We start from the raw sequence: 120000 nt of genomic DNA, 5'->3' as shown, positions 1-120000 counted from the left end.
ATATATATATATATATATATATATATATATATATATATATATATATATGTTTTTCCCTATGTTAATACTGTCCATATGTACATAGCGCTGCAGAACTGTACCCCCCCCCCCCCCCCCCCCCCAGCATGTTTACACTGAGTAGGAGATGCTCTGTATCTCATTGTACAACTGTATAGTGACAATAAAGGCATTCTATTCTATTCTATTCTATTCTATATGCACAAAGAAATTGTGAGTGCTCCACATGGACTGTGCAGGAAATAAAAATAATAAGACAAGTGAAATAAATACCAAACAAGAGGAAGGCACATCATTAAGGAGGCACAATAAGACAAGTAGACAGTGAACCATTTAGACCTTCAGCTATCATGCTGCTCTCCAGTGGAACCAGTTCCTAATCTGAGTTATGGCTGTGGAGTTATTGTCTCTTTTAAACAAGAAATACACCGACTGTCTGTTGTCCCTTTATGCTTTCGTTGTAATGTCACAAAATCCTTTCACATTTCTTTTTTCCAAGTGTACTACATGCATGTATGATGCAGGAGCCAGTATTTTCAAATTTACCCTGAATTTTGTCTTTTAATGTATTTCTTTGTCATGGTTCTGAGCAGTGAGACAAGTTAGGTGGCAAAAACAGACACATTCCACTTTTTGGGCAACTCAGAGATGTAGATATTACACCATTACAAAAATAATCATTAACTGTGGGTCATCTGGTATACTGGTAAGATGGTATTAGAAGATATAAGTTAAATGTTTGCTTCAACAATGTGTTTCTGACCATCTTGTGAATTTAAATCCATTATTTACTTTAAGCTCTGCCAAGTCCTGGAGTAATAACTGGACCTTCTGTATCAGCTAAAGTGTTGCACATCTTCACTTGCTGGTCACATCTTCATCTTCCTGAAGTGTGCTGACAGAAGAAGTACAGACGCAGTAAAGAGAGAACAAACTGAGGCTCAGACAGTTGAATCGAGATTGGAGCAACTTTGGAAAAGAAACAAAAGACATCTTCTGTGGATTTATCAGCACCAGTGACGGCTCGAGTTTTTATTTAACGAAAATAGGCAGGTATATATTCATTTTTAAGCTTCAGCCTCAAAATGCTCGACTACAAAAAATACAAGTGCTCACACCATGCAGCAGATGTCTTTTCATCATCCCTCAGCAGCGCTACTCGTACCTACAGAGCTGTGCAGCAAAGGAAAGAATAACAGGAAGGAGTGAGACTCAGGTGCGTCCAAGCTGCTGTCAGAAAGCTGCTGCTGGGGTTCAGCGCTCACAGATGAAAATAGCTTCACTGTGGAAAGTCGAACGCATCTTCACAGCATCAGGGAAAAACTGCCGTGGACCGAGCACTTCTTCATAAAAAGAGGGGGAAAGAAAGAAACGGCGTAACCGGACATTATAAATCTGGGAGAAATGTGCAGCTCAGTGTGAATGTTCATAATGAAGAAGATAAAGAAGACAAAAAAGGCCAAAGCGACGGTTATTAAAGATCATACTCGCTCTGCTTTTGTGCATAAACGGTTTACGCTCGCAGATATTAAGCGTCTCCTCGCATCACTTTTCTGAGCTTGTAATTCGTGGAAAGACATTTTTATCTCTTTGTGCTCATCTTTGAAACACCCTGATGCAGTGGAGTCACTGCACTCAAAATGACAAGGACATTAACTTCACTTTGCCAGAATATTTTAGATCTAAATCAAGGAGTCGTTATTTTATGGCACTACTATCCGCTGAGACAGCAGCGCCGTTTCAGCTGCTTTCACTGTCATTTTTTCACCTTGCTTGCGCTGACGGGCCTCCTTCTCCCTCGCCTTGGTTTTGGCTACTGAGACGTTGGTGCATGCTCAGTCATGAATGCGAGTTTGCACCAGCTTCGCTTCTTGACCTCGCCTGTCTGCTCACGCTCAGCTCGTCATCTCAAGGATGCCCCCCCCCCCCATCAGAGGCCTCACACCGCCAGCTGAAAGCGCCGGAGAGGAAAATGAAGAAATTATGGAGCCTTGTGGCGCCTTAATGAGCTGTCGGACTGTCAGACTCAGAGAGATAATTAACCTTGATAATTTGTCACGTCACAATATCGTTGGAAGTTTGTCTACGCTGAGGACTCGAGCTGACATCAGGGTGACATCCCTGCCGCCGCAGGTACGGGCAGACGAAGGAGAGGGAAAGACCGGGGAGTGATAGTGATGGAGGTCCGAGATTAGGCCGGCGGATGTTGATACCTCAGGGAGAGCTGGTCCTCTGGCAAATTTCATTCTTTTTATAGCCTCAGTGGTCAGGCGCTCCCATGAAACCTGCCTGACACCTCACTTCATTCCTCTCTCCATCCATCACTCTTCCCCTGTTGGAAAGCCAGCATAATGTTAATGTTTGTATTTAAAGTGCTGAGCTCTTCCCCTGACTTTCCTTCTACAGGAAGACTGTTTAAATAAACAGCACACACACTGAGCACTCTCTCACTCGCCTCGCACTCCCTGGAGGAGGCAGTCTGGGAGAGTTGTGTTTATTTATTTTACTGTTATCAGACATAAATAGCATTCATGACGCAACGCTGGAGATTTAAGAATACTTCACAGAAAATCTGGAAGAGGAGGCATTTGCAGTTGCTGGTTATGTAAAGAAACTCACAAATGCAATGTGAGAAAAGGAACAAGGCATGCCCAGAAGCACCCAGGCGAGCGGCGTGGGGATACTCACACTGCACGCATGCACACACAAACTACGGGAACAGAGAGAGGCTACATCTTGTCTGTGGGTGGGAGAAGATGAGCCGACAGTCCAGCTTAACAAGCTGTGAGCTGAGTTGGAGCTGCCTAAGCTCCGGACTCAGAGGAGGGGGAGGCGTTTTACAGCTCCTCTCTCGTTCTGTCACACACACCGGCACATATGTAAACTCAGTAGGTTTCCATCGAATCTGAAGACACTCTCAAGTTATTAGTCTGACGTTGTAGTGACTTCGTTCTGCAGATGATGAGTTCTTCTTCTTAAGGTACTTTTGCATCTTGCTTCATAAGCTCCCCTAGCTCATATTTACTGACTCAACTCTGAAGGCGTCTCCTCTAAAAGCTCACAGTTACCAAACAACATTTGTGTCTCTTCTGTATTTCTATAGCAGCCATAGTTTCGAGACAATTTAAGGCAGGGGTGTCGAACTGCAGGCCTCGAGGGCCGGTGTCTGCAGGTTTTAGATCCCACCCTGGGTCAACACACCCGAATCAAATGATTAGTTCATTAGCAGGCCTCTGGAGAACTTCAAGACAGGGGCTGTGTCCCAATTCAGGGTCTGCAGCCATAAAGGCCGCATTTTAAGGCCGATTACATCACAGCGACGCGACGAAGGCTGTCCCAATTCGAAGGCTGCTCGAAATGCGGCCCTCAAATGCGTCCTTCATTTCCCTGAATTTTAAGGCTGTGGTGGTGTAGACTTCATGGCCCAATTATCCCAGAATGCATAGCGCGGCGGTAGGTGTGGATAATTTTGCTGAAAAAAAAAACGGCGGATGAGGGGCGCCCGAAGAGTAAACTTTAAGTAAGTACTGAATATTATGTCACTTATTTATGTGCAAATGTTTAATAACGAAGAACATTAAACATTCCTGTTGGCCACATGTCGGCAAAGTCATGTGACATTAGTGACGTTTGTACTAACTTGGTTTTAAAGCCTTTACTTTAAAATATACGCCGTTCAATAGCTGAGCTTAATCTCACAGAGAATGATCAAAGCTCGTGTAGAAACAAACAAATAAATGAACAAAGAATTTTCTCCTTCATCTCTGTCAAACACAGCTGTATGACACGTTTCCAGCTGTTAGTATCATGGTTGCTAGGCAACCTTGACAGCGCAACGGAGGCTAGACCGTCCCATTTCACAAGCCTCGCACTTCCGGCCTTAGCGGTCTTTGAGTACGCGGCCCTTGTGGACCGTTAAGGCTGCGTACTTTAAGGCTGCAGACCCTGAATTGGGATACAGCCATGTTGAGGAGGTCGTTTAGCCATCAGCTGTGTTGGACCAAGGACACGTCTAAAACCTGCAGGACACCGGCCCTCGAGGCCTGGAGTTGGACACCTGTGATTTAAGGTTTTATACACAAAATCTAAGTTAGTTAATACAAAAAACCTGCATTGGTACAAGTCAAAGTAAGCTGCTCCCTGAGTCCTCATCAGAAATATACACCTGGCATAAGAATAAGCAGCAAAGTAAAAGGAAAGAAACACTTTTTCCCTTCCATTGAAGTGCTTCCTGTCTAACATTCACACTGTGATGAGCTTCAGCATCTTCCCCAGCAATACTCATGCAGGAGGTCAGCAGGGATCAAAGCACCCAACAGTCGTCCCGCTCCACCGCCTCCCCTGTGAACATGTCAGTGAGATACTGAAGATATCATAACTCAATTTAGACACAGCTTGATAGTTATGCAGTCCACTATAGTTTATATAATTGAGGGAACAAATGTGTGATTTAGCAATGTATGTAACTGCACAAACTGTAGTTATTAAGCCTGAGCATTCGATTGTGTCAACCTTAGCTTGTCGAGTGTGTTTGTTGTAAAACCTGCTGCGACAGCGATCGCTCTGTAACAGTATTGTTGGTGTTTGATGGTCTGCTGAGCCTCAAACACTCCTGCTGTCTGTGTGACAAAGGCCAGGCAGATGTGCTCCAGCTGTAGTTCTTCTTCTAGATGATGTTTGCAGTTCTGTAGCTTGAACACCTCGTGTACTCACTTGTTTGAAATACATAAACAGTGTGAATACATACAAATATATTTGTGGTTTTTATTCCCTAAAATTACAGATGAACCACTTACAGGAACGGAAGGTTTCAAATTGAACACTTGACCATGACTGGCTGTCAAACTGGTCATGGTGTTACAATTCATGCTTGTGAGAGCTTGTGTTAAACGTGTAAGCACAGAGAAACTTTCCGCCTTTAGCAGCAACAGAAGCCCGCTGGTGTCAAACTGCACATCACTCTGGGCAGCTCAGCCATCCGAGCACAGTCGCATTCTGACGTTTCCTGCTGCGTTTGCTGAGGATACTGAGAAAAAATAAAGTGACACTTGGTGCACGCAGACAAATGTATGTAGTTAGAAGAAAAGCCACTTGTGTGAGAATCCTGATCTGGTTTATTGATGAACAATGAAAAGACGGACTGGTTAGAACTGGGTTTTTGTGGTGATTTTGCACAGGAAATCTGCATTAGCCTCGACATCAATGGATTTTATTCTGTACCCGGTGAGGTGGCACCTACACTGAAGTGTGTGTGTGTGTGTGTGTGTGTGTGTGTGTGTGTGTGTGTGTGGGTGTGTGTGTGTGTGTGTGTGTGGGTGTGTGTGTGTGTGTGGGTGTGTGTGTGTGTGTGGGTGTGTGGGTGTGTGGGTGGGTGTGTGGGTGTGTGTGTGTGTGTGTGTGTGTGTGTGTGGGTGTGGGTGTGTGTGTGTGTGTGTGTGTGTGTGTGTGTGTGTGTGTGGGTGTGTGTGTGTGTGTGTGTGTGTGTGTGTGTGCGTGCGTGTGTGTGCGTGTGTGTGTGTGTGTGTGTGTGTGTGTGTGTGTGTGTGTGTGTGTGTGTGTGCAAAACAGAGAAGCCATGGAGCAGGTCCAGCATATGTGAAGAGCAGACATCAGCATACTGGTTTTCTTCTTTTGCTTGTCTTTTAATAAAAACAGGATCCATGCTGTGCTGCAGCACAAACTGTTTATGCTGGAGATGAAGAGCTCAATGAAAGTCATCAGAGGAGCTTTCCAAACTTAATTTCACTAAACAAACGCACCTTTGGTAACTGCAGTTGTTTTTATTGTTGTGGATTCCTGATCTTTCTCAGCATCATCAGCGCGATACCCAGACTTCAAACAGCAGGCAGTGTTCCCACTGCCAATAGGGAGATATGTTCTTCAGCTGGGTATAAAATCACCTCCGGACCCTCAGCATCACATGATCTGTACATTCACTGATGGCAGCATTAACAAGCAGACCACCAGCAAATGTTCTCCTTGTGATGGGAAATTGCCCCGGGAAGATGTAAGGGATCTGATTAGAGGAGTCCTGAGTGAACAGCTTCATCCTGCACATACACGACAACTACTACAAACATAAAATATCACGAGTACTTTTACATCGATTCTTGCTGAGCTTCCTCTGTGCTTGTGTATAAATCAGGAGTCAGCAACCCTGGGCACCCGTGCCACAGTTGGCACGCAAAGGGTTAACTGATGGCACAACCAAATGCCCAACGGTGGTGGTTTTTCATTTTTATGGGCCGATGGTGGTATTTTTGTAACGGCATGAACAATGAGAGGTGGTGGATTGGCCAGATGCTGGCAGATGTGTAAAAATAACTCGGTTGTTTGGTGGTGGCTATGGTGGAGCTTCCACAGAGGCAGCAGGTGGATGAGGGAAGGGGAGGCAGGAGGAGAGACCCAAGGCAGCCGCCGGTCCGAGTGTCAGGTGAACTGAACTTCAGGTAAGAAGTTATGACCTGCAGTCTCTCTGGGTCAGATATAAACCAAGTTTAGGTGCAGTTTATTTTAGCTGTGCTGACTTTTTACAGTCAGTTACAATAACTCGTACTGCGTACTAGCTAGCATGATGGAGTTTCTACAGCTGGGTGGTGCTATGATGTTACTGATAGTGAACTTTATTGTATTCATAAGGTTAGTTAGTAGAGTTGCCAACCGTCCCGTCTCGTATTCACAGAAAATATTACGCGTTTCGTGTTGAGCTGAAAAGAAACACAGTTTGTCCCGGACTTCAGCTACAATGAAAAAGACACAAAGCTGGAGTTATTCTGTCTTTGCTGCACAGCTGCCTCTTCTTCTCTCATTCAATCATGAAACTGATCAATGATCAGCTGATCGGCTTTTCTCTCTTGTTTGTTTATCACTTTGCGTCAGAAAGAAGAAACCAGCAGATGTCGTGTTAAACAACAGCAGCACGTTCAAGCTTGATCAGCTGTTGTTAGAGTTTATTTAACATTAATTTCTAGTATCAGCTGATGTTTGCTGGAGCCACAGCTGTCACGGTTCTGGGTCAGTTTTGACCCAGTATTTTGAGTTTCTCGTGTCTTGGTTTAATTTTGTATTTTGATTCTTTGTTGCCGCAAAACCAGAAGCTTTGCAAACACCTTAACAAATCTGGCTCACGGGCCGAGGAGCTGCACGTGCGCTCTCTTCACCGGGACACCTTAAACACCTCGAAATGTGATTTTTGTTTTTCAATCTGAAAGCACATTTGCTTATACCACGCGTCGGATTCGCTCACTGCAATTTGTGCTCATTTGGAAAAACACCATGATGCGTTCATCATTTATGTCCGACTTTTGATCCCAGCGCTAAAATGCTTTCTGTTGTTGTTTCGACCCTAACCCACTGAAAGGGTCACGCTCACGCACAGGAAAAAAAGCTCACACATTATTAACACGTGACACATGGACTGGTATGCAAACTGATGCCTGGCCTGCCCTCTTCTTTTGCTTACATTATGCTTCTCCCTGCCAGGCTCCATCTCGTCACTTCAAAGAAATCAGGAAGCTCTCTAAAAGGCAGCGATGTCCATCTTCCAGACTGCGTCAGATTCAAAGTTGGAGTAGAAAAGGGCTGAGGTGTTAAAAGTTAGTAGGAGGTCTGATCACCTCTATGAGAGCTGTGCTATGAAGCATCGAAGCCCCGGAGAATTGCTGCTGCCCATGTTACAGCCTTTAAATAAAACACTGTCCTGATTATACAGCTCTCCTCCCAGAAACATGCAGCACAAGGCGACTTGTCTACATGGCCTATATGCAAAGCCGTACAGTAAAGTGCAGTACAACGCCACACAGGACAAACAGGCAAATGCACTAGATCACAAAAACTTACTCAGTACTCAGATTATTCTACTGCCAAAGACATCAAACACCCTTTTCTCCACAGTAAGAAAGGAGACAAGCTCCAAGTTCTTCTTCTTTATTTGTTTTAGGTAAAGCAGCAGCAAAGCTGAGTAGACTTAGGCAAAATGACTCACTGGAAGTTTTCTCTGTCCTGATGTCAGGGACACAAAGCTTCTAAAGGCTGATGTTACACATGATGAGGTTACTCACTTTGAGAAACGCTGCTTATCCTGCTTATGGTCCCTTAATTCTCAGAAAATTTTATGGGTCGATTTTACAACAATACATCACTATTATACTTTTACTGCCTCTTCCCATTGAACTGGCCAAACTCTGTGAAGTGAAAGAAAAACTGAATCTAAAGTTAAGTTCCATTAACAAACACTGTTTGTGGAGTTTCATTTGAAGTATTTATTCTTACAGTCTTACTCAACATGTTCCTGGAAAGAAGCGTTGTTTTGGTGGGTGATGCTACCACTTTAAGGCGTATTATGATGTACAGCCCATTTTTTAAATGAGGATAAAAATACCTTTTTATGACCTCATTGGAAAAAGGGATATAGCTATTTACAGCTGTGGCCCGTGTGACAGACTGCAGTCTGTAGGATGTTAGCTAAAGGCTGGTCAACCAGAAGCATGCACAGAATTTGCCTAACAAATGCTGGCAAGCAAGGACGGACACTGGATGCAAACCAGGCTGAGATGATAAACTGAGGCTGGTGCTGCACACACACTGTGAGAGTGTGTATTATGGCTGTTACCTAAGAAGGTAAAACAAATGGTATGCTTTCATTTAGAGTGCAGTACTTAGCATGTCGCAAATCCAGGAGCTAATTTCCTATTTGGGAGACACCAGTGAGAGCTGTGCTCTGTATTCTTCATAGTCAAACAAATAAAAGCCCATCTCTGTTGTTCTCGACCATATCAAGAATATCAACATGACATATTCCACATGTATGTGTGGATACTTCTTTAAGAAACTCTGGCTAGCCCGGCCAAATCCCACAGCACAAAACAGCTGTTGAGACGTGAAACCGGTGATTGTTTGATTGTCACTTGCTTTTGTGTGTGTACCCCGTGTGGTACAGTGTGTGGTTTATTGTGTGTCCGTTTACCTTTGTGGAGTGGTAGGTAGCCTGTCCCTGTTATCCCCAATCCAAAAGAAGCAGCTGCAGTGACACTAGTTCCTGGTACCCTGTCTCGCAGGCTGCACACTTGGCACTCGCCCAGGGTCCGACAGCAGACAGTGCCCTAGCGTATAGCTTGCAGTGGGTTTATGTGAAAGTTAGACCTCGCTGTGTTTGACGTGTCGGCTAGCGAGTGAAAGTTCTCCAGCTTGCAGACCTGGCTTGCCATACGGCATATTGCCCAAGGTCTCGTGGGTTTACACACCCAGCGGGACCTGGCTGAAGCTAACATGTTAGCTTCTCTGGGTTTAGCGAGCCTAGCACTCTCAGACTTCCCAGTTCACAACACATAACATCAAGCATCCCATTCACACCATAAATGAGTGTGAGTATGGCAGCCCCAATGTATCATAACTGTGTGGTTTGCAGATGCTTTTTCTGTCCTCTCCTCTGAGGGACCCGTAGCCAGCCTCCAGATAGTTCCCTAGGGACAGAGTCGGACCAGAATCAATTTTTCAGTGTGTTAGGCAGGGTATCCAGGGTTCTGGATATCGCTCTGTCTGAGAACTCTGTGGAGGTGGTCCCATTGGCGCTCCTGGACATGAGACCGGTCCAATGATGCCTGCGTCTGTGCCCGCACCGGTACCACCAGTCGACAGTGGTAGTCTCTCAAGGGCTCCACCAAGCTCTCTGTTGGTGGAGGGACTCGTCCAACCTGGAGCAGGGTCAAGTGGTGGGTGTGGTGACCCACCATCAGTTAGTCTTCACAGGCGGCTCTCCAGTCGGGGTGCATTCAATGAGAGCTGTAGGGTCAGTGGCCATTGGACTGGCCTCTGGGCATCCCGGCACATACTGGAGCTGCAAGCTGTCGTCCTGGCACTCCGGCAGTTTCTGCCTCGATGGCATAGGTATCATGTCATCATCAGGACAGACAGCACGGTCGCGGCAGCCTATGTCAACAGGATGGGGGGCTAGGAACTCCTGTTTTGGAGGGACCTCCTATTCCAGGCAAGCGGGTCTCTGGTCTAACTTCTCCCCACAGGTTTCCGGCCTGATGGCCTGGCCCCTATGAGGGACAAGCTGCCTGCTGCCTGGCTCAGTTGTGTGAATGTTGCAGGAGTCTCCTGCGCCATCAACCTTGGTTCTTTACATGAGAGACCATCTCTCCAGCCTCAGCCTGCTTGGAGACACATTTCAATCAAACCATCAAACCATGACCGGTTTCACACCTGCACATCTGTTTTATATGCAAACTGTGGGCTGGACTAGCTGGACTGTCTTAAAGACGTATCCACGCGTCAGGACCAAGAGGGGTAACCTTGGTTCTCTCATTCAGAGAACCAAGGTTACAAAATAACCGTACACTTTGTGACACTACTGTGTTTATCTTCTGTTGGCAGTTGAAGATTAGATAAGACGGTCTTATACAGAAAAGTATGGCACCATTTTAAACTTTAATTTAGATGGTAATGTGTAAGAACAGTGGTTTTGTTGCATGATTAGATGAGGCAAAGCTATTGATGTGAAGTTGTCTTAGAAGCCAGCTTTCTTGGCATTAGGCCACCTTTACAATCAGACATAAATTCCTCAGATTAGCGTTCAGTAAAAAGCGATGGAAGCCTGTTTGATGCAGTAGCGATCCTGTATGCCTAACAGGAACAGATAACTTGGAAGATATGTTAGAAGCAAGTTCATTTCAGAGATGTGTTAAAAGGACGTTCCCTGTCTGGGCTCATTGTGTAATAGAAATCTTTTTTTAAGTTTATGTATGAGCCCTCATACAGGTGGTTGAGACACCTGAATCTGAAATGCAGTGACAAGGCAGCTGCATCTGACGCACAGCCAGAAAGCCTCTTTTCTACAGAATGAGTGCTCCATCACTCTGCTGTCACACAGACATGCACACTTTGGGAAAAGTGACAATTAGGAAAAGGGAAATCCCAAAGAAACAACAGTGCAGCGCTGGTTTCCTTTCAGTTTTTCAGTGATTTGTTTTCCAGTCATTCCTGCTGACAATGAAATTTCCAACAATACTGTGACAACAGTAATATTTTAATACTTTTCCTTTGGCCTTATTTCCAATAAGAACTAATCTTTGTATTTATAAGCATGCAAACACAAAAGCTGGCAGGTCATGTACACACACAGGCTCTGCTGCCGTTTCAAGTAATAATGGCCATTAACTATTAACCAGCTCCCACTCGTTTATGCTGAGGCTTCATTGTCTGTCAAGGTCATTTGCTGAGAAATGATCCTGGGCCAGGAAGGCTTAATAAAAATGACGGAATTAAAATATCATCTTTCATGGCTGTGACTCCACTGGACCATCCACCCGGAGTCAGAATGAGTTCTAGTACAGTGCACCTTTAAGAACATCACATTGTGCCGCAAGTTAATGATGGAGTTACAAGTAGACCACTGCAGCACATTGTTGTGCATCAGAGTGTGACCTGAATCTGGGGCAAGTGGATGTGGAACAAGTGAGGCACAAGTTGGAGCTCGCATTTAGTAAAGCTCCACATCGACGAGAACAGCAAAAACATGTACAAACTGGATCTTTGTATGTGTGCATGTTCCTGCACACGTCTGACAGTTTACATTTAAACTAAAGGCCTCAGAGCTAAAATAATTTGATGCAAGCAGAGGGAGACACGTTTGTCACTCACACGTGCTGCATTTCATCTATAAAATAACACTCTTAAGAGACTGATGCAATGTCCCTGAAGAAAATGAGCCTAATTAGATCAGCGGATTGTAATTCCACTGGAAACAAAGACACATGGGATGGACCATAAACCTGGTCTTCCTACCACAGTGACAGGAATCTACAACAATGCATGGCACACGTCTTCCCCAATCCATCCATCCATCTTCGTCCACTTCCCTGCTCTCAGTATGGCACAGGTCGTCGTGCAGGCATGCCCCCTGCTAAAAAAATAAGGAGTAAAGAATCAGGCAGTGGAGCACATTGCAGTACATGTGGTTAGTTACCCACCATCCCTTCCTCTCTTCATCATATCTGTTACTTCAGTAAGCCCCAGAGTGTGGGCTTGTGGGCACGGTGGACGCTCCCCTGAGCCTGGACAAGCTTTGCCTCTGCAGGAGGCAGACCTCTAACAGAATATTTACTCAAAAACATCTGTTCTGGATTTATCAAAGTACACAGAGTACATCTGTGCATACGTAGTAAAAGTTGTTATGTATGTGTCGTGGAAGAACCCAAACGCAGGATTCAGAAACAGGAAGTTAAGTTAAGGTGCAGCTTTATTGCTGGGAAAAGTCTACATAAGAAATAAACATCACAAAATGAACCAGAATCCTAAACGTGAAATTAAAACACTAGACTGAACGCTGGAGCCTAAAACTAAGAACCTCGTGGAAACAAACCAGGACTGAGAGCGAGGGTCAGGAACGCAGCACGAAGAGAGTGCAGGTTAAACAACAAGCCCGGGAAGACTGAGGACTAAAATACACAGGATGGGGAGCAGGAAGAAACACAGCTGGGGCAACTCAGACATAAGGAGACGAGGGAGGCAAAACTAGATACACTGACATAGGACGCACACTACCAAAATAAAACAGGAAGTACGACACACACGCACCGACATGGATTCAGACACGAACAGAGGGAACACGGAGTGACTGAGGAACAAGAGAATAAACCCGAGGGCAGAACTGAACCTAAGAACTAGAAATCACAAACCAGACGAACCAGAGATCTAGAAATACAAAACACAAACCAAAAGCCTGGTAATAATAATAGATTGGATTTATATAGCGCTTTTCAAGGCACCCAAAGCGCTTTACAATGCCACTATTCATTCACTCTCACATTCACACACTGGTGGAGGCAGCTACAGGTGTAGCCACAGCTGCCCTGGGGCCGACTGACAGAGGCGAGGCTGCCATATCGCACCATCGGCCCCTCTGGCCATCACCAGTAGGCGGTAGGTGAAGTGTCTTGCCCAAGGACACAACGACCAGGACAGAGAGCCCGGGGATTGAACCAGCGACCTTCCGGCTGAAATGACATCGCTAGCTTGTCCATTTCAAGCACTTTTTAACAAAAATCACACCATAAACAAATAACATCTACTTACATATACAGTAAATATGATCACAAAGCTCATTCACATGATATGGTAAATAGAAAGGTTTCTACAGGACTCTGTGCCATCCTTTGAACGATACGCTTACTGATTCTGTAGGAGTTCAGAGGGTAAGTAGCAGCCAGGTCCTGCTAATCAAACGCACTGATTAACTGATTATCAGTGAGCGTGAACACGTAAAAGCAGGCGTCTTCACAGTTTGCTGGTCAGCTGTGTGTTAACGGTTGATGTCCGAGGAAATTCACCCAAATAATCCAAGCGTTACATCTATGAATCTACAGGCCTCAGTTAGCATGTTCAATGTTAAAGTTCACTACAGTACAATTACAGAAGGGCCCTCAGTGATGATGTGTGAGACTGATAAAGGTTTAAATTTGGGTGGTTCTACTAGCTACTGAATCATGGGCTGCATTTCAGTTTTCACACAGTGATTCTGCATTTTAGCTTCATTTTTGTTAAATAAATAATGAGAATGTCACGATGTTGTCCATCTGACCAATAGACACTTCATTTGATCAACGCAGTAATCTTATAAACATATTTTTGCCTCAACCTCGTGTACTGCGATAGTTGTATTTGAATATTGTAAAGACGAGTGGGCCAAAATTCCTCCACAATGACGTGAGAGACCGACAGAGTCATACAGAAAATGATTTGCATGCAGGACTGCAGAGGGAAAACATTATTTTTCACATGATTGTATGTTTGATATGATTCACAGCATCTCTCTTTCACATAAACTGGACTTTTTTTCTACTCAGGTTTTTAACTTAATAAGATCCTTTGGTCTGTGAATAACTCGACATGTGGACGCTTACTGTACTTGCTCCAACAACAAAGCTACAGCATAATCATAAGATGAACATTTTAGCTTGACTTTCTAATGTTACTAGTCAAACTTGAAAGAGGAGAGGATGAAAGGATGAGAAGAGAAAGGAAGGAGACGATACGGAGATCTGGTATAAAAGACTAAAGAAAAAAGTAGCAGAGAAGAGAGGAGGAAGAGCAGCTGCTGTCCTCCAGGCATGCCGTCATGTTGGTAGATTCACCTGGCGTGGGCAACCAGCTCTGCTGGAAACATTGGGGACTAATACAGGCTTTATGATTCTCCACAAGCTCTCAGTCATCTCTTAGTAGCTGAAAAGCCTCCTACAAGAAAACAGTGTTACAACTAGAGGCGTCTTGTGTCACAGATGAGCAGCGAAGAAGAGCTGACAGCACTATATCCCGATATCTATGGCTTGATCTTTGCAGCACCTGTTACAAGCCTTGAAATGTTTCCCACCAGAAAATATGACGAGTAAGACACAAACTCAAATCTGACTTGCATTTGTTTGGAAAACAAACAGCAAAGCCGGCGACGGCCCACTGGAGCTTTGAGAGTTACCGATTTCTCCTGAAAGCGTGTTTATGCCTGTAGCTGCAGAACACACTGTAGGAGTTTAAAGCTGGCCAAGCAACACTTCCTTGGCTCTAAAGATATGTAAGGCATGGCCTGGTCTCTCATATGCCTAAGTCTGACATTTTGGGAAATACAGTAAGCTGTTTTCCTAAGACTTAGCCTGCATGACAAGACTCATGCCATTTTTATATCAGAGCAGTAAGCTAGCTTAGCATAGATGCTGGAAACAGGAGGAGGCTTGAAAGAAGCTGAGGTTTGAGTTTAATGATGTGCTGAACAGAATGTCTCTTAATACATCCATTGGACTCTTTTCTGACACTGGGCCACTAACCAGAACCTATAGTAACCTATAGTTGCCATGGTTCTGTTCATGCAAAGATTTAAGAAATAAAATACTCTATAAATGTGAATCAGTCAGTTAAAGAGTGGTCGCTGGAATGTGCAACTTTGGACGGCAGCTACCACTTGCTATGTATGCTAAGCATTAACAAGAAAACAAATAAGTGTATCTTCCAAAATATCAAACGTTAAAATTACAGTGTGTAAAATCTCACCACTAGATGTCAGTAGATTGCAGATTGGTTAATTTGGTTTCTTGCCGTCACAATTTAAGTGCATAATCTTATCAGTGGAGGCTGCTGTAGGGTAGAGGGTAGCCTATGGGATGATCTGATATCCTCGTGTCAGTGTTGTTCCCACATCATCATAATAAATGTTGTTCCAGATCGTGCTAGGCTATGCGTCTGCTGTTTACCTCAGCTGCCAATACGTGTCCACTTCCATTTACTCTGGAGGAGGCTGTAAAACATTATGAAAGGAGTTCAGTGTAAGTGTAAGAAGTTAGTGTAAAAAACAGCAAAGCTTACTTCTTACTTACTGACAATGATACTGAAGAGAGTTATTGAGGATATCTTTTACTTTTTAGTAAGCGCTGCTGTTTTTGCCACTGTTAGCTGCTGTTAGCTATTAGGCCTAGACTTGGACACTTTGTGAATAAACTCTCATATGATGTGAAAATGTAACCAAACTGTTCTTGAGGGAAACCGTGATTTTTAAGATACCCACGGCTACCATTAGCTGGCATAATGTTAGCTTATAACCAGTTGTTGTTGTTTAGCTGGCCTGTTGTTAGCTAGGAAGGAAATGAGACAGCATGTCTAATGTGCTAACAATAAGTAATTGTGACAATATTGGGAATAAGAAAGCACGTTTATTCACATTTCCATGTTAGAGCCATGACTTCAGACCAGGAGATGAGGCCTGAGGTGAGGAGGTAGAAGATGACGTGCTGTCCAGATGTTGGTCATGTTGTCTCTTTCTTTGTATTTTTACTTCTTTGGTGATAAAACATAAGCATCCTTGATGTCTTGAGGCTGAAGGTGCAGGCATGAATTAAAATTTACCTCTGTGTCTTCTCCCTCACCTTTGGTGTGCCATGTATCCCCGACTCCTAGCTGAACACATTATACACGATTGGCAGCTGTATTCAAGATGGTGGGGAAACATGGTTGGTTCTACAAACTGGCATCACTTCAACTGACTGTACTCTCAGAAAAGCTTGAACTCTGTTTTGCAGTCTGGGTAGTGTGGTATTGGGTTCAATTTACATTCCCCTTGCTTTTTATGAGGCAGGATGAACAGGCACATTTTTTTAAACAAAACCCGTGAAAGCACATATTTCAAACAGTAAACTCACCACATTTATGCAAATTATTTACTTTTGTTTATTTTGGGTATAAATCTGTTTATACAGTCAAAGTGTAATAATATTTTTAGAAAATCTTGGTTTTAGATTTAGGCCGTGGTTAGGCAAAGGCCAGCGGTTATGTTCATCGTTGTGGTTATGGTGAGGCTCTATGACATGAATGTACGTGAAAGTAATCTCTGATAAGACCTTCACACTGAACTCTGTGCAGAAGCAATGACGATCCTACTGGAGGTACAGAACCCCTGGAGGGGACAATGTTAGGTGTTTGGTACAAGTGAATCTTCCTAATAAAATGATGCTCCTGTAGTAACTAACATTCAACTACGTACGTTTAAAATATATTGTGATCAGTTAGAATTATTAAAAGGTTCATGGTGACTCTGAGTTTGTTCATTCAATGTAAAATCCATTAAATAGAAAAGTAGCCAAACTTATTTTCATACAGAAGGAATCAGTTTTAGAGGAAGAGCCTGGTATGAAAACATGTTGAAAGAAAACTTTGACAGCCACCTATCCCTCACAGGGATGTGACCCTTACATTTTATCCAAGCTGTCACTTTTACACATTTTCTTGAATTTAAAAAATGTGTTTAATTCAATCAAATTTTATTTATATAGCGCCACATCTCCAACAACTGTTGCCTTAAGGTGCTATATATTGTAATGTAAAGAGCCTACAGTAACAGAGAGAAACCCAACAATCGAACGACCGCCTTTGAGCAAGCACTTGGCGACAGTGGGAAGGAAAAACTCCCTTTTAACAGGAAGAAACATCCGGTAGAACCAGGCTCAGGGAGGGGCGGCCATGTGCCACAGGCGGTTGGGGTGGGGGGAGAAAGAAGGGACCAAAGACTTACTGGAGGTTAATAATAACAAATGACTAAACTGAAATGACTTGTTGTGTCTTATCCATCCATTTACACACCACCACTCACACCACTGCTGTGTATGTGAGGTGTTTGTCTGAACCCCAAACAGCTGGTTAGAACATTGTCTCATACTCAAAGGAGCTTGCAAAGAAAAGCGTCTGGACTTCTTTAAGTTGCTTGAAGACGTTTCACCTCTCATCCAAGAAGCTTCTTCAGTTCTGAAGAATCTCATACAGACAAACTAATTTGGGTGTTTGTGACCAGTTTCTTGTCCAGGTGAAGCGATCAATAATCGCCCTTTCATTTCACACAGGTTCAGGCCACAACAGGCCAGTCAGTTCCTCTCGTCGCCATCGCATTAGAGCAATTATCCCCTTTTAGTCATACACAGCCCTCGTCCTAATGATCCAGATTAGCGAACGCGCTTGGCACCACGGCTGTCATATTGGAAGCCCCAGCTATCCATTATAGTCCACCTTCCCCTTGTGCCCTGGGTGGCTGTTCCAATAACAGCCCTCCTCTAACCCAGATAGGAGCGCAGCGAGAAATGAGATCAAAAACAGCGAGCTTCTCTCTCCCAGTGCGATCACACAACAGTGTGCGCCTAGCTGCTAAATCTGGGTGTAGTCCTTCACAGCGTCCTATTCTCACTGGATTCCTCAAACTACCCAATTATCCCCGATCCTCTTGAGAAGTGACCCATCGTGTCCCAGGAGGCTGAGTGGAAGTGGGTCTCATTATGATAAGGTGAAGGTAGAATTTCCTTCATCGTGGGAGCAGTTTCATCAGCGGGGTTGTGGAAAATGTCCAGAGATGTGAGCAGACTACACAACCATTCGCCCCCTTTTAACAGACTCCACAGTGAAATTCTGTGTTATTATTGGTGATATTATAGCGGTTCCATCCACTATAGGAAGCCTGAGTGGAAAACACTTAAGTCATCTGCACCAAAGTACAAAAGCAGACACGAACAATGATGACGTACGTGAGACTCAACGTCCAGTGAAGCTGGAAAGATGACAAACACTGGAGCAATCAGGAAGCTCTCTCTCTTCTCAAAGTTATGCAGGAAACGTATTTCATATCATATTTCCACGATCTTTCCTACATTCCTACGTGGCCATCTTATCTGTTTTGTGGCACCGTCTGTTTATCAGGACAAGCAGTATGTCTGTGTGACACGAGCGGATGGAAAAATGCTCGGTGCCGTCTACACGAGTACAGCACTGATAACAATCACTTTACTAAACACTCTGGCTGTGTCCCAATTCAGGGTCTGCACGCTTGAAGTACGCATTTTGAGTGCGATTACGTCACCGCCACGCAACGACGGCTGTCCCAATTCGAAGTGTGCTTCAAATGCATACTCCAAATGCGCCGTCGATTTCCCCAGATATCAAGCGTGCACGCTTTGTGGTCCCATATATCCCACAATTCATAGCGCGGCGGTGGGTGTGGATAATTTTGCCACAAAATACGGCAGAAGGGAGCGGCCGAAGAGTGAAATGTCAAAAGTAAGTACTGAATATGATGTCACTTATTTATGTTATTAATGTTTAATAACGAAGAACATTAAAGCATTGCTGTTGGCCACATGTCGGCAAAGTCATGTGACATTAGTGATGTTTGTACTGTATATATATATATATACAGCAATGTCATTGCTGTATATATATATATATATATATATATATATATATATATATATTTATATATATATATATATATATATATATATATATATATATATATATATATATACAGCAATGACATTGCTGTACAGCAATGACATTGGAATGTCGTTCGGACTGGAGAAGTGTAGTCGGATGGTAACAAAGAGAGGGAAGGTAGTCAGAACTGAGGGGATTGAACTACCAGAAGGCAACATTGCAGACATAGAGGACAGTTACAAGTACTTGGGGAACCATGAAGAGGCCGCTAGAAAAGCTGCAACCACCAAGTACCTGCAGAGGGTCAGGCAAGTCCTGAGGAGTCAGCTGAATGGTAAGAACAAGATCCGGGCCATCAACACGTACGCCCTGCCCGTGATCAGGTACCCTGCTGGGGTAATAGGCTGGCCAAAGGAGGAGATAGAAGCCACTGACATAAAGACAAGAAAGCTCCTTACCATGCATGGAGGGTTTCACCCCAAATCCAGCACCCTGAGGCTGTACGCTAAGCGGAAGGAAGGGGGCCGGGGACTGGTGAGTGTCAGCACCACAGTCCAGGATGAGACAACGAACATCCAAGAATACATTAGGAAGATGGCCCCAACTGACCGAGTGCTCAGTGAATACCTCAGGCAGCAGAAACCCAAGAAAGAGGAGGGAGACGAGGAACCATCATGGAAGGACAGGCCCCTGCACGGTATGTACCACCGGCAGATAGAGGAGGTGGCTGATATCCAGAAATCCTACCAGTGGCTGGACAAAGCTGGACTGAAAGACAGCACAGAGGCACTAATCATGGCAGCACAAGAACAAGCTCTGAGCACAAGATCCATAGAGGCTGGGGTCTATCACACCAGGCAAGACCCCAGGTGCAGGCTGTGTAAAGATGCCCCAGAGACAATCCAGCACATAACAGCAGGGTGCAAGATGCTAGCAGGCAAGGCATACATGGAACGCCATAACCAAGTGGCCGGCATAGTGTACAGGAACATCTGTGCCGAGTATAACCTGGAAGTCCCGAGGTCAAAATGGGAGATGCCCCCAAGGGTGGTGGAGAATGACCGAGCTAAGATCCTGTGGGACTTCCAGATACAGACGGACAAAATGGTGGTGGCTAACCAACCGGACATAGTGGTGGTAGACAAACAGAAGAAGACGGCCGTAGTGATCGATGTAGCGGTTCCGAATGACAGCAATATCAGGAAGAAGGAACACGAGAAGCTGGAGAAATACCAAGGGCTCAGAGAAGAGCTCGAGAGGATGTGGAGGGTGAAGGTAACGGTGGTCCCCGTGGTAATCGGAGCACTAGGTGCGGTGACTCCCAAGCTAGGCGAGTGGCTCCAGCAGATCCCAGGAACAACATCGGAGATCTCTGTCCAGAAGAGCGCAGTCCTGGGAACAGCTAAGATACTGCGCAGGACCCTCAAGCTCCCAGGCCTCTGGTAGAGGACCCGAGCTTGAAGGATAAACCGCCCGCAGGGGCGTGCTGGGTGTTTGGGTATATATATATATATATATATAGTTCCTGATGAAGGCTCTTAGGGTCCCATTGATCATGTACAAATGTAGGCATTCCAGGATCCAGCTGTGGGGAATTGAGTCATAGGCCTTCTTGTAATCAATCCAGGCAGTGCACAGGTTGGTCAGTCTGGTCTTGCAGTCTCGGCTGACTGTTCTGTCTACCAGTAGCTGGTGTTTTGCGCCTCTGGTATTTTTGCCAATCCCTTTCTGTGTCCCGCTCATGTATTGACCCATGTGCCTGTTCATCTTAGCAGATATGATGCCTGACAGGAGCTTCCATGTAGTACTGAGGCAGGTTATTGGTCGATAGTTGGATGGGACCGGTCCCTTCTGGGGGTCCTTGAGGATCAGGACTGTCCGACCTTCGGTTAGCCATTCCGGGTGTCTCTTGTCAACTAGCAGCTGGTTCATTTGTGCTGCCAGACGCTCGTGGAGTGCAGTCAGCTTCTTCAGCCAGTAGGCGTGAACCATGTCGGGCCCTGGTGCTGTCCAACTCTTCATACTAGAGACCCTTGCTTGGATATCTGCCACTGTGATGGTTACTGGACCCTGTTCAGGGAGGTTGCTATGGTCTGCCCTCAGATCCACTAGCCACTGAGCATTGCCGTTATGGGTTGCATCCTTCTCTTCCAGTATTGTTCCGTCTCCAGCCTTGGTGGTGCTGTTCTCTTATTGTTCCCTTGCCACTGAGAGTACACCTTTGCTGGTTCTGTGGAGAACAGCTGGTTTATTCTCCTGCCTTCTATCTCTCTGGTGTACCTCCTCAAGTGGCTGGCCAAGGCTGTGAGTCTTTGCTTGGCACTCAACGATCCTTCTCCTATCGCACTTGGGGCTTGGTACCCAATCTCGGGTGGGGGTGATGATATCTCACCCCTGACCTGGCGTCCTGGCTCCCCCCTTGCTGTAGCATTTATGTTGTGCCTCGTCAATATATATATATATATATATATATATATATATATATATATATATATATATATATATATATATATATCTCATAATAATCTGACAATACATATAATATTGTCCATATTATATTTACATTACCACAGTGAGATGACTTTAGTCTCATGAACAACATTAGCTAATTGTTATTTACTAACTAATCTTAAATAACTGTTCAGCACAGAAATGAAGCCCAACAATCATGTTTTACAGTCCTGTGGTCTCAGCCTCAGATACTCAACTAATCAAAGTGATGTCATGACAAAAATGAATGACCAACAAAACATTTTTCTCCTTCATTTCTGTCAAACAAAGCTGTATGAAATGTTTCTCGCGGTTAGTATCATGGTTGCTAGGCAACCTGAACAGCGCGACGAAGGCTAGTCCGTCCCATTTCACAAGCCTCTCATTTCCGCACTTCTCGTACTTACAGTACGCACCGTGCGTAGTACGTGTAGTGCGCGTACTTCAAGCGTGCGGTCTCTTAATCCGGTTGTGAAGTCTGACGTCACTAGCCGTGTCTGGGCCTAAACTCCGCTGCAGGTCCATATATCAAACGATCACTGTGGCATTACTGAGACTTGAAAAACTGTCTAAAGTCTTTCATCTTTAATAAAATGATCAGCGTTCTGCTCTACCAGGTGTAACAATTGAGTTTAACATCCAGGCATCCATGAAAACGGAATTTATGACATTTAACGGAGTTAGAAGTTAGCAGGGAGTTAGCTCGCTAGCTTCTATCTAAATACAATATAGCATGTCCTGACTGCGGGGTTTTGGAAACAAATTCAAACGTACAGCTCTGTTATCACTTCCAACATAAATGAAGACAGAAAACTAAACAGCAGTGACGTTTGTAGGGTTACTGAAGTTGGGCTAGCTGGTATATAATGATGTGCTACGTGACCGCTAGCGACACAGCTATGTTAGCATAATATAAACAAGCTAACTTTTTTCCACTCGATAAAAGTTAACGTGAGTGTTCTCGGTGGTCAGGAACAAATGTAATCGCATGGCAGGATGCTGTAAAAGGACCAAACTTCAGCCAGGAGAACAACTGAGATAATCCATCCACAATACGAGGTTAGTCATTCATATACTGCTGCATGGGCTGGGCTGTAGTTACACCTAAGGTTTTAAAAACTGAGCTTAAATAAATGATTAGTGGTAATTAGGGCTGGGCAATATGACCCAAAATTCATATCTCGATATTTTTTACCTGGACGGCGATATAAGATATATATCTCGATATTTTTTTTTAAAAGCCATAAAGTAAGAACAAAATGAGAGTTCTTAGTCAAAGCTGTGTCCCAGATGTCACACAGGCACTTTTATTAACATAGAGCAGATGTACATAAAATTTACTCAAAAATAAATTATGAGCATTTATTAAATAATAATGCTCCATAAATAAAAGAAAACAATGTTGTTTTTGTGCATAACAAAAAGCTCACAATTGTGCAGTCAAAATGTAAACTAAAAGACGCTGAGCACAATAACAAAGACAGATTTCACAGCTGCTCTGTTCCCAACTTCTACTCTGTGACTGACAGCATTGAGTTTGAAATCCTCTTCGTAACCACGTCTCTGAACAGGTGCCATTTATGGTCCTTATACACAGTAGGGTAATATTACGTTGAAGCACAGTACGTATCACTCCGCGAAGGCTCCTCGGTAGCCGTAATGCGCCGACAAACTATCAAGCGGTGCAGCACCGTAGCTTACCAAAGTCGTAATAAAACATTTTTGACAGATTGCTGAGCGCTGTGTACCACATAAAATCGGTTCACGGCCATCAAACACAACCAGAATTCATACATAAGGTGCGCTGTCAACTTTTGAGAAAATGCAAGGATTTTAGGCCGCGCAGCACCTCTGGGCTGCATGGCGTTAGCGTAGTTAGCTAGCTAACACGTTGACGGCGTCCAGCCCCACGCACGGGGCGATGTGCAGTAACTAGTTAACGGAGATTTGCCGTGTTCATCTTGTCGCTTCCTGCAGGTGAAGCGATGGGGGAGGAGGGGGAGTTGTCTTCAGTGAAGGAGGGGCGAGGCCGAGTAACGTTGCGTAAAGACAAAAATGGACGAAAGTGAGGCAAACTTGCGGCTCCACAAGTATAATTATAACGTAACATAGACTATATCGATATAAAGGATATTGTCACATCTTATATCTCGTATAAAAATATATCGATATTTTTTAAAAACTCGATATATCGCCCAGCCCTAGTGGTAATAAAAGCCAAGGGAGGTCAACAGTGATCACTGACTGTTTTAGGAGCTTTTTGAGATCAAATAGAAGAAAATACAAAACATTAAACATGTTAACAACACAAAAGCCATATGAAACGCAGACTACTTTAGGCCCGGAAGTAGGATTCGTCGCGTCATCACTTAACGACCGGATAGGGACACAGCCTCTGACATCACTGTTGGAGGCGGTTACAGGTGCAGCCCTGACTCTAGCCACACCGCCTCCACACTTTGAGGAGCTTCACGCTGGTGGCATCATCATCATGACAGGCATGAGTTGCAATCAAGAACGTGCCAGGAGGCATCTGAATATGACGCAAATGACACACTTAGCATATGTGTGGTGACAGTGAAGAGGGGGAGAAGGAGCCACAGCAGGCTGACCTCAACTGCCTGAGCCGCAGTGTGGCCGCTTAATTCATTTGAATGATCTAAAAGGAAAATGATGTGAGACAAATGGGGATGCTGGGATTCAGGGAGGCTTCGTAAAATGTGTTACTGCTAAAAGCTACACATTTGTAAAGCACTGGCAGCCTGATTCATTTGGTGCTTCGTGATTCAGAAGTGTAAACAGCTGAAGGAGACGATCGTGAAAAGCAAACGAGGTCTGAGGCGCGATGCTGCTGTCGTGCATATGGCCCCGTGAAACAAGCTCGGCGTATTGTGTCTCTTTGTTTGCTTCTCTCACTTTAGTCATGAACATTGTGTTATCATAGCTCTCTCTAGCTGTCTAAACTCTTTCTTCCTCTCGCAGCCTTCTAAATATTTGTCCTCTTGTATCTACAGAAGCCGGGAAGGTTCTCTTTCTATTTTTTCACTCCACTGTGATTTTTCCCATATCGCACGACCACATTATGCGGGTAATGTTTAATTAGAAGTCTCTACATTCCTTCCAACACTTAGAAGATGGAGCTGAGTCATTTCTGACATATTTGTGGGGATATCAAGAGCACATCTCTGTCCTCAAACCATTTTCTTCCATGGTTATTATAGAAACATGGTTTTCATATTTACAGTTTTTCTTTCTTGTTTTTGTTTGTGTTAGAAAAACTGTGACACATTGTTTCAAATGAATCAGCAAAACTGTTTTTCTCCATAAAACCAAATGTTTGGTAGATGGCTGTGCTTATGTTGGTGTGTCTTTGTAGACTCACGGCAGGGAGACTGAGACCTGACAGAGCTGAAATCTGTGGCTGCACAGGGCTCGTGGTCAGCACTGTTACCTGACAGCAACATAACCCAGGCCGGGGCATTTCTGCGTGAAGCTTGAGAACCTAAAGTTGACCTTTGTGTGACCCTCAGCGCTTCATTGCTGGGCTGATGTCAGTGCTGTGATGGAGCCGCTGCAGGTGGAGAGTCATGACCAGGCCAAAACAGAGTGCAGCTGAATACGAGGAGAAACAGAAGCGTCTGCTGATGCTACAGTGATGACAATTATTTTGCTGAAATTCAGTTTAGATCTTTTTAATTATTGAAAAAAAAAGTTATGTTTGAAAACGGCTGCCGTGTGTTAACGATTCGACATCAAAATGTGCATTTTTGAAAGTCTGCAGACGATACAGTAATATTTATAAATGCTAGATACAGTCACAAGAGCATTAAATCTGCTTTTGCCTTCAGAAAGGTGTTGGAAACATTCCTCAGAGGTTTGGGTCCACACTGACATGACAGCATCGCACGGTTGCTGCAGATTTGTCAGCTTTTCAAACATCCCAGAAGTGCTCAGTTGGAATAAGATCTGGGAAAGTGGAGACCATTCACACCAGTCGGTTTGGCACCAGCAACCGTATGTATGTATATATATGTATATATTGTACTATTCTTAGTTAGCGTATTGTCTGTCTTGTCTTAATGTTGGTTTAAAATGGAGCACTGTAACAAAAAATAATTTCCCCCAGGGATCAATAAAGTATTCTGATTCTGATTCTGATTCACAGCCACTTTAATCACCTTTCTTTCCCTTTGTGATGCTCAGTTTGACCTTCAGCAGCTCATCCTGTCTGTGGCTAAATGTGTTGACTGTATTTAAGTATTTGAAATAATTATTTATTCATACAGATTTAGTGTGTTGGTGATTTCCCATGTTGGTGTTATTCCTCAGTATCATTGTGTTTGTCCAGGATCAACGTTGCGTCTGCGGACATCAGATCGTGCGTCACATTCACATTCACAGAGTGGGATGGTAAGGGCAGAGAAGTGGAGCTACGTGCTGCAAAAAGGGAATTACAGTCAGCGCAAGCGAGAGCGAAAATGAAGGTAGACGAGTTTAAATAGCTGTGGTCAACCATTCAAAGTGAACGAGAGAGCGTAGAGGGTGGAGATGAGCACTGGGTGATTTGGGTTTGGAGCACAGCAGGAGTGAAAGGTGCTGAGACTCGCTATGATGTGAGTGGCTCTAAAAAGTGCTTGAGGAGGCAGAAATAAAGGTTTAGTGATCTCCACTGTGAGTGACCAGGATTCAGGGATGAGCAGAGGATCCGTGGATATCCTGGTCAAAGGATGTTAAAGGTGGAGCAGATTTATTGATGCAGTGAATGGGGACATGGAGAGGGTGGGTGTAACAGAAGAGGAAGGACATCGTGAGGTGGAGTCAGATGATCTATTGTGGGGACCCTGAAAGGGGCCGTAAAAATGTCATTTGTAGCTCTTAACTCTCCTCATTCAGTGAACATTTCAACTCAACGTTGAACACTTGGAGCTCCACAGAATATCAGCACAGCTTGAAAACAGTTTCTCACAGCAGCATGCATTCAGCATTTCTTTCTTGAAAGTGCCACATTTTGGGAGGTTTCCCCATAGATTGCAGCTCGTGCAAGCCTTTTCTTTTTCTCCACCTCAGGTGAATAAGCACAGCGGGAAGCTGCATGAACAATCAGAAGGAAGCAGGACATGGAGGGGGGGTGCACCGGAGGAGGGGAAGCAGAAGAGCTGACTCACTCCAGTGTGGGGGCTTTTGTGGCGCAGCGGGGTACTGAATCATCTGGAGCCTTATTGAATATTTCCTCCATTTAATGTCATTATCGCCCCAGCGATCATCGGCGCTGTCCCCGAGACTCTAGCAGGCTGACCATGAGCTGATGACGCTGAATAAATCAAAGTCGTACGACGGGGCTGCTCAAAGAAACAACAAAGCGAGCGGTTTTTGTTTTATAGTGCAGAGGATAAGATGCATTTGTTTTTAAGAAGTCAAAGGGTGAAAGCAAACTCTTGATGGCGCTGGCTCACTGTGCGGGCTCTAATCACTGCTGAACGAGCGATCAAACTTTATTTACCGCAGCACACGCTGCTCCTACAGAAAGATGACAGCAGGCGCCAAATTTAAGTCATTTCTATCTTTTATTAGAAATGGATGACATTTCAACCCAAGCAGGACTTTAGTTTTACCTTCGGTGTGCCATGCATACAAAACCAGAATCCGAGTGTCCGTGTTAGTGCCGGTAATGTTTATTTGTAAGGGGTTGATATCAAAGTCTTTTTTTCTCCTGTGCAATTAATATTCACAGATATGTACATTCAGATTAGTCAGCCTCAAATATCAGCGTGAAAAGAAAAGCAACGTTAAAAGTAAAAAGTTACAAAAACCCCTCAAATTAAACAATATATTTCTCTTTTAAAATATAATTAATAAGAACTCCGGTAACACGAGTTAAATTATGATTGCTTCAGTTTAACCATAGGCACATAGTAGATCGGTGAGGCGTTGTAGAAGCCCAGCGGAGGGCACATCTTGGCCTTTGCTAACTGCGGTTGATGTTTGTGTGAACAAAACCACCAGCAGTCCGTGTGGGGCCACTTCAGAATTAAAAGATGAAAAAATAAAAGAGACACAAACAAAAAAGACGACGCGACGTCTCAAGGTTTCCTCTGCGCCTCGCAGGTGGAGCTGCGTGAGAGACACAACGAACTCCACCAGGATCTCTCACAGACGTTCACGACGACAGTTTCTTTGGTATAAAACTACCACGCCTTCCTACATCTCAAAACTGCATTTATCCAATAATGATTGGGACTCAGACATGCTTATTTGAAGCGTGACGTGGCCACGTGCCGCACGATGAGACGAAGGGTTAGACGACACGTTTAGGAAGCGACTGAACGTGAGGACCTGATGTTGAACAGCAGTCAGATTCACTTCATAGTAACGTGTCACAGGGTCAGCGATGAAAGTCGAGGCCTTCGAGGGATCGGGCGCTTCTCAAGAACAACATTTGACATCATAGTTTTTCATAAAATAGTGAAACGGTCTCAGATTTCCCTCTGCTGCCGTCCTCATCCCCGTCCTGTGAGCCTTTGTTCCCTTTATACACAGGTCAGATCCATGTTTAGCATATTTATTGTGACACGTCGATTTCACCGTTCAATGAGAAAAAAAAAAGGAGGTCATTACTTTCTCTCTGTGGTGACTAATGAGACTCGAATGTCCCGGACAGTATTTTTAGGATGCTCCTCGTGTCCACGGAGACACAAGTCGCCAAGGTGACCCGTTTTCACCACGATCAACTGGCGGCTGTATCTGAACGGCTTGTCGTCGTGTCTCAGTGGCAAAAACATCCTAGATCTGTAATATTTACCTGAAGGTTGCAGGTCGAGTCTAAACGTGTGGCGTGTCATTAAAGGGCGTGCCTGCACGACACCAGGACTTTGTCTTTTTACAGGATGCCCTTAACAACAATAACGTGTGCAGAACGACCTCTTTTGCTTAATTGTAACATTAGTAAAACCTTCCTGTACGTTTAAAGCAGGCGACAGAGGGAGGGGGGGGGGGGGGGGGGGGACCCAACTGTGTCTCACTGCTTCCATGTGAGGGGCGGAGTCTCTCAGCCACGCCCTGCAGCACTCTCAGAGAGAAAGAGACATCCTGCTCAGTGACAATGACAGCACTAAGGTGTGGTTACATTTCCCTGTGTGCAATACTAACAGCAGGTCTACGGGTCTTTTGCACATGTGGAATTATTATGCAACGCTGTCGCTGTCGTGGCTCGTGGGTGTGTCAAAATGCAAGCGTGAGGAACATTAATGCAGAAACCACCTATGGGAGTGACTGATGAAGCCAGCAATGTCAGCTGCCCCGTGTCTGAAAAGTGCTTACGCAACCCAGAGCGGCCGCTGTTCAGAAGGGAGGGGAAAGGCAGGAAAACTAGGAAAAACACTTCCCCTGGAAGGCTGCAAATTTGGCACACTTGATGTCATTTAGCACAGATTCTTCAAGTCAAAAATAATGACAGTTACACCCTACATTTGTTCCGGTTTCAGTGAATGCACATGCTGATATAACCGAGTCCCCTAAGGCAAAAAGGATTGTAAGTGTGGAAAGCTGTTCGAGTCCCCTCCACACCCACGTCCACAGTGCTGCACTGCGAGCTACCGTCTGAAGAGTAAGAGGGGGTCCTGGTAGAGGAAAAGCAGTAGATGGTAAACCGAGGTTCTCCTCTGGATCTCTGTGCCTGTTAAACAAGCAGAGTCAGGATGTGTCCCCTTCAAGTTATCCTCCTCCTTCCCTCGGGTCCTCTCACGGGGACATGTTGAGTAGCTTCGTAGATTTATTGGGGTAATTGATGGCCAGGCTGATGGCAGCGATGTTCTTCAGTGCCTACACAGAAAGCAAAAGTACGTCAGGAAACAGCTGCAGGTACAAAGAAATACTCAGTTCATCTATACAGCATCACACTACAGCAAAGGGCCCGACACGCAGACGACCCCTGTGAACAGGCGCTTGGCGACAGCAGGGAGGAAAACCTCCCATTAAGAGGAAGAACCCTCCGACAGAATCAGGCTCGATGAGGCGGAACAAACAGTGCGGATGTTAATATTAAGGATGACTTTCTGAAACTAACGATGCCATAACGTCTCTACGTCTGTGCTGTGCCAGTTTAACAGACGGTGCAACTTATGCTTTATGAAACTTTGTCCCTTATTAGCCGCGTCCTGTTATCGGTCCACCATGACACCTGCTCAGAGCGGGGTCTAGTTTTCCTTTGTCGAGTCCACTAATGGCAGCGGGACAAAAACCCAAACACCTCCACGATAAATAATAACGCTGTCACATTCAGTCGGTCACGTGCATCACTCTGATTTCTGCACATAAGATCTGTCAGAATATCAGGAAACATGCACTGTTGTAGGCTGATGCAGCTTCTGCTCCAAGGAAACATTCAGTGTAAGTGTGTCAAACAGCAGATTGATTCACATATTTGATCTGAAAGATTTTCACGTTGGTGCACTTTTGATGTCTGCAGCTCCCGGGGACCTGCGTCTTCTCCTGGTCTCAAACTGGACAGCTTCATGTTTAGGCTGTGTGACAATGACAAACATGTTCAGAGCTGCTCTGCAGTACAGAAATATTTAGTATTGCCTAGAAACCATTTAGACCATTTACATTTGTTTTCTCCCAGTTCAGCTTTCTATTTTGACATTGCAGCTCCTCAAGTGCAGCAGCCAGGCTGCAGACATGCACCAAAGGAAAGGACACATTACACCCAGTATGGCCGACTTGTGCTGGTTTGCTTCACAGTTCATTTGACACATTGCATAGCATTAAAACATGTCCCACACCAAGTTATACCCATTTGTCCCAGTGTGAACCACACCATCGTTCCTTTTAAGCTATAAATTGCACATTTTCAGTTCTCTAAGTGCAGCTAGTGCCATGCAAGCAGGTGGATGCAGTGAACTGTTAGCAGACAGCTAACTAGTGAGCAGCCAAATCAGTGAGCTGAGGGTGGCCGTCGGATGAGAGGATTCATCACTTCAGTCCCTTTTTCACATTATACCTGCTCGTTTCATTAATGGTTAATATAAAGCATGCAGCCACAGCGGATGCAGCCTTAATTTAATCAAACACTTGTGTCTTTTATCTCCTCACAGAGGAGAGCAGATATATGCACTGGAGGATTAATGATGAAGCTCCATTCTGCTCTTTCCATCTTGCGGCTCTACAATAATTTTTTAACAATGTTTCATTTAATTGCTTCCTCCTCCCTCCTCCAGCCTGCAGCTCAGCTCCAGGGAACGCTCCGTCTCATCGCGCTCGCCGATTCGGCTGTCACCGTGCTCACGGGGTCTGGTGGGCAATTTCATCAAATCAAAAACACACTGTTTAACTAAGTGATCAGTAAGTGATGGGCAGCCCTGTGCATTACTTTAAGCTGTGAAGACACGACGGCGAGCGAAGCCGTCCTCGGTGGCTTCAGAGCGTTTGGGACATCAGCTGATTTGCCCCAAATATCCATTGTTATCGTAACAGTTTGGACTATTGTGTCACCTTTGGGTTTGTTTTCACCCTGACAGGTATTAGGTAACCACTCAGCAGAACCACCCACAGTGTGCTTTTCATGCTGCATCCTCTGCTCCTCCTAACTGCCTGTGGGCTCCTCTGCTATACTGCGTGGTCCTGAGTGCAGAGGACACTGTGGCTCGCTCTGCCACACATGCTAATGGACTGTAATTACCAAATACATTAGTCCCGAGCACAGCCCACACACATTCAAAACAAGGGGAGGGGGTGCAGAGGGATCTGCTAGGTGTCAACAGCTCTGTGATTCACTAGCAAAAGAGACTCCAGGCGAGCTGACTCACAGCAACTCAAGAGCGTTCAATCAGTGGGACTGCGTGGTTAAGAAAGAGTTGCATAACACTTTAAGGTGCACGAGCAACTTCTCTGAGCTGCAACCGTCCGCTGAGTGCAATGCTTTGAATTTAGGAATATGTTAATATGCAAAGACAAAGAGAGAGAGGAAGCCTTACCATGGCGGTGTGGTTGAGGAGCTGCTCATCAGTGGTCATGGCTAACAGGTACTCCTGGAGGACGCCCTGAGCCTGGAAGACACGTCCAACGCAGGTAAATTAGTAATGCATCGTTTGCACCATTCCAGCATTTAGTTTGATGCATGCATGCAAGACGCATGAATAAAACCAGATAAAGAAGGAACTTCCTGAAACAGAGCAGCAGGCTACATAAAAGAGGCGCTCGGTTATAAATGAGGCCTGGTTCCCTGACCTCTCTTCATCTCAGCATCTAACTGAAGCGTGGGATGTTGGAAAAGTCATTGAAAATTATAAACAAACTAAACGAGAGCTTCCACTTGGCCCTATGAGAGAGATGTACCTTGGGCTTACATAAGCACAGGGATTTGGAAAACACAGATAAGACTACACAGAGGCTAAATGGACTGAGACTGGCCAAATTGAGCTTTTACAGCACTGGAAACACAGTCCAGAGCTCTGCTCCAGCATTCATCCAAAGTGTTTACGCTGTAGGAGCAACCCAGGACGATTTGTACAGGCAGTGGTGCACGACTTACAGCTTGGATTCCTAAACAACTTTCCCTTCTTAGGCAGCGACTTAATTGACTCTCAGAGGAGCTGACCATGAACTTTACGTGCATTCAGAGAACGAGAAGCCCGAACGTGAAGCCCGATGGCCCCTGAAGCCCTCTAATAAGCTGCGTAGGCGCTCAGAGCTAATGCAGCCACAGAGGACTCGATGCTGCTCGTTAGCTTCGTATGACTCGAACATTTTGTCACCACGGCGCTGGTCAGTATGGCCGTGCATCATCACTGCAGTCAGCTCTGACAGCCAACTTTAGTCACATCTTTCTGAGGAAGATCACAGATGCTTCCCCAGTATGTCAGCCACAGTGGACACCAGCATTCCCAGTTTTGGCTGGATGTAATCTAAACGCTTTGTAGCCCATTTGTCACCAGTCTAATCCAGTTTACAACCACACTTCCAATAATCCCGGACCAAGCACATCTCAGCCCACCCTTACTTCGACAGCTGCAACACGACGTGTTCATGTGTGGTGTTAAAACCACGGAGCCATTTCACACCCATCAGGAAAATCACAGTTGCGTCACATTCACTGGAGAACTTGGCGCGGCGTGAACAACAACTACTGCTGACGTCACACAGCTTCACTTCACTCCTAAGAAAGAAATCTGCATCATACGTGTTTGTATAACCGAAGTGTGTCTGCAGTGCTGCTGTACACAACGCGTTACACACCATCATGTGTTGTTACGCTGACTGCAGTATTCATGAGGGGCATCCCAGGCAAATGTACTGAGCGCCACTACCGCCCCCTGGTGCTTGTTCAGAAACACTGCAGAACCTCAGCTCGCCAGTCCCTCTCTTACACGTGACAACATCGAGCGGGTGCAGCAGAGACTCCGTCCTGTAAGATGATTTAAGTGATGTCCTTTTATTATCAGAGAGAAGCCTCGGGCCTCGCTGGGAAGGCTGCAGGAGAGGTCCTGCTTTTCTGGCCCTGCCTGCTTCCCCTGCATCGACAGATGGGAAACTCCTGGCTGATGGTGCGCTCATAATCTCGAGACTTCTCTTCATTAATAATTCAAAACAACTGAGACGGAGAAAGAGAGCGAGCATTCATAAGCATCACAGTGAGCAGCATCTCTTCCTCGTCCGTGCAGCACGGCGCTGTCCCACAGATGGCTTTGGCCACGAGCCGAGCGTAGAACAGGTGCACGGTAAACATGCTCACAGAGACGCAGAGAGGAGCTCTGAGTAAATGCTCCTTCATATTAGATCTTTACTGTTGGAATGCTTCATATTTCAAAAGTGACAAAAACATGAAGAAAAAGGATTTTTAGATGATCAGCTGTGTGTGTGTGTGTGTGTGTGTGTGTGTGTGTGTGTGTGCGCTTCATATGTTAGTGGGCCCAAATCCAGGTCCCCACAGGGCTGAAGGCATTTTCACACTCAAACGGTGGTTTTAGTGTCATGGTCAGGGCCAGGCATTCATTATAGATGGTGAGGTTAGGGAAAGCGTTATGTCCATGGGATGTCCCCACGAGGATGGCAAACCAGACGTGTGTGTTGATGCATTACTCACGATTGCACGGGCCTCTGCGATAAAGAAGAGTTCAGTGAGGGCTCTGTGAAGAGGCAGCAGCACCGTGATGCTGGTGGGATCCTGGCTCAGGCTGTTCTCCATAGACATGAAGAGCTGCCACAGAGGTCGCAGCAGCGTCAGCGTGCAGGCTCTGCAGCAACACATCAACAGCAGGATGAAAAGCTGGCACAAAATGCTAATATCACCTCCTTAACTCTCAAACTTTGTCTGTTCATCATCTTACAAGTCTGTCGTCATGAGGTCATCTCGTTCAGCCCCCCCCCACCTTTTTTGCACCACGGACCGGCCTTTAAGGTGTCGCGGATAAATACAACAAAATAAAACCAGTACCAAAAAAAGAAGATTTATTCATAACACACAGGAAACGACCCACGATAAAAAATAATGATAAAAAGCCTGAAAACCATAAATTTCACACTCGAGCCTCAACTATCACGACCTGGTACCAAATGACTCAGACTGGTACCAGTCCAGGGCCCGGTGGTTGGGGACCGCTGATATAGCTCCCAACTCAAACGCAGAAAATCCTTTAAAGAGATTTTCTAGGACGCTAAACGGATGATTTCACTCTTAAAGATGGAGCTGCTGCCCGTCTACACACCAACTTCTATGAATTCCCTCATCGTGACCTGATGGTTGCTGGGTCAGTTTGCACATATGGAAATTTCTAAACGCATACTTTACCTAATTTCCATCATGATTACAAGAGCATGTATGAAGGCTTCTATGCAAATGCTGCGTGGAGGTGCACTCCTGCACCAGGACATGATGCTGAGCTAAAGATGAGAGGTAGACGGCACGGCTGCATCCAGGTGGGAGTGTGACAGTCACGGACGCATTTACAGAAAAAAAGAAGGAGGCTCGACCTACGTCTGGGACTGACACTGCAGCAGACGCAGCAACAGGTGAATGGCTCTCAGTCGCTGGTTTCCAGTCTGTCGACAGGCCACGCCCACTTGCCACTCCCAGATGTCGGCTAGTGGCAGTTGGCTGAGCACTTGGTCATCAGCTAGCATTTGCTTCAGTATCTCAAAACCTGATGAGCGAGCAGAGAAGAGTTGATGAAGCCGATGTTAATGTGACGTTCAACAAAAAGGCTGCAAAGCGAATCTGAACCCAAACAGAAGGAGGACGGCACCTGTCTGAAAACGGCCCCTGTGTCCCCCCGTTACGGTGAACTTGTAGCCCCACTCTGTGTTGCTCATGTCTGACATGAATCTGTAGTACAGGGTATCACCTGAGAAAGCCAGAGATGCAAATATGAAGTGAACAGTCACACGATCTCAAACGCAAACACACACGGACGGTCCTCACCGGGGATTTCAAAATCGGACCACTTCTGCGGAGACCCACTGAAGTTGTGAACATCTTGGACAAAATCGCTGCTGCTGGACATGATGAGCTCGTCGCAGCCTTCCTCTGTGTAGCAGCGGGAATCGAATTTTACGGACAGGTAGATGGCGCCAGGGATGTGCACCTTGTCCTGAGGGCAGAACACACGACATGAATCCCAACACAGCGCAGGTCTTTGTGGAGTTCAGATGTTCAGTAAAGCACACGTTTGAAGCAACAACAACCGACTCACCTCAAAGTTGGTGTTGTTATCGTACGGGTGTTTGGACTCTCTGACCTGCACTGCCATGCCAGGCTCCTCCATGAACTGGCAAGCAGTGAGAGAGAGACTGCAGAGCATGCTGTGGCTGCAGCCCTTCAGCACCCTCTGAAGAATCTGATTGTAAAAGCAAACAAAGCGGCTTCAGCCCATCGTGTACTCGCACACTACTTTTGTTCACTTCTGCCTCCCGTCTCACCTTCTCCCACGACGGCCGCTCCTCCAGCTGCATCAGCATGTCCAAGATGTAAGCCATGTGCGAGGCCCCGCTCAGCTCCAGGGCCTCCTCGCTCATCGGCGCGTCTGCGGGCCAGTCGGCCAGCAACGACGCCAGCACGTGGCGAGCGTACAGCGTGGCGATGGCCTGGTTGACCTTCACCAGGTACTGACGAACGGCTCGGTTGCTGCGCACATCCAGCTCTTTGTGCAGCAGAGCGGAGCTTTTGGTGCGTCTCTGTTTGGCATAGCTGAGCTGGAGGTCGCTCTCCGAGTTGGTGATGAGCTTCTGGGCTACGACGTTGATCTCCTCTGTGGCCTTTTCACAGTGACTCGGTTTAGACTGCCAGGCCAATCAAGAACATTATCATTTAAAACAACGACTTGTAACACTGACTGAGAAACTGGCTGTTTTAGAGCATTTTTGGAACAACCCACCATGCAAGACACCACAATCATGTCCGTGTCCACAGCCTTGGTGTTCCGCTCCTCAGACCGAGGCCGCCGGCTAGATTGCCACTTCTGGGCCAGCGTACGGATCGTCTCGTCCGTTTTTATCTCTTCTCCATCAAATCTGAAAAGCACAACATCACAGCAAGTTTTAGATTTGAGTGAATCCATGAATCACAAAGTAAATCTTCATCCTCACCTCTTCTGGACCTCCAGGAAGAACGAGTCGGTCCTCTTCATCTGCAGCTCATACATAGCTCGCAGAATGGGCAAAGGGGCGTTTAAGGCATCGTGGGTGATCTGCATTTGGAAGGAAAAAAGTCTTGAGCGTTTTCTTTCACCCCAGGTTTGGCTGCGCGTGTTTGCAGCACAACTCACTTGGAAGCAAATCTTTGTCTCCTCATCCAGACCCTCCAGCGGGTCGGGCTTATTGACATCAGTGTCGTCAGCACAGCAGCTGGAGTGGTCCGAGTCGTGCTCCTTGTCCTGCTCTCGTTGCTCTCGCTCCGGGTCCTGGGCCATGGAATGGATCTCCCTCTTTGAGGAGTACAGCATGATGGAGAGGATCTCCAGGTCGCGCAGCAGCCACAGCTTGCTGAAGCCGGTCCCCTTACTGCACTTCCTCACCAGCAGCTGGGTCAGGCCTGACTCCTGGATGGCTTCATGTGCGTGCTCCACTCCGTGCTTCTTAACAAAAAACACAACAGGACATGAAAAGGAATCGTGCCAAGTTTGTCTGATCAGAGGTGGGATACTGATCATGTTAAACAGGTCGGGGATAGCTTGTTGATAAGAAGCTGTCCAACGTGGAGGGCGGATATGGTTGGAGTACCTTGAGTATGTTATAGAGGCCTTTAAGAGCCAAAGACAGGACCCAGGAAGCCTCCACGGCATCAGAAGAGCCGTTGTCCTGGCTTGTCTGCAACAGGTGGCTAATAATGGAGGTGAAATTGCCCAGGTAGCAACTGAGCAGCGTCTTTGGGCAGCCTTGGCCCTCTGGCTGCCCCGGTAGACTGACCGTGCAAGAATCCTGAGACTGGATGAGTTGGTAGTCCTTCACTACGAAAGCGAACACACAGAAGGTTAATCCAAAGATGACTCCTCATCATACGCGGTCCAGAAGCTACTGTGCTAACCTGTTTTCCTCTTGCGTGTTCTAACGTCCACCACCGCAGCATGGTTCTTTTCTGTGAAGTGTTTCAGCAAGATCATGTTGTGCTTTTCATTGGCGTTGTCGATAAACACCGTCTGGGTGCCCACACACAGCACCTGGCGTGCACACACACACACACGCACGCACGCACGCACACACACGCACACGCACGCACGCACGCACACACACACACACACACACGCACACGCGCGCACACACACACACGCACACACACACGTCACAATAGGCTTCACAGAGTCTCAGTAAGGTTTCAGACTCCACAGCATCAACTGTCTTCTACCCACCTCGGCGAAGCCCACGAGCACCAGCAGTGTGAAGAGGTTGGTGCGCTTCAGAGTCTGCGGCAGCTGCTGAATGCAATGGTCAGTGAAGGCGGCGATGATTGTGCACCACTCGGGGCAAGCATTGAGACTGTGCAAAATGTCTGCCACCGTGCATGCCCAGTCCAAGCCAATGCGACTGCAACCAAACATCCAAACAGCTGTTTACACATCCACAAAAAACAACAACAGGGAAAAACAAACAAACTGGTTTCTATGAGCAGCTGGCGCCACCTCTGCCGTTAGGCCCATAATTTTGTAGTTTCCCTCTATAAAGCCCCGCAGGGGATTTCAAATCGATCGATCTGCGATCGACGTTCAGGGGATTGTAGGATGTACAAACAGTTTTATACATGTTTTATTGTTCAGACATTTTCAGAGGCTCAAAAGTAATTGGACAAAGAGCATCATCAACCCTGGGCACTCGAGCCACAGCTGGCACGCCCAGATGTGGCTCGACACGCATTAACCAGAGAAAGTGCATGAAGAAATAAATATCTACGGCCGGGCCGCACTGCACAGACACAGCTGTGCACTTCTCAACGACGGTATGTGAGCTAACAGCAAACGCCAGCGTCAGCACCACGGAAATACACGGATACATCCGAAGACTCGAGACGCTTTCAGGACTGAGGTGTTCGGACCAATGTTTTCTTTCCTGATCAAACCAGAAAGCTTTAATAAGCAGCTGGATTCGTCTCTCAGACACAGAGGACATCGAAATGCAGCCGACTGAACTGAAAGCTCGACTCTGCGGGGTCAAAGTTCGCAGAACTACGAGCGCAGCTGAATCCACAGCTGTGCGTGTTCATGGAGCTGCACGTTCACCTGCTGCACGTCACTACCTGACACGTTTAACTGTCTTAAAACACTGCACGGGGCTTATTGACAGTATTCGGCTCACAGATCTGTGTGAGCTGATCTCCCGTCACACTAAGAGTGTCCTCAGGTCTGAATGTGGACGCTCGGAGACTCTGAGTGGGAGACCAGGACCGCATTAACACGTGTGTCCCTGCATTAACAAACGTGTCGTATTGGCCCAGTTTTTCGCATCATTGTTGAGGGGACCATAAATATACAGAGACCATTAAATGCACTTTGCCAACATCTGTGAACAAATACAGTTCGATGAAGTTGTTCATTATAGTAACTGTTGCTATAGAGCGTTACTACATTTATTGTTCATGCACATGAGGACATTTTAGACGGCACTCATCATGCCGACCCTGCTCAAGAGCAAAATGTAGCAGCTGACAGAAAGCAGCAGGATGAATTTGTTGACCAATACTCTGCTCAGATTCAGCCAAATGCTGCAACGCCGATCGCTCAACACTCAATGACTCAAAGCCGAGAGCGTCTCATGGCAAAGACTGGCGCTTTTGTCAGACGCTTAAACTGAACCCAAAAGCTTTTCAGTTACTGAAGAGGAACCTGAAGGCAGAAAGACGGACAAACGAAAAGTATGTGAGGGCAGCTGCAGGTCTGTCAGAGCGCTGATGTCCACGCATTCAAGAAAAGGATTAAAAACAGTCCTTCTCTTTGAAGTGATGTCACTTTGCCCAACTACTATCGAGCCTCTGAAAAAGGGCCCAACGTATAAAAAAACAGTTCACGCAGTATTTTGTTAAGGCTCGTGAATAAAGGCTGATCTGCACTTCAATCACATGACTGTTAATTTAAAATCTTTCACACAGAGGCAACTTTGTCCTGTATTTGTGATCAGCAGAGACATCGTCCTGGCTCGTCTGCAACAGGTGGATAATAACATAATGATATTTACCTGTCTAAACAGACGGCGCCCAGGCTGAAAAGCAGCTGTATGGTCTTCCAGCCCTGGATGTCTGAACAGGACATCTCTCCTTGTATCAGCAACTCATACTTGTCAGCCAGAGCCTCTGTCACAGCAGCGTCAGCCTCCATCGGAGGGATCCGGAGCAGCAGCTGACCCAGGAGGCCTAAGGTGAGGTGGTAGGTCTCATTCAGAGAGCCAGCATTGGAAATGACTGCCTTAAAAAGCTGTGGCAGCATGGAGCTCAGACTGGGCAGACACAGGGAACAGCCCTGACAGGAAGACAGCACACGTGAGGATAAGAGGAGAATATGTCAGCGCAGTCATAGGAGTGACGAACCTTTAGAAACATGTACAAAATCATTTATACTGTCCAACAGTTGGACAACAAGGTGCCGTCCATCAAGGCTCGCCGTTTGTCCACTTCTCATTGTTTAAATGTGTAATTCAGCTTCTTCGTACTGACTGGAGTTTCCCTGAGAGTCTGCTGTATGGCCCACAGTGTCATCTGGGCCAGCCCCTGACCTCAGCCAAGCTAAACGGCTGACAGCAGATTAGCCTTGTAGCTGTAACTCCATATTTATTGCACAGACATGAGAGCTGTATCTCCTATCTTAATGTTTTAACCCCACAAAATGATTTTGGTCTCTTACTGGTTTGGCTGGAGGTAGCATGGCTGCCAGCAGTCCCAGGATCCTCTCTCTTGAGCACTCGGAGAACACGTGCCCCTGAAGGGGAACTGGGGGCAGCCTATCGTCAGTTTCCTTGACAACATCAGATGTTGGCGAGTTGACTGCTCCTGGTCCACAATTTGGAGCAAAGAAGAGTAAATAAATAAATGAATACATTGAGTTGAACCAGGCCGAGCGTCTGGGTGAAAGCACTCACGTCGGACCACAGGAGAGAGGGCGTCTTCGCTGGACACTGACGGGGTCTGGCTGAGCCGGGCGGAGTCTAGGGTGTCTTGAGTGACCAGCTTCTTTTTGTCCCCCGGCCCACTGCTCGGAGGGAGCGACAACTCTGGCTGAGCAGGAGGAGGACAGCTCCCCTCCTCTGCCTTTTTCTCATCTGACGGTTTGTCCTGTTTGACAGAGGACAGGCTGACTTTTACGCGTTTCTGCATCTTTTCTGTAAATCGGCGAGACCCAAACATGAGGACGTCACATTATCTTTGAACATGAGTTGCATTCCCCACCTTGTGCTTAGGAGATGAAGGAGAGCAGATTGCTGCTGTGCTACCAGGGAGCGAGGAGGTGTCCGTGGCTGTGCTGAGCTCTTGAGAGGACTCGGGAGAGACTGGACACAGCTCGCTGTCAGAAGCAGAATCGTTGGTGGACAGCAGAGCAAGCAAAGCAGAGGAACGGAAACCTATGCAGAGCACAGGAGAAACAGAGAGTATTACATGTTAATAACCAGTCTGTGCAACGTAAAATTATGCAAGTGCTACACTGCTGTGAACTTACCTTTGCCAGTCTGTCCTTTGAGCAAGCAGTCAGTGATGAGCTGGGAGCAGTGGGTCTGCAGGGCTTTGGCCACGTTCAGAGTGTCGCTGTCCAAGGTGTCTCCATCCGTTTGCTTCTCGCTGCTCAGCTCTGACGTGTACAGGGCCAAAGCAGCAAACAGCAGCCAGGAGTAGTTGTGGATGTAGGGCTGGATGAGACGGTGGCGATCGCTGATCCGTATGGTCACCATGGGGTACACAGTGATCCGATGGGTGGGCAGGTGGCTGGCGATGGGACGATAACCATTTAATAAAAGGAGAACTAAAGAGGCCAACCTCAACATTAAATGTGAGTTGACGCGCGTCACCTGTCAGGATACTTCTTTGCGTGGTAACAACCGAAGCACAGGTCAAAGTCTTCACACACGTTGCAGTTGATCCTGCTGCCTACAATAAGCCCCTGGCAATGATCGCAGGCATATTCCATGTTTACCATCTCATGGTCATCCTCGTGGCCTTCAGGCTTGGCACCACCTGGTTTACATATACACGCATCCAGAGTGAGTATAACTACGACTACGGGAAGGTCCTCTGATCATCGGTGTCATGCACTTACTAAGGAAGCAGGTCTTGCAGAGGTCCATGTCCATGCACTGCAGACATCGGTAGCGGTGCCAAGGTGCCATCCTCTCACAGCCATCGCAAGAGATCACGACGTTGAGCAGGTCACAATAGCGGGCAATGAACATGTGCATCTGTGGACGGAGCACGTGCCTGATTAGAGTTTTTAAAATGACGGAGCATGCGTGCACATGTGTGTAAGCTGCAGCACGAATCTGCAGGTTTTTGTAAATGCAAAGGGAAGAATGTGGAGAAGAGAAAACGCAGCCAGCTTTGAGGCGAGTCTGGCTGTGAACATTGAAACGTTCATGTAGGGCTGTGCGATACGACCAGAATCTCATATCCCGATATAAAACATCTATCGTCCGATAACGATATAAATCACAAATTTAACATTTTCTGTAAATTCTGTGAATCTCGGGCAGCTCGACGTGAAGTGTTTCCTGCTGGGTGTCGTGTAGCTGGAGTCGAGTGTTTTAACGATGCATGAAACGATACATTTTTAGACATAAGCTGTAACGGCGCCGTTTCCTTTGTGAGTATTTATTACACGGCGTGCTGCGGGGAAAAGCCTGTTCTAACGTTTGAGTCTAAGCTTTATTTTTTAGCACCTGGCGGCTCGTTTTTACTTCTCATCCTTAAATAATCTGCATCTTTCACGTGATTCAGTTTATTTTGAAAAGTCTCAACAGGATCTTGAGCTTTATTGTGAAAGGTTTATGTGGAACATAAACAAGCGGACACGCGATGCTGTTACCGTCGCTGTTGCTAATGACAACGCATAAAAACAGGCGCTTGTGCGTCAGCAGTGTGGGTATATTACATATAAGAGAAAGAGAACTAATAAATTAACACAGCCACTACAGTGACATCAGAACCATGTAAAAATATTGCCGTAAACAGTTTTTGTGACACCACGAAACAAACGATAGCGTAAAATGAAAGAACGTTTTTATATCGTCATCTGATATATATGGTTATATCAAACAGTCCTACGTTCATGGACTGCAGTGTACCTTCCTCCTGTCCTCCATCGATTCCTCTTCATCAATTTTGTCATACCACTTCTCAAACATCCCGTCCATACACTCATCCATCCACTCCTGGTTCTTCTTGTAGTCTGCAATCTCATCCTCCTCTGTCCACTGACTGCAGATGAAGTTAAACCACAGAAGAAACTTTATGAATAAAGCAGTTTGTGAAAACTGAGGTGTCTTTTGCCTTCTTCAGCAGCTTTTCGTACATTTAGACGAGCACTGAGATTACCTGATGGCAGTGTCATGGACGCTGATGTTCTCCTGAGACATGCTGAGGAGGAGGTCAGGAAGATTGATGCTCAGGAAGAAAGGAAGATCGTGCGCCTCCCAGTTCATGTCCAGGAGGTGCAACAAGCAGGTCTGCACACACGACAGGGCCGGCAGAAACGCTCTGTGGGGCAGTGATCGCGATCAGGTCACCGTGCACGCACTTTCACAACAACACTTCCTGCACTTGCAACAAATCTAAATTCACAAAATCACGACGGGTTAGAGGAAAGCGCTCACTTCTCATTGAGGCTGCTGAAGCCCTGTACCGCCTCCACAAGCATGAGCACCAGCTGATGGTAGGAGCGCCTCACTTCCTCTCCCAGCTTTTGCCCGCTGTCTGACAGCTGAGAGAAATAACTGGAAAACACAAAGAAAATGTTGTTTCTGTGCAGCCAGTCAGCAAAACACCAAACTGACATCGGTGACTAATCTCCAAAAAGACTTGAGAACCAAACTAAACTGCTGCCATCACATTTTGGGACACAACTGTTAAAAACCTCTTGCTGTAAAAAGTCTTCTGGGGCCTGGAGAGACTCTGCGTGCTTTGCTGCAATCTGCAGAGTTTAACCCTTTAACTGGGTGAGTGTTTAAAGCGGGGGTGTCCAACTCCAGGCCTCGAGGGCCGGAGTCCTGCAGGTTTCAGAACTCATCCTGGGTCAACACACTTGAATCACATAATTAGTTCATTTAGGCCTCTGGAGAACTTGAGGAGGTCATTTAGCCGTTTAAATCAGCTGTGTTGGATCAAGGACACGTCTAAAACCTGCAGGACACCGGCACTCGGGGCCTGGAGTCGGACACCCCTGCTTTTGTCCAAGATGTCCAAGATGGCGCCGCATATGGATGCCCTGGTGCTTCAGTGCGTTACTTTTGTCTTGTTTTTGTGCATTTCTTCTGTGTCTGGGCACTCCTCTGGATATTCTTACACCAGAGAAGAGCTCCTTAACTGCAGGACTACAACGCCTGTGGATTTATTTCCAATATTTGTCGCATCTGCGGCAGATTTACTGCTGACTCTGATCAGGAAAGTGAGACGTCGAAAGAGAGGTAAGCGAGCCGGCGTACTCGTGCGTTTGAGGAAACGCGGACTGAGAACGGCCCTTCCTGGGATCTTCCTTTCTAATGTACGCTCACTCTGGAATAAGATAGACGAACTGGCCCTGATGAGAAGCATGAACAGAGACTTTGCCTCCTCCTGTGTCTTATGTTTTACGGAGTCGTGGCTCTGTGAGAACATCCCGGACTGCGCGCTCAAGCTGGAGGGCTTTCATCTGCTGCGCGCGGACCGGCAGGCCGCTCTCTCCGGTAAAACCAAAGGTGGAGGTGTCTGCTTCTACATCAATAGTGGCTGGTGCACAGATGTAACAGTGATTGCTCAGCACTGCTCTTCCTCTCTGGAATATCTTTTTATTCACTGCAAACCGTTTTATTCTCCGCGGGAGTTTGCTTCATTCATCCTGGCCGCTGTTTACATCCCGCCAGACGCGGATGCGCGAGCAGCTCAGTGCGCACTCGCAGAGCAGATTCTCCACACGGAGCGGACATACCCGGACTCTCTCATCATTGCTCTTGGGGACTTTAACAAAGCCAATCTGAGCCATGAGCTTCCGAAATACAAGCAGTATATTAAATGCCCGACCAGAGAGGAGAGGACATTGGACCACTGCTACAGCACGATCAGCGGGGCCTATCGCGCGGTGCCCCGCGCTTCACTCGGACTTTCTGACCACGTCATGATCCACCTAATCCCCGCGTACAGACAGAGGCTGAAGCTCTCCAAACCTGTCGTGAGGACCAAAAAACTGTGGAGCAACGAGGCTGTGGAGGAGCTTCGCACGTGTTTGGAGACCACAGACTGGGACACATTGAAGGCTGCTTCTAACAGCTTGGACGAGTTTACGGACACTGTCACCTCCTATATCCACTTCTGTGAGGACAGCATCGTGCCATCACGCACCAGGGTGAGTTATAACAATGACAAACCCTGGTTTACTCCTAAACTCAAAAAGCTGTGGCTGGAAAAGAGAAAGGCGTTCAGAAGCGGAGACAGGGACTGCTACAGAGAGGCCAAGTACAAGTTCACTAAGGAAGTGGACATTGCTAAACATCAGCACTCTGAGAAGATGCAGCAGCAGATCTCAGAGAATGACTCGGCCTCTGTGTGGAAAGGTTTTAGGAATATCACAAACTACAAGCCTAAAACCCCCCACTCCACTGATGACTTGCTCTTGGCCAACACCCTCAACGATTTCTACTGCCGTTTTGACGAGCCATCAGGCAGCCTTCACACCTCCAACGGCCCCAACAATAGAGACACTTTGGACACCCATTCCCCCACCTCTCCCCCCTCCATAGAGCCATCACCACCTTCAAACTGTTCACCTGCAACACCCCCCTCCTCACCCCACACAAAAGAGGATTTCACACCACCTCCTCCCACCACAACTCTTCATATTCATGAAGCAGATGTGAGGAAGCAGTTTAAGAATCTGAATGCTCGGAAAGCTCCCGGCCCAGACGGTGTGTCTCCTGCCACCCTCAGACACTGTGCAAACGAGCTGGCCCCAGTGTTTTCTGGCATTTTCAACTCCTCACTGCAGGCATGTCATGTGCCTGCCTGCTTCAAGTCCTCTACCATAATCCCTGTCCCCAAGAAACCTAGGATCACTGGACTAAATGACTACAGACCCGTGGCTCTGACATCTGTGGTCATGAAGTCTTTTGAGCGCCTGGTTCTCTCCCATCTCAAGACCCTCACGGCCCCCCTCCTGGACCCCCTGCAGTTTGCATACAGAGCCAACAGGTCTGTAGACGACGCCATCAACATGGCCCTACACTTCATCCTGCAGCATCTGGACTCCCCAGGAACCTATGCCAGGATCCTGTTTGTGGACTTCAGCTCTGCCTTCAACACCATCCTTCCAGACCATCTCCGAGACAAGCTTTCCCAGATGAATGTGCCTGATCCCATCTGCCGGTGGATCACTGACTTCCTGACGGACAGGAAACAGCATGTGAGGCTGGGAAAGAATGTCTCGGACTCCCGGACCATCAGCACCGGCTCCCCTCAGGGCTGTGTTCTTTCTCCTCTGCTCTTCTCCCTGTACACCAACTGCTGCACCTCCACCCACCAGTCTGTCAAGCTAATCAAGTTCGCAGATGACACCACCGTCATTGGGCTCATCTCTGACGGGGATGAGTCTGCCTACAGGAGGGAGGTTGAACGTCTGGTGTCTTGGTGCAGCCACAACAACCTGGTGCTGAATGCCCAGAAGACAGTGGAGATTATTGTGGACTTCAGGAAGCACACAGCCCCACTCCCCCCATCATCCTGACTGACACCCCCATCACCTCTGTGGACTCATTCCGCTTCCTGGGTACCACCATCACCCAGGACCTGAAGTGGGAGCCCACCATCACCTCCGTCATCAAGAAAGCCCAGCAGAGGATGTACTTCCTGAGGCAGCTGAAGAAATTCAACCTGCCAACACGGACGATGATGCAATTCTACACCGCAATCATCGAGTCCATCCTCACCTCCTCCATCACCGTGTGGTACGCTGGAGCCACTATCAGGGACAAACAGAGACTGCAGCGTGTTGTGCGCTCTGCTGAGAAGGTGATTGGCTGCAGACTCCCATCTCTGCAGGACCTGTACACCTCCAGGACACTGCGGCGTGCAGCTCGGATCTCAGCTGACCCTTCTCACCCTGGACACAGTCTGTTTGACCTGCTCCCCTCAGGCAGGAGGCTCCGGTCCATTCGCACCAGAACCTCTCGCCACAAGAACAGTTTCTTCCCCTCTGCTGTTGGACACATGAACAATAACCACATGACTGTCCCCGCCACTAACACATGACCCTACGCTGTGTCACTGCATCATTTCATGTCTGGCACTGATCACCACCTGCACTCATGTATATATCTTTCTACGTAGCACTCATAATTCTTATTCTCATGTATATATCTCATGTATATCTCATGCACATATCTTTCTTTCTACATAGCACTTTAATTCTTATTGTCTGCACTGAAGCACCGCAGCAATTTCCTAATGTTGTAAACCTCAACATCTGGCAATAAACCCATTCTGATTCTGATTCTTTAAAAGGTAAATTAGGTCAGGGTTTAAAGGGTTAAATGAATCCATTCATTTATTTTCATTATGGAAATCTAAGACCTACTATCCCACTAGGACCAGTATGCGTGCAGCATCATATTCTGTGACCTTATTCTGATTGCTCCTGTGTCATGGAGGTTCATGCGTAAATGAATTAAAACGGAAAAACTGAGATTTACCAGGTAAAGTCTTTTTGGCATGCCAGCAGCTCCTGTAGGAACAGGATGCAGGGGGCTTGGAAGAGGTGCGGCTGTCCCATGGAGTGGAAGCACTGCTGAACCATCTCCAGCACCTTGCACACACTCAGGGCCTGCGCTTTGTTCAGAGACAGCGTCTGCAGAATGCTGCAGGAAGAAGAACGAGGACTTAACCCTGGATGCAAGTCTCATTATGCGTTACCAAACAGGAGAGTAGCAGTTTCTCACCTCGCTGTTGTGAGAGCCTGTTCCTTTATGAAGTTTAGGATGTGTTTGAGTATCGGGTAGCGATCTTTGACTGAGGGAGTCATGCGAGGCTCTTCTATAGAGCGGCAGGACAGGAGACGAAGGCGTGCCCGACTGAACGGAGCTTTGCGGTTGTAAGCAGAGGGGGAGGCTGGCTCCCCAGGCTGGGGGGAGAGACTCTCTGTCGAGTCTCGATGGGTTCGCCTGCTGTGGCCACATGAGGATGAGTTGGGAATGTGAGTACCGGACGACTGACTCTGTCCAGACCTGGACTCGTAGCTTTCCTCAGACCCTGCAGCCTGAGGTCCCACAGATGAGCTGGCTTGGAAGTCTCCTTCTGAAATAGAACTTGATTGGAACAGCAGAGCACTGCTGCTCTCTGTGGCTCTGGGAGCGTCGCTGCCTTGGCATGGAACGCCGCAAGGAGCAAATCGGAACAACAAGAGGCTCTTCTCGATGCACATCTCAGCTGAGAACAAGAAGAAAGAGTTAAAATGTCAGGAAAAAGCAAAGTAAAACCAAGACATGACATTAAAAAGGAAGAAGCACTCACCCAGTGTCTCCATGGTAACCTCATCAGGACCACCTTCCCGCTCGTCATGATTGTTCATCTTGCCAACCAGATATCTCTGCTTCATCTCCAGCTAACAGGAAATAGATCCCAGCAGAGTCACAGGTCAGAAACATGAAAAGCACGAGCCAGCGGAGATGTCCCGTGTTACACTCACCATCCACGTTCTGATGCTGTCTGCTAGTGAATACACCTGCACGAACTCTTCACTCAGACTGGATTTACAGTCCGGATTAACTACTAGCACAAAAACACAGATGGGAGAAAATCATTCAGAAGATTAATTAAGGAACAAACTCACAAAAACACAGCTGTATGAGCGCTGATTACCATAGCTAAGAAGTGCGAGGTTGAGGGCCGGTGTGTGGTACACCATGGCTGCCCAAATGGCATTCACAGCTTGGTCTATCTTTGACCCAGCGGTGATCTCGTTCCTCATCGCCTGTTTCCTGCAAGACTGCATGAGGGTCCTCATCAGCTCTGTTCTAGCGTCTGTTAGCTCCTGTGAAGGGTTCCAGCGAGCAAAGTCCTCCAGGAAGCCCGTCGGCTCATCCAGAGTCCACGTGCTCGCCTACCACACAGAAAAAGAAAAACACCATCAGAGCATCTTCCAGTCGAGGTCACCGACTAATGCAACAGCAGCATCCGGTGCTTGTACGTAACTGAGGCAGCAGAGCGTTTTTTACCTGCTCTGTGATTGTTTTTGTTCGGGTCGCCTCCCTTTTGTCACACAGCCCATGTCTCAGGATGGGTTTCCATAAAGGTGAAGACTGAACATGGGACATTTTCCCTGATGGAAGTTCCTTTACACTGCGAACCTCTGGAGACAGAAACCCACAATAATACACGCTAGTGCCTCAAACTGGTTTCTTTTCTGCTCTGATAAACTGCGACTCAGGCCAGCCTCATGAAAACCGTCTCACCGTGCGGAGATTTCAACGCCAGCGTTCTGGATGCAAGGCGACCCATCAGACGAGCCACCAGCAGCTGCAGATCTGACATCCAAGAAATGGTGATGTCTGGTAAACCCAGCGCTGTTACAGTGAACTTATAGCCCCACTCGTTGTTGCTGCTGTCAGAGTGGAAGAGGAACTGCAGCTGGGGACCGGTGTCAAAGGTCACTTTCTAAAGGAGCAAACACACAAGGACACATTCGTAAACATCAGTGACGCATCTGAAGACCGGCCTGTGATTTTCCTTCGCCTACCTTTGGCCACTTCTCAGTTCCGACCTTCATGTCGTAGCGGACCTTTCCCCCTCTGGAATCTGTGAATTCTAAGTAGTCGTATCTGCGAATATTGTGAGCACAGTTAACAGGATAAAATCCCCACAAAGGATTTCAAAGACAAACAAATAAACATTTACAAACACGTCACCTCTTCTCTGTTTCACAGCGTTCATCAAACTCCACCTCGAACGACGTCGCACCGGGGCAGGCGAAGATGCTCGTCTCGTGGCGGCTGTTCTCGTAGTTGTGCGGGGACTCCATGTTCCAGGTCCTTAGCACCACCGGCTGCTGGGGTTGGTGCCAGTTCTCTTGATCCACCTTATAGTGACAGGTTACAACAAGTTTGTGGACTGCTGCACTGTTTGTGTAGCTCTGAACACCACACAGTGGATCAACTCAAACACATCAAAACGAGGCTGAACGCAGACTTTCAGCATCACTTGTAGAAGTATTATGTCACAGGAAATACAGACATTTTTAGACATAGTACGTTTATATAGCCTCCGTTATCTGAAGGTCAAAAGTAACTGGACTGATAATACAAGTACCTCTGTTGTGCATTTCAGAAAGAAACACTGGCTTTCTTCCCACAAAAACACGTGATTTGCCTTTCTTATGGTTTTAAATACTTTTCACCACTAATTAGACTGGTCCTTCTGGACCCTCCATTCCCCAAATACATGATATCGGCTTCATTCGCACCCCTACGATGGGTGGAGGCAACAGAAATGCTAGCGGTCAAAGTGGACTGACCTTAGAAAAGATGTCTCCGGTGTCGCTTGACAGGCTTCTGAGCAGCTCAACGAGCGAGGAGAAGCTTTGCAGCAGCAGGCTGTGGGGGATGTCCAAAGGGCACAGCTCCAAGAGGAAGATCATCTGCCAGGACCCAAACCAATTATTCACAACGCACTATTCTAGATGTGTCTATGAAGCCAATTAAAGTGCATAACACAAGAGAGCATTACCAGTTGTCTGAAGACTGTGGCTATGATAGAGCTGCCTAATTTTGCAGTAATCTGAGCTCCAGTGTACCTCTCCAAGAGCGAGCCAAGGATCGACTTGACACTTTCCAAGAACTGATCCACATCTATTGAAAACAAATCATCATACAGCTTAGTCACACATTGTTGTGCATGCTCTGATAAACACACAACCCCTGACAATCACGTATGTCGTCAGGAATGACGCGTCTCACATTTCAGCAGGATGTCTCTGGCCAGCTCCATTGCAATGGCCGTGGACGCTCCTCCTTTGAGCTGCAGGTAGCACCAGGAGAGCAGACTGCCCTGCAGAGCCCAGAACAACGACAGCAGGACCGATCTGCTGGCGCCGCTATTCTCATCCACCATCATGACCTCACACTGAAGGACAGAAGACACGAGGAGAAGCGAACTTTAGAAAGACAAAAGAAACGTTCAATGTCCACCCGTGAGAAGCGGGCTTACCTCTCTGGTGGCAACCAGGAGCAGCGTCTCCATGACTGAGAGTATTGGGCTGATGTCAAAGTCTGAGGGAGCTCCTTTAGGAGGGAGCAGCAGAAGGCCACTTGGATCCTGATCGCTGCAGAGGAAGCACAGACGTCACCGACTCCTCGGGATGTCTCATGTTGACAGGACCATATGATGACGTGTTTGTACAGCGCTTACCTGAAGTAATTACAAAGGGATTCAAAGGTAACCTTCACCGACTCTGGCTGATCCTCCTCTGTAATGTTCTTCTGGAAAAACACAAAAATACACATTAGGAGAATCGTTACGCTGCTGCTGCTTAATAACACTTACAAACTCACCATCATGTGAAAGAGTTTGTCTCGCCTGACACGTTTATCAGGGAAGAAAACAGCCGCTCCATGAAGAACGGCCTTCACCGCTTCTGTGTGCAAAGCCTTTTCCACGGATGTCTCACCTTCCGGACTGTCCACAACTACAACAAAAACCACAAACAGGGTTGCTACGCCGGATTTCTCTGATGCTTACAAAGCTGCTCCCTCGCTCTGTGACGGCTCCTTACTGTGACAGAGGTGAGTGTAGAGCTCCCACACAGCCCTCATAGAGTCACTGAGATCATCTCTGCTGCTGGACATGGATGGACGAGCTGCTGCGCCAGCTTCATCTGGTACTTTGCTCTCCTCTTTGCCCCGGGACTCCCGGGGGGTGGGCAGCATGGGGAAACAGTTCTGCATCAGCTGGAGGAGGAGAACTCTGCTCTTCGTCACCTCCTCGCCCTCACTGGAAGAAAGAAACATGCTAACTTGCAGCAGCCATGGACTCCCACTGACTGACTCAGTGGTAATTATCATTCCAGTAATTCTAACAACAAGTGCCAGCCTTGGCAGAGAGAAGAGCTTCACTCACATCTCCCTGAGTTTGCTGTAGAAGCTCCAGAAGAGGCTCAGGCTGAGGCCACTGAACTCCAACAGATACTTCTGCTTGCAGTGAGAGGCATCCTGTAGACACAACACGCAGCTCTATCAGTCATAAAGAGATGGGAAACATGTTGCAATGACTCTGAATGGCCATCAGGGGGCGCACTGTCTCATGTCTCAGGTTAGTTTACTGATTTCGTACAGGTTACATGTTTCTCTTGCTTTCTTGTAGGTTTCTTCATCTTAAATGCAGGAGTTTCCTCTTCAGCACTTTCCAGATTAATAACGGTCTTAATAGTATTCAAACTATATCTGAATGTGGCCCAGTGACTACTGCGTTCATCCTACGGTCCCTGCACCGTGCTGAGTGGCAGTTTTCTTTTTTTATCTGAATGATTTTATCACCGATAAAGTTGGTTTTTCTTGCCTGTTATGATTCAACCAAATGCAGCTGCCTTTGTTATGCAAGTCAGTCTTTACAGCTCTACTAACTCCTGCTAATGGAGACTCGTCACCAGCTGATTGTGCTCACAGGTCTACTGCCCAGAACCTCTGATCTCAGAGGAGCCAGCAGGAAATGACAGGGTTTAGTGATGGAGCAGATCCTCGTGGGAAATGTAGGTGTTTGCAAAACACAGCAGTGGAGTTTACTGAGGTTATTGAGCCCAGTGGGAGCATCGTGAGTGGAGTTATTGCCACGCTCACACGTTTCCAAACCAGTGTGACCGTGTCTGGTTTCAGGACACTTAAGGTGCATGGCGGCGTGCACTAGCTATGACTGAAACGTCACCGAGGGAACGCGGCCTCAACATTGAGCTGCTAGCTGTCTAACTCGCCACAGTAACTCATCAGTGCTGCTGAATCAGCACGCCTTTTGCTCCATCAGCCAACACGTCTGTGGCTGCGCTGACTGGATGCTGATAATCCTGATCACCCTCTGTACCGCTTACAGGACACACAGAAGGACGCTCTCTTTAAAATCTGTTTCAGATGCAGGAAATCTTTACCACCTCATACCTGCATTCATTTCAGATTTAAGCTCGAGTCTTAGTTTAATAGTTTAATACAAAGAAAGAAAACTTTTTTTAAACTCTTCGGAGCCATTTCGTCTTGTGATGCTTTTTTCCTCTTACATTTTAATATAGTGAAAGTCATTTTTCATGTTTTGGCTGCTGTCACACAGTAATTTCCCAATTTTGGGGATAAAATGGGGTATTTTTATCTAACAAGTAGGTACCATGTCTCGTGTGAGCTGCTGTATGAAGAAGAGCGTCTTGTTTAGCAGACAAAGGCCGGTAACAGCATCACCGTCAAAGCTCTCTCCTTTCGGACTGAGGTCATCCAGGTCTGCGAGCCTCTCTGTCCCAGGGCACAAGTAGCCACTGAAGCTGAGGGACTGCACACCAAGGCGCTCGGCGTTGTCCTGCCTGGTGCACAGGAATTTCACCATCAGGAACTGTGAAGACGGAAGAATTACAGGTGGTGTGACAATGACAGCACAATATTAAAGACTAACTAAACGTTCACCAATAATGAAGGGAGCTGACTAACTGGATGTAGTGTGTACCTTGGCAACACGACACTGCTGCAGCTTGATCTCCACATCATTCCAGTCGTCCTCCAGCTCAAACCAGCCAATCGGCTCGTCTTCACTCTGCGCTGGAGTCCTGGCGCTGCAGGTCAGGTGACAGCATGGTGTAATAATAATAATGATACAAATTTAAAATAGCAGAGTGGAGAGGTTATGTGGGATAAGCTGTTTTGAACAAGTGAGTTTTGAGTTGGGACTTAAAGAGAGAGAAGGAAGTGAGATTTCTTAAATCAGGAGGTCGGGAATTCCAGAGTCGAGCAGCTGAAAGCTCCCCATGGTGGCAAGACGAGGAGAGGGGACGGAGAGTGAAAGAGAAGAAGAAGATCTGAGACACCGAGATGGGGCGGTGATGTGAACCAGGTCAGAGAGATATGGAGGAGAGAGAGATGATGAATAGCCTTCAATGTGTACAAGAGTATTTTGAAATTGATGCGATATTTGACCAATGAAGCTGCTGCCAGACAGGAGTGATGTGGTGGACAGAAGGGGTCCAGGTGATGATACGAGCAGCAGAGTCCTGTGTTGGAGCTTGATGGTGGATTTTTGAGTAAGACCAGAAAGAAGTGAATTACAGTAATCGATCCGGGAAGTAACAAGGCTGTGGACAAGAATGGCAGCGGCATGTGGGGAGAGAGAAGGACGGAGACGATTAATGTTGCGCAACTGAAAATATGCAGACCGAGTGACGTTATTAATGTGTGAATTTAAAGACAGAGTACTGTGGAGGATGAGACCCAGACTTTTCACAGAGGAAGACAAGAAGACCGGCGAGTTATTGATAGTAACAGAGAAACTGTTGGTTCTGGATAATGTTGACTTAGTGCCGACCAAGAGGAGCTCGGATTTGTTACTGTTGAGTTTGAGAAAATTAGAAGAGAACCATGAATTTAGTTCAGCTAAGCAGAGGGTGAGGGAGGAGGGGGGAGAGCAGAATCAGGTTTAGTGGACAGATACAGCTGGGTGTCATCAGCATAACAGTGAAACTGGATATTGTGTTTATGGAAAATGTGTCCAAGCGGAAGAAGGTAGATAATGAAAAGAAGGGGCCCAGGACAGATCCCTGCGGCACGCCAGTGCTCAGAGGGAAGGACTGAGAAGAGAAGGATTTGAGTTGAATAAACTGAGAGCGGTCAGACAGGTATGATTTAAACCAGGCTAGTGGAGTATGGGAGAGACCGATGGAGGCTAGCCTACTGAGGAGAACAGAGTGAGAAATAGTGTCGACAGCAGCGCTCAGATCGAGGAGAATAAGAAAGTAAACCGGAGTCAGCTGCCATAAGAAGATCTTTGGTTACTTTTATAAGTGCTGTTCCTGTGCTGTGGGACTGGAACTGTTCATACAGATTATTATTAGTTAAATGTGAGTGGAGTTGTGTGCAACTATTTTCTCAAGAAGTTTTGAAAGGACTGGTCGATTGGAAATAGGCTGAAAATTCTCAAAATGACTGGGATCTAGACCAGTTTTTTTCAATATTGGGGTGATGGCGGCAAGTTTGAGGGAAGCAGGAACAGTTCCAGTGGTAAGTGAAGAGCAGATGATAGCAGGTATGAGGGGAAGCAAAGAAGGCAGACATGCCTTGTGTCAGCTACACACAGTATCAACCACTGAGGGCCCCACACACATACAGACTGCTGAGGGGTCTAAAGTTTGTCCCACTTTTAGGACTGGATGGTTCATTTTAGTGAGACGGTGTCAGTCTGTTCTTATCACAAGAGCATTTCAAACTAACATATAGGAACAAATAAATAGTTAAAAATAGCTGCAAATCCTTACCTGCTTTGTACAAACTCTTTGAAGTCCTTGTAGTCCCAGGAGTGATACTTTTTAAACCTTTTGAAGTGTTTCTCTGCATCGAAAGGGTCGTCCTCCTTATACGCAAACACTAAACCACATTTCGGTCCAATGGCTCCTTTCCGCACCTTGTCACACAAACACAGTGTAAGACCTGCAGCACCGTAATCCTCCGTCACTCTCTAGGTTATTGTATTTTGCACTGTAATGGTAAAATTATAGGCTGTCTCACTTTGATCTTTATCTGAGTGACCTGGAAGTTGCTCTGGTCCTCCGTCGAGAGGATTACGCTGGCTTTCAAACGGCCGGCTTCTGTGAGAAAACCTGCAAAGTATCCAGCAGCACTTTACGTCATGTTGATTTTGTACTCAATCTGAAGAACAGTCGTTATTGATCTCAGCTGTACCATCTCCAGTGGAGTACTCTGTTAGCATGTTCTCTGGTCCTGATTTCTCATCTTTGCTCTTCACATCACAGGCCTGTAAGTGCAGCTGGAGCGGCTTCCCTGTAATAAGCCAGAACGTCCAATCACAGCACACTTAATCATATGATCGCGTTCCATTACGTTGCAACTTTGTTACTACACTGGAGGACGGGAAGGCAGTAATCAGCACACTGCAGCGCAGCTTTGTAAAAGAAGAAGCAATTTTCCACTAATGCAACTCCTCCTCAGAAATGGCACTTTCTCAGATTTCAACGTCCTCGTGTGAAGAAGAGGAAAAGAAGAGCCGTTTACGTTACCGTTGCGATACAGCAGTCGTAGCCGGACCGAAGCCATAGAGACGATGAGAGGCGAGGCCTTGTACTTGGTGTCTAAATGATCACTGATGCAGGACAGGGCCTGAATGACTTTTGCCACACTCCCTCTGGCGAGGGCGAAGGCCAGGAGGGTCAGCTCTACATCAGGACTCACACAGCAGCTGCACACAGGAGAACAAATACTTTGCCATGAGTCAAACTTGTCGTGCCAGCGCACACTTTCCTTTTTTATATAAGCTCTAATGCCATGCTCACACGCTCAGCAGCATGTGCCTGCTGTGTTGTTGTTTAAACTGACTGCAGAGCTTTATTCACACACCGCGGGCTCAAAGGCCACACCTGACCTCAGCTGAACTTAGGAAGTGTTTCCTGTATAACCCAAGTGGATCGAGTAGTTCTAGCAACAATTCGACACATTGGAAATCGTAAATGCAAACTGATATTAAATTGTTTTAAATTTGTCAGAAGGTTAAAAAATGTGAATTTCCTGACGGTGAATTAATGGTTGTGGCTTTACAGAGTTAATAAAGGGACTCTACACAAGTAGATGTTTCCACCTTAAACAAGCTGTTTTACTTCCTCCTCATTTCAGCCTATGAGAACAGAACACGTGGGACTTGTAAGCACACAGAGCAGTGTGCATGGATGACCAGATTAGGGATAACTTAGTGACATCATACATATCTAAGAGTAGAAAAAACAATGTTTTTCTGCCTCTGTCGGCAGAATTAGATTTGCAGAGCACCAAATGGAACAAAGTGTGTCGCCGCCTCAGTTAACCAGTATTTTTGTTTCCACCCGCTTTTACTGAGATGACGTCAGCATGGTGAGCTCAGTGTGGTGTCCGTGCCACAATGCCTTACTCTGCTATCCTGAGGAGAAATCCATCCACCTCCTCCAAGATGTTCGCAGAAAAGAACCTGGGGAACTCTGTGGATGACGGTGTAAGGGACAATGGCGGCATGTGACGCAAGGCTTTTCTAAAAGTGAATCAACAAAAGAAACCAGTGGCATCAGTAGGAATCTTACAAATGTGATGTCAATAAACACATGCAGTGAGCTCTGCATCTTACTGTGTGCTCTGAAGGACGGTCTGGGCAAGTGCAGGGTTCGTCTCCATGGACGCAGTGACCAAAGAGGTGAGGAGAGACAGGTACCAGACGGCTGAAGCATCCGAAACAGACATCTCTTTATTCTTGGTAATCTGATAACCCAGCGTCTTCAAGCCGTGAATCCGTGTGTCGCATCCATCACTCAGGCACCGCTTAATGTTGATTTGGATGTCTGGGATTTAGTGACAAGTTTATGTGGTTAACGGAAAAATCAGATACATCCCACAGGAAAGAAAGGAGAGCACCGTTGAAGATGCTGTAGAATAAATATTGATTAGGGAGGCACATGTGAAACACATGACTTAACTATGGGGACCTCAATACATGCAAAGCACAGCTACGATTTTTAGGTGTGTGTGTGATTATTAAAAAGGAGCACATGTGGAGCATACATAGGCCTGTAAGCTGAAAAACAGACTCTCTCTTGGACTGGATCCCCTCGATCTTCAGCTTGTGGAAGCCTGCATGTGGACCCAATAAGGAGGCACAACTGTATGACCCCACAAAGCTCATATGAAGCTTACACCATGCTTTATGTTCAGACAGGTGATAGTGTGACCTAGAAGCATCAGTGAGATGGTGACTCACAGGGGTGTGTGATGTTGGCATTCTCCAAGAGAGCTACATAGCCCGTGACATTGCTCGGGATGCGGATGTCTCTGATCTCCTGCAAAGAACGCCGGTTCTTCCCCACAGCAACTGACACTAGCTGAGGCATATAGCTGTGGTCATTAGAAGCCACGGCAATGGCCAAACGTCTCAAAACAACATCCGGTTTCATTTTTAGTCTGGGAAGGGAGAAAGGAGATGAGTTTCCACCTTAGATCTGTTAATAGACTTGCTTAGAAACATCAGAAACTCAGCTGCCTTTTACCGTATCCAGTGCGAGCGAGCGCTGCCGTCAGACTGCCAGAAAGATGCCGTTTCCCCATTTGTCATCTTGTAGATGTCAGCAACATTGGACGAAGCTTCTATTGTGCTGTAGCACTGAGTGACGACCTTGACCATGTCTACGTCTGGGTCACGGTCCAGCTCTGCTCTGTACTGAATATCCAAATCTGAAAGAAAAACTCACATGAGGACAGCCTCACCACAGGCGTGGCGCTGCTGGATGTGCATTTAGCCTTAAATTACTAAAGAGAACACTCATGCTCACCTTTCTCCTTCTGCAAGAGGAATTCCAAGAAGTCCTGCACCACACTGGACCTCATGGTACAGATACTGTTGTAGCCCTCTAAAATTGGGAAAGGGATGGCACTGCTGGGAATACGATTCCTGTGTAAGAACTTTAGAATTTTAGAGGCGTGTGCTCCTAATCGGTCTTTGGTCTTGGAGAATATGTCCACAAAACCTGTGGAAAGGAAAACACAAGAGAAATGAACGGGTTAACTTTTCGGCCACACGCTGGCTGCACTGATTCAAATAAGGTCGAGTTTGTTTATCCGGGTAAACAAATCACGTATCGTACCTGGGGTAAGCGAGCAGGCCTGAAGCTGTCTTATCACATTACTCAGCTCTCCCTGCAGATTAGCTCCATTGGAGTTCTTCAGAGCAATCAGCATGCTCTCTATGTCCACCACTCCATCCCCCTCCGCATCAAACTGACCAAAGGCCTGAGACAGTGGAGAAGGACAAAGACTCTTTTATACCAACATTTACTTCCTCACTTTCACAGTGTTGCAAAAATCTACAAGAACATTAGTCTTAAAACACAAATGGCTGAACAACTGGTGTTAACATAAGGAGCCCTCAGCTGGAAGCATCTTTATCGCAGACTATGTTACGTAGCTACACTTTTGGAGTCTGTGGCTTGATTCCTGAAAGAAACACCGTCCCACTCCCTATTTAAAGCACAGCTTTGATAGTCAGGATTTACAAAGAGCTCAGACTGACATGCATTAGTTCAACCAGTCATCTGCAACCACTGGTTAAAACACAGCCAGTCAAGAGACGACAAAACAACGTGGTCTGCTACAAGTGACCAAAGCGGAAAACCTCGTGACAAACCCCACAAGAACGGGTGACATTATGTCAGCTCGTTTACTCGATCCACTGCAACTTCTAGAAATCTACAAACGGCAAAAACAAAGGGGGGGCTGCTAGAAAACTCCCCCTTCTGTCCAAGTTCAGCCACAGTCTACAAATCAGCCATAGCCGAGTTGTGGTTTGACAGAATTGGAGCCCGTCTGTTCCAGGCGACACTCCCGAGCTGCTTCGTGCATCGTGCCCAGGATAGATCGTCCCGTTACTCGACCTGGTACTGCCGACAGAACCGTGACTGGCCAAACTCACCTGTCACAGGTGAAGCCTGATAACAGAGCCCCCTCTTCGATCACTACAGCGCTATTTAGATTTGTTGACCGGCAATGATAAAAGCACGTGACAGCCCAAAGACTTAATTACGTATTTACGTATTGATTACAAACGCTGAATGGGCGTGGCGACAAGTTATCAAACACGACGCTCGAACCTGGGCCAAAAACGAGAAGACGCGACGGCTCCAATCATAACATGTGACGTTAGAAACGTGAGCAAGGCCACAGCGGGTTTATACCTCTTCGCACTCGTCCCTCGGGGCATCTCTGCTCTCTAACATCTCACAAAATTGCTCAATATTAACGGACTCTTCTCCTCGGTTTAACCGGTCCTCGAGCCACCGCATCAGGACACCCTCATTCCCGGCCAGGACGGACTCGTGAATGGCGACTCCAGAGTCGCTAATACGAGCCGCCGCTTCTCTCAGTTTCACTTGCTCCAAGAGGACCCCGGGGCTGGGTGGTCCACCAGTGGGCACGGGTAGGTTATTCGATCCCCTTCCGCTCCTGCCACAACCAGAGCCGCCGCCGCCTCCAACACCGCCGCCAGCGGTCGCAGAGGCCGGACCGTCTTCCGCGAAGCCGGGACTCTCCGTTTCTATGTCTTCCTCGTCGCCGCTGCCTCCGCCGCAGCCGCTCTCCGCGTTGCCCATGTTTGTTTCGCCGACCTAAGGCTCCCCTGAAAACCCCTGCGGCCCACTGGGCGTGAGTTCTGAAGCGGTTGGACCGGTCTGTACACAGACCGCTCCAGCGTTCACCTACAGCAGAGCTCTACTCCACTACCGCATTGACGTTCTGTACGCCCGCAACGTCCTTTGCGTTCGTAGTTCGCGCAGGCGCTGTGGTTTGGCGTGTCCGTTCGCGGAAGCACCTGTGCTGCCACTGTGAGGTGTGCTGGACTGAATGTAAAGCTTAAAGAAAAGGCGCTTTAATAAAGCAGCATGCTCAGCTATGTGGTGGTCGCGCTTTTATCCGTGTCGCTGGCAGTGCTGTTCATCCCTCCTGATTGGTCAGCTATGTTTGGCACTGAGTCATCAAAGGGGTCACCGGTCAGACTCCTAAGCAGGAGTGAGTTAGCGCTGCACGGTGGGCAGCGGGGCAGCAAGGGGCTATACCTGGCCATACTGGGCCATGTTTTTGATGTACACAAGGGAGAAAAGCACTATGGACCCGGTGGCGCTTATCACTTTATGGCAGGTGATGCCCGGCTTTCTTTAACGACACTGGATTCCACGTGTGGTTCTCCTAGCAGTCCTCTATATTCCGCCTTTGTCTCTACGTGTGTTTGTACTTTCAGGCAAAGACGCCTCCCTGGCCTTCATCACCGGAGACTTCACAGAGAGTGGGCTGACAGATGACGTATCGAGTCTGTCCCCCCTAGAGGTGGTTGCACTGTACGACTGGCTGGCCTTCTACCAGAGGGACTACCAAAATGTGGGTATGTGATTTCCATCATATTGTAGTGGAACAGCTCCAGGTGGCCGTCAGAGTAAATAATGGTCTTGTTACTACAAGTGCGCCTGGTTGTTTCGGAAACGGAGATATTTTTGGTACGTGTTGTGCAGATCCTATTTTATGATGTGCAAAACAGACGCAAAGTATACAATGTTTGTTGTCACTATAATGACCTAGTGCAGAAGGTTACTTTAAAATGTCTTAACAACACTTCCTTTGTTAATTGACACGAATATTGTTACTACTTTACTCAGGGAGCAAAGTGCAGCTAGGATATGACCATACACTTCATGAAGACAATTTACCTTAAACATCCCAGAAAGTTTTCATTTAATGTTTTGGTATCCAACATTTAAATACAGGTGTATTAATCGGTCGGTTCTATAACGAGGCTGGAGAGCCCACAGAGGCCCTGTTGAGAGTAGAAGCATCACTAGCAGAGGGTAAGAAGCTCAAGGCTCAGTCTGAGGCTGAGAGGATTCGCTTTCCGTCTTGTAACTCAGAATGGACTGCTGCCAGTGGAGGAAGATTCTGGTGCTCCACTAAGAGGTATGGACATAGTTTGTGCCTAATCGAAAACAAGTCAATGTTGTATTATCCTACTGATGTGTAATACAGCATTTCTGACACTAGTGGGCGAGAGGAGTGCACATAAGGAGACACAGGGTTGAGTTTTTCTTTATTCGCTGCAGCGGTGGAGTGGCGAGACACTGGGCAGGCGTGCCACGGCAGCTCTTCTCTCCCGGCTCCAGTGGTGTTCGTTGTGTCTGTGTTGAAGACCCGATCGCGGCAGAGGAAGACCCCAACCTGCAGAAATACGACGGCTGCCCTGCACATGCAGAGTCATGCTCTGTGGGAGCGCACTAGACCGGTCAGCCCCGAGAATGGGCCCACTCATAGCTGCTTCTTAGCAGCACTGAACTCAGAAAACTTTGGCTAGTAACTGAATTGTTTGACAAAGAGACGAAATCATGAAACCTCAAAGCATTTTTTGATGACCTTTATGTAAAGTTGTCCTCCTTTTCCCTAAAAGAATACACCAGGAAGAGACGAGCTAGATATCTGAGCATACAGATACGATACAATGTGCATAAAAGATTAAACAATGTGCATAAAAGATTAACAGAGGCAAGATTTAGGTTTGTCACAATGACAAGCACAAACTGCATTTAAGTACAAAACAGTTGTAGTGGTCAAAAATATCACACATTTATCTGTACAATTTAACAATACTTGAAGAGGCCCCACTACGTGGCCATCCCTCTTACTCATTCTCCCCAATGATCAGAAATGTCACGTGAACTTGATAAAGTGCACCTGTTAGGTTTAGAAATCAAGAAGCGTTACATGTGATGGGGTCAAGACGACAACTTGACACGAGGCAACGTCGTGGGACCGTCGAGGACCTCACGGTCGGCCCGACATGGAATGTAATCATTCGGTGGCTGATTTTAAAATTATAACCATGACTTGAAGGCTGCAAATTAAATGACATGCATAGGCATACTAGGCATTTCTGTAACTGAGAAGGGGGGGGGGTACTTCATGTTTTGGAGAGGTTTCTAATGCTCTCGTGATAAATGGGCTTTCTCCTGTCACATTTCCATTCAACTTGGCCGAGGCGTCCTCATAAAGCTCAACTGGGGACAAAACACCACCTTATTTTTCCAGTTGCACCGTCACGTCTGCAGTAAAGTAATATAAAAGTTTAACAGAAAAGGTTGGATTCACTTTGGACCTAGTCAAGTTGAGGTGCTTTCCCCTCGACCGCTCGTCCCATTTTACTCAGTTAACACAAAATAGTGAATAAATGTTCAAAGATTACAGAGAACGCAGCGATCTTTAGAACAAAGGGCATTTTCCTGTTTGTTCTTGGTTGGCAGCAGCCTCAACTCCATCACGAATGTAGAGTTTCATTTCGTAGCATTGATATTTTTGTTGTATTTGGACAGGTCGGCATGTTTAAGGGAAGACCCCTTCTAAAGGTGGACTGAAATGCCGTGTACAACAGCTACCTGCTTGTGATATCAAAGAGCTCATCGGCGCAAACATCACTGAACTCAGTCCAGCCACTGATATTCACTTCAACATACTTTGAAACAGAAACAAAACAACAATGTTTCACTTCCTACTTGCAACATCCCTCTAAAAGATTAATAGTTTTTCATAAACTGGAATAGTATAAAGATGATGGTCCATAACTGTCTGGGATTCTCTTGTTAGCATGTCCTGCTCCCAGTGTGCCTGAATAATTGTGCCAAGTTGGACCTGGCGCGGTCGGAGCCAGAGGTTGAAAGACATCCAGGCCGGGGCATTACGACACGCCGCCCAGAGTCAGTACATCAAAGCAGATATCGCACACTCTGACCGGCTTGTTCAAGTCAAACTTGATGATGGGTATCTCTTTTATAGAGCACTTGTGGCACAGCAGACGCCCACAGTGGCGGCTAGAGGCAAGAAGGAAAAAGGAGAGTTAGACCAATACTGTATCTACTGCATGCCTACACAGAAAAGCTGCAGCACTAACCAGTGATGTTTCCGTGTTGTAACTCCAAACTTGGCACCGCATTCATAGCAGTTGGAGCCATCACACCACGGGGGCTCTTTGGAAAGCATATCTGCGGAAGGGGGCGAAAATTATCCCAAAGATCACCCCAACACGCCATTCCCTGTGAGGCTGTTGGTTTATAATACTGGAATATTGATGGGTAATTAGGTATGAAAAAGATACCTAGAAGGCGGAAGAGCAACTGCTTGGTTGCAACCTGGTAGTTGAAAATATTGATGCCCTGATTATTAGTGACTCCCAGGCGAGCGCCGGCCCTCACAATAGCACGGCACAGGTTTGCGTTTCCTTTCATGTAGGCCAGCAGCAGAACTGCAACAACATACATGTCGCCGTCATCCTTTTAGAAAAGCACCAGTGATTTCCACATTGTAGTTTTATAACTTCAGCTACAAAAGCCAACATGGTACCTGTGTTCCCTTCATTGTCAGGTTTGTCCAGAGGATATTCAGGCATGCACTCCAGGAACAACTCAAAAATGGCAGCAGCATTTTCTTTGCCATAGTGGCCCAGCACATGCATTGGTGACTGACCCCTAAACACACACAATGAGATGAAAAGTCAGAAGATTTTTTCTCACATTAGTTTTAATACAGTTCGTTCACGTGTATCTGCATAAATCACCTGAGATTGAAAGCCTCAGCATCGATGTTGGACTCTGTGAGAAGGACTCTGACATTGTTAAGGCGACCCTGCATCACAGCCAGATGCAGAGCTGACGAGACAGAAAAGAACGCAGTTATTCACAAATAGGTCGCAGTGGTGGAATAGTAACGACTGACACCAGATCCCACAGCCAGTCTAGTTTTAAAGGTGAACAGAGCAGGAAACTCCAGTTTGCAGCAGTCTGTTGTAATACAAATCTACCAGCACGATGCAACACCTCAGGAACAGCACTTATCACGTACAGATATATCTGCATTTATAATGACAGTTCTGATCTTGTCAGAAAGAACTGGTCGAGTCGTGATGTAATCTTTGCCCATCTCAGAGTCATTTCAGTGAAAACAAGACAAATGCTGTAAAGTACCATTATTGCCATTCTCGTCCTCGGCAGCGAAGTCGACTCCGTTCTCCAGCAGCACGGAGCAAATCGTGGCCAGGTCCTGCTGAGCAGCCAAATGTAGTGCTGTCTGTCTGTGTTTAGTCAGCTCATTCACTTTAGCACCAGCAAGCAGCTGGAAGGAGAAACCGTATCCATTGCAGTGTTTTTCTCATTACAACTCAAACTGGCATGAAATACGACTCATACAGGAGAAAATCTTGGGTTTCTTACCAGGTTGCGGACGATGATCTCAGATCCAGCCTGCACAGCCAGGTGGAGCGGGGTGAGTTTGGCCGCGTCCTGAACTCTGGAGTTGACGTTAGCTTGGACGCTGATTAGGAACAGGACACTTTCAATGTCTGAATTCTGCACAGCCACGTGGAGAAAGTTGCGCCCTTTGTTGTCCACCTGGACACAAGCACACGTTTGAGGTCATTACTGCAACACTCATTAACGCTACAGCAACAAACTAGCCCCTACCTGTTCGGCAGCACCTGGCTCCCTCTTGAGAATAGCCTCTGCCGCTTTATTGTTCTTGTGCGTCATGGCGCAGGCAAAGGGGGTCATTCCCTGACGGTCGCGAATGTTGAGACGAATGTCTGGATGGGAAATGAGGAGCTGTATAATGACATTGTGCTGGTTGCTAATAGCAGCATGGATGGGAGTTCTGCCCTCTGAATCCTGACAGAAAAACACATACAGCATTAACAGACAGCACACAGTTACACACACCAAGGCTTGATGATCTGAGTTCTTTGTCCACAGATAATTTCATGCATCAGTAACTACACAGGTACAGGTTTAAGGTTCCCCCTCAAACAATGCCAGCAAACTATTTGAGCATCTCTTTGAATTGTTATCCTCTGCCAGCAGTTTCAGCTCCGTTTTTTTTGGCTGCTCTGAATCTGTTGTGTCGTGTTTCAATTACATTTTCTAAAAATCTGGATCGCGTCATAAAACCCTCCAACAAAGATTAGTGGTGCAGTTTAAACCAGGGTAAAGATGTCATGCAGGTCCAACCTGTGCATTAACATTGGCTCCAAACTCAAGAAGGCACTGCACCACATCCTCCAGTCCCCAGTTGCTTGCCAGGTGGAGGGGAGTTTGTCCATCTCGGGCTTCTTCATCTCCCTCCCCATTAGGGCCAGGCCGCCTGGGGCTGTTCACGTCACAACCACTGCACGCACACACACACGAGATAGGAGTTATAGAGATACACACGAACAGTAAAGATAGATCGCCTGTTTAACTTTCTAACATCTCAGTAATGTTTTGGTAAAGACCGCTGCTAACGTGTTGACAGTTGACTTTTTTAAATTGAAGCCAATCAGATATAAGCGACATTCAGACACTTGCTGCATTTAAACAAGCAAACGATTTATAGCTTTGGTAAATATGTACAACAACAGAGACGTAGCTGACCTGCGGATAAGGAAGCAGGCCGAGACCTCGTTGTTCTCATCAACAGCTCTGTGCAGGAGGGTCTGCTGGCAGCCTGACGGCCCGGAGCTCCAACAAGTTGCATCACAGCCGTGGCGGACCTACACAGAACAGACAGAGTCTAGACTCATCCCACATCCTACCTGACAGAGGTTTATTTTATTGTTGCTAGAGCTGCCACGATTAGTCCACTAGTCACGATTATGTCGACTATCAAAATCGTCGACGACTGATTTAATAGTCGACGCGTCGTTTGAAGCTTTGTAAGATCCCAAAAGACGCAGGAATAAGTGGCAGGATTTAAGCGTGTAATAACGGACTGAAACAGAAGATGGCAGCACTGCATGTACAAGGATGCCAGCTGCCGTTAAACCCCGAAGAAGAAGAAGAAGCAGCTGTGTCCCAGAATTCATAGCGCGGCCCAGCTCAGTTTCCAACAATGGCAGCAGCTAGTTAGTTTTAATGTTACTCTTATTATTCTTTCTGGGTCACAAAATAAACGTTTAACATATTTTCAGGCGAGAATGTAGCTGTGTAAACCTCAAATATCTGCTCAGTTTATCAAGACACCACATATTTTCAAAAGCGCTCCGACGTTTTCGGAGACGTCTGTTACCCACTAGCTCGATAGCTAGCCGGGGGCTAGGCTAACTAGAGCCGTGAGAACACCGGACTCCCGGCTAATCGTTTTCAAACCCACCGCCGTCTTTCGCTGCTCAGGTTAAACATGATATATGAGTCACTTAGATAACTTAAAATGTTATTGTTTGGCTTTTTTTTTTAGTATTTTATTTGTTCCTGAGTAAATCGGTTTGGCTGAGATTAAAGTTATAGTTTTTACACAGCTGAATAAACGTCAAGCAGACAGCTGATCATCAGAAGTGTGAGATGCTCGAGAATTTACTCCGGTGTCCTGTTATATTTTAGATAGCAAGGAGTTTATTAAACTTCACCGAAACAATCTGCAAATTTCATTAAAATTTAATAAACTCTCATCTTGTCTTTATTTTTAGTTAGCACAGACCTTAAACACTTAAAGCTGTAAGCTAATGCTAGTTATATAAGAGCAGATGCTGCTGGTGCAATAAGCTGTAGTTTTACGTCTAATGGATCTGATTAGTCGACTAATCGCAAAAATAATCGGTGACTAGTCGACTATCAAAATAATCGCTTGTGGCAGCCCTAAGTGTTGCTCGTGTGGATACTCCTGCAGCTTCTTTTACTGCTGGATACAAACGAGTCACAGCAACTTTGTCTGGACACTCACATCCATTATTGTATTAAGAATGATTTCTTTCACGTGATGGATTCCTATCGGTGAAAACTGTGGAAATGCACTAAACTACTTCAGTTCATTTTTATTTCAATCATATACATTTACCAACATTTCACAATATCAAGGAGTAGGCAGAAGTATATACTTATTTAGCCCCACCCCCTAGGTTTACATATTAATTATTTCCTCATCATCTAAATTTGAACAACAAAAACTTCAATGGTTTCAACTTTGAACATAACGTCACAAAAAATATTTTCTCATATTCAACTAAAACTATATTTAGATTTACTAACTTGCAAAAGAAAATAAACATCACTTTGACTGCTGTCTTGGGTTAATTGCATTTTCTTCATTCTTATACTTATTTAAAATTTATTTTTTGGAGTTTTATTTCAAACTGGTTTATATCACTGCTGACCTTTATTTCGATTGGGAGCATTCCTGTCCTTGCCTTATATACACTTGCTCAACATGCCATAGATGCTGAGAAATACAGAATATTCCTGCCACATGCAAACCACAGACCCAGCCTGACAACAAACTGTTAGTGTCAGCGTAACAGCGAGGGACTAAAACACCGTTTGTCTGTGCATTCTTACCAGTGTGGACGCGATATCTTCAAGTCCGTTCTCAAGAGCCAGCCACAGTGGAGGGTCACCTTTGTCATCAACCACCGACATGTCAGCTCCTCTTGTGCAAATGGCGTCCACCACCAAAGGCAGCTGGTTACTGATGGCCAGCTGCAGTGCTGTTTGTCCCTCCTGGGTCCTGGTAGTTGAGGGACCCAAAGAGAAAACAGTTGGAGTAAAAACAAACGAAAACTGAATGAAAAGTATTTTGTAATCTGCTGAAATACATTAAAATTACACATATCTCGGTATCGTTACCTAACATTAATGTCTGCCTGGTGTTCAAGAAGGAAGAGTGCGCTCTTGCTGTCCTGCCTTTGGATGGCCATGTGCAGCAGAGTTTGTCCACTGGACATAGTGTCATTGATAGATGCTCCTGATCCCAGCAGCTGAGCCGCTATGGTGTGCATGCCTGACACAGACAGATCGACAAATACAATCACTATTATTGATTTCACAGATCAATTTGATGACGCAGAAGTGACTTTGTTGGGTATTTTGCTGTATACCTGTCCAGAGGGCCAAGCCCAGAACGGTCTGGTCCATGGAGTCTTTGAGGCTGAAGTCTGGGATGATCTGGAAGTTGTTGGTGGCATGTAGTGCGTTGGCTGCAAGTATCAATGTCAGAATGATCATTACACACAAATGTAAACACGGCAGGTTGCTTTGCAGGTTAGTTACAGGATGTAACAAAGTCCCAAATCATATATGGACCTTTCTGCTCCAGGATGACGGAGACCACATCTGGGTGGTTGTGAGCGATGGCCATGTGGAGGGGGGTCTGCATGGCCACACCGAGGGGGTCATCGGGTAGAGGCTTCTGGGTTTGCAGGTTAGGATTGGCCCCTTGCTGGAGAAGCTCAGCTGTCAGGCTTGCTAGGCCACAGCGACATGCTGTATGAAGTGAGCTTTCACCCTGAGAGACAGCAAAGGGACCGAGCATGTATTTATGACCAATTAACAGTATTATTGATTTTATGTTAGTTTCATCGATTTAAGGTCAAATTGAGACATTCAGAGAGTTTGTGGTTTATGATATTACAGTGCATTAGTTATTTCATGAAATCTGTTTTTTACTTTTCTCCAACAATCACTAAAACAACCTGCAATGACCTCTCAGTCACTGCGTGGCTGTTTGATACAACGCTGAGCCAACAGGTCTCTGGAACAGCGATTGGCCTCATAGACGTGAGAAAAAGGTCAGAAGAAAAAAGAACAAGTCTGCAGCAAACCGTCTGCTCATGACCAAATGTTCATACGCACCCATTTGTTAATGTGGTTGACCTTTGCCCCATGAGTTGTGAGGAAAAGAGCAGCCGCCTCATTGTTTGCAAGCGCTGCTCTCTGCATGAGGCAATACTCTGTGACCAATAAACGACGTAAAGGAGAATGTTTAAGGCACAAGCAGCACTGGAGTTGGACAGTAACGTGCAGAAAGGTTGCCGAGCAGCTTAATAACCTGTGGTAGTGTCAGGTGCATCGGGGTTGCTTCCTCTCTGGATGAGCTGGGCCGCAAAGCTATTCTCGTCAAACGAGGTGCCGTTTACGACCGGCGCATTATCTTCAAACGGGTTGACAGAGGGATCCGAAGACACGGTGATATACTGCAGCGCCAGCCACAGCGCTGTGCTGCCCTCGTGATCTTTCAGCTCCAGGTCAAGCCTAACAAAATGGAGACAGAAGGCCAGGTTACACACACAGCACTATCACACAGCACCAGGTTACACACACACACAGCACCATCTTTAAGGTTACACAAGCTTAAAATTGCAGTGTGTTCAAAGAGAAATGGAAATTAGGATTGATGAAGTATGGCCTGCATTTGTATAGCGCTGTACTCAGTCCCTAAGGACCCCAAAGCGCTTTACATATCCAGTCATCCACCCATTCACACACTGGTGATGGCAGCTACATTGTAGCCACAGCTGCCCTGGGTTTCATATGTGACTCAGTAACTTTAGTAGGAGACTTGCTTTGTTTTTTTTTTAAAGTTCCAGTTGATTCTAACTGGAGCCCAACTGATACAGGGTCTTTGAGACCAGTACCGACACAAAGACGGGTCAGAGCGCCCTCTGCTGAACAAACTGTGAAACAAAGCTCATAACACAGTTGAAGGGTGTTTCTCTGGTCTCACTTTACTGGCTGTTTTAAATGCAGACACATCTATAAATAAAAAGCTAATATTGGTGGATATTAGCTTTACTTTGGGCTCTAATCCTAACCTGCCAGCTTCTAATCTCCCATTTCCCAGAGTCATCATCAGTGCTGTGTAACTGCTGCTCAGGAGAGAACAAACCCCAATACAACTGACTCGAGCTAGCGAGTCTCTGTGCTGTGAGCTTGAAGGCAACTCTGTCCAGAACCTGCAGCAGGAGTAGAACTGGTTAATGCGCCGCTATGCCACGCTCAGCAAGGCTGCACAGCAAGGACTACAGAGGCAAAGACTTAGTGCAGCTTAACCCTTTAAGACCTACCATAGAACCAAGTCTGCCAGAGCTTATAGTATATTTTTACATGCTGTGGAGCCATTTTTTGGGAGCATTTCAAGTTGCTATACACCAATACAACCGTTATAGACCAAATTTTAATAATATGTCTGCATTAAGTGCATAGTAATTACATAAATTGCAAAAAAGTGCAATAAACTACAAATAAATTGAAAATCGTTTTTGTTTTTTTCCCCCATATATTTCTAGTTAGAGACATTTCAGAGCTCAAAACAGTTTCCAATAACAGGAAATTTATTTTGAGTGTCTTCATAGTTTTATTTTTGAAATCCACCAATTTTTATATACTGCAGGAAAAACGAAAATAAATATTATGATGCAAATTTGCAAAAAAACAAACAAAACAAAACAGCATGTGCATCAAAATAAACTGTTTCCAGCAGTGCAGTTTGAGTTCCAAGCATCCCAGCAACTATTCAGAAAAGCACGAGGTCAAACATAACTTTTAAAAACACCAGTATAGGCTTATAAGGCCCCGAAGGTAAAAACAACATTTTCCGCAAAAATGACATCACTTCAGGTTTCGGGCGGACATGCAACAGTTCTCGCTGACGTCTATTCCAACGTAGGAAGTGTTACGAACAGCTGATCGGATCAGCAAAGCGTGTTTCTGGAATATTATGTTTTTGTTGCTACAAGTGCTTTTTATGCAGTTTTTGCAAAGCTATATGTGGAACGAAACCGTGACTGAGGACGAGCTGATGGGATAAGATGTAAGTACAACTCCTCCGGTTTCATATGCAAAAAAAATTATTGCGCTCGCTCACGTGGTTGCAGAGCTACCGGGATTTAAAAATAGTTACGCAAAACGGAGCGTGCCCGTTTTAAAGGGTTAAGACAGCAGAGTGCAAATGAAAAGAAATTTCAAAGTATATACAGGGTTATCTTTTCTTTAACGTGCGTGTCGCGGCTACTGGAACAAATCGATTTTATATTCTGTGGGAATCGCTGCCGAGTGTGACACGTCAGAAACAAGCCTGACATTCAGTTTGAAGGCAGAACATAACTCACTGTTTGCACTGCAGCAGCTGGTTGAACACCGGCTCGTTCCCTGATGACACAGCTTCATGCAAAGGAGTTCTAAAAACAATAAAAGACTAAAATGAATGATGATTATACTTTACAGCATAAGTAACTGCCTTTATAGTCCAATAAAGGTCATAAACCAAGTATCATGTGACCTACCTTCCCTTACTGTTCTGCATGTTGGGGTTGGCTCCAGCCTTGAGAAGAGCCTCAGTTATTCGCGCCATCCCGCTCATCACTTCGGCAGAGTGTTTCTTGGGGCTGAAAGAACAGACCAGGTGAAGCGGCGTTTCCACAGCCCCCACCGTGGCTGCATTAACCTGAGCTGAATGGCGAATCAGGAAGATGGAGGCAAACTCATCACCTGAAGGAAGACGGAAAGTTTTCAGGTTCATGGAGCTCATAAGACATTTTTCACACAGTAACAAAGTTGATACATTTTAGCAGGAAACAAGCGAGCAATACAAAGTAACATAGACAGGAGCCCTTCACCTCTTTGAATGGCTTTATGCAGCAGACTCCAGCCGCTCTGGTCCACCATGTCCACATCAGCTTTGTTGTTCACAAGAGTGGTTGCAATGCTTTCCAATTTCCGGGAGAGCGCTAGGTCTAATGCTAGGTCGCCATTGTTGTCAAGTTCATTCAGCTTGCCAGGTAACTGAAATCAATAATAATAAAAACCAGTAACAAAACAAAATGTTGTGTTTTTGTACAATTCTGGTTACACCGTGATGAAGTCACTAAATAAGCATTTCATGGGAAGTTTGTGTGGAGAACTGACCTGCGCGTCCATCTCGATGAGATACAGAAACACCACATCTTCTCGCTCTACTTTGATGGCTTTATGGAGAGGATACTCTGTTTTAGATTTGATCATCTTGTACAGAAGCTGGGCACTCATGGTGCTGAAATCTTCTTTCCTCAGATCATCCTAATGAGAGGCACAAACAGTGTCACACAAAAGACTGCGCTCATGATGGAGAACGTCTAAGACCTCAAAAATCACAGACGAAGAAAGGCTGGCTTTTGTCAAAGACTGAGATCAAAGCTCGAGTCTATACAACAGTAAGGGGGGTGGTAGAAGCTGACAGTCAACAGCCTGCTATTCAAACAAATCCACAGGAAACAGTGAAAGCTGCATTTGAATTGTTGGAAAATAAGCAAAGCAGGCAGTTCCACTTTGATCTTACGAGCTTGTGCAATCCAGAAACACACTCATCGCTGGACATGCACAAACATGGCTCACGTTACTCACCCAGTGACTGGCTATGATCTCCCCACAGTAGTTCATTAAGGTGCTGGCATTTAGCTCCTCGGCTGTCTGGTAGAAGCGAATGCAGTTCCTGACATTCACCGAGGACATCACGCCTTTTTCACACCTGGCCCAGCCAAGAAGCACATGTATGTGTGTGTGTCACATGTGTGGCATCGTAATACACTTTGCAAAAGTGACACCACTACCATCAACAGTGCAGTCAAAAAACTCAGTATGTAGTTCTTCTACTTGCCTCTCTCTGAGCAGCTGAAGCTGGAAGCGGTTGGCCAGTTTCATCAAGTCGATAAGAAAGGCATCATCCTCGCTCAGCTCCAACTCGTCGGTGTATGTCCACCGTAACATTGCCATGGCAACCTCAGGTTTGCAATCTGAGAACCAATAAAGTTTTAAGACAAATTAGAACAAAAAACATCCCCTCGCAAAGTCACAACGCAGGGACGAACCGCCCCACCTCCCACGCCCACAGTGGACTTTGAAAGTGTTCTCACCAAAATAAATATTCTGCTATCACCCATCAACATACTGAGTGAGCTGAGATGGGAATAAGGACTTGGTTTAAACTGCCCTTTAAAAGCTGCTCACCAGACAGGTCCAGCTCATTGGTTGAAGCCAGGTTGGAGAGACTCCACACATCGCTGCGAGCAGCCAGCACAAACTTATGGGCATGAATCTGCTCCCCCACTACTTTCACCTTTAGATCACTGCAAAACCAACACATTCATCACTGAGAAGCACGTCCATATTAAACATTAATACTTTAATAAGGCACAAACTAACTAGGAACCACAAATTGTCTGGCACTTACACTTTTCTAGTCTTACTCAAAGCCATTTATAAACAGACAGCACTCAAAAGATGACCCACAGACCCGCGTCCCTATAATGACCCTCACCTGTACTGTTCCTGCTGATAGAGGTCGGCCACAATGTCCAGCAGACGGCTGATGAAGGTCTCCGCGGCTGCAGGGGTGGGAGTGCCCTGACTAGAAGACTGAGCGGCAAGCATGGCGCAGCGCCTCTCTGTATCAGCCAGCTTCTGCTGCATCTTCACATACTCCTGCCTGAGCAGGGCCAGGTGCTTCTGCAGCTTGGCCACCTCCTCTGTTGCACATGAAGCAAAAGGAAGAGGCAGGGCGAGGGAACGTGAGCTAGAAAAACCTACTTTAATCACAGGTTAGAACTGAGCTCCATGATGCGAGCAAACTTTCACCTACAAACAAGCAGGGTGGTCCAAAGCACACACCGAAAGAAGATATTATTTGGGGTTAAGGTTACAAGCTTTGTTGGCATTTTGCAGATAACATCACCAGTGTTTAAAGATAATTATTATAGCAGTGTTGACTGCATGTAGTATTAAAAGCTTAAGAAACATCGCTTGAGCACTGACTACTTTCATAACGCTGGTTTCTGTGTGTGTGTGTGTGTGTGTGTGTGTGTGTTAAGAAACAAGCCAATTTGCAGACATTTTAAAATCCCTTCACAAGGCAGAGACCATGCTGTCAAGTCTTATAAATCAGCTAAAGGAAAATCTAATGACAGTAATTTTGTTTGGCCAAACTTCGAGGCTATGCTTGAAGTCAAACGCACTTTCTACACATCATCATGTTACAATATTAACCCACACAGTTTCACAGAGGCCCATTTCCTTCCTTTAAGTCAGTAAAGTTTTAGTGAAGAAAAACATGCTGAGGTAGCTCGTTACTTTGTCCTCCCTTGTAAACCGTCGCAGGGAAGGCTGGCTACTGGTCATGAGGAACAGAAAGGGGGAGTTGCTGAAAACCACATGACCAGCTCAGCACAGGAAGGGTGGTATGCTGCCAACCGTAACCCAGCTGCTGAGGACCAACTGAGAAGTGAGAAAACACTGACCCAAAATAAGAACAGTCTAGCAGGCATCAGGAAAGTCTTCCTCTCCAGGCTCACAGTTTTCAATCATTTTTTAAAGCTTTAAGACAAAGAAGTCTGAGGCATCAGGAAAGTCTGTTTGTCAGGACTTGTGGTCAGAATCACTTGCAGACCTGATGTGGCAATGATCCAAAATCTTAAAATGTTAGTACATACAAAAAATGCTCTCAAACTGTATCACCGACCAGAACACAGAGCAGTTTTAAATAAGCACGTATATCCTCTCTCCTACTAACCACAGACGGGTGTATTTGCTCCCTGGGTTCAGGAGATCTCCCTTAAGGACAAGCACAGAGCAAACCATCCTGTGTTTAGGCCAAACACCTGCCTGTCAGGTGGTCCGGATGACACCACCTGACACGGAGTGACATTTAACCTGTCCTGTCAAGTCTCCTGTCCTGCATTTATTCTCCATTTACTACGACTGGTAACAAGATGTGTTAATAAATAAAAGAAAAACTTTACCATAGCAGTTAAACCTCTGACCACGGTCAGATAAAGCAACGCTGGACAGTCTGATTAGACTCATGAAGCTAACACTTAATCTTTACCAGCAACACCTGCACATTACTGAAGATGATATACACCTTCTGGGACCTAGCAAACCAGCACGCTCCTTCGAAACGTGCCTTTCTTGCCTGGTTAAGCTAACTCGTAGCGATACAGTTCAGCTAGCAATATAAGCGAGAGCTAACGACAGAGCTTCTCAGTGGAAAGAACAGCGTGACAATAAGTGTCGCGACGCTTCGCATTTCCACCTACAGACTACGCTCGGTTTCCTTCATCGCTAACACATTAGTTGAGTCGGTGATATAGTTAAACAAGCGCACGCGGATAAAAGGGCGTGTGTCAAACTGCCCCAAAAATCAGTCACATACCTTCCGCCATGTTGCTCAACGGTAGCGCCGTGGCCTGGCGGTGTCTATCGCGATATGATGAAGCGGCTCGTAGCAGGCGGTGGTGCTGCGTTCAAGTGATTAACAGAAAAGACTCGATCACATGACCGTTACTAGCCCTCCTGCAGGCCAGTATCCATGTAAAACCGGTGCTAACTCCGTTAAGTGCTTTTCATTCACACTACGTTGCCAGTACATTTATAGGGAAAGACGGTAACAAGGTAAGAACCAGAATAACGGACTGCACAAACACAACTAATGCAGACGCTTTTGCAATGGTGCACGGTGTGGTTCAGTTAACACTCTAATGACAGTTTGATGGAATCAACTCCCAGCCGTAGTGATCATTGCCACCTGACAGGGAGACGCACGCGTGTAAGTTTTGTAATATGCTGCAAACACTAAGGACAAACCCAACAGAATGATTCAAAGCTGTACTAATATTTAATTTATGAAAGCTACTGTATTCTTTTTATTAGAACTATCAAAAACAAAGGTGTGTTGATACATTAGCACTCAAATGACTGCAATTATGAGTAGACTTGTTCTTAGAGGGGAAAGCAAAGCAGTATTTAATTAAATTCAGATTACTCAATCAGAAATATATTAGCAACAATGATTGATTTATGGAATCACAAATAATATTAATAGGACAGCAACAGTGATCCAGTGTGTTCACTGGGACACTGAGTTGGGACATCTGTGGACCCCCCCACCATGAGCTCCCCCCAAAACACATGAACCCCATGTAGGCTCACATGGGGCTCGTAGCAGTTTTGCCTTTTAGGTCCATTTCTGTGGGAAGCCATAGTGGGTTTGCCCACAGAAAACCCTCGATGCCACCCCTGTGGGTTAGACCACACAGGCCGCGTGAGTCTTCTGTGGGCAATGCACTGGAGCCAGCCTGCCCTCCACGGTGCTGCTAACACTGCCTTCACGTGGACAAGGGAGCATGTTTGCTGGGTTCCTACGACAACTTGAAAATGACCCAAAGCACAGCACCAAAATATTCAAGAAATGTTTGGAGAAAAAGAGCTCGGCTAGGATGCTGTCGACAACACACAGGCCAGCAGACACCGGACCTGATGGTGAGTCCGATACAGCCCAAACTCTGCACACGGCCATAAACAACCAGAGGAGTCTGTTCAGTGACAGGTTGCTTCTCCCAAAGAAAAGAACCAACAGACTTAAAACTCCTTTGTCCCACACGCCATCAAACTGTTTAACTCCTCTCTGGAGGGGAGAGGGAGGGGAAACAGGAGGACAAAGGAGGGGGGAACAACTAAGCTGAGGTGCCTTTTCACTGTGCAATACTTTTGTTAATATCCAACGGTGCAACAGACTCACAATACTTGAAATGTGCAATTTCCTTGTATTCTTATTCATTCCATTTCTCCCTTTGTATACTCTGGATTTATATATGTGTGTATATGTCATAGTTCTGCTCACATTCTGTGACTTCTGTCGGTGCTGTGCTACTGGAAACCCAATTTCCCGGAGGAATCCACCCGAGGGATTAATAAAGTTTTATCTCATCTCTAATCTAATCTCAAACGTCACCAAACTTGCAGCAGGATTAGCACAGATCTGCAGGGCTGACTAAAGCAGATATTTTATGAATAAAATGAGTTTTTCTTTTTTTAAACTAGAATTTGCTGGCTAACCCTGATCTGTTGAGCAGTGATGCAGTCTGCGCTCAGGTTTTAGTCTGACAGCCCTGCTTTAACACAGCTCAGCTAACATTAGCTCTATTTTGAAATGCTAAATATAACTTATTTTTAATTGCAAATGGTTCAATAAGAAGAAATCAAGTTTCTTTAACTTAATGTTTGTGCAGTTAGACTCTTGCTTTAAATTTCCTCCTGATTGCCAGGTGAGTTTTTATAGTCACAGGCAAAGGTCGCATTGATCGTGATCCATGACTAACAAGCTCTAATCAGTTCACCGGTGATTCCAGGTGAACATGTCCGGTGAAACTTCCCTCAAGCTTTCCTGACCTATCGCGTTGCCAACATAACAGCGAGCATCGAGCTGTAGCTGGCAGAGACGCATCAGACAGGGAGAAAATCACAGAATTCAAATTGTGTGATAATTTCACAACTCAGAGACGTCCTGTTTGAGACACACTTTGCTAAAACATAGTGCTGAATAAAAATACTGGAACACTTACAGAAGGCATCAGATTTGGAACAAAATAGGCAGCATGTCACTGGCAGAGAACAAAATCACACCAAAAATTAAACTTTAAGCAGGCTGATGTGGCTCAGCCATGTCTATAGTCCCCACATGGAAATACACTCCTGGCAATCCCACAGTGGATGTCGTCTTGAGGGTTGTACTCCCAAACCTGGAACAAGGCATCAGTGAGCTATTGGGCAGTCTGTGGTGCAGGTCTGAGGAATGGGACGGCTAGTCGATGGAATCAGTGCCCTCGTCGTCCTCAGTGAAGCTGTGGTGCACCAGGACGAACCCACTCACCCACTGCACCATCATATCTGACAAGGAAACAGATTTGAACACTCATGCTGTTAACACGTTTGTGGAACCGCTCATGAAAATGGCTCGCCAGACCATTATTGACCCACTGTCAAACTGGTCGGAGGATGATGCAGGAAGCTTAACATTCAAAGAGTCACCAGACTCGTCCCACCTGTCACTCAGTGTAGACCTGCTCTCACCTGTGAAGAGAACAGCACAGGGTACGCTAAACTGGGAGCTCCCGCTATTGTCGCGGAGCCTGAAACGCCAGCATGCTGAAATGATCAAGTGTTTCCTGCGCTTTGCTGCACTGGGCCCATTTGGTGTACGGTTTAACTGCTCCAATCGTTTTGTAGTTTTGGCTGCAAAACAACTCAAATCCCCCAAATCTAATATTTAAGAAATATTGTACAAAAATATCTGAAGACTGACCTGATCTCAGGAAATTTAGTTCTCATCTGTCCAAATGTTTGCAATCGTTGGTGGATACTGTTTAATATTCCAGGCCGCTGTGAAAACAGGTGAACACTGGAGCAAGCAAAGCTCAAGAACGCAGATAAATATTGAAAAAAAGTCATGTTTTAGAAGAACTCACTACAGGTGACAAGTTTCATAACATGAAAAATATACATCAGTATTTTGTCTTTATACATTAGGCAAAACTGCAATAGTGAGCAGAGTAATGATGAATTTGAATCTTTGAGAGGAAAGAGCGACAAAACAAAACCGGCGTACACGCTGTACACACAAGCACTCAAACGTCCACAAACAAAATCCCAGAAACATTCAGCAGAAAACCAAAAAACCAACAAAACCATAAAACAAAGCATGCATAACAATTCCTACCGAGGACGATACAGACGATGGAGAGAGGCGCTGCTAAAAAATAAAACAATATCCGAGGAGGACGACGCGTTTTTATCAGGGTATCAAAAATGAATGTGTACACTCCAAACTAGGGGGGTTATTGCTACACCAAATTGTTACCGAATTATACAGTCGCTGTATACAGTCCCAGTCATACTACAGGTGGTAGTTTCTATATTTGCCTGGTTTTTTGACATTTTTAAGACTTAATCAACGCAGGATGAAGTGGCCGAGCTTTTTATTGGGAGGCACTTTTGAAAAGAAAAGACCAACAAAATTTAGCATGCACAAAAAAAAAAAGAGGGGGTGTAAGACTGAATATAGAGAGAAAATCATTCAGCTGCCTGTGATGCTGAGCAATAAAGGACCCAGAGGACAGCTGTGTATTCCTTAGTCACATCATTCACGTCTTGCTGGGACTGAACAAGCTCTTCACAGGTGACATTCCTCCAAACGCATCCGTGTTAATGGCTCCTATGAAAACAATCTAAAGAGAACTAATCCATGCCGGGGCTGAGAGAAGGAAAATGGACAAAAAGAAATGAACCCGCGCTATTTCATTTGGTCTAAATGTCTGGATGGATGGAAAGGGAGCGTATATATTATCCGGTTTAGTCTGTGCTATATACATGTCTTTACAATATCTTCCTGAATGTTGAAGCAGTTCATAGCCTTGAAAAATCTTTTATCATCTTCTGGGTTTTTTTCTTGTTTTCTTTTTTTCAGTTGGCACTTGCTTGGCGATTTTCCGTCAGCCTTGGTAGTCCTTGTTATGTTTCTATTGCAGCCTACAGTAGCCAGTCTGTTCCTGCCAAAATAAAGGAGGACAAGCCTGGCGACAGGGTGGAAGAGTGCAGGAAACAGTGCCGTGTTGATTTTCAATTGGAGACCTGCGGGAAACAACAAATGGCCGGAAAAAACACAAGTTAGGACCACGAGTCGACGACAGGCGACATGCTCAGTACTGTGCAACAGTCTCAAAGCTCGCCTTCATTTCTTTAGATTTGGCGAGGAAAATGGCAAACAGGTGTAGTGAGTTATTGGACCATGTGCAAACATACATGGGATACATCAGGCAAAAAGGCGACTGAGCAATTTTAATGAACTCATCCTTTGCTCTTTAACACAGCCTGAAATCTCTTCAAATGTGAAGCTTTGTCTAAGCGGCCGTCAGCAGCAGTTCTCCAGGCTGCTACAAACAGCAGCTCTTCTTTGGATGTTCACTGCCTTTCGTTTCATTCTGTCAAGATCAGTTGGACTGTGTGTTTTTCTATCCACACACTGTATCGCCTGTGTTTTAGACGTCACTGCCACCCTGAAACATTAAGCTGCTGCCAGTCAGACACTTTGCACATGGTGCTGCATGGCGGAGCAAAGTCTGCCAGTACTTTGCCTCTTACCTGTAGTTATTTTTATTTAATTTAATAACTGTACAGTACTCTGTTTATAGTAACCATTGTCCTTAATGTAAATCTGTAAGAAAGATTGTGTATGTTTCTGTTCCGTGTCCTGTTTGTTTGTATATGTGTCTTTTTGGCTGCTGTTACAACCAAATTTCCCCTTGTGGGACAATTAAAGGATTATTCTGTTCTATTCTACTTCTGTGTTCATGCTTCAGTTTTGATAGGATCGTCAACATCGTGAGCTGACATGCAACCACGTTGTTTATCTAAGCACGGCACAGACATTCAGAGCCGTGCGTCTGTCCTGACCTCCTCTGTACACACGGAAACGTTGAACCACCAATTTATCATTTGGATTCAAATTTGTCTGGTTCATTGGAAGCAAACTGTTGGCGCCTCAAGACTTTAGCACAGCACGCCATTTATTTATTCATTTGGGGTTTTTTAACGCTTTCATCAAGTGTAAGCAGACAAAACTAGGAGTGCTGCTAATATTTATCCTAAATCTTTTACAGTTGTGAATTTGTTTACCAGTATATTACTATAAACGTTCTTGTTTTGAGCCAACTGAATTGTCTTAATGGAGAATCTGTGGTGGTGCTCTCCAGATTAAGTTTAGGGATGACTGAACAATCCTTACCCTGAAAACATGAAGCCCAGAGCCGTGCTGAGCATCACTCAAACGCAGTCTCTTGGCTTTTTCGTACACAACGGGCAACTTTCCTTTTGAATGCGCCGTGTCTGTCCTCCCGCCATTCTTTCTGCAGGGGGACGTTTACACAAAATGTTAAAATCAGAAAGATTCACTCACGACTGGACTTTTATAGAAATGTTTGGATTGAATAAAAGGACACATGCAAAAGATCTTTACACAGTCAGACTTACTGCAGCATCCACATTGGCTGGCGAGTCACCGTTTGGGTCTGCCAGCATAGAGATAACACTAATCATGATGGTTTCCACAGTGTGGATAGGCAGCCAGCGCTCCTCTGGTTTCTCGTAGCCATATTTGTCCTCCCCAGGCTCGTGTAAAATAGAAATACATACATCGCCGTTCTTGTCAACTGGAGATGAAGAAAGAAAGATTACTAATATTTTGTGAAGTAGAAAATGCTCTCATTGGAAAGTGTGTACGTTGCTTTTCACTGCCTGCTCCTGCTAAGTGGCCAAATGTGTGTGTCCACAAACTTTCCCACTGGTTAGTCCTTATTTTCCTTAGACCTTATTTTAAAGGTCTGAGAAAATAGTTCCCATAGTCAGTGGGATTACTGCTGAGGTCGCACTGGTTCTTGATTTTACTGAATTTTATCTGGCTGCTGTTTACGTGCTCGTGCATCAGTGGCCTTTATGTCTCTGCGTGTGTTTACAGTCTTTGCTGCCACTTTTGAAAAAGAGGCTTTTACCTCCATCAGGATAAACACACCATGTAGTAAAGATGGCAAAATAATTTTAATCAACAGTAGAGTCACAATAAAACTAATAACATGTAACATTAACACAAAGATCATACAGCCTTCATTTCGTAAGCTTAAAAACATTTATAATAACACTGATAGCATGTTTCACCGGTACCTACCGTTAGGGTGCCAAATATCTGTGATAAATTTCATTTTAGGTGGCCTGAGAGGGTAGTCTTTGGGAAAGGTCAGATGAGCTTTAAACACACCACCTTCACTGTGGGGGGAGGGGGAAAGATGAAAAAAATCAGCATGATAGGTACCAAAGTTTAAAAACAAATCCACACAGGCCAAAACTCATCTCAACCCATACACAAGACAGGGAGACTCACTACAGGGTGTCTGGAGGCCCAATGATAAGGACTTCCCATCTGTAGAGATCACTATCCTCGATCAGGCCTGCTGAGAATCCCTCCACTGGGTTTTTGTTCAGCTCTGAATATAAAAAAATCAAAGTCATTCACTATGACATACAGCACACTACCTCCACTACATAACCTACGTGCATTACACTGTTCTTCAGGTGGCTGAGGTGACAACATGACACTCAGAGGGGCTTGAGTGAGAATGAGCATATTGCTCAAACTACTTAGCAGTTCCCACCTATGTTACCAATTTGCCATGAACACCCAACATTGCATCAAGAATGGCAGCGCTCACTGTAAACAACATTTTAAACAACTGTAAATCTGTGCTCATGAGTCGGACTAAATGTCGATTTTTTACATCATAATACATTAAGTGGACTTTGGGATTATCGATCGAGCAGCCGTTTGATAAAACAGTTTAACCTTTTACATAACATGATGGAAGAATTTGTTTTTCTTGATAGGCCAAACAGAAACATTTCAAAGGAGCTGGCTCGGTGAAGTCTGATGCTTACTGATCATTATTTCAAGGCTTATAAGAATCACAAGCATTAATTGTAGACTGCAGATCGTATGAATGTACAACAAAGAAAGGCAGCCTTTTTATCAATGCAATAGCCCTGCGACACGAAATCCGTGGAGCTTTAATTTCCTGAATTAATCTACAACCCTTGCTCCAAAATATGGAGGTTTAGGTCAATTACCGGTCACCTTGAAGGGCAGAATGTGGGGACAAGTATAAAGGTGGACCCAGTGACCCTTACAGTCTCCATGCGAAATTTTCATTTTAAACAAAACCTGAAACACGTCATCAGTGCTACAAACCTAAAACATTATACAGCGCCTGTTCGACGCAGCTACTTTTGAAAGGTCGCTAATTTTAGAGTGGCTAAATATAATTCGCAGCTGACCCTGCTAAAAGAGCGAATTGAGGTAATGCGAGATTAACGTTAGCTTAGCGCGTTGACGCTAACAACAGTGACAGCGGCTAGCGTTAGCCTACAGTTAGCTAGCTGGTTAAACACGTTAATTCTGCGGTGAGTGGTAGGGACATGTTCTAACTACTGAAACTGTACTTACATTTATGCGTAAAATGTCCACTAATATCACACTGATCACGTAACTGCTAAACGTCATGTTAAAAAACGAGAAACACTACTTGGCTCCTCGGTTAAAAATACATGTAAACACATTAAGTCAGTCGAGCCAGCTACAGGCTAACATTAGGCTCAGTGATTTGAGCTAGCCTCGTAATAGAAAGTCGCTGGGACTTCTGACAGCGGCTTTCATCTGCAAACAGGACGCAGTGTCGAAAGGCACACACACAAATCACTTGGTCTCCTGAAACACTGAAGACTTTCATTTACTAAACGAGGGAGGTGTTTGTTTGCTCCCACTGTTGTAATCCCCAGGCAGTTCTTTTGTCATTCGGATCTTAACGTTAATGCAGAATGTTCAAGAAAACAGTTTGCGCCAGCACCACGGTTTCAATCAAAGCCGCGGCACCGCTGTCGTTAGCTCGGCACCCAGCATCAGTTAACATGACGGTTTAATTACCTGCAAGCTGTCTCCGGAGTAACAGCGCTGACTGAGGCTCTGTCATACTTATACCAATGTAATGCAGCTATGTTCGATGTTAATATTTCGCGGTAACAGCGTTAATTTAATGTTCACTTAACAGGACTCTGTTCCTTCTATTTTCCGTTTAGCATTCCCGTCATTATTCTTCTTCGCCGCCTTCCCCTGCCGCTATCGTTTCTTCTTCGTTGATTTGTTTGGGGGAACTTCGCGTCCTCAGTGATGCATTACTCCCACCTTGCGGATAGGGTTTTACTTGCAGTGTTCATATTATTAAGTGTGCCTATGCCAAGAGCAGCGTTGGGGAGTAACGGAATACATGTACCGCCGTTACGTATTTAAAATACAAAATATGAGTAACTGTATTCCGTTACAGTTACCGGTTAAAAAGGTGGTATTCAGAATACAGTTACTTTGTTGAAATAAATGGATTACACTGCGATACTTTCCTGTTTCATTTTGTCGCGGGTCAGGACTGTTTGGGTTTTGTTTGACAGCTGTTCCAGGCGGCAGCGTTACGGTTGCCATGGTTACAGGGCGACACGCTCTCTCTCTCTCTCTCTGCGACTGTGTGTTTCCTGGGTGAGAGAGGCCTTTTCGTTGTTGTTGTTGTTGTTGTGCTAAGCTAACAGGCAGAATGCTACAAGCATAGCTCTAAAGAATGTAGCATCATGGGCAGTGTAGTCTGTGTTGCAGGGAGAATGGACTGCCATACACGTTATGTGTCTGTGAGCGCGAGGAGGGAGAAAAAGGGGAGTGGAAAGGTACGAGCAGTCATCGAGCAGAAACGGGAGCTGGAAGCATGTAAATATAATAATAACCACTGCAGCCAAGAAGAGAGCCTGACGAGCCCAGTTGTAAGTAAGCTATTAAGACTCGACTGTACACTGTGTTCGTGTTTTCCTCCGAAAACAATAAGTTCCGTTGGAGCCTTTCAACGCCTCTCTCTGTCTCTCGCAAGAAAAGTTGACCCACACAACAAAGTAAAGCTATTTTTCGGCTATGAGCCGACAGGGACCCCGCCGTATTAGTCAGAGGTCCCTTTACTACAGTTTGGAGTCGCGGACCTTCAGTAATAGTAATAAATCACACAGCAATAGTACATTCATGTTGTTGTAAAAAGCATGATAATATATTAAGTAATCCAAAGTATTCAGAATACGTTACTGTCATTGAGTAACGTAACAGAATACGCTACAGAATACATTTTGGGGCATGTATTCTGTATTCTGTAATGGAATACATTTTAAAAGTAACCTTCCCAACCCTGGCCAAGAGGCACACTTATTACTATTCCTCAGATTTATTCTTCTTCTTATTATTATTATTCCTCAGTTTCCGCCTGAAATTTTACAGTGTAACTCACCCCACAGTTTTGAGACATATTAATATTTAATGCAAATTTTTGCCCATTGAAATGAATGGGAAAGATTTATTTGTGGTGTGTTGGCTCCATCTCTTGGTCCCATTGAAACGAATTTCAAACTTCATTTGTGGTGTGTTGCCTCTCTCCAGTGGTATGTTGGCTGTGGTACGGCCTTGTCTACCCTTATTTGTATTACCGTAATGACGACAATATCAACGGCGCGCACAGCGTCACAGCTTTCAGGAACCGTTGAAATTTTTAAGGTTGCGCGAACCATTGAATAGTTATGGTAATCGCAAGGGCGTATGCTTGGTGGAAAACTCCATATCCCACAATTCATAGCACGCCTCTGCTGAGTCAAACAATGGCGGCCACCACTTTGTTTTTATATTGCTTTATTAGTGTTTCTAGGCGAGACACGCTCGTTTCATTGTATTCTTAAGGTTAGTTAGTAGAGTTGCCAACCATCCCGTGCAAACGGAATGCAAAGACTCGGTGTCTCAGCTAGACTTATTTTTCATTTATATGGGCTGATTATTCATTTATTCGTTTTAGTAACGGTATAAACAGTGAAAGGTGGTGGGTTGTCCAGATGCTGGTCGATGTGGAAAAAATAACTCAGTTGTTTGGTGGTGGCTAACGCGGAGCTACAACAGAGAGCAGCTAGCCACCGGTGTATGACAGAAAGGACATGCGAGAAACCGAGAGATACGAGGCGGCCGCCGAGCGACCGGGCATGGCTTACCTGGCGGTTCTCTGTCTCGTTTCACCCCCTCCTCCTCTCTCTCGCGCGCGCCGCCGGTGAACTGAATTTCAGGTAAGAGGTTATATATATTTTCGTTGTGCTGACGTTTTACAATCAGTTACAATAAGTCGTACTGCGTGCTAGCTAGCATGACAGACTTTCTATACAGCTGGTGCCTGCTGTGTTACTGATGGTGAACTTTATTGTATTCATAAGGTTAGTTTCCAACCGTCCTGTGCAAACAGAATGTCCCGCATTCAGAGAAAATATTACGCGTTTCCTGTTGAGCTGAAAAGGAACACAGTTTGTCCCGGACTTCAGCTACAATGGAAAAAGACACAAAGCTGGAGTTACTCTGTGGTTACCTGCACAGCGGACTCTTCCCCTGTCATTCTCTCGCCTGTTGCAACTTCAGTCATGAAACTGATCAATGATCAGCTGATGGCTGTTCTCTGGTGTTTGTTTATCACCCACTTTGCGCCATAAACAACAGCAGCAGTTTAAGCTTGATCAGCTGCTGTTAGAATTCATTTGATTTTAATTTCTAGTATCAGCTGATGTTTGATGGAGCCACAGCTGTAAAAGCTGCTGGTCGAAACCAGGAGATGTCCTTACTGAATCATCAGAGCTGTGATGGAGAAACAGGTTTACCTTTTAGGTGACATGAATGAGTTGAAGTTATGAACTGTTTCTGAGAGACAAATAACACCAGGATCCTTTTCTATGTAGCTGACAGCTGGTAACTGTGCAGGGGCGGGTCTAGCAAAGTGTTGCCAGGGGGCAGGTAGGGCATTAACAGGGAGAGGGGGGCACAAAGAAATACTTTTCTTTCTTACTCTCATATAAAATATTTAGCTTTTATTAAATAGTTATCTGAATCTTACAACCAAAGTTTGTATAATAATACACGAGATTGGCTGTAGACCATTGTTAATAATTCAGAACACTGTGTAAAAATAACAAAAAGTGAATGCAAAAGTGCACAAATATTTATTTTACGTGTTTGATGTGTGTGGCGGGGCGTGGTCTGCAGTGCCGCTGCAGGGGAGGCGGACCCACCTGAGCGGCATCTGCAATCACGCCTCTCAGGCGTAAAGTCCATGCTGTCTCGGCTGTTGTTTTGGTATGTGTCGGGCTGTGAGATGAAAAGCTACAGCCGGCTGTGTGGGTACACCAACCATGTGTGAAAAGTGGTCCATAAAGTAATGCTACAAAGCGTGTTCATGCAAACATTGTTGGGTCTGCCGTGGTACAATGGGACTTCTGCTCATGAACCTCTGTGCACAGCGTCTGCAAATCGGGGCTGTACGAAGTCACCTCATCTTTACACAAAACTGTAAGCTGTGATCTGTGAGGCGCGAGCGGTGTTTGGTTTTACCATAGTTCATGGTGGAGAATGGCTGCTCTGCTGAGTTTTGCTCTCTGTAGCCGTATGAATGGCAAACTACACTGATTAGCAGCGGCATAGGCACACTTAAAATTTCTTCAGAAATAGAATATTCTTCTTCTTATTGTTGTTGTTGGCGTGATTTTATTTTTCGTGCACTATTGAAATGATCGTATTTCATTTTCACATTTCTCTCAATTACTTCCAGGGTTTACCTTTTACCCTTGCACCTCCTGTTAATTATACATTATGTTACATTATACATGTAGATAGATACTTTAAAAGTGCCAGAGGTACATAGTGAGGGCTTTTTACTGAGACATAATTTTACTGTGAAAAATGTGAAAAATAAAATTTGAAATTAGGTTAATGAATGTCTGGTATGTAGAAATGAAATAAAGGCAACAGAATGCTGAAACTACAGTGAATCTATTCCTTCTGACAAACCTTCAATCAATAAAAATAAAAATAAAAATACTGCAGGAATTTTGCATCAGGCTTCAACATAGCTTGATATCAATTTCTGATTTTCTTGTTGATAAACACTTTTCAAATAAAAGGTGGAAACAGTAGATTTAAATGGCATTTTATTTTATAAATAAATAATTTTAAGACATTAAGATAAGCAAAGCAGTAAGATGTTCTCATGCTTTACTGCATATTGTTAGTGGACATATTTTCTGATCTTAAGAAGAAAGCTCTTAAGGTGAAGAAAGCTCTGACACACTGACTGACTTGCAGCCATTTCTCACTGATCTGAAGAGCGAGGCAGGAAGTTGATTTCTAGATAAGAGTCAGCACTTCCAAGCAGAGGGGACCACATATGTGACACATGCTGTACTTGATCTAATGAGATTTGAAAGCAAACAGATGCTTTGGTGACTCCGCAGTTAAATGTAGACCTTCACATTCAGCATGACTGCACCAGTTTCCTGTCAGTAAGCCTGGTGTTTTAGAGCCTTTCAGGCATCCTATTGCTGCCAAAGGCATCGTCTTATTTGTCTTAACCTCAGAAGAAAGAAAGAAAAAGGTTTTACATACTTGAACCCTTTCATGCATAGTGGTCACTACAGTTACAGCTGTTCAAAGGCTGTTTTTGTGTATTTGTGTCAGTGTTGATGGTATACTTGCACATAAACCTCTACATACACATCAGTGTCCACCTAAATGCATAAAGATGATGAACTCTCTCCCTCATACATTAAGAACTGTGGACTCGGTGGTTGTTTTTTAAAAAAAACCCTCAAAACTCACCTTTTTAAAACTGTTTTTGATTAAATGTTTGCGTGTTTTATATTGTCTGTTTTACCTTTTTATTATTTGTTATCTTATGTGCAGCACTTTGTGATTCTGTCTAGAAAGGTGCTACATAAATACAATCGTGTTTATTTATTTATAATAAAAATACTTCAGAAAAAATCCAGGTTGAGGTCGTCGTCATCATTCATGAAAGGGTTAAAGGTTTTTAATGGCTCATATTATTATTTTTATTATTATTATAATATTATTTCTTTCTTTTTTTTACATGTACATGACCCCAGTGTCAAAGTGAACAGTAGTTTGTAGAGCAGTGGTTTTGATGAGTCACTGGAAACTGAAACTAAAGCGAGTGTTTTCTTTCTGTCAGAAATAACCTCTCAGTCCTGAGATAACAGATGAAATGTAAAGGTTTGATAAGGCAGGTGTTTCCAGAGCAGAGCAGGACCACCTTTTAATCTCTCCTGAAATTGGATGGCAGGTTGCACACGTATAGTTTAGCTACTAACTTAACTGATCCGTTTGCCTTGCTGTCATGTGAGTGTAAGGCTGTGGACGGTGAATCAGACTAGTAAAAAGTCAAATGAGTACATTTATTGCTTTATTTTGTGCTAAGTTTCTTAAAAAAGAAACACAAAGTGGAAAATGTCCATGACGTCTGGCTGGTCTGTGCCATTGCTTCACTAAGACAGATATGTGTGAAACCCTGCATGACCAACCCTCAGTGGGCTGGCCCTGTCGCTAACTTAATATAACTCGAGTCGTCCCAAAACTGAGGTCCCTGTTAGCGTCTTCATGCCTCACAGCCATTCAGAGTCACATTGTTCTCTCGCAGCTGCACATCTGTAGGAATGAGATAAGAGGATTTAAAGTAAAACCAAACATCAGCAAGTCGGTGAGTCACCTGTAATTCACATTTTGCATGGTTTTAAATACCCGTATGATGGGAACACAGCTGCATTGTAAGATTACAGCTGTGCTGCACGGTGTTGTTTTGGGACAGAAGAGTTCATAAACAATGCTCTTAGTGTTGTCCCTCACCCTGGTTGGGCTGAAATATCTGAGGCGCACTGTTGCAGACGCCAAGGTTACATTTTTATACGCTCCGACTCGCTGTGTCTATTTTCTACATATGCATAAACTTGCTATAATTAAAAGATGCTTTAACCTTTCTGTCGCGGTTTTAAGAACTGGAAAATAAGCTGCATTTAGAGAACAACCTTCTTCTCCTTTCTCTGTTATTTTGACACTGTTGCAAAAATATCTTCTTGGTTGTGTAATTACTTTCTGTCATAAGGGCTGTTTCTAAAGTCTTTCTACAGCTCGCATGAATCAAATTTGCTAAAAGCTGCATCGCTTGAACCTGAAGACAGCGACTTAATGAAAGCAGGACTGTGTGTCTGCACTATATTGTCATTCTCGAGCTCTGTGGAGCATCTGTGCACGAGTTTTAACATTAGGTCATCTCATTCAGCTGAAGGGAGAGCAGCTAGCTATGGAGCCACGGGCATCAGTCACATCCTTCAAGGACATCCCAGTACGCCGATGGAGCCTGCGTTCCAGCTGCAGTCTACCTTATGGCTCTTTTGCAAACAGCCTGGCGTCTCTCGCACCCGATGCTGAGGAGAAACCTGCCATATCGCCCAAGCGCGCCTATGTCACTATGTTTGTGCTTTGCTACGTCAACTTGCTCAACTACATGGAGCGGTACACAATAGCAGGTTGGATGATTTCTTTGTCGATACACACTATTTACTGCTTCCAGTTGGGCAGGGCTTGCACTGAATGGTGTTTCTGGCCTTACAGGCGTCCTTACAGATATTCAAAAATTCTTTGATATAAAGGACAGCACCGCTGGACTTCTGCAGACAGGTATGATGAAGCAGCTGTTTGACAAACACACAGAAGCACTGATGGAGATCAAATTTGTTTTGCTTTTTTCTTTTTAATGTAAGTGCATGGCAGACCCATGTGTCGTCAACTGCACATACAATCTGGCACCTAATTAAGCAGCGCTGTGTTTGGAGCTTTCACTGATCGTTGTGTGTTTACTGTGAACGAATGATGTCATTGAAAAGGAATAACTGATTCCATCAATTTTCAGTTTTCATCTGCAGTTTTCTCCTTTTGGCCCCTCTCTTCGGTTACCTTGGCGACCGCTACAATCGCAAATACATCATGATTGGCGGCTTGAGTGTCTGGCTTTTGACTGCAACCGCCAGCTCTTTTGTCAATGAATCGGTAAGTGAGGAGTATTTTACAAGGAATAACAAAGTAACACAACTTTGCATTGCTACGTGTTCACTTTGCTCCCTGCGTTGTTCTAATTCATCACACGTCTGTTGGAAAGGCTCCTGAATTTCAACATTTGGCTCAGTGTTTGTGGTTCAGGGTAGTTTTCTTACCAAACTCCATCAGCTGAGTCGCACTCTTGTGAGGCAGAAACTGAAAGTCCAAGACGGTTAACCTGCACCCCGTCAGACAATCTGAATTATTAAATTAAAAGAATGAACAATTTGTCTTCATTAGGTTTAAAAAACTTTATTGTCATCTGGCTCTATAGAAACATACAGCTGTGTCATAACCACGCTGACAAATGTTAAGCTGTCGGGTGAGGTTTCATCAGATCGAGACGTCTGAGAAGAAAAGTCACAAAGCTGGTCTGCACAGGTTACGCAGAGTTTCTGATTTCAACACTGGAAATTCCAGCCCAGCGCTTGACAGCATTTTATAGTCTGTGGTATCAAAGGTTTCAGTGAAGTAAAGTGAGGACGGCACAATAAGTTATTAAGTTAGTCTGAGGTGACCAAACTATGTTGGTGAGGAGGCGCGCTGCGCTCTGTGATCACACTGGAATCCATCAAGCGATTCATTTTTGCATCAGTGCAGCTTTTTCTACAAAACAGTCTGTTTGTGTATTCACATTTGATATCCTTCGAAGTGGTTTAACTACAGGGGGAGAGACTCCTCCATCACATTCAGCTGTAGTTTTGACAGGCGCAGAGTTAAGAGGGAGTTTCAGGGAGTGGGAGCTGTGACACTCAGTGGGGTCTGAGATCATTTCCCCATGTTTGTGTTGAAAATGCATCAGAGGTTTGTTGTACCTTATCTGCAGACTGATTGTGCTGATGACTCTCCGTGCATGTAACCATGTGCGCTTGACAGAAAACATGTTGAATGTCTTTGATGTTTTTGTCTATGCAGCAATTCTGGCTTCTCGCCCTGCTGCGAGGCTTGGTCGGGACCGGAGAAGCCAGCTATTCCACCGTCGCTCCGACCATCATAAGTGATCTCTTTACTGGGGGCAAAAGGAGCATCATGATCTGCATCTTCTACATCTTTATCCCTGTCGGAAGGTAAACAGGTGTTTTTCTTTTTGCACGCTTTAACAGTTTCATTCAAATGATGCGCTGCTGCTGCTGCGCTGCTGCACGGCTGAAAGTGTTGCTGAATGTTGGGTGGATGTTTGGTAGGTTTGTCCTCACCACAGTTGTTTCGTGTGCAGAGCTGGTGTTGCAATGAGTGGTGACACAGCAGTGACTCTAGATTTAGGTTTCCGTACGTTATCGCCCGTCTTAATCTCTCACTTGTTAAGATGTCATATGGCGATATGAGCTTGTTTGTGCATCATGATCACACTATTGCGTGTTTGCAGCGGTCTTGGGTATATAACAGGGCGTGGCTTTGCATCTCTCACAGGGGACTGGCACTGGGCTCTGAGGGTGAGAACATTTTTCTTATTCACGATGCAGAAGTGCGATTTGATTCAAAGTGATGCTGGATTATTTGGCTCTGTTCTCAGATCACACCCATCATGGGCGCAGTGGGACTCATTTTGATGATCGTTTTGTGCCCCAACCCGCCGAGAGGTGCTGCAGAAACCCACGGAGAGGGTGTGACTGAGCAGAGCTCTTACTTGGAGGATGTCAAATATCTTCTGAAGAAGTACGATTTATATTTTGCCCTTGCAAGCGTGAAAAAACCCAAACAAATGGTGTTTGCTTCTAAACAATCTTGTCTTCCTGGTTCTCCGACCTCAGTAAAAGTTACGTGTGGTCATCGTTGGGAGTGACGGCCCTGGCCTTCCTCACCGGGGCGCTGGCTTTCTGGCTGCCGAACTTTTTGTCCCGAGCTCGTGTCTATCAGAAACTCAGCGACAAACCAGGTGACTCCTCGGACAGGTATAGCATGACCTTTTCCCCACGTCGCTTACTTGCTCCAGCCTGAATCGGTGCAGTTTTGACCGTACTGTGTGCTCTCTTCTGCTTCCTGTGCAGTTACATCTTTGGTGCTGTAACGGTGGCCACGGGCATTCTGGGCGGGGCTCTCGGCACTAGTTTATCCAGACGGTTTAGAGACAAGGTGCCAAATGCTGATCCACTCATCTGCGCCGTGGGCATGCTTGGATCAGTGCCGTGCCTCTTTATCACCATCTTTGTGGCATCAGCAAGCATTCCCGCCACTTACGTAAGACAGACTTTGGAGCTATCCTCTGGCTGAGTATACCTCGAGGTGGTGACGTTGTTGGTTTGTCACTGAAGGCACAGCTTTAGGGCAAACTGTGATATTTAGGACAACATTAAGAAGACTGAGCATCCTTTAATGGTTCATCTGGCAAAATTCTCTTCAGATGGTTTCTGCTGGTGGACTTGTAGTGATGCAACATGCAGCAATAGGTCCAAACGTCAAAGAAAGCCTCCTTTTTCTTCTTTCATTTAAATTCTAGTCACAATGTCAAAGGTTCACATTCAGAGTAGAGAAGTTAAAGGCATCGGTTGAAATAAAACATCGTGAGCACCTGTTATGACTGAAACATGAAAGCAGCAGTGACTGTTTGTCTTGAACGTTTCAGGTGTTCATTTTCTTGGGCGAGCTGCTGCTCTCGTTGAACTGGGCGGTCTTGGCTGACATACTGCTGGTGAGCATTAACTCTGACAGTAAAAACCTCAAAGTGTCGGCTCAAATGTGACACGCCCCTTTTGCTCGTGCTTCTCGCTTCAGTATGTTGTCGTACCAACAAGGAGGGCGACAGCGGAGGCTCTGCAGATTACAGTCGGACATCTGCTGGGTGATGCTGGGAGCCCTTACTTATTAGGAGTGGTAAGAAAGTAAGCTTTAGGAGATCATCTCTGATTCTGTCACTGACCACTAACACCGATTTCATACCTGCACTGGTGTAGATCTCTGATGCTATATACCCAGGTAGCCCCGACAGGAACTTTGACAGTTTGAAGTACAGCCTGCTGCTCTGCCCCGTGGTCGGGATTGTCGGGGGAGTGTTTTTCGTCGTTACTGCCGTCTACATTGCTGAAGACAGGAAAGCAGTGCAGCAGCTGCTTGGAGGTAATAAAACACAAAAGACACAAACACCAAAAACTAAATGTTGAAGCGGCTTCCGAGTGTTAATTTGTGCAAGGACGCACAAAAAGTTGTCATTTCTTTTGTAACATGCATGCTTGTGCCCGTGTGTCTGAACAGTGGTCCTCTGTTCAAGCTCTAACTTCAGACAGCTCCTGTCCTCACACAGTTACAAACACATCCCCCTCATCTGCACACATGCTCCAATAACACTCTGGTGCTCTGGCAACTCAGAGGAAGAACTGGGCCACAGCTGATAAAGGACACATCGTGATCCTCGTTTGTCTCATCCTTTCCTTTCTGCGGCGCTGCTAAAGGCTCAAACAGCTGACTGTCAGCTCAGTGTCTGAGTAGCTCTGCTGTGGTTCTACGTCTCAGATCCTTCACCAACCAGTGCGTGCAAGTGCGGCTTGCTTAATTTAGCATTTTTCAAACGTGTGTGTGTGTGTGTGTGTGTTTCGTTACCAGAGGAACCCCAACCACCGCAGCATCCTGCACCTGAGCCCTCGGTGGAGCTGAGCAACAGGGGAAATGTGTAACGTCTTGCAAAACGAGTCATGCAATGAATGTTAAGTTATGAGGCCCTGTTACACAGACGAACGGCTTTCAGTCTGTGCAGTGTTTAACACCATTTTTAAACGAGAGTCCGTTTCCGTTTTCACCTCAGTGTAATCTCACAGGAGAAGTTTGTCTTTTAAAATGGTCACATTGTTACCTCACAGCTCTCTGCAGTAGACTTGAAACGTGAATGCAGTTGTATTTTTCACTCTAAATGTTGTTGGTTATATTTCTATTAAATTTTCAAGCAAAACCTGCTCTCGAGTGTTGCTGAGTTACTCGCGCGTGCTTCAGTCTGCCGGTCGAACTAAAATAATAAGCTGACACTAAAATCTCAGTATTTCAAAGAAGACGTGTCTTTGACAATACTTCCAAGGATCATCACTGAAGTGACTCACTTATTTTTAATGCAAAAGAGGAGCATGTGTGGTTTGTACGGTGAAGCTTAGCTGCTCAATTCTGTCTACTGACCAGCAGGGGGCGACTTGATCTGACAAAGTGAAAATGATATAAAAGTATAGAGTGTTGTCTGTGTTATTAAGTACCACGAGTGTCTTGTGTTGTTTCTCGGTCAGAGTCAACCCTCATCTGGTTTAAAGAAGAAAAGCACCAACAACACGGTGACAGGCACAATGCTCAAACCAAGATGATGACAGGCCATCATTTATATACAGTTTGATAGTATGGTCCAGAGGAGGAATAAGTGGACGAGTGGTTCAATGAAGGAAAGAAGCAGAAAACAAAACTCTGTCATAAAGTATTTTCTGCTTTAAAAAACAAAGAAAAAAGCAAAACAAAAATGTTTGGATGCCTTTCAGAGAAAATGCTTCTGTCTGACATGAAGCAGGAGGCTGAACTTGGTGTTCTGTTAGGCCGTTATCCATCTAGTTTTATGTTCTTGATGACTGATGATGATATGACTCCTTTTGCTGACGCTCATCTGTGGAAGAGCTCCAAAAACGTGCCCAAGTATTCACAGCGAGTATCGTCACATTAACCTTGACTATCCTAACCAACGAGCAGCTGCTCCTCCAGAGATGAGACCATAAAATAAGCACATGATGGATTTAAAGATGGAGGAACAACATCCAGGCTGAATGCAAAAATACTGGGACAGCTTTGGTTGTTTAACAAAAAGCTTTCCAGTGTTTGTCCACTAGATGGCACCTCTGCATTATTCTTAAAAACGCTCCCAGGAGGGAGTCTCCTCCATCAGTGGGGCAGTATGGATTTAGTAGATGTTCACTGAGACCTCGTGGACCTGGCGTGGAAGTGTTCATGTCTGAGCGCACACAGTGAGCAGTTTTGCTGTACTGATGCAACTGTGGGTAAATAAGCCTGTTGTTGGGAAACCATTTGTAAGTCTGTGTCACCCAGCCTGGCAAAGTTTCCTTTAAGGCTGATATAATCATACTGACAATGTGAATTAAGAGCAAACAAAGAGCCCTGGGCACCGACCAGGTAAGCAAACTGGTCAGATTCCACAGCATGTCAAACCCAACAATGCACAGGACCCCAACACGTCTGTTGCTCGGGACCACAGGACACCTTCAATGTCTCCTCTCCATCTCAACAAGCACCTGCTGTTTGGTCCCACAAGAGGGCGCTACACAATAGTTTTAATGGTTCTGATGATGCAGCTGGTTGTGTATATGTGCAAATACACAGTTCAGGAGTGTAATACAAACCCACACACCTAATGGACATACATACATACAGGTTATCGATATATATAAATAAATATAAAAACATATTTTTCATCCCCGACCAGTCGCAGCAGATGGCCCCGCCCCTCCCTGATCCTGGTTCTGCTGGAGGTCTCTTCCTGTTTTCCTTCCCACTGTCACCAAATGCTTGTTCATAGGGAGCCTTCAGCTGACAGTTGTGATTTCATGCTATATAAATTGAGTTGGGCTGAGTTGAGTTGAAGCCGCCGTGCTGCAGCCTTCCTGTGTGGAGTTAGCACTATGTGTGCATGCATTCTCCCCGGCTACCACAGCCTCCTCCACAGTCACACAGGACATGCATGTTTGGTTAGTTGGCGAGTCTAAGTTGCTGGATGTAGCTGATAAAATGAGAATGGTTGTCCGTCTGTGCCTCTTCCTCGTCACAGTTGGGATAGGCTCCAGGCCCTCTGAGACTGAGACGTGGATGAGCAGAAAACATAACACAAAGTCACACTGAAGGAATGCAGCTTCACAGGTTTGGGCACTGACACTGTAGCATTTTCATCCTCCTTTCATGGATGGTTACACATCATACAGTGAAGGCAGGCGTGGTGCTGAGGTGTGAAGGTGAGAAGAATGGAGCACAACCACAGTACTGTCCACCAGTGCTGGACCTTAGACCTTTAATCACCTCTCTCCATGTTAGAGGAGCTCTGTTACAGACATGGATTCCTCCCCCAGTACTGTGTGTGTGTGTGGGGTGGGGGGGGGAACTATCCCAGCTGCCATAGGGCGAGGGGCGGGGTACACCCTGGACAGGTAACCAGCCTGTTGCAGGTCCATTACTTACACCCACATATTTAGAATCAGCCCAGTAGCAGCAAGTCTTTGGACTGTGTGAGGAAGCCAGAGGATCCAGAAGTACAAGCAAACTCCACACAGAAAGGTGGATTCAAACCCGGGACCTTCTTGCTGTGAGACCACAGCGCTAACCACCGCTTTCCAACTGGCCAAATCCTAAACTGGCTAACTCTCTGACCTCTGTCGAGTTCACGGAGCATGATGGGTGCCATGTTCAGTGTAGCCCAGCACAAACAGGGCATCATCACCTACGACAGCGTCACAGCGTCGCGTCAGTCGGTTTCAGACAGCTGCTGCAGAGGTGTCTGCTCTGCCAAATCCTAACAGCTGCATGTCTCCGTTATTTTGAACTGGAGTAAACCATGGAGGGAGGTTAAAGGTCACTGGCCTCGTCACTTTCAAGTACAAGGTCACGCTGTAGTTGGGCTGCATTGTCATCATGTTGGTTTATCCCAGTAAGTGCTGGACACGAGAACACGTGGCTAAATGCAGTCGTTTTACAGATTTTATGGCTGATTTATGAAACTTTTCACCAAGCTTGGCACTTACAAATTGAAATGAAAGGTGGAGTTCAGGGACATGGATTCATTGTTCAGGGTGTCACTGAGACACCGTCCTTTTGTTTTTCAACATTTCCGACTTTAGCTCTGTCTGCTGAGGGAATAGAGCGGGCGGCACGACAGTGCGAGCTGAATAACAAGCAGACGCACACTGAAAGGTATGTGGAAAACATTCTAGCGGTAAGAGTTCAACCTGTAATCAAAACACAATGGGTATTGTGTGGCATGTTTGAAAGCACTTTATCTGCATACCTCTGTTTCCCCCGTCGACCCTGGCTGTACAGGAAACTGTCACAATGGCTAATAAATTGCATTGGCCAATCAATGCAGGAGCCAGTGGCTGTTGTGGAGCGGATACAGTCGGTGTTTACTCAGGGACGGGGAGCATTTTAGTCATGAAAACAGGCTCATACATGGGAGCAGCTCTCAATCAGAATGCTGACGTGATATCATTATTCCCCAGAAATGGCTCGTGCACATCGCGAATATTTACTGTAACTGAGGAGTGGGCTTATCTAGCCTTCATTTGAGTTATTCTCACCCTTCCACCAATCAGCTGTAGAGCAGCGATAAGAGGAGTAAAACCACATTTCTGGATGTGAGGTTGCACTCGGTCCTTATCTCCAGCAAACTGCTGCAGTGTCATGACATCATAGAGAGGAAGAGCCCTCTCCACCCTCTGTACTGTCCCTCATTTGGACAATTACATCATATGGGCCCCTCATGCATTTGGCCTAGACAAATATTTCTGATTTCGCTGTGAGGCGTCAGCACAGTCATTATTAGGACAACTATTGTTATGATGCCACCGTGTTCTTAGAGTCACTGGGTGCTTCTTGGGCGGGTTACACAAGAACAGAAGAGATGTGTTGATTGGATTGTTTGCAGGCGCGGGGGGTGATAATCCACACAGGAGCACAAGCATGCAGAAATTCAGAAGTTGTGTTAATTAACACAGTGGTTGTGTGATGGTGCCAGACAAAGAAGGAGAAATACCGATGTTGCAACGGTTGATTTTTAGGGGTTATTATATTTGTATCATGTGAAGGAAGTTGCCTGTTCATGCAGCAACATGCAGGAGATGGAGCTAGCACATGAAATGCCTTTGTCTGAGCACAGAACACAAATGTGGACTGCAGTGGAAATGCAGCCAAATCGGAGGCTTTCCCTTTAATGACACATGCACTTTTTTGGTCCTATGTATTTAGCATTCCTGCTTCAGAGGCCACTGAGCTGAGGAGAGCTGATTTGCAGACTTAGCAAAAGGGTAATTACAAAGATCCATGTGACCTATAAATATGAGCTAAAGTACCACACAGATCTGCCCTCGCTGCAAGTCGGCCTCCGTCACACAGCAGCTCCCATTTCTCCATTTAAATGCACTGCGATTGTTTTTTGTGCAGGAATGCAAACAAACAAGCTCAACACGACGATACTGAAGTGCACGCTGGAGTCTGGCCCCGATTGTCTACCCCTCATACAAATCAGCTGAGACTGATGACCCGGGTCCAAGGATTCCAGCTTGGATGGAGCTGCTGGATAAATTATTCAATCAGCAGATAAAAGAACCCGTCTCTGCCCCTGAACACTATATTTAGTCACTGCTGTCTCTCTGCCACCTGCTGCTGCACTTGCACAGCTCAGATCAGACTTCCAAGGAGGGGAGACATCAGCCCAGATCTGCCCAAATCCCCAGCTGCTCTGCTGCCAGACGCTCTGCTGCTCGACTTTGGGAGGGCAGTCACTCCTGCAAGCTACAGTCAGGAACAGGCGGGCCACAGGTCAGGAGGTCACAGCGGATGAGAGAAGGTCAGAATGGCAGGGCCAGCACCTCAAGACAGGCTGAAGCCAAGACGGCTCCAAAAACAAATGTATGTGAGGGGTGGTCCAATGCTGCCAGATATCAGCGAGGAGGACGTGAAAGGCACAGTTCAAAACACGTGTTAGTCTTAAGATGGATCATGTTGTCGAGGTTGTAGCTACGCTCTGTTAAAAACAACAGCTCTCTTCTCACACACAAACCTGACACTAGCTCTGCTTTTAATATCAGGCCTCAAACTTTCCTTTTTGATCAAACGTGGATCAGGTGACCCTCCCTTAGTTATACTGCAATAATTTCAATTCAATTTTATTTATATAGCGCCAAATCACAACAAAAGTCGCCTCAAGGCGCTTCATAGATACAGAGAAAAACCCAACAATCATATGACCCCCTATGAGCAAGCACTTTGGCGACAGTGGGAAGGAAAAACTCCCTTTTAACAGGAAGAAACATCCAGCAGAACCAGGCTCAGGGAGGGGCGGGGCCATCTGCTGTGATTGGTTGGGGTGAGAGAAGGAAGACGGGATAAAGACATGCTGTGGAAGAGAGACAGAGGTTAATAACAGATATGATTCAATGCAGAGAGGTCTGTTAACACATAGTGAGTGAGAAAGGTGACTGGTACTACAAGGTCATTAAGATAAGATGGGGCCTGATTATTTAAGACCTTGTATGTGAGGAGCAGGATTTTGAATTCAATTCTGGATTTAACAGGAAGCCAATGAAGGGAAGCCAAAACAGGAGAAATATGCTCTCTCTTTCTAGTCCCTGTCAGGACTCTTGCTGCAGCATTTTGGATTAGCTGAAGGCTTTTCAGGGAGTTTTTAGGACATCCTGATAATAATGAATTACAGTCGTCCAGCCTGGAAGTAATAAATGCATGAACTAGTTTTTCAGCGTCACTCTGAGACAGGATATTTCTAATATTAGAGATGCTGCGCAAATGGAAGAACGCAGTCTTACATATTTGTTTAATATGTGCATTGAAGGACATGTCCTGGTCAAAAATGACTCCACGGTTCCTCACAGCGTTACTGGAGGCCAAGGTAATGCCATCCAGAGTAAGCATCTGGTTAGAGACCATATTTCTAGGATTTTCAGGGCCGAGTACAATAACCTCAGTTTTATCTGAATTAAGAAGCAGAAAGTTAGCGGCCATCCAGGTCTTTATGTCTTTAAGCTGTCTTAGCTGTTTGACAACTACTCTTTCAAGGATGCTTGATATGAAAGGAAGGTTGGAGATTGGCCTATAATTAGCTAAGACTGCTGGGTCTAGAGATGCTTTTTGAGTAAAGGTTTAACTACAGCCAGCTTGAAGGCCTGTGGTACATAGCTGATTATTAGAGATAGGTTGATCATATTTAAGATCAAAGAATTAATTAATTAATTAATTAATTCAGCCAGACCTGCGACCATATGTTCTGGACACTCGGGTAAAGAGAGGGGCTGAGCTGTCAACTGAACACCACCTGGTGGTGAGTTGGATCAGGTGGCGGGGGAGGACGCTGGACAGACCTGGTGCACCTAAACGCGTAGTGAGGGTGTGCTGGGAACGTCTAGCAGAGGCCCCAGTCCGCGAGATCTTCAACGCACACCTCCAGCAGAGCTTCAACAGCATTCCGAGGGAGACTGGGGACATTGAGTCCGAATGGACCATGTTCAGCGTCTCCATTGCCGAAGCTGCTGCATTGAGCTGCGGCCGCAAGGTGGTGGGTGCCTGCCGTGGTGGTAATCCCCGAACCAAATGGTGGACACCAGAGGTGAAGGGAGCCACCAGGCTGAAGAAGGAGTCCTATCGGGCTTGGTTAGCCTGTGGGACTCCGGAGGCAGCCGACAGGTATCGACAGGCCAAGCGGAATGCGGCTCGGGCAGTGGCTGAAGCAAAAACTCGGGTGTGGGAGGAGTTCGGAGAGGCCATGGAAAAAGACTTTCGGACTGCCTCGAAGAGATTCTGGCAAACCGTCAGGCGTCTCAGGAGGGGAAAGCGGTGCTCTACCTGCACTGTGTATAGTGCTGGCGGAGCGCTGCTGACGTCGACTGAGAAAATTGTCAGGCGGTGGAAGGAATACTTCGAGGACCTCCTTAATCCCACTGACACGTCTTCCGAGGAGGAAGCAGAGTCTGGGGATGAGGGGAATGACCCGCCAATTTCCGGGGGCGAGGTCACTGAGGCAGTTAAACAACTCCTTGGTGGCAGAGCCCCTGGTGTTGATGAGGTCCGCCCCGAGTTCCTGAAGGCTCTGGACGTTGTAGGGCTGTCCTGGTTGACACGCCTCTGCAATGTTGCGTGGAGATCAGGGACAGTACCTGTGGACTGGCAGACCGGGGTGGTGGTCCCCATCTTTAAGAAGGGGGACCGGAGGGTGTGTTCCAACTACAGGGGGATCACACTCCTCAGCCTCCCTGGGAAAGTCTATGCCAGGGTGCTGGAAAGGAGAGTTCGTCCGTTAGTCGAACCTCGGATACAGGAGGAACAATGCGGTTTTCGTCCTGGACGCGGAACACTGGACCAGCTCTTTATCCTCTCCAGGATACTTGAGGGTGCATGGGAGTTTGCCCAACCAGTCTACATGTGTTTTGTGGACTTGGAGAAGGCATTCGACCGTGTCCCTCGGGTCGTCCTGTGGGAGGTGTTGCGGGAGTATGGGGTGTCTGGCCCATTGCTACGGGCCATTCGATCCCTATACAACCGTTGCAAGAGCTTGGTTTGCATTGCCGGCAATAAGTCGGACTCGTTCCCGGTGGGTGATGGGCTCCGCCAGGGCTGCCCTTTGTCTCCGGTTCTGTTCATAATTTTTATGGACAGGATTTCTAGGCGCAGCCAAGTGGCGGAGGGCTTTTGCTTTGGTGGCCTCAGAATCTCATCTCTGATTTTTGCGGATGATGTGGTTCTGTTGGCTTCATCGGGTGAGGGCCTCCAGCTCGCACTGGAACGGTTCGCAGCCGAGTGTGAAGCAGCGGGAATGAGGATCAGCACCTCCAAATCTGAGGCCATGGTTCTCAGCCGGAAAAGGGTGGAGTGCCCACTCCGGGTCGGGGATGAGTTCCTGCCCCAAGTGGAGGAGTTCAAGTATCTCGGGGTCTTGTTTGCGAGTGATGGGAGAAGGGAGCCGGAGATCGACAGACGGATTGGGGCTGCAGCTGCAGTGATGCGGATGCTGCACCGGTCCGTCGTGGTGAAGAGAGAGCTGAGTGTAAAAGCGAAGCTCTCAATTTACCGGTCGATCTACGTCCCTACCCTCACCTATGGCCACGAGCTGTGGGTAGTGACCGAAAGAACGAGATCGCGGATACAAGCGGCAGAAATGAGCTTCCTCCGAAGGGTGGCTGGCCTCTCCCTTAGAGATAGGGTGAGAAGTTCGGCCATCCGGGAGGGGCTCAGAGTAGAGCAGCTGCTGCTCCACATCGAAAGGAGCCAGCTGAGGTGGTTCGGGCATCTGACAAGGATGCATCCTGGGCGCCTCCTGGGTGAGGTGTTCCAGGCATGTCCCACCGGAAGGAGGCCCCGGGGCAGACCCAGGACACGCTGGAGAGATTATATCTCTCGGCTGGCCTGGGAACGCCTTGGTGTTCCCCCGGATAAGCTGGAGGAGGTGGCTGGGGAGAGGGAGGTCTGGGCCTCTCTGCTTAGGCTGCTGCCCCCGCGACCCGACCCCGGATAAAGCGGATGAAAATGGATGGATGAATTAATTAATGGCAGGACTTCTTTGAGCAGTTTTGTAGGAATGGGGTCTAAAAGACACGTTGATGGTTTGGAGGAAGTAATTATTGAAGTTAACTCAGAAAGATCAATTGGAGAAAAAGAGTCTAACTTAACATCAATGGTACTAAGAGTAGCTGTAGATAATATTACATCTGTGGGATGATTATTGGTAATTTTTTTTCTAATGATTAAAATATTATTTGTGAAGAAGTTCATGAAGTTATTACTAGTTAACGTAAAAGGGATGGTTGGCTCAAAAGAGCTCTGACTGTTTGTCAGCCTGGCTACAGAGCTGAAGAGAAACCTGGGGTTGTTCTTATTCTTCAATCAGTGATGAATAGTAAGATGTTCTGGCTTTGCGGAGGGCTTTCTTATAAAGCAGCAAACTATTTCTCCAGGCTAAATGATGATCCTCTAAATTTGTGACACGCCATTTCCTCTCCAGCTTAGGGTTCTACTTCCCATGATGACGAATGCTTCTTCTTCACTCCTTTGCTCTCTGTTCTGGTAGATGGCCGCCCCTCCCTCAGCCTGCATCTGCCTGAGTTTCTGTCCTCTTAGCATAAAGAAATAAGGATTATTCAGAGGTCCTACTGTCCTACTTGGACTACACAGTTCATCAACTCTGTTTGTTTTTAAATGTATATTTAACTGAATCAAAGAAAGAGATGCTTTAAAAGTAAAACTGTTCTAGTTTCAGTCAGGACTCTGAGAGGACAACTGGGCACGTTGTTTAGGGATTTCTGTCTGGGCTTTTTGTTTTAAAGCAATAAAATACAAAACTACAGCTCTGTGCAGTGGTAGCAGATGTTAACTAAAAACGTCCTGCGTAGGTTACAATGATCAGACAGAAAATGCACAGCTGCTCATTTTTGCTCAGCTCAGTCTAATGCACAGTTTTCAAACAGACGCTGTTTCTTTCAGTCGAGGGAGGAACATGTTCATGGTGCGTACACAGGCAGACTGAGGCCATGAAGTAACCTTTACAGTGATTAAAAACAACAATCGAGTGATTCTCGATTGTTGTTTGCAGAAATCTACAGTGAGCTGGAAGTTTAACCAAATAATGCCCATTACTTTCTTCTTCTTCTTATACTTTGTGGGTTCTTGTGAACTTCATGGACTGAAAGACATGAAGATGTGTTTACCAGAAAAACAGCTGATAGACACACAGCTGATAGACATGTGTCAGTGGGACATTTAAACTTTAGTGGCCCCCACGTGTCTCAGAATGCACCGAGAGCCGGCCTTATCGTCCTGCAGGCGCTGGGTGCAGCGATTAGTCGGTTATCTCCCATCCTGCACTGGAGGCTCAGCCCTGAGCTTAGACAGGAAGGAAGGCCGGCGCAGTGACTGTGGCTCCGAGCCACATGGTAGAATAATGCTACAGATAGTTCTGGGCCCACCGAGCCATTCTGCATGATGGAAAAACACACAGGATCCCACAGACATGACCAGCATATCAAACACATACCAATGAAAGAGGGAGCGGGGGCTCCAGAGAGGGAGACGGGAGCAAGTCTTTACCAGGGATCTCTCCTCTGATCTTCTAAACCCTCTACATAAGGCCACGGGCTGGTCTTTTCCTGCATCCTTCCCTATACTGGACGTCAGTCTGCAGCATTACAAAAGCAGCTCTTGTATCACTTGCCTGGATAAGCATGTCAGGCTGCAGTTTTTGCATCATAGTTGTTATTTTAGACATCAAAGTTATCAGGAAGTACATGGATGACTGCTTAGAAGTCCTGCAAAACAAATCTAATGAGGGGCTTCAGGATGAGCTGACTTAAATCAGTCAACAAAACAAACAAACAAACGAAAAAATGCAGGTCATCTGGTGCACACAACATCCTGGCCACAGCCATACCCAGCCTCCACCCTCACTGACGCCAGGATTCATCCTCCCTCATCGTCTCCATAGCGATCTGACCCCACGTGCTGATTGGCGATTAACTAGTTTGATAGCTCTCACTTTCACATCAGGTAGATCAGAGAACAAAACCTAATCGTTTACAGGCGGTTCAGAAAGCAGCTTACTGGCCCGTGTCCTCTCTGGCTTTCAGTACAATGAAACTACACCTGTCAGGAACGCGCCCTCTTCTCACTGCATCACTGAGCTCTGTCCTCGTGTTAAATCAACAAACGTCTTCTTGCCCTGCGTCACAACTTTCTGCTAAAATTCCACATGTAGTCGATCATGGTGGGGACACGCTGGGATTCCTGCCTGGAAAAAGTCAGACTGATGCTGTGTACACAGTAGGATGGTGAGAAAGGCGGCACAGAAACACTATTCAGGATCATGCTGCAGGACTGGACCCCTCCCAATCATTTAGACGCAGGTACTTTTCCTTTTTAGGCAACAACTCCTCATGACCTCCTGAAGGAAGACTCATAAAGGTGTGAGCCCAGTTTTTTAGGGCACCAGCATCTTCTTCAGTGTGTCTGAAGCTGTCGTTGGAGTAACGAGCCGTCTCTATGTCTTTTGACGCCTGTGTACAGTTCCTGCTCTCACTTTAGCTTTTCTTTTCTTTGCCATTGTCTGTCGTGACGTCGGGGCACAGACGGGTACAGAAACTGCTGAAACTGACAGAACGGAGCCAGCTGCAATCTGTTCATCCTCCTTTAGGCAGACCAGATGTATGACTTCCATCGCTTTATTCTGTAACCACTTGGGATACCACACACAAACAGATCCAGTGTTAATATTCATCCAGCTTCCTTCTCCATCACCCGTCCTGTTCTGAGAAGCTATTTGGGAGCAAAGAAGAGGGTTCACAAATAAACAAGACTTGTAAACAACCAGCTTGAAAGCATCATTAACTGGCTCTCACTCATAAGTATATTTCCTAATTTCTTGATGAGATGAAATGATACAAACCTCAGAACAATCTGACTGACTGGTGTTAAATCGCTGAACTAACACCCAGTTTTACGTTGTCACTCCATTTTATGGGATTACAGATTACAGAGCCGTCATTAGCACCACGCTCCAGGTTCCTCTACTTTATCTTCCACCCACACTGCTAATACAGCCATGCTATGATTGGTGACTCGCCTGGTGCCTGAAGGCAGGGATGCAAAGTAGACAAAGCACTTAACTACTATATACAGTGAATATATATGTGCACAGGTGAGTGTGGCTTATCATCTAAAGTGCTTTCAGCAGTCAGACTAGGAAGATACCATATAAATGCCAGCGACGAAATAAATTGCTGTTGTGGATTTCTTCATTGCAGATATGATAATCATTTATTTTCAGTGTCATCCAGGATCTGTCGAAACTTCTTGGTTTATCTTTTAAGCAAACATCTCCCAAATGTGTGCACGGCATTAAATTAATTAAAGTTAGGACGATAAGCAGCTCAGACTCAGACGGGCATGCCGGCAAATCGCTCAAAGGATATTTTAAAGATATTTTCCCTTCTGTGTTATTCCTTCATTTTCAAGCTAAAAACACAGTTCTAGTCTAAGATTTGACCAAACGAGCCGGATAAGGCTCGATGACGTGCAGTGTCATGTAAAAAAGGTCAAAGACTTCCCTGAAACTCTCATTTCTCCATCCTGCCTGCCTCAGCAATGAAACTCCACCTGCACTAACCACTGATAGAAAAGGGAGAACAGTCTAATGTGTGTACAACACGGACACACGGGGGTTTCCTTCTGTGATGCTGGATTCTATCTGCTGCCTGAAGTCGGGGTTTGTGGTGGGGGAAGCCCTGTAACCAGTTACCACTGAGTCTGGTGACCACTTTAAATAGAACACATGTGTCTGGACACTTGATAATTTAATTCACAGAAAATGTAATCATAACACTCACACAGTGCTCACTGTAGATTTCTGCAAAGAGAACAGATATACACAACATAGTTATAATAAAGATATGAATGATACATGAAATAATAGCTGCCTAATTCATAATCAGCATTGAAAAGCTTGGAAATGAAGTAAAAGCAGCAGTGCTTAATCATAATAGTGCATAATCTTAATCATTATCAGTCTGATCTCAAGCACAACCGCGGAATGCATTTCCTCTTTCCTTCCAGTAAGCATGCAGCTTTCCATATCTGTGGCTGTTATGTACATGAACATATCTCAAATACCTGGCAGCTAATGGCGATCGGAACTAAGTCGATCTTTTTTTGACACGTTAGAAACAAATACAAGCAAGAAACACAAAAACAAACCTGGAATATCAGTATGCGCATTTATTTTAGGACCATTGAATGCACATATAGCACACCGGGGCGGTTATGTAGAGCCCGAAATATATCTGTGCAACATTCTTCGCTGACCTACTTTTATTAGCAATAACTATTCAGTAATAATAACTGACACATTTAAATAGAAACCTGGTTTTGCTCTCTCATCCATGCGGTGAAATAAAGACATAAATAAAGACATAAAATCCTTCCCAGCTTCTCTTAGAAATAACAGTGTCAGGTGCGGCTCCATCGCTCGCTGCAGGTTTTCTGGGAGGTGGGGGGGGCGGAGCGTAACGAGGAGATCTCCCTCCTCTTTAAAAAAATAAAAAGTGAGGCGCGCACAGGCTGTCCGTTCGCACTGGCAGAGAAATTATGATTCCGAGAAGAGCTGCTCCTGCGCTTCAGCAATTAAGACAACACTTCCACTGCGACTGATTCCACCAGAAATCTCCGAGCCTCGCTGAGTGCGGTCCCCGTCAACTATCTCCTACTCCGTAGCCTCCCTCGCTCTCTCCTGCCTTCTTCTTCTGCGCTGGATCTTTCGTGCCAGAAAATGTGCGTGGAGAGCGATGGATGCGAGATTGAAGGCTGCAGCAGCTCGGATGAGGTGCGCACGCTGTCGGGCAGCATGAGTCCCGGACTGAAATCCAACCCGGACCTTCACCCCTGCAGACCGGGGCAGAAATTCCGCGCCGCGCTGCTGAAATGCCGCTCACCGGCCGCCGCCGCCGGGATCCTCAGTTTTGGGAACGTCCTCAATTACATGGATAGATACACCGTAGCCGGTAAGACAGCTGCCTACTCTGTTTCGTTGAAATCACAGCATGTTTTTATCATTTATCTGACAGAAAGTAGAGCGCCGGTCTGTATTTCTCTGAAGTGATTGTGCGCTAATTGTCCGTGGGCTGCTCCACTCTCGCGGAGCGACCAGCCTTACCTTAGCGGAGACGGGCGGAACAATGGGCATGCCCGAGCGCAGTGGGCTATCTGTTAAGACCACAGTGCTGTGTTTCATTGCTATAGATTGGTCCCTGCCAGCGGTGATTAAATCAAACACGCCTTCTCTGTCACTCAACAAAGACTTGACCTAAACGGCTTTTCTCCCTCCTCGCGGTCTCTAGATTATTGAGGATCGATCAATTAAGGCGATCGGCTTTCCGTCCACGGGCCGAGCCCGCCCCAACAGGCTTACGCACCGAGCGCGACGTCGCTGATGTGTCAGAGCCTGGGAGACAAGCAGGGAAGAGAGTGAGTGTGTGTCACTGCGAAGCATCGCTGGTTCTTGGAGAGATTTAGTCCAGCAGCTAATAGCCCGGGTCCAGCTCGAGGTGTGAGGCCGTGATGAGGCCATGTGCTGCTAATCCTGTTAGTCTGCGTGTCCGCAGCTCCTCACTGCTCTGAGCGGAGATCCAGAGCGCGTTTCATTAAAACGCAGCGCAGATGGAAATTAAGGCCGTAGTGATGTGAAACTGATAAGGAGCTTGATAAACTGTTTGGCATATTAGACGTTAAAACAAAACGAGATATTTTAACTATGTTTTGTTAAAGCTTCTAAATAAAAGAAGTAATGATTCTGTATTTACTTTAAAGCTCGGTTTGAATGTTACATCAGACCAGGTCAACATTTCTCCTCATGCCTGCTTTATCATCATAAAGCTGAATCTTTATAGCGTGCTGCTCGCTCAGGTGGCGGCACTGAATGGGTTAAATATAATGCTGCAGCACGAGAATAGAGGGAAGTGTGCTGAATGGGAGAGAAGGCTCTTCTGTGCGTAGAAGGCTTTTCCTGGTTAAAGGGCAGCTTTCTATTGCTGCTGACTACTTGATATGGTCACACATTAACCGTCCACCTGAAAATATTTGGGACACTTAACTTTTTTTTAACCCTATCATATCTAAAGCAGCTGGCAGCCCCTGGCACAGAGAAGGAGGGGCCAATTCAAACAGGACAGTGTGTATTCAGTCATCATCCCCAAGGCTTTAGGGCCAGTCTGTCAACTGTAGAGCCACAGAGCCTTGGGCGCCTGGCCGATCATCAAGACAGGATGGTTTTAGCCGCACAGCCTACAGCCACACCAAGAATGTATTGATGCACAGTGGCATATCTAATCTTAGCATCTTGGAGCACAAGCCAGTAAGAGCACAAAGAGCTCAAGAAGCCACATCCTCATCCCCTGTCATGGGTGACTCAGCACCCCCCTCTTACAAGATGAACCTCCTTATGTTTTGTTCAGAGGAAACCTTTTAATAAGGAGCTCCGGAGCGGTCCTATCTGTCTCTGTCATTTCCATCATGATCCCATGTCAGATATTGACAGTTTTCACATGCAGAGTCGGGGAAGAAAATCCTCTGCAAAGCCGAGGATCTCAGAGCGCTTGCTGTGCAAGTGGAGGAGTGAGTGGAGAGGGATGAGGAGAAAGTGGTAATAGGGAGGAAAGGGAATGATAGTGCTAGGGAGGGGTGGTGGATGCAGCATCTTTGGCTAACTCATGCTGGAGAGAGGCTGTGTTTAGAGCATGTGGGGGGGTGGGGGTGGGGTCCTTTCCCATCGTTTGCCACCTGAATGCTGTCGGACAGTTTTGCATTATGCGTGGGCAACATGTGAGTCAGACCCTCACACAGAATAAGGACCATGTGGCCCGACTGATACAGCATCAGCTAATCTGCCATTTTGCTCCTCTGTCTCTCTGCTGGAGTGTGAGCGATGCTGCAGTAGCAAAAGGAGGTGGAAGCAGCGCATCTGTTGGCAGCACAGCACATGGGGGGGGATTACATAGAGCTCTGTGATGTATCTAATAATTATCACTGGAGATGCCTGTTATTGGTAACGTTTATTCGATTTTATCTTACTAAAATAAAGTGTCAGCTCCGCGAGCAAGTCCTTCTTTCCCATCATCCATCGGCTTCTTCTCCCTCCCTCTGTCTGCTTCTCTCCTGCTTCTTTTCCTCTTTCAAATCCCTTCAGTAGCAGGTACCCAAAGCTCATCCCAGCTCCCAGATCTTAGTGTCAATTAAGCAAGCACGAGCGCACTCTCACAGAGGAGCACACACACACACACACACACACACACACACACACACACACACACACACACACTTTAGAAACGATTCTCTCCACCACTTCAAGAGGAGCTGAATGAGAGCAGAGAGTTGTAGAGGGAGGGGCTGCTCGCTGCAGAGGCAGCGGCGTGCAGGCAGCACTGAGCCAGAGCGATGCCGTCCCCCCGACCATCATCAAAAGGTCTTTGTACCAACACTGCTGTAGCGTGCGTTTGTGTGGATCACTAAAGCATTGTCACAGACACACAGGGTGACCGTTCGAGACACCGGGCGCTATTCTGATGTGCAACAATGATGGGAAAATTGCAGGCGGCACAGCAGCAGTGTCAGAGACGCTTTCTGTTAATCACTCGTGTACGAGATCGAACCACACACACACATAAACTCTGGGTTTGACTTATCCAAGATGATTGTAAGAACCACAGACGCAGAGAGACGTCAGCGTGTCTGTTCTTTTACACGAGGTTCTGGGTTTGATAGATTTAGTGCCAATATGTTTTACACAACACTTGAATGTTTAATGCCACCGCTTTGTGAGGAGGAACAGCTTGAGAACAAAGCAATTATATGAGACTCGAGCTGCTGCGCGTCGAAAGATCTCAGTGTGGGGCTGGAGTAACTGGAGAAGTGTCATACTGTCTGACTTAAATGACAGATTTCTGTGCTGCGACTGATTTTACACTAAATGTTCTGTAATGTGAGCAACCTATCCATGAACCCTTCAGCTTTTCCATCCTTTTAAGTGCTCTTGAAATGCTTTTTCAGCGTTGTAATGTGGTGCGTTTGGCTAAGGATCATCAAAGCGCTGCTAACAGTTCAGATTTCTCCAATTTCCACATTTCTGTATTGTGGAATAGGCAAACGTACAGAGATCTGGCTTTTGTCAGACACACTTACGGGCCAAGATCCAAGTGCAAACAGACCCCGAGGAGAGCACGATTATGTTTCAGTGGGTGCTGAACAGAAGAAGGGTGTGAATGACAGCCTCAGGCTCTGTGCAGCGAGTCGGGCTTTCAGGCCGATGGTTCAGACCCGACCCGATGCGCTTCCTCACAAGCCTGCTGTTGTTTCCACGACTGGCTGTGATGCAGACCGGGAAGAAACTGGGAGTGACTGGGACATTCAGTGGTGTCCTGAGGAGGCCGATCCCTCACTTCTCACAGCATCTCAGAATACCACTGTGGAGGAAAACGAGTCCCGACGATACAAGATTGGAGTGGAGGCCGGTGCAGCTGGATGAGTTACGAGGCTCTGGCTGGGTCACTGGTAGTCTGGCCTTTGGAGGCAGTCATATAACCCCCAGCCACTTATATTCCATTTGCTTTTTAGAGCACATAAGAGCTTTGAGATTTACACAGCTACTCTATTTAATTGAATTTAATTTGAGGTGGCTTTGAAACCTTAAATCCTGGTGTTGGTCCCTGTGTAGTCCCTCAGCAGACAGTCCGAGCTCCTCGACAGCTTATCATAAAGACGGGATTAGGAGTTTTTTTTTACTAAGAATATGAGGATATGTGAGGCAGACATGCAGCACTTTAAGTTATTTGCTTGCTAATTATTTAAGCTCTGATTTGTGTTATCTGTAGCAAGCCCCCCGTGTGCACGCAAAGGCACAGTTTGCACGGTAAAGACCACAACTTAATCTGTGCAGGACAGAAGTGTCGCAGAGCCACAGATTAAGATTCAAGTCAAGCTGTCATTTCAAGACTTCAAATCAGGGTTGCATCCCATTGGACAAGTGCGAGATCTGAGCCCGGAAACCTTTGGCATTTTGCATTTAGACACAGATGACCCTTTGGTAATAATCCTCTTAAGGCCGTCTCTTTGTTAGACAGTAAAAAAGACGGAGCGATCTATCCAGTCTGACTGGCCAGGCAGATTAATTCCTGTTAGCTTTGTCCAGCCCTCCTTATTAACACCGTCCACACGGGCCCGAGGCAGCACTCTGCATTCACCACTTCACTTTAAGCAGCGACAGGAAGAATGTTTCTATTTTCAACGACCTAAACTGCTCTTTCTGCTGAAAATGCAAGAAAGAGCTCCACTTCCAGTTTTACAGAGTCTGGAAAAGAAGGGAAGTGAACACAGTGTAGGTGTCTGTGTGTGTTAGAGAGATGTGAGAAGAAATTAATATTCTTAATATCAAAGTAGATAATGATGCAACCGTGCGCATTGTCGCTGTGACGTCTTTTTAAGCCTGTAGTAGAAACATGACACAGCAGATGTTCTCAGCAGCATGAAGCGCTGCAGCAGAAAATGTCAGGATAAGGAAGCATCGCCTCACTGTGCAGTTTGTGAGCCGCGTCTCAGTTTAGCTGTCGGTTGTCTCGCCCTGCACCCTGCACTCATCTCCCTATTTTCACCCTCTGTTGTTTTATAGCATCGCATTAAAGGTCGCCCAACAATAGCAGAAGCATTAAAGAGATGGAACGGCCTCTAGTAATTTACTTTATAGGGTTGCCGCATCTTTCTCGCCACGCTTTTTCCATCTGATCTTGAGCTGTTTCGAATTAGACAGAGCTGCACTGTAACAATTCGAATCTCTTTGAAACGAGGCTTCGTCATTTCTGCACATTTTTGACTGTAAGTCAAACTCCACCACAAAACCTGGACATAGTTTATTTCACTGTTGACAGCAAAATATTGATACTGTTCTACAGATGTTCAAGTAGGCGTCTTTAACAGCTACATGACTTCCTATACCGAGTGGACTTTTCCAGACTGGTTTCCCACAGATATCCCACTAATCTTTTTTTTTGCGTCTATATCCTAGCGTGCCATTCCCTGTGCTGTGAGAAAACAGTCTGTGTGTTCTTTAGGCTCCGATTTAGCCGACGTCTGTAATAGTAACCGATGGAATTAGACAGAACTTCCTCCTCGGCCTGTGGAGGCCCTTTCATGTGGCTATTCCAGATTTTACCATCAAGTAGACAAACTTCCACCCCGTGACCCCCTGAACCCACTATTTCATGGTCTCTTTTGGGTAACTCTTTCACACCTCCTCTCCATAAAGCTGTTATTTTGGCATTAGCCCGACTCGACACCCTGCATCTGTCATCACAGCTATGAGGTCATTATGGATGTTGCATTCTGGAGAGGATATTTTTATGCAGTGTTGCCTATGTAGCAGAACCAGGGTTTAGAAATTGTGAGGGAGGTGGCATGAGGAAACGATACTGCATATGGTGAAAGGGACGGTGAATGTTGGCGCTCTAGAAACAACTGGAGGTTTTTTTCCTCCATGCTAGAGCACTAACAGGACGGCTGTATAGACAAATAAAAGTAGTAAATTAAGCAAAAACTAAATTAACCAGTTTTCAGTTTATTAACAGGTTACTTGCTACCTGAATGTTATAGCTCTTACCAGCCTAGCATGCTAGAGAGCATTAATAGCTCCATATAGCTAATTAGCGGTAGCAATGTGTGCAGAGGGCTAATTAGCATATCTTTACACATTTTGCTAACAGGATTTCTAAACTGATATTTTTTTAACCTGTATTTGCACCAATGCTTTTTACAGCAGCACAGAAGGTGCACCTAATTAAAAAATATAATATACACTAAGTTAATGATGTATTTCAACACAAAGCTTGGCTAACAAACTAGTAGCTTCATCACCATAGATAAGCCGCAGCTAGCTAGCTTCAATATTGCATTGTGCCTCTTTTTGTAATGTAATGTAAAGCACATGTAGCTGCTGTGGTGTCACCCATTTGTTTGTAAAGTTACATTTCGAAGCCTTGAGAGTTTTCACCATCAATGGACAGGAAAATATCCAAGTGAGAGCCAGTGAGAGCCAGTTATCCTGAATAATTCTCTTTTATGAAATTTAGAATCAGCAAAATTTACAGAAATGGTCTGAATGTTTATTCAGTCTGACCTAAAATGACTGTGAACCATAAACTCATCAGCAAAGTGTTTACTCTGGTTAAGTCCCAGGGTCCTTTTCCCATACGTTTATATCACTGGAAATGTTTTTGCAACCACATTTATCGTGCACGATGGCTGTGAAAATGAATGCAGTTTTATTCCACTTTCACATTTTGTCTGCAATAACTATAGTGGTTGTAGCATGTTGAATTTTTGTTTTTCTGCCTTTTGGCCTTTATTATACAGTGAAAAGCAGAAAGAACAGAGCAAAGTGGGAAGAAGGTGGGGAGAACAGGGTGCAGGAAATGGTGTGGGGTCAAGCTGTCGCAGCTCTTATAACGGGCTTAGTTTAGTTGGTACGACTGCAGACCAACGTAATCACTGACCGGAGGAACCCTTGTGTCCGATTGACTGCGAGTGTCACAAAGACGGAAACTGACCAATCTTTAACTTCGGCGTGACTTAGACTTGCTGAGATTGTAATTTTTCTAATAAAGGTGCCGCTTAACGTCACAACTGGAAAACAATTGCTGATCGCTAATTTGAGAAACGTTTATTAATGACGGTCTGGACTAACTCTGCTGCCACGAGTTCAACGCGTACAATGTTTTTAATAGGATCAACAATCTGGGGGACGATTTTACATACAGTTCATTTTTATCTCGACTTATCTTTAAACTTACAGTAGTTTGATGAGTCCACTGGTGAAAGCCAACAGTGCTTGCTGAAGTCTTCATGTAACCTCTGACATGTGAATCCAAGCTGTAGCCTGATGATTGCTGACCTCCCCTTTGTGTTTGTGGACACAGGGACCAAGAGGAGGTGGTTTCTTTGGTGTAAAGGGTTTGCTTTACGATTACAGCCCTGAGATAAACACATCATCTGCTACGTTCAGGGTTTTTTAGGAGGGAAAGAAAAAAATAAGACACCATGAGCAGAAATGTGAGCTTTCTCCCAGTTTGTGTTGCACTGTTTCCCAGCACTGAACCTCAGAGTTTAGATTGTGCCCCTCCTTTCCTGTGTCATTATCTGAGGAGATAGGAGTGTTTACCTGATGAAATGCTGAAATTTGTCTTCGTGCGCAGATGGACGGATTACAGGAAGGAGGGAGGAAAGATATGAGATGGGTTGCGTACTTATTTGAGATGCTGTCAGAAAACAGTTCGTCCCTGTATGAATTGCTTTCCTCACCCCGTGCATTCCCCGTCTCGGGAATAGCAGGCTTACGGTCGAGCTGCTGAAATTCAAATGTTTAATACATAAAAATACAAAAAAACACACAGAACCAATGTTTTTTTTGAAAGTTCGTCAGATGACCGACCTTTTCACCGCTAGCTTCACGTTTCCCTTTCCTTCAGAAATAACAGCACGAAGGGAGAGAAACACAGCAGCACAAACCAAGCAAAGTGTTTGTGTTGTGAAGGTCATATTCAACCGTTCCCCTGGGATCGGTGCTTTGGCTGAGGCCGGCGAAACATGCAGTGAAGGAATGGAAATAGAAGTCATCGCAGTCTGTTTGGTGTCACTGGAAAATGACGCTCACAGATGATGGGCATTGATCAACAGAACAAAAGGAATCTGTTAGAAGTGATGAAACTGCGCCGTGACACGCCGACATTGGATTTTCTCTCACACATTAACATGTTGCTGTTCAGACGACTGGAGTCTAATATTGACCTGCTCGCTGTGAAAGCAGACCTACAGTAATATTAGCTCGTAGCTCCTGGAAGCTCCCACAGCTGCTACGACTTTGACTGTTTATTTAGCAGCACATTTAAAAAAGGCTTCTTTCATGAACATGAGACTAAATGGTAAAAGCATTATGCAGTTTTTAGCACGTCGTGTGTGTGTGTGTGTTGCCTCACATGTTTTTTGTTTTGTGGATGTGTGTCATGTGTCAGGCCTGGATGAGATTGCAGCAGATTTTTCATTACTGCGTTTATGGGGGGAACTGTTCTGGAATAAGGGTGCTCACCTCTGTCAAAGTTTGAGATGTTTCCGTTGATTCCCGGGGTCAGAGGTGGGCTCGCTAACAGCGCCGAGTGTTTCTTTTCTACATTAGGATCAAGTTCCTTTGAGTTTTGAGCTCCAAGACAACAAAACATACGCGCACATGCAGATATTAACGTGAACATCGGGCCATCGTCACGTTGTTTCCTATTCGGCTCTGAAAGCTTCTGAGGACACTGGGTGACGAGACAATGACAGGTTTAGATGTTTGACTCTGGAGTGGTTGGTTACAGCTCGCTGGCCTGGTTGGAGTACGACAGCATCCTTTTGTTCTCTGGGTAAATGTTTAGCGGTCCACTTATAAATACATCACACCTCTTAAAAATGTTGAATTCGTGTATTTCTGTCTTGCTAAGAGCAGGTCGTTGTGACATAAATGCAGTGGAGCTTTCTTTTAAACAAGAAGGTTTAGTTTTGAAAAGGCTGTTCCAGGAGCTTGTTAATGAAAGTAGCTGCACTGCAAAGCTTTACGTGCATATTTCTTAGTATAGTTTATTGACAGGTAACTGTGCATGGCCCGAGGCTGCTGTGCGGTAGGTATGTGGGCTGTTCTTTAACGAAACAGGCCTGGTATGTGGATGTAGTTTGAAAGGAACGGGTTCCTTGAGGTGTTTTCACACACCGAGAAGAATTCAGACTCACCTTGTGTTTGACAAATTAGGCAGAAAGTTCAGCTTTGTCATATTCTTAATTTACTGACATGAATATTGTCAAAATACAGTCCACTGGAAACCAGCAAGCAAGATTCAAAGACATGTTTGGGTTTCTGTCAGGGTGTGAAACAGCAGAGGACATAATGAAAGATGGATGCCACGTTCTCAGCTAAACTGGGACGAGTTGATGAGTTGCTGTGTGACACTGGTAGGATTGGTTTGGAGTGGTGGGTGCAGAGAGGCAGAGAGGTCGCCTTGACCGAGTCGCAGTAAAAAGGCTGTTGTGTGTCTGATTGGTTTTCCCTCTGGGAGTTAATGAGATGTTGGGAATTCAGCCGGAGGCGCTGTAGCATCACTGAGAGTGCAGCACGTTACCGTAAAGCACATTCTCATTGAAGTGGGCGAGAGTGGCACACCTGTTAGCTTTAGCCCAAATGGAGCAGTTATCTGACTGATGTTGGGCAGAAACTCCAAAGCTTCCTGTTTCATCAGTCATACTGAACCTCAGCTGAGCGGCCGTGAAACTAAACTGCATGTCGTAGATATGATGCATCTGAGCGAGAAACCTGAGATCCATTTAGTCGTCATTACTGCTGATGAGAGGTTTCTACTGAAATAAGAGTCTGTACTTTGGATTTATTCCTCTCACTTTCAGGGCAGCGTACTCATTTTCAACACAAATGTGATCTTTTGTTAAATCACCGCTCACTTTAAATTGATTGATTTATTACAGATTTTTACCAGCCTGCTAAAAAATCATGACAGCCTTTTTGTTTCTGAATTAAATCCCAAATGGTGCTTTGAGTGTCACACATATGGGATCAGCTGTGCCGGGCTGGCCCTTAATTCTCCATTTTGTGAAGCTGAGCGCTGTGATCACTGAGAGAAGATAGCCACGCTGCACTGATCTGATGCTAAATGGAGCTGAAAATACAAAATTTAGCCAGTTTTCTTCTCTTCTAGCTGTAGGTCACTTTGGAGTGGACCCACTGCTTAAGAAATAAAAGCAGCCAGCCCACAGTCATCTGATTGTTATGCGCCAGCGCTCGCTCTGGGGTTAAACAAAGGGAGAGTCAGAATAAGCAGATGACTCAAATGACTCTCTTCTTCTGTTCTTTAAGTATTGATATCAGGATCATTTTAGAGGTTGTGTTTCACGTTCCAGTAATTAAAAACGCTTTGTGTAAAAGGACGTCATGAAGTAAGCCTCTGCAACAAAGACAGACAGAGACCAGAAGAGAAGGCCGCAGAGTAAAAATGAAATCTCATTAAAAACACTGCACAACGATTTTAATCCAAACTCCTCACTGTTATGTAAAGCAGTGGGGTTACTGACAGGACACATGTGCTTATGCACACGCTGAGGCTCACAGATGTGCAGGCTAATGCTAAAAGAACAATGCACCTTTGGGTGTTTTGCTACTGTTTCATAAAGTGCATTCACATAACCACACATTTGCATAACAGAGTAAACCCAGCAGGTAAAAGGGGCGTGTGCTGTTTGGGATTCACTTCTTTAGTTGTTGAAGGAATGGCAAAGCTTTGTCGATATGATGTCAGCAGCCTGACATGCGGTATGTAGCGCTGCTTGGTGAATATTAGCTTTTCCTGCTTCTAAACCTGCTGGCATTATTGTATAAATTCTTGTAAAGGGGATTTGCTTGTTCCACTTCTGTGTGTGAATATTGAAGACAGCTTCCGATTTTGCTGTGTAGACACATGGAAAGTTGGAGGCAAGGACATCAGACCCAAACATGAACTCAGGACCATGATTAAGGGAAGATGGAGGGTTGCAAAGCTGCTTGCAGACCCACATCTTGCTTGAAGTACTGGTATACTCAGGACCTTCGTGGGGTTCTCTATAAATTCAGCCTCCAGATGTTTCCTGTGCATCTCACTGCTTTTGCTGTCAAATCCAACACAGTCTGGGCTCTATTAATGATCTCAGGCCAGCGTTGCTCCTCAAATATCCACATAGATCCCTGTTCAAGGCTCAGCTGCTGCCCAGTATTCCTGAGAGAGCGCTGGTGCAGCTCATGGAGGTCCCCCGGCAGTCTTACAGTCTCATTTAATCTCAAATACCTCTGCTTCGCTTCACTGCATCTCTTCCCAATACAACAAATGCATCATCTCATACAAACAAGTGGTCTGGCCTCTGGATGTATTATTGATGAGCTATATGTTTATCCTGCTTCCCTGATGCTTCGCTGTGCGTCCTCTCCACTGCCATCAAATATTTAGCACGTACCGGCTGGGACTAATGCACCGCAACCCTTCAGCTGAATTCAAGCTTTTGATTAGTGACGGAAAATTCGGAGGAAAAAAATCTTTATTAATCAAAGTGGTAAAGCTGGCGAGCCTGCAGGAGTTTAATTTGATTTCCCCCAGTTTGGCCCCAGTTTGGCTGGCACAGAGTGAAAGCTGTCTCGGATGTGACAGTGGAAGGAGGTCTGTTCATCTTTGTGCAAACATTCATCATTAAAAAATTATATGTTTGATTTTCGTCATGCGTGTATGACAAGGATTCAGAGGTTATCGTGCTGTCAGGGGAAAATGATGTGAATTATGGCAGCTCTTACAGTGTACAATGGTAGCATCAGCTGCGTTATCTCCTTCACTTATGAAAAGATAAAGTGTAGAATCATTTCATGACGATCAGCTGCTAGCGTGGCAGGAAACGTCGACACTCTTTGACGTTTCCTTCTTTGTCTCAGTGAACGATTAGGCTGCGTACGCTGTCTTTGTGAACACACTGCATCCACAGAGCCATTTCATTATGCACAGTGTGCATTAATTGCATTTAGTGTACATGTAGCTGTGTTCTGTATTGGACTTTTGCTGGTGCACTGCCACAACCAGTAATCAGTGGAATAGAAATGAGCAGCAGGATGTAAATTTCACTGCCATCATCACATTGGTGGTGTAAACACTGCTCCATACAGACACTGCTCATCAAAATCCGACTTTCTCGCACAGCGTGCAGCACATGTGACTTTGGTTTACATTTCGTGCTCGACTTGCTGCCGCGGGAAGCGCGAGTGTGTAGCGTGCACTCGCACACTCTCTGTCGATTTTATTGGGGAATCCTCTGAAGCTTCCCGTGCAGCTCTATAGACGGTTTCCCAGACATCTGCATCACGTTTCCTCTCTGTGTGGCAGGCAAAGGAAGTGGAATGGAAAAACTGCTCCTCCGCCCAGTGCGGCCACATGGCGAGGGAGGAGAGCAGTCGGTCAGGAGCCCGCCGGCCACAGTCGGGCATATTTGTGGTCAGCTTTCTCCTCTGCAGCAGTCTGAGCCGCTCTGCATCTTGGCCTACCTCTGCGCTCTGCTGCTGTCTCCCAGGCTGTTTCTTCTGAGTCTCTCTGTCTCACACGCTCAAATCCAACATTTGGTTACAAGAGGAGCCAGAAAACAGACATTTTGTCCTCACTCGTCGCTGTTCTCCTTCCCAGACTATTTATACTGATGGGGGGGGGGTGACACATGAAAAGGAATCACCCTCTTTGCAGGAACGCAGTAGAAGGATGGGCCACATCAGCAGAGCGGTTCACACGCCGGCCACAGTCAACGACTTCCATCCACTGGCTCCTTCTCACTCAGGCTTACTCACAGTGAAACCAGGGGAAAGGGGAACACACACATTTATAATAAACAAAGGAAACATATGCTTTACCAACCAACCCAGTCCTGACTGATCTGATGTAGCCGCCATCTTTCTCTGCTCCTTATAACTCTGAGTTTCCCTCTCTGCTGTTAAATTGGACTCTCGGCCTAGTTTCTCTGACCATAAATAGAAGCAGGAGGGCTGCAGGTCTACAACTCTCTGTAGGGTATGAAGTAAATTTGTGTATGGCTGTGCTGGGTGTGGTGTGTGTCGGTGTGGGTGTGTGCTTCACTTAAGGTGTATTTGTGAGTGTGTGGTGGTCCCAGCGGAGAGGTGCTGGCAGTCTGCGTCACTGCACAAGAGCTGGCTGGCTTTGCAAAAACAACATGCCGTATACTCATTTAAACACTCGTTATTGGCGCTGCGGGCTCGCCTCCGCTTTAAAAAACAAACTGATGCATTATCAATATGTTCTCTTGGATTCGTGATGATTTGTGATGCTTATTTTCCTCGACGTAGAAATTCTGGTCCTTCCTGTACGCTAACGATCTTCTGGTGTCCTTAAAAAGACT

The 120000-nt window shown here is 45.8% G+C and overlaps 6 protein-coding genes across 9 annotated transcripts in view; 3 read left to right on the top strand and 3 right to left on the bottom strand.

Annotated features, from left to right (window-relative positions):
- Positions 1-26851: 26851 nt before the first annotated feature.
- Positions 26852-59371, bottom strand: zzef1 (zinc finger, ZZ-type with EF hand domain 1). Its single transcript, XM_085364238.1, has 54 exons — positions 58809-59371; positions 57723-57867; positions 57411-57605; positions 57129-57312; positions 56843-57042; positions 56216-56426; positions 56006-56122; positions 55125-55303; positions 54790-54888; positions 54616-54707; positions 54366-54511; positions 52568-52673; positions 52238-52456; positions 50990-51081; positions 50646-50863; positions 50425-50558; positions 50282-50352; positions 50081-50195; positions 49831-49996; positions 49601-49722; positions 49389-49511; positions 48784-48953; positions 48615-48696; positions 48331-48532; positions 48094-48227; positions 47738-47978; positions 47565-47647; positions 47390-47480; positions 46819-47305; positions 46573-46737; positions 42511-42630; positions 42233-42394; positions 41983-42115; positions 40962-41100; positions 40714-40879; positions 40368-40630; positions 40100-40272; positions 39793-39985; positions 39558-39703; positions 38896-39176; positions 37080-37254; positions 36758-36890; positions 36454-36680; positions 36000-36308; positions 35821-35921; positions 35610-35745; positions 35155-35514; positions 34929-35072; positions 34658-34826; positions 34482-34580; positions 34214-34379; positions 33323-33473; positions 31215-31286; positions 26852-29061 (listed from the first exon to the last, which is right to left on the bottom strand). The coding sequence occupies exons 1-54, from the start codon at positions 59220-59222 to the stop codon at positions 28981-28983; spliced, it is 9102 nt and encodes a 3033-aa protein (XP_085220364.1). The 5' UTR covers positions 59223-59371; the 3' UTR covers positions 26852-28980.
- Positions 59180-61315, top strand: cyb5d2 (cytochrome b5 domain containing 2). Its single transcript, XM_085364241.1, has 4 exons — positions 59180-59766; positions 59867-60007; positions 60387-60573; positions 60717-61315. Exons 1-4 carry the CDS (start codon positions 59511-59513, stop codon positions 60889-60891), a joined length of 759 nt encoding a protein of 252 aa, XP_085220367.1. The 5' UTR covers positions 59180-59510; the 3' UTR covers positions 60892-61315.
- Positions 60989-74621, bottom strand: ankfy1 (ankyrin repeat and FYVE domain containing 1). 2 transcript variants are annotated; one of them, XM_085364240.1, is made up of 25 exons: positions 74162-74225; positions 72685-72892; positions 72375-72493; positions 72025-72160; positions 71772-71895; positions 71298-71447; positions 71009-71174; positions 70676-70880; positions 70502-70570; positions 68443-68645; positions 68247-68344; positions 67698-67899; positions 67493-67591; positions 67242-67395; positions 66954-67122; positions 65058-65176; positions 64656-64812; positions 64116-64316; positions 63867-64043; positions 63621-63768; positions 63215-63305; positions 63001-63125; positions 62756-62902; positions 62552-62642; positions 60989-62471 (listed from the first exon to the last, which is right to left on the bottom strand). In XM_085364240.1, the coding sequence occupies exons 1-25, from the start codon at positions 74223-74225 to the stop codon at positions 62339-62341; spliced, it is 3555 nt and encodes a 1184-aa protein (XP_085220366.1). In that variant the 3' UTR covers positions 60989-62338. The 2 variants fall into 2 exon arrangements, with proteins under 2 accessions (XP_085220366.1, XP_085220365.1); XM_085364239.1 differs by lacking the exon at positions 74162-74225 and adding an exon at positions 74575-74621 and having other exon boundaries at positions 60990-62471.
- A 1724-nt stretch (positions 74622-76345) lies between these two features.
- ube2g1a (ubiquitin-conjugating enzyme E2G 1a (UBC7 homolog, yeast)) lies at positions 76346-82920 on the bottom strand. The gene is made up of 6 exons (XM_085363281.1): positions 82723-82920; positions 81130-81232; positions 80917-81014; positions 80226-80404; positions 79981-80101; positions 76346-78827 (listed from the first exon to the last, which is right to left on the bottom strand). The coding sequence occupies exons 1-5, from the start codon at positions 82766-82768 to the stop codon at positions 80015-80017; spliced, it is 513 nt and encodes a 170-aa protein (XP_085219407.1). The 5' UTR covers positions 82769-82920; the 3' UTR covers positions 76346-78827; positions 79981-80014.
- Positions 82921-88993: 6073 nt separating this feature from the next.
- On the top strand, positions 88994-93451 carry spns3 (SPNS lysolipid transporter 3, sphingosine-1-phosphate (putative)). Its single transcript, XM_085363280.1, has 12 exons — positions 88994-89219; positions 89305-89370; positions 89603-89739; positions 90703-90854; positions 91154-91220; positions 91301-91443; positions 91539-91679; positions 91776-91965; positions 92351-92416; positions 92500-92598; positions 92679-92841; positions 93325-93451. The coding sequence occupies exons 1-12, from the start codon at positions 88994-88996 to the stop codon at positions 93393-93395; spliced, it is 1521 nt and encodes a 506-aa protein (XP_085219406.1). The 3' UTR covers positions 93396-93451.
- Positions 93452-106587: 13136 nt separating this feature from the next.
- Positions 106588-120000, top strand: part of spns2 (SPNS lysolipid transporter 2, sphingosine-1-phosphate) — a 57078-nt gene continuing 43665 nt past the window's right edge. For all 3 annotated transcript variants that reach the window (XM_085364235.1, XM_085364237.1, XM_085364236.1), the window contains exon 1: positions 106588-107015. In XM_085364235.1, the coding sequence (XP_085220361.1) occupies positions 106784-107015 (232 nt within the window). In that variant the 5' untranslated portion in view covers positions 106588-106783. The remainder of the gene's footprint in view (positions 107016-120000) is intronic.

Source organism: Diplotaxodon limnothrissa, linkage group LG10 (genome assembly GCF_057381915.1).
Source record: "Diplotaxodon limnothrissa isolate DT_005_m linkage group LG10, D_limnothrissa_male_GT1.1, whole genome shotgun sequence".
Taxonomy (NCBI): Eukaryota; Metazoa; Chordata; class Actinopteri; order Cichliformes; family Cichlidae; genus Diplotaxodon; species Diplotaxodon limnothrissa.
Note: the sequence above shows the minus strand (reverse complement) of the source record. Positions and strands in the feature narration are given on the sequence as shown.

Bases quoted from the DNA above. Each gene is read 5' to 3' on its own strand.
- zzef1 (XM_085364238.1), bottom strand. From the start codon at position 59,222: ATGGGCAACGCGGAGAGCGGCTGCGGCGGAGGCAGCGGCGACGAGGAA. The intron at 39,177-39,557 runs GTAAGAGACCAA...TCTTCCTGTCAG, and splicing joins TGCTACCTCCAGCCAAACCA to GGCTGTTCCCTGTGTCTGCC. The intron at 29,062-31,214 runs GTAAGGCTTCCT...CTTTCTGTGTAG, and splicing joins TCCTCAACCACACCGCCATG to GCACTGAAGAACATCGCTGC.
- cyb5d2 (XM_085364241.1), top strand. From the start codon at position 59,511: ATGCTCAGCTATGTGGTGGTCGCGCTTTTATCCGTGTCGCTGGCAGTG. The intron at 59,767-59,866 runs GTGATGCCCGGC...TTGTACTTTCAG, and splicing joins CGCTTATCACTTTATGGCAG to GCAAAGACGCCTCCCTGGCC. The intron at 60,574-60,716 runs GTATGGACATAG...TATTCGCTGCAG, and splicing joins TTCTGGTGCTCCACTAAGAG to CGGTGGAGTGGCGAGACACT.
- ankfy1 (XM_085364240.1), bottom strand. From the start codon at position 74,225: ATGAGTCTAATCAGACTGTCCAGCGTTGCTTTATCTGACCGTGGTCAG. The intron at 71,175-71,297 runs GTCAGTTCTCCA...TATTGATTTCAG, and splicing joins TCATCGAGATGGACGCGCAG to TTACCTGGCAAGCTGAATGA. The intron at 64,044-64,115 runs GTAGGGGCTAGT...GCTTGTGTCCAG, and splicing joins AGCCAGGTGCTGCCGAACAG to GTGGACAACAAAGGGCGCAA.
- ube2g1a (XM_085363281.1), bottom strand. From the start codon at position 82,768: ATGACAGAGCCTCAGTCAGCGCTGTTACTCCGGAGACAGCTTGCAG. The intron at 81,015-81,129 runs GTGAGTCTCCCT...CTCCCCCCACAG, and splicing joins GGGCCTCCAGACACCCTGTA to TGAAGGTGGTGTGTTTAAAG. The intron at 80,102-80,225 runs GTAAGTCTGACT...GTCCCCCTGCAG, and splicing joins CAGCCAATGTGGATGCTGCA to AAAGAATGGCGGGAGGACAG.
- spns3 (XM_085363280.1), top strand. From the start codon at position 88,994: ATGGAGCCACGGGCATCAGTCACATCCTTCAAGGACATCCCAGTACGC. The intron at 89,740-90,702 runs GTAAGTGAGGAG...TTGTCTATGCAG, and splicing joins GCTCTTTTGTCAATGAATCG to CAATTCTGGCTTCTCGCCCT. The intron at 91,444-91,538 runs GTACGATTTATA...CTCCGACCTCAG, and splicing joins GTCAAATATCTTCTGAAGAA to TAAAAGTTACGTGTGGTCAT.